Source organism: Pinus tabuliformis, chromosome 9 (genome assembly GCF_031772625.1).
Source record: "Pinus tabuliformis cultivar Carrire ecotype Pingquan chromosome 9, CPIR1, whole genome shotgun sequence".
NCBI classification, from domain to species: Eukaryota; Viridiplantae; Streptophyta; class Pinopsida; order Pinales; family Pinaceae; genus Pinus; species Pinus tabuliformis.
Window position 1 is genome coordinate 655,696,316 of NC_142307.1, and position 144,179 is coordinate 655,840,494.

General features: G+C 37.6%; 1 protein-coding gene across 1 annotated transcript; it reads right to left on the reverse strand.

The window, feature by feature from the left end:
* Nucleotides 1-41,074: 41,074 nt before the first annotated feature.
* On the reverse strand, nucleotides 41,075-103,777 carry LOC149150360 (large ribosomal subunit protein mL101 (rPPR4)-like). The gene is made up of 2 exons (XM_089439671.1): nucleotides 103,259-103,777; nucleotides 41,075-42,655 (listed from the first exon to the last, which is right to left on the reverse strand). Exons 1-2 carry the CDS (start codon nucleotides 103,439-103,441, stop codon nucleotides 41,552-41,554), a joined length of 1,287 nt encoding a protein of 428 aa, XP_089295797.1. The 5' UTR covers nucleotides 103,442-103,777; the 3' UTR covers nucleotides 41,075-41,551.
* Nucleotides 103,778-144,179: the final 40,402 nt, after the last annotated feature.

Consider the following 144,179-nt stretch of genomic DNA (forward strand, 5'->3'; position numbering starts at 1 on the left):
TTACCACCGTGAGTCCAAACCACTTGGTCCAGCTCTGGCAGACTCTTAGAATTTTATACTTGGTATAATATTTGAATCCTTAAAAAATGTGTTAGAACCAAGTATAGGCTCTACCTTAAATATTGAATGGGAAAAACCTATAAACTACATCTTCATGTCACACATTGAGAAGGTGAATGGATTGCATAAAATCCCTTCCATGATCTTCAACCAATATTTTTTCATCAAAATTATACTCAAATATGTATTTCTTAATTTTTTGGAAGATCATGCAAGTGTTGGGTATCTATAATGCATCATCTGGCAATCAAGTGGATATATTTCCTCCCATGTTTGGTGCATGGTGGATTTTGGAGAGTATAAATGAGAGTTTTGATAGGGGGAGTCTCAAAGATGTCAACAAGCTAGGTCTCTAAATTTTTTTGCACATGGGTATGCATTTTGATTGTCCATGTTCTTGTAATCCCTCATTATTAGGTAAGGCACCAAGTAATCTAGTGTAATTCATTGTAAGTCTCCACAAAGAGTTCTTACCTCTTAGTATTTGTGAGGTAAATTTGATAGGTTTAAATGTTTGTTGTTGTTTATTTTGTTTTTAGCCTTAAAATCCCCCCCTTGTACCAATATATTGACAAGAGTAAATGGTCCCCATCGATATAAAGGGATCTCACCATGTTGGAATTCCCAAAACATAGTTCAATCTCTTTTATGGCATATACTCCAACTTACAATGTTGACTACCCTGATCATTTTTGGAGCTTCTAATTTTATATGTTTTTAAATTAATTTAAGTGGGACATGCAAATGCATAAATGAGAGTTAAAGAGAATATATAAAATAATGTTAAGCATAGATCAATGAAATGTTGTCAAGCTGGAGAAAGACAAAATTCCTTCTAGACCTTTCATATATTTAAGATAAATGCATATATCCAAACACAATATAATTTGAATTAACCATTCACAAATTTGATTACTAAAAAAGGCAGAGACTATAAAACTATGAAATCCTTCATAATTCTATAAGCCAATAAATCAGCCATAATAGAAAAGGAATGAATACATCTTTCACAATAGTTTATTAGGCTTGGATTATTCTCCCCAAAATGGGAACTTGGAATTTAGTCCCATCCCACTTCCAAGTTCCTTCCTTGTGAAAAGGAACCTTCACATAATGTCTTTATATGTATTTATATGAAAGCAAACAAAGGAATTACAAACAATCTCTCTTTAGCATCCCTTGGCTCTCCACATACGCTTGAATTCTTGTATAATTTGATTGCAAATAGAGGCTTTATGCAAGTAGGAAGAAAGAACAAAAAAAATCATTGATTGATTTTACCATATCAATGTTATACCTAATATTACTATATATGCCACTCATCCTTGTATCATAATGGACTTAAAGTACTTTTGTGGTCATGAGGGCTTCTATTTACTCCTTAATAAATTTCTTAGTGGTGTTCACTACCACTTACAGTGTATGTTTATCTCTCTCTAACTCACTACCATCCAAAGAAAGGCAATCTTCTATCACTCATACAAAATTGACATTTGCATCTTTTTAGCTCCTTTTTTGTTTCCATTTATCTTTAGTAATATTTTCGTAATCTTTTATAAAAAGTTGGCACTATTCCACAAAACCATGTTAAAGTCAGTGTTATCTCATGAATTGAAACTAATAGCACTAAGTTAAGGTTTTCCTACATAACTAAATAAAAGCAAGGGAAACTTGTCAAAAAAATATTTAAGAAATATCAAAATTTTAAAATAAACCACCTGTCACAATCCTTATGAGTGTGAGAATATTTCTATTAGTTGAATTAAAATATTTTTTCCATCATAAAAACCCCTTAAAACTTACTCTTTCATTCTTGCCTAATTTCCTCTCTATATCTCTCTTCCCTTCTCCTCCCTTTTCCATTCTCCTGTATGGTCTCATCCTCATGGACATAATGGTTTTAGTTTCATGGAGGAACCTCGATAAGAAAGATAATTGACTCTTCGCTCGCTTCTCCTCCTTTATTCCTCTTTTAGTTTTATTTTCCTTATTGATTTCTTAATTTTATTGTTGTTAGGTTGTTGCAAGTTATTAAGTTATGGTATGTTCTATTCTTAAAGCAATTTACTTTTCTTCTTTATTATTATTCATAGATTAGCAATCACATGTGCATAAGTAAAGTGCAGATAGAACATTAAACGATCAATAGAACACAAACCAAGACAAGAGACACAAAGCTAGGGACAAACCCCATAATGTGTGGGGAAACCGTTTGATCAAATCTTCTTTTATCTTCAATAATTTAGCAGAGAGAAATAATACAATAAATCTGATTTATATCAGCAGTAGCAAACCCTAGATCAGCAGCATCAGCATTAGCGACTTCATCATCAAAATTAGGGCAATCGATATCTCGCAAACCAACCGTAGGATCAGCTTGATTCCACCACCAAAAAGTGTGGCCTTCAGAGGAGGTCCAGATGGACATACAGCGCAGTTCAGAAGAGGAGGTTTGATGGTCAATGCTAGTCAAAGTTTGGATCTGCAGTTGCAGCTTCAGGTTTAGCAGCTTCCTTCCACATGTGTGAGAGAGTCTCTTTTCTGCACAGTAGAGAAGAGCCTCTTTTCTGCACAGGAGAGAGAGAGAGAGATGTGATGAGGTGAGTGAGTGCAAATAAGGAAAATTCCTCCTGTATTTATACACAATTTTTGATGTTTGAATAGATGCGACTGTTGGGCTTTTGAACCTACATGAGTTGTAGGTTGGCTTGATAATAATTCCATAATCAAAATAAATTCATATCTCCATAAATACTTATCAGAATCAGATGATATTTAGATCAATCCTACACCTCTCGATGAGAGGAATCTAATAAAAATATTAGCAGCCATGGATAATATGACCCACATGAATTTTTCCCTAGTTTCCAATTTTAACACTCCCTCTCAACTAGGGAGAACTTCATCTGCAATCTGTCTGTCAGTCACTGCTATTCATCCATCAAATGCATTTCTCTGTACAACCTAACCCTTGCCTTGGTCTGCTCTATTATGCCTGTTCTGCTTTGTCTTGTTCTGCCTTGTACTGATTTGTACTGCTCTGCTTTGCCCTGCTCTGCTCTGCTTTGTTCTGTTCTGCTCTGATTTTGTCTGAATTATGAAGAAGAAGAAATGATCGAGGATGTATCATACTGACTCAAAGTCAGTCTCAGAGTATGTACCACTAGTCCCAGACCAGTCTCAACCAACCCAAAGTCAGTGTCATAGTGAGTACAACTCCTACCACTGGTCCCAGACTAGTATCATCCTCCACTGACTCAAAGTCAGTCTCAGAGTGCTTACCACTAGTTCCAGACCAGTCTCAACCAACCCGAAATCAACATCATAGTAGGTACCACTCCTACCACTGGTCCCAGACTAGTGTCGCAGTCTCAGAGAGTATACCACTAGTCCCAGACCATTCTCAACTGACCCAAAGTCAGTGTCATAGTATGTACCACTCTCACTGGTCCCAGACAAGTACTACACTAACCCGAGGTCAGTCTCAGAGTATGTACCACTGGTCCCAGACCAGTCTCAACCGACCTGAAGTCAGCGTCATAGTGGGTACAACTCCTACCACTGGTTCCAGACCAGTATCATTGATCCCAAATCAATGAAGGTCATCCTAGCATAGGGAGTACGGTAGATACAGCGATGCATCCAACGGTACTACTATGGTCCCTAACTTCATTTCCCTACTCATTGATCAGATGAGAGGTACTTCCCATGAGTCCCTGACTGCATGGGTAGGATGCCTTGATAGGAGAACTTAATCAATCCCATCCTCACAGGAGAACTAATTATCATCTTGCTACACAATTGCCATGGAGAACACATCATCCATGCCTCACAAGAGAACTAATCATCCTGCTACATAATCATCATGGAGAACACATCATCCAGACCTCACAGGAGAACCAATCATCCTGCTACATAGTTTTCATGGAGAACACGTCATCCAGACCTCACAGGAGAACCAATCATCCTGCTACATAGTCGCCACGGGGTGTACATGTATACCACAAGGGGATGGTGAATCACCCTGTGGTCATAGGTCGCTCCAAGAAGTACCTCGCACCCCCTCCGGAGCTCCCAGAGCTCAATGCATCATACAAGACCCTCATCGGAGGGTCTTTGAACAACACCAAGTTGTTCTCGGAAAGTCGGGAATTTTACTTTCCCTAGGGGCTTTGTCAGAATGTCGGCGACCTGTTCATCTGTACTGATACGTTGGAGCCTGATAGCTCCTCGCTGCACCATATCTCGAATATAGTGGTACCTGATATTGATATTCTTGGAGCGATCATGAAATACGGGATTCTTTGATAGACGAATCCCACTCTGGTTGTCACATAGGATCACGGTGGTATCCAATGTAAATCCAAACATCTCACTGAAGAGCTTCCACAACCAGACTGCCTCACAGGAGGCCATGCTAGGAGCAATATCCTCTACTTCGGCGGTGCTCAAAGCCACCGACTTCTACTTCCTGCTCATCCAAGATATCGAAGCAGATCCCAAGGAGAAGCAGCACTTGGAAGTGCTCGTACGGTCCTCCACATTGCCTGCCCAATCAGCATCAGTGTATCCAAGTAGTCTCACATCTATGACAATGTATCTTAACCCATAAGTGATTGTGCCACGAAGATATCTCAACAGATTCTTGGCACCAATCCAATGTATGTGGTGAGGTTCAACCATATGTTGACTCAACGTGTTGACTACGAAGCATATATCTAGATGAGAGTTCACTAAGAACATGAATGCTCTGACTGGCATTTCGTAAAACAGATCCAGTAGCACTACCACTTAACTTCTTAAAGTCAAGCTCCATCAGGGTAGTTACAGGCTTGCAGTCTACCATACCAAATCTTTCCAATATCATCACCACATATTTTCCTTGAGATAGGAAAATTTCCCTTGGCTTCTGCCACACTTCAAGTCCTAGGCCCTTCATTTCAAATTCAAAAGCCAACTCCCTCTTACATTTGTCAATGATAGGGTCTGCACCTGTTAGAAAGAGGTCATCCACATACAGCACCAGTATGAGAGGCTTGTCAATCCTCTCACACCATGCTCAGGGTGCTTGATTTAGCCCATAGAGAGCCTTCTTCAACCTGCATACATGAGATTTTCGATCATAAATCTCAAATCCTTTGGGTTGCTCCACGTAGACCTCTTCTTTGATCAAACCATGCAAGAACGCGGTGTTGGCATCCATTTGATGTAGGTTCCATCCTTGTGAAGCCGCAAGGGCTATGATCGAGCGGATGATCGTATATCTAGCAACAGGTGAAAATATCTCATCATAGTCTATACCTTCCTTCTGGGAGAAGCCACGAGCAACAAAACGAGCCTTATACTTTTCTGTACTTCCATCTGTTGCGTTCTTTATCTTGTAAAGCCATTTAGAAGTGACAATTTTCTTATCCGGGGGTCTGCGAACTACTTCCTAGACATCATTCTTCATAATAGACTTCGGTCATAGCATACTTGATGCTTGACGGCATCTGAGAATGATGAAGGCTCATTTTGTATGATCATGCTCATGATGATCAGGTATCTGTGATACGTGTTAGGTTTCTTACTTTCACGTAAGGTTCCTCGGGGTGCAGCATGTCCTTCAGCATCATCAAGTAGACCCCTAAGCCATGTAGGCCTCTTCCTAGAAGAGGAAGGCTCAGGTGTATAAATAGGACCCATAGGTTCCTCCACATCATGCATTGTTACATTATCTACCCATAGAAACTTTGAAAGTCTTTGATCATGGAGCATGGCATGGACAGCTTCCACAATCATACGGTTCTTCCTTTCTGCCACACCATTCTGCTCAGGAGTATGTGTTGTAGTAGTCTCCCTCTTAATTCCAGCCTCAAGTATGCCTGAGTGAACCAACTGTAATATATCGGAGGTCTTGCTTTGGCTTGAGGGGAATGGTCCTCTTTTGAGCTTTCCTTTGGCACATCCTAGACATACACCTTTTTTCTCTACTCGGAATTCGGGCATCCCTATCACCATTTGTCTTACATCAGGTAGAGCTTTATAATGAAGGTGGGCAAACCTCTGATGCCAAAGTTCGGACTTAAGAGATGTGTCATAAGACATGACACCTAGCGGACTTCCACCGACCTGATATAATGAATCAACATGAAACCCAAGAGTAAAGGCATATTTAACATTAATTTTCCATACACATACCTTGCCATTGTTGAAGGTCACCTTGTAGCCTTTGTCTTCCATTGCCGAGATGGACACTAGGTTCTTTTTTAGGTCAGGTACATATAATACATCCTGGAATTTCTAGCCTTCTTGAATGGTTGTCCTCTTCCTTGATTTCCAACACTCCTTTTACCTTTGCTACTGAATTTTCCATTCCTTTGATTGCCATGAGAGGGATTTTTATCATCATCCCGGTGTGAGTCCTTTCTATCATGGCACTCCCTTGCATAGTGACCTGATTTATCGCAAATGTAACATCGTCCTTTTCTTCCACCCTTAGGTCTAGCCTTTCCTTTTGATTTAGTCCCGGAATTATTTCTTTTCTTAGCATGAGAAGAAAAGGCAGCAGGAGGACCTTTAGGCATGGGAATTTCTTGCTCTTCTACCCTTGTTTCTTCTTGAATGCATCTAGCCATTAATTCCTTGAAACCAAGAATTACATTATTGTTCAGAAGAGTAGTCCTGAACACATACCATTCGGATGGTAATCCTCCAAGAGTCGTGAGTGCCATTTCCCTATCAGTAATAGTCTCCCCAATAGATAGGAGATCGTTCCTGATTTCGATGATCCTTAAGAAGTATGCTTGCATACTCTCATCTTTACCCTTCTTAATTTCCTTCAACTTATTTCTAAGAAACAAAACTTGATTTGCATCATTAACTTTAAATAAACTCACCAGTCTATCATAGATTTCCTTGGAGGTGTTCAAGTCGGAAATGTAGGTCACCAAGTGCTTGTCAATAGAGTTCCGGATGATCTTCTTTTATTTGACTTCTCCGGTTTTCCATTTGTTCCTAGCAGCAGCAGATGCATTTGATGGAGGCTCAATAATATTGCCTCTCACATGGTCCAACACTCCTTGATCTTCTAGGGTCAGATCGATAGACATCTTCCATCCGTGATAGTCAGCTTTCTCACGGAGCTTGTCCTCGGCAAGAAAGAGTGATGAGGACACCATAGTTCTTTTAGGATAGCCTTACCAATCTTCTCTTCGGTGATTGCTCTTGCTCTTGCTTGGGCTTTGTCTTCACCTCAGCTCCGATACCATGTTAAGTTATGGTATGTTCTATGCTTAAAGAAATTTACTTTTCTTTCTTATTATTATTCATAGATTAGCAATCACATGTGCATAAGTAAAGTGCAGACAGAACATTATACGATCAACAGAAAACAAGCCAAGACAAGAGACACAAGATGTGGCGGCTAACCAGGGACAAACCCCACAATGTGTGGGGAAACCCTTTGATCAAATATTCTTTTATCTTCAATAATTTAGCAGAGATAAATAGTACAATAAATCTGATTTATATCAGCAGTAGCAAACCCTAGATCAGCAGCATCATCATTAGCGGCTTCATCATCAAAACTAGGGCAGTCGATATCTCGCAAACCGACCGTCGGATCGACTTGATTCCACCACAAAAAAGTGCGGCCTTCAGAGGAGGTCCAGATGGACCTACAGCACAGTTCAAAAGAGGAGGTTTGATGGTCAACGCTGGTCAAATTTTGGATCTGCAATTGCAGCTTCAGGTTCAGCAGCTTCCTTCCACATGTGTGAGAGAGAGTCTCTTTTTTGCGCAGTAGAGAAGAGCCTCTTTTCTGCGCAGGAGAGAGAGAGAGATGTGATGAGATGAGTGAGTGCAAACGAGGAAAATTACTCCTGTATTTATACACAACTATTGATGTTTGAATAGATGCGATTGTTGGGCTTCTGAGCCTACATGAGTTGTAGGTCGGCTTGATAATAATTCTATAATCAAAATAAATTCATATCTCCATAAATACTTATCAGAATCGGATGATCTTTAGATCAATCCTACACCTCTCGATAAGAGGAATCTAATTAAAATATTATCATCCATGAATAAGATGACCCACATGAAGTTTGGCCCTAGTTGCCAATTTTAACACAAGTTTAGGGATTCATGCATGGAGGCTAATATTTCATGGAAGAACCTCCATGATGGAGTTAATGAATTTCCCCTTCCCTTCTCCTCCTTCCTTCCTCTTTTGATCCATTTTACTTTATTGATTTGCTAATGTTTATTATTATTTTGTTATTGTAAGTTTAGAGATCATGTATAAAGGATAAGGTTTTATGGAATAACTTCCATGAAGAAGGTAATGGGTTCTTTCCCTCTCCTCTTTCCTTCATCTTTTACTTTGTTTTTCCTCAATTGATTTGCTAATCTTTATTGTTGTTTTCTTGTTGTAAGTTTTGGAAAATTTTAAAAATGACATTTTCACGGGCTTATTTTTAATGCATAGAACTAATCCATGGGTGTGGCCTAAGGCCCTTGCACTCCTATAAAGAGATCCAACTTCAAATCCTAGCACCCATATATATCATATTACTTATTCTTCCCTTTGAAGTAAATGTTGATATTTATCTAAGAAATGTGTTATTCAATTGTTTGAATGCACAGGTTAGGCTCATGTCAATTCATATTTGTACTTATAATAGTAGATATATATGGGAATGTAGCAAATATATATTTGTACCTTTTTTTTTACAAGTGAGTTGGGTTTAAATCCCGACATTCTCTTACCATTTCCCATTTTTGCTTTCATTTTTACCATTTTCAATTTGTGTTCCTTAAATTCTAATTTGCACTACTTTAGCCTCGTTTTAGTTCATATCTGCACTTTTATTCACGTTTTTTTGGGGAATGCAAATCAAGTAGAGTTTCTAACTTTTGACAAGTGATCTAGATTCAAATCTCAACATTCCCTTACGATTTTTTCATTTCCTTTTTCCATATTTTTACTATTCTCCATTTATATTTTTGTAGATTTTAATTTACAAATAGGCAACATTAAACTAGATGCTAAATACAAAAAGGCATTTAACATTGACTTTATCACTAGCAAAATTCTCCAACTTGAAAATAAAAATGCACTATAATTTGACTCTAAACTCACTACTAATAACCCTTTTTGTTGTAGCATATGCAGGTTTGTGAACTCATTGGTATCTATGAAATTATTTGCATTTTCTCATTGTATGGTTTTAGTATCCTCCTTTGCATCCTTGAGGCTACCCTAAACATTATGTATGTTGACAACAAGTTTGTTAACTTCACTAAGTTGCAAATGGCATAAGTTTGCAAGGATATGCTTGAACTTACCCTTTCACTTAACTAGGTTTTGTGACTTCTGTTGAAAATGTAACTAGGTTCGGTCTTCATAATTATCATTGTACTTGTATCAAAATGTATTTCATGTAAAAGATAAAATAAGAAAAAGAAATTTTTATTATTATCATTATTTTTTTAGTCAAAGCATTTTCTTCATGCTTATGGGGTTTATTGAGTCAAAAGAAAATTTATTATGAGTCATTGAGTCAAAGTCCCATTTGGACTTTTTGAAAGAAAAAGAAAAGAAAATTTTATTTCAGTCAAAGAGTCAATTTTGTCACCATGAGACCAAGTCAGCCCTCTAGATGGACAAGTCAGCCAGCCCATAAGATGTTTCTCTTCATATGGTCGAACAACTATATATTGGCATTTGTGCTCCACATTTTGGCAACCAGATCGATTTATGTGCAAGCAAGAAGAAGAAAATCAACGAATTCAAAGGAGGAAGAGAGCGAAGTAAAAGGAGAAAGAAAGTTATGTTTATGCCCTAGTTAATGTTCACACGTGTGAGTTTTCTAAGGCAACTTTTGTTGGATTGCAGACCCAAAATTACAAGGCCAAAATTTCAAGGCCCTAGATTTCAAGGACGCTGAAATTTCAAGGATTTGACCAACATTGACTTTGATGACTTTGATTTGATGGAAGAGACTTGGAGGAAGCTTGACTTGGGTTCTTTGTGGCATTCTTGGTCTTGGTTTTGGGTCTTGGATATCTCACTTTGATCTTATTCTATAAGAAGAGGATTTTTTGGGTTTTCCCCCTTCTGGGGTTTTAGCCCTAGCTTGAAGCCTATCTCTTTGTGTTCTTGTCTCTTGTGATCTTGATGTTTTTGTATTTTTGGTAATTTCTTAATGAAATCAGAGAACATAAAAATTTAATAAAGAATCAAACAAATTCACAAGTAATTACCAAGTAAGAGAAATCAGCCCTGATATATAAGATTATTGATTTCTCAACAACTTCATCACCATGTCATTTGATCCACCATTCTAGTTACTCAAAGGAATAACAATAATTAGAAACAAATGCTTTTGAGGCATGCTTACATTGGTATATCTTAATAATCAATGGGATTTTTTCCTATCCAAGCTCACAAGAATAAGCAGTAAATTCATTGAATGATGCTTGGGTACGTTATAATATGTCACTTCACTTTAAGATTTGCAATCATTTCAACCTTCTTGATTATGTAATTTTCCATTTTTATAATCTTGCATACAGTGGCATGTGTTTGATCCCATTGATGGCCATAGTTGTTGAGCACATATTTTGCACATCTATCATTGATTTGGTGGTACCGATAACAACTCAATCAAATTCCACCTTTCTATACTCATGAGTTAGTTTCTTAAACACTATTTTTCTTGTTCAAAGCAATTGTCTCAATATACAAAAGGGCCTTCATTAGTAGCAAGAGGTAACTCAAACAATTGCTTGAATCATGCAATAATTATGAAATTTCTTAGTCCACTAGTAAATAGTCTCATGCCTACACAGATGCTCTCACTTGGTTTTTTTCCATGCTAGAGCTAGTGGTTGTCTATAACTACTCATACGTTCTTGTTAAGACCACCTCAATAGAAATATCATTACATTGAGGTGCCTCCCTCTATTGTAGTGGTGTCTCATTATTTTTTTCACAATGTGCATGATATCTAATATTACTTTGATCAATTGTATCAGTTAAGCATGTAAATTTATGTTTGAGAGGTGATTTTCCATTATCTTTGACTTGTCTATGTATTGCTTTGTTTCTTCAATGGGACTCCTATATTTGTACATGTACCTAGATTAACTTTGGTGATATATTTTGGATGGGCAATGGAAGACTTCCCTTTGTCCTACTAGCTTAAATCATTTAAAATTCAATGAAGCAAGGTCTTGAGGGAAAACTATTTTCTTTGTAGTTTCTTCCCTTATTTTCAAACATTTATCAAAAGTCTGAGGCTCTTTGATACACTTCTTCTTCTAGGCAATCTACATGGAAGTAAAGGAAAAGTAAGGCATTACAACTAATACACTTCTTCTTCTAGGCAATCTACATGGAAGTAAAGGAAAAGTAAGGCATTGCAACTAGAGATGGTAAGCTACATTCTTCAAAGGATCATTAACCTTGAAGGAGCCATTGTATAGCTTATAGAATTTCGTCCCTCTTCTTTCTTGTTGAGCATGTTGATTTGTTTCCACAATGCTTCAACTACAATTCTATGTCTAAGAACATGATCACAAACACACTGAAATACCACAACACTAGCACTTTGCACAGGGAAAACATATAGCAGTGAATCAGCTCAGTGCATAAGACAATTTTTAACCCAAAATTTGTTATATTACAAACTTGATACAACAAACATAGGGCTCTCGTACCAGGGATCATGGCCCTTACAATCAACCCTTATACAAGAAAAACTAGGGCTTGCAGTCAACAACTTAAGACTACCAATATTTCCCTTAACAAAGTACACTTGACCTACTTGTTGAAGGAACGTTCACACCAGCCCTTTCAATCCATGTACCTTGAACACATCTAGCAAGTCCTTTGCCACCTCTTCTAATGCTCACAAGTAGTTTTGTTGCTCCACAATTGCTTGTATCTTCAGTTGTTAAAATTTCCTCTATTAATCACTCATGTTGATCCAAGGATGATCGATTATAGGCTCATTGATCTTTCCTCTAGCAGCTCTCCTACTCCTCCAATATTTCCAACTCATAGGGTCTTCAAATCTGCCCACTAATTGTCTTTTGCAGCTCCAAAAGATTAGTTCTTAGGGACTTCAATGCACATCCCACTTAACAAGGAATATCCACTACTTCATTATTCTTAGGGAATCTACCAATCTGCCCACACAACAATGAACAGCCTCTAATATTCAATGTACTTAGGGCATCCAAAAACCAATGCTCACTCAGTCCCTAAATGTACCTTTGGAGAATTGATCTAGGGATTCACTATACAGCCTACACATCTGCAAATTCCACAAAACTTAGGGCTTACTAGGCAACCCACACACAACCCCTTCACTTATAAGATGACATAACAAGGGCTTCATCAAATTTGCCAACACAAAGTCCCTTTCTTCACCAAAGAGGCTGATCATAGGCATCAACACACAACCCACTAACCATTTATTGCCTGCTACAAGAAATCAGCTCGTAGGGCACACATGGCAGCCCACTCAGAAGTGATTTGATGCCTCAAATCACAATCACTAGGGTTTCTTTTAACACGTTGTTTAAAATCCTATTGGATAGACCTCACACGGTTCCACTTTAGCACATTTTCTTCCACGAATTTGCCCACGCTCCTTCACGCCATGATATCCCTAACACCTATCCCTTCATGCGCACCTATGTTCTCACTTCTAAACTTTTTTGGCCCAATTTTGAGGATGATACAATTCACAAGAACCATGTGCAAGAGTGCTCAAGAATGTGGCCCCTTATCACACAACTAGCCCAACCATTTTCACTTCTCCTTAGGGTCTTGACCCTCTCAACAAGCACAGAAAACAGAGCGAGTTCCAGAAGTATCTAGGACAGACTTCGATTGATTCTTCATGCACATAAGTAGCCCTTATCTAGAGCATAAATCACATAGAATATGAACTCCCAACAAACTTACACAAGGGCATAATATTAATTGAGAAAGGTGTCATCCTTCTAGTTTAACTTGGCCATCCACAAACATAAGATAAACCATCACAAGCTCATATTTCGACTCTCCTTCAAGTTTGATGCCTCCTAAGATACTCACACTTCTCTTTAAGGCAGATCTCACATGAGGATGTGCTTCTTAGGATGGATCTCAAATAAACTTATCTGACCTCTTCTTATAGCGTTCTATGAGGGTAACGATTAGGCCTCAAAGGGCATCACTTAAGCCCAAGTCGACTTGAACTTTTTAGAAAAGACCCCAACTATCATAAGAAATGAGATTCCTTCCATTTGATTTAGTCACATCATGATGCCCTAGGTGCCCCTTAGCCCAACAAGGGTGCCCCTCATGCATTCATGAATAAAAAATCGATTTCTCCACTTGGTTTCACGCCCATGACTTTGGGTACAAAACCATTGGTTGGGTACACAACGCACAAACCACTTTTGTGACTCAACTCCTCCCAAACCCAATACCCCAAGGGTTGTGGGAGTACCTCCCAAGATACACAAATCAACAAAGCAAATACAAAATTCGAAATTCCATGAGCTCTAATGGTTATGAGGTATGTCTAGAGGAGTCATTTTTTTGTTTCTTCAACTTTATATTCGCCCAATAGTTGCATTTCCATAGGTCTTGATAATACATTTGAATTGATTCTAAAGATGATTTGCATGTGAATCTAATCCTTGGGAAGATATTTGGAGAGCACCTTATATCCATGAGGTAAGATGTCATCAGAAATTCAAGCCACATGACCATCTAGAGTGTTCTAGACCTTTCTAATCGAGTGTATCTAGATTAGCCAAAATCTTATCAATCAAAAGGAAAAGATGTCACTAAGTTTGGGCTAATCATCCATCAAAATGCCAAAGGCTAAACCATTGGTTCCCATGACTCTTCAACAAGCAAGAAGTGAGTCAAGGTCTCCACTTGTAACCCTTTTGAATGATTCACTTCTCAAAAAAGTACAGATCAAAGCATTAGCTTCACTAGTCCCTATGGAAAGCAAGAGATTAATGACTAAGTACATATCAAAGCATTAGCGTCACTAGTGCCTCTGGAAAGGAAGAGATTAATGACTGAGTGGGTAAGGGTTATTGCCAATGAGCTTACCTTAAGTAAAGACATTCAAACAAATGCAATAAATAAATTCACTTTTGTTCACATCTCCGAAGGATGAATTAGTACAAACTAACTCAAATTGAAAAGGAGTGATTGGTGAGTGTACCTCTTATATAGTCAAACTAATGTGTTACTCACTTCTCACTTCTCACCTCCATTATGATTGAAATATGTTCATCCGCACCCTTGAAATATGATACGCAAGAGATTAATGAATAAGTGACAAAAGAGCATTATTACCTCAAAACCTAAGTTTACTCACACCTTATATGACGTAGGATATCATTAAGCGAATAAAAAGATTGTCAAGGCCTCAATTGTTGCAAGGATTATCATTTAAGGCCCCATTATCCATAGAGCTTGAGATGTACAATAAAGGTTTGGTTAAATAAGTTAGATTAATTGTGAACAAAAAAGGAAAGGTAGTGAAAGGAAGACCCTAGCCCACATGTTGAATTCACTACATAGTAATCACTTGGTAATGAGTTGAATTTGAATAATTCACATATGAATGAGACAATTAGATCCTTAGACATGCAACTTGCTTCAACAACGGGTAATCGAGTGAATGAGTTTAGATTTGACCCTTTGCGAGGACGAGGCTCCTCCTCTCACACATAAAATTACACTCACGAAATCTAAATCATGAATCTTCTAATGGTTCTACAATCCAAAGATGTGAGGGAGTTAGCTTTGCTATAACTATTGTGGATGTGAGTCTTAGATTGCAAAAGAAATTCTTGAAAGGATTTACAGAAGGAGAACAATGAAAGAAGTAACACAAAGTGCATTCACACTTTCTATTACACTTGAAGGCAAGTTGTGAGAATTCCTTAACATTTTAAGCCTTCCTTATCAACATTGGGCTAGAGCCAAATGAAAATTTCAAATGGAACCTGTATGCACATATGGGAATTTTGACAAGTCAACACAACCCTTAACACTTTATGACCCTCACCACACTAGCTCACTTGATACATATGACCTCTAACCCTGTTGACCCTTCACACACTTAACCCTTAGCACATCATGCTCAAGAATACATTAACTGTCTAAATATGCTATAACTATTAACCTTTACAACTCTATTGAGACAAAGAAATGTCCTTTGTTAATTTCACATATTCACCCAATGAAAGGGTCCAATTAGGCATTCCTTTGTTGAAATTTATAACGCTCGATCTATGGCCCAACTGCCTTAACCTAGGGTATGAAAAATGAAATACAACTACCAAGCAATGCAAATTGAGGTATGAAAGCCATCTATCTAACTAATATTGGCAAGAATGGTAACTAAGGTAAGTTGTATCACTGATATCAAGGTGAAAATTCCATGGATGGCATAAAAAATGAAACTACATCAAACCCTCTCATCTTCCTAGGGATGTTGGAAAAAACCTAATTGTTGGGAGAACCTTTTTGTCATAAAATCAATGATCTAAAATGAAACAAGTTAGTCACATAGCATAATCAAGAATAATCTAGTACTAAATGCAAGTGAATATCAAAGACCTTAAGCACCCAATAATAGTTTCCAAAATACTGAAAGGCCAAATTTTAAGAAAATATGATCTTTGGGATTAGCAATCGTAGCTCCATTTCAACACCCACCTTTCCCTAGTCTATCACTAAAGTTGTGTCTAGCTTCAAGACCATTCCAAAATAGAACTTATTTTGTTTAGTGTTTCCTAAACCCTATATTCATTAGAAGATAGGAAATTTCAATCCATACTTTAATCTTTAATAACCTTAGGGAGTCCATGGAGCACATTGTCATCCTAAACAACCATTGTCCATTATTCCTAAACAACCATGGTCCTTTTCTAAGCATTATTTAGATCATCTTTGTCTTCGAAATGTATATTGAATAATTCCTTCCCTTCTCACTGGATTTTATCTCCCTAATAAACAAAATATTTCTCAATTATTAACCATTAATTTTTCCTTTCTAAGTTCTTGCTTGGAAAATGACATATATATCCCACATTTATTTTAGAGAAAATGTTAAGTATGATTAAATCTCCATTGCACAAGATATTGACCTAGAATTATGCCTACTATCAATTGTGAGGTTGGCACACCCATACTGTAACCTACCACAATTCTCACTCTTCGTGTGTTTCTAAGGTGAAAAAACAAATTTGACTAAGTAATGCACATTCCTTTGTTTTTCCTCTCACAACACAAGATCCTATTCTATTTTAGGGATTTAGTCTCAAAGATTTCGTTGTTCCCATGCATATGGTGAGCCCATTACCCTTCTTTACTCAACCCCTTGTAAGGGGGCAAGCCATATTGTTTTATCAATGCTTATGTCATTCACAACAATCAATCATGCAACCGCGATTAGGTTTCACTATAACATATCGTACACCAAAATTTATGTCAAGGTTCATATTTCAATTATTACTTTAATACTATACACAATTATTAAATTGCTTGTTAGTTATAAAGTGATGCAGGTCAAATAACATCTAACCACAGGGTCTTCCCAAAAACACATAACTGAATTGAAACTCACACCAAGCATATGCACATAAAAATACTCAACAAATGATTAATGTAATGCCCTACTTAATATTGTCATGCAAATTTTACTAGTGTTTTAATTACCTGAAAATATTGACTTATAATTATCAAGAAATATTGGTACATACCTGCATTGGTGAAACTGTAAATTTATTACTGATATAAATTTTATTATTATTCAATTCCCAACTTAACTCCTCAAATTATATTTTGATAGGATATGGTCTCCTTCCTTTTATTACCAAATTATATATTCATATCTCATCCCCAAAATGTCCTCTCAAATTTACTTGGGAGAAAATATGGTCCTCTCCAATTAATTACCAGATTATATATTCATATCTCATCCCCAAATGTCCTCTCAAATTTAATTAGGAGAAGATATGGTCATCTCCAATTAATTAACAAATTATATATTTATATCTCATCCCCAAAATGTCCTCTCAAATTTACTTGGGAGAAGATATGGCCCTATCCAATTAATTACTAAATTATATATTCATATCTCATCTCCAAAATGTCCTCTCAAATTTACTTGGGAGAAGATATGGTAAGAAAAGTCAAATGTAAGGATGAGGGGGTAGTTATGACATTAATGACAGGTGGTTGAGGTGGAGAAGAGAAGAGGCATAAAAGGGGAAGGATGATGAGAAGAGGGGGGGGATCCTTGGTCTTGGTTTTGGTTTTGGTTTGGTTGTGGTTTGGAGGATTTTGTTTTGAGAGGAAGGTGGAGAAAAGAGAAAGGAAAAAATGAGAGTATTTGTTTAACTTGGACACACTATATCTAGTTGGACTTGGGCTCAGAGGGCTAGGGAACCTGTGGAGGTTTCCTGGGCTAGGAAATACTTCCTAGTTGGCTGGAAGGTAAATATAGTCGGTAGTCAAGAGGAGCATCCCAGCAGGGTCACGAGCTCAGGGGCATCTCAACTAAGCTATTGGAATAGGTATTCCTCTGTTTATAAATTACTCATGTAAGTGATTGCAATGAAATGCTTACTTATATAACATTGTGGAAAATAAATTTTAAATGCTAAATTATCATCAATTAAATGTTTAGTTAGAAATAAGTTATTTCTCGTTTCATTGTATTTAAAATTAGAGAAATTTAGTTATGTTAGAGGACCCTAGGATGGAACCTCACACGTGGTATCAGAGCCCAAATTCAGAATCTAGACCCAAAACCCACTAAACCCAAATTTCCGCTATAAGAGCTTGTAACCCTTATAATTACTTGTATTCCTAATATATATATATATATATATATATATATATATATATACAATTTGTTTTTAGATTGAAAATGATATGTCTCTTTATTGCCTTGGAAAGCAATAAAACTTGAATCAAGACATGTTAAAGCTGGTCCATCCTTGAGATGATTCTCTGCGAATGTACATGTAGTGAAACAATTGTATGTTCGGTTAGGTGATCATAATATAAATGAACAAACACATAAAACTTTTCCCCTTTTCTTATACGAATCACCAGTTATCAAGGTTTTAATATTAGGTTTTTAGTCTGGGATTGTATATAACAGGAGTCATACTAGTGATTTTTGAAGGAAATCTGGTGGAACTTGACTTTGTTTGATGAAAATGGATATATCATATCCATAAATTGCATAATATGGGTGTAGTGGGGGTTCGTGAAACTGCTTAATCCATATGTGAATGATCAGAATCTGTAATTATAGGCAATTAGATGGTGAATTTCAGCAAAGATTGGATTGTTGGATTCCAGTGAGAAAATTAGAAGAGGAGTGAATCGTTGGCCTCTTATCGTAATCTGTATTTTGTTGGCTGAAGTTGATTGTTTAACTAGGTGTAGTGAGGGAAGTGGTAGTATTAGATATAAAAGTGGAATATACAGGGAAATCCTTCACCCACTCAAAAAAGAGTGACCTATTTAGTTTCTACGAGTCCAACATGTCTCCTAGAAGATGAATTTGTGTCTTGGGATTAAAGATAGGGCTTAATTGAATGACTTCCAGTAGCAATTGTTAAAATTTTAACCATACTTGATCATTGATGAATGCAAGTCCTAGATGACTAAGGAGCTTGAATTGTGTCCTTAAATTCAGTTTAGCCCTTAATTTAAAAATTAGGGAAAAGAACTTCTAGCAGAGATGAATGTTGTAAGCATTCTGCAGATGTCATTTCAGTTGAAAAGTCTAATGTTACACTATTGCACCCATACAAACCCAAATTTCAAAAATGCCATCCCTGAACCTTGCAGGCTTGCACTCAAACTCAGCCCTTCACTAGAGCCCCTGCTTCTCTCATGTCCCTAAAGAGTGCAAAGGCTGCTTTAAAATCTTGTATCGTCATGTAAACATCTACCACTACATCATCACTACTCACATCAAGTTCTAGCCCAGCCATATTGAGATCGGAGACTAGTTGAGTAGCTTCTGTTGTTCGTTGTTCTTTGCAATAGGCTTTGAGAAGTGAAAAATAAACCCCAAGTCCGAATTTGGCTCCTTGAGTATTCATTTCATCTAGTATGATATGTTCCTTATCTAGATAGCCAAGGCTTACACATGCATTAATTATATATGCACCAGTAGTTTGATCTGTAGCCACCAATTGTTGTTCAATTTTTTGTGCCCTGAAGATGAATCTTGCAAGATATTTAGTAGTTCTTACATCCATGAGACCCTTTACAAGCATATGTTAGGATATTCCGACACATAGGAAATAGTTAAGTATAACTTGGTCTAGTGTAGAGTTAGGTAAAGTGTGTTTCTTTACTATGTACTTTTGTAACTTACAATCCGGTGATCACGATATGTTCTAGACATGAAGTTATCTGACAGTTCATTCTCTCCTCAGTATTACCGACACTTGATCTGTGGCTTAACACCTGATTGGTCCATGATCTCTATTTAAAGATCATGGAGGGTCATTTGTAGGGTAACCGTTCATAAGAGAAGCTTATGTAATTTTTCATTCTTTTATTAATAAATTGCCTGAAGTGGCCGCGTTGGCTCAGGTCATGGATTGTTTCCCTCTTTGAGGGTTTTAACCATGTCAAGAATACTAGTGTATTGATATGTGATATGTTTGTGAGCAGTGTCCTTTGGAGTTCTATCTGAGGAACTTACCCTATAAATTCCTACATGATATCAGAACTATTTGAGGGTCGCATCCGTTGGTGATCTAAATCTGAAGCCGGTACAACTACATCCGACTGTTGTTTCCTAGATCTACTATTTCTGACTGCTTTCGGGCCAAGAGGACTACCCTATTGTGTTAAGAGCATCTGTTCCAGTGAGGAACCCCTTTCGTTTCACGCGAAAAGGTTTCTAGTGGCCCTAGCTACGTCATTTTTTAGATCTGGAGGTATACAATCTTTTTTTGTAGTTCTAGCTATTCATCTCTCTGTTTATTTCGGTTTATTTAGCTCACTATTTTTTATTATAGGATCTATACCTTTCATTTCTGTGTATGATCTTCGCCCTGCGACTCTGTGCGATCTGGGAAAATCAGAAACAGAAAAGAAGGATTTTTCTCATGTGTATGCTCTTTTCTGCCGCGCTTTAGTGTAATCTCGGAAAATCAGAAACATTGAGGAAAATATTTAGTTTCCGGCTAAAGTTAACTTCAAGCCGTAAGGTTTGTTTTTATTTTTATGTTTGTGTTGGGTTTTGTGGTTTTTGTTTTATAGGCAAAGAAAAAAAAAATCAAGTAAGCATGCACCCCAAAGCTTCAGTGACTAAAAAAAAAAACCCCTTCTTCTTTTCCAAAAATTATTAACCTTTTAAACTAGCTCATTTGGTCCAAAGTTACTTTATGAGAATAAAGGTCTTGAGTTCAAGTCTTTCTTTTTGTTGAGTTACTTTTTCAAAAAGCACATGTAACTTATGTTTTAAAGTTACTTTATGTAAAAGCGTTCTCACCCATTATAAAAAGTGAGTCACTTATAATTCTAAAGTCTCTTTATCTTTTATTTAAGTTACAATGGGTACCTCATAAAGTACCATTGTAAAAGTGATTTTCACTTATTTATAAAAATGAGTCACATAAAATCTTTTTTTTTTAGGTGAGCTAATTAGATTAAATTTGGAAGGGAGGGGTCGAGGAGGGGATTTTTTTTAAATATAACATTATCATTCATTTCCGCACATTCACACACTTCATCGGCATCTTCAACAACGTTTCTTTAAAAAGTCATAACTTCTTCATCCGGAAGCCGTTTTTTTTTTAATCAACCTAATTTTTCGAGATCTTTCCATTGGAATACTTAGTTTCAGCATCTACAGCGTTAGTTTCTGTTAAAATGGAAAGTCCATGCCAAGTTATTCTTGACAGCACCAACTACTTCCAATGGTGGTCCTACATTGTGGATTTACTTAGAAGTAAAGGTCTTTACAGAATAGCCTCGGACCAAGAAACCAAACCTCAAGATGAAGATAAGGCAGCCAAATGGGAAAATAAACAAGATCAAGCACGTGGGTTGATAGGGATGTCTATTTCTCCAGACCTTAGATTCCATATCGTATAACTTGATACTCCTAATAAGCAATGAAACAGCCCACTAAAGTTTTTGGAATTAAAAATGAAATTAGAGCCCGTCAACTCGAAAATGAGTTGCATACATTGGACCCCAATAATTTTTCTTCCATTGAATATTTTTTGTCCAAGTTGAAGACCCTTAGACTTATCTTGGAAGGTTTAAGATTAAGAAAGAAGATGGTAACCTTATCTATTCCATTCTTACTAAGTTGGGACCAACCTACTCTATGTTTGTTTCCACCTTCCACTCTACTAGAGAAGCCTTTATTTCTCAAGGACAAGACTACAAGTCCCCTTCTTTTGATGCCTTTTGTGATTCTTTAATAAGAGAACAAGAAATACTCTTATATCTTGGTTTTCTTAATCTTGGAAACTCTTCTAAGAAAGTCTTAGCCGCCCAGCAACAACCAAATTCAAAGAATCCTAAGACGCAGTATCCTAAAAAGAATGGTCATAAACCAAACAAGGGCCCTAATCAATTTTAGTCTCAAAATGAAAAACCATTTCAACAAAATGATAAGGCAAATAAAAACAAAAGGAAGAAGACGGATAGACATTGCCACTTTTGTAATCAAGATGACCACTTAGAATCCAAATGATTTAAGAAGATGGAATCCTTGGGAGCGGCAATGAAGAAGCATAACATCCATTTGGAGCACTCTTCAACTTCAACTTCATCTTCAGGAATAGCACTTTCTGCATGTGGTTGTCAAGCATCTCGGTCTGGTTATGCACTAAATGTATCTTCTTCTTCTCATTCTCATTAGTGGCTCATTGATTCTGGAGCTTCTTATCACATGGCCAAAAACAAAGCCATGTTTTCTTCTTTAAATGATTGTAACACCAAAAATATATATGTTGGCGATGATAGATCTCTTAGTGTTGTAGGGACTAGAACTGTTGATCTAGACAATGGTCAATTTAATGATGTATTGTGTGTTCCAACCTTATCCTGCAACCTTCTATCTGTATATTAGAGAACTCATTTAGGTGGACGTAAAATCGTTGAATTTTCACCTCACGATGTTGTAATTAAGGACCTAAGAGATCCTAGACAGATTTTAACTATTGGCATTGTTGATGATTCTACAAGGTTGTATAAGTTTAACAACCTTGGGTCATCAAATCTCCCCTCGGTATTTGTTGCTCATAATGATGACGTGAGCAAACTTTAGAATGAGCGATTTGGTCACTTAAACTATCGCTCCCTTCAGAATTTATGTAAAGAAAATATGGTGATAGGTCTTCCAATGGTATCTTGCAGAGATAGTGTTTGTTCCGGATGTGTACTCGGAAACATCATCAGGATAGTTTTGAAAAAAGTGCCTCTTGGCACGCCTCAGCCCCTTTACAGCTTGTGCATAGTGATTTATGTGGTCCACTTCCAATTGTTTCATTTTCTGGCTACAAGTATTTCTTAACTTTCATTGATGATTTCTCCAGACACACTTGGGTATACTTCTTAAAACTCAAGAGTGAAGTATTTAACATGTTCTTGGCCTTTAAGGCCTTTGTTGAAAAACAATCTGGACATCAAATTCTTAAGCTAAGATCTAATAATGGCGGAGAATATGTTAACAACAAATTCATCAACTTTTTCACTGAGAATGGAATTCAAATGCAACATATTGTTCCATATACTCCACAACAAAATGGTGTAGCTGAAGGGAAGAATTGCACCTTAAAGGAAATGGCTAAATGTATGCTTCAATCTAAAGGACTTAGTCTTAATTTTTGGGCAGAAGCAATTCACTGTGCAAATTACATAGTAAATCGCACTCCTACTAAGGTTTTAAAGAATATCACTCCAGAAGAAGCATGGAGCTCAATTAAACCAGATGTAAGTCACTTTCATGTTTTGGAAGTGAAGCATGGGCCTATATTCCAAATGAGAAACATAAAGCTTTAGAACCTAAGAATGAAAAATGTATTTTTGTTGGATATTTTGAAGATGTCAAAGGATATATACTTATTCCACTTAAGTCCAAAAATGTTATCATTAGAAGAGATGTAAAGTTTGCTGAAAATATATCGACCTACGAGCCTAGTTCGGCGGATGTGCCACCTCTCTCTATCCCTTCTACTTTTGAAAATATTTCTTCTTCAGATGATGACATTGAGGATGACAATCCTCCCTCACCTTCTATGGATCCTCCTTCATCTCCTCAGCTTCCAAAATGGGTTTGCGCTACTCGGGATGCAGCAGGTGCTCTTGTTGGTGATCCTATAGATCAGCGACGTACACATTCTCAATTCGATAGAGCCTCTTCTTTACTGGCTCAAGCTTCAGCAAATTATGATCCTGACACCTTTACATAAGCTTCAGGCATCCAGATTGGGACATAGCTATGAATTAAAAATATCGTTCATTATTGGCAAATGATACATGGGATCTTGTTCCTCTTCCAAAGGGACGAAAACTTGTTAGATGCAAATGGGTTTACAAAACCAAGTATGGACCAGATGGAAAAGTTGATAAACATAAAGCTCGTCTTGTTGCTAAGGGTTTTTCACAAGTTGAAGGCATTGACTATACTGAAACCTTCTCCCCTGTTGCCAAAATGAACTCTATCTACCTTGTTCTTTCCCTTGCTACCTCTTTCAAATGGGAAGTCCATCAGATGGATGTTAAATCTGCCTTCTTGCATGGGGACTTACATGAAGAAATCTATATGGAACAACCTACTCGCTTTATACAAACAGACTCTAGCCTTGTATGTCGGCTTAAGAAATCCCTTTATGGTCTCAAGCAAGCTCCTCAGGCTTGGTATGCCAAAATGGATAGCTTTCTTTTAGAAACTGGTTTTTCTAGGTGTCATTCTGACAATATTGTCTACACCAAGAAAGTGGGCAAGTCTCTTATCATTCTTGTTCTTTATGTTGATGATCTTATCCTTACTGGTAGTGATCCCAACCTTATAAACCATGTGAAGTCCAACTTTAAAAAGAAGTTTGAAATGACAGACTTAGGACACTTGCATTATTTTCCTGGTCTTCAAGTCTTGCAATCCAAGGAAGGTATTTCCCTTTCCCAATCCAAGTATGCATGTGATCTTCTACGCCATTTTCACATGGAAGACTGTAAGCCAGCCCCTTCTCCCTTTCAGTCTGGAGCCAAACTTTGAGTCACGTGTACTTCCCCTGAAGTTGATGCTACCTTATATTGTCAACTTGTAGGAAAACTTTTATATCTAACCCATACTCGTCCTGACCTTTCCTTTGTTGTTGGCCTTATTGCTCAGTTTCTGCAAAACCCACATGAAAGTCATTGGAAAGCAGCTAAAAGAATATTTCGTTATGTTCGAGGTACAGTTCAGTTTGGGATTCATTGCAGTGCAGAAGCATCTCCTCTATTGATTGGTTTCACTGATTTTGATTGGGCTGGTGACCCTCATGATCAGAAGTCTACTGCAGGTTATGTGTTCACTCTTGGTTCAGGACCTATTACATGGGCTTGCAAGAAATAAAGTGCCATTTCTCTTTCTTCGGTAGAAGCAGAGTATCGTGGTGCCGTAGAAGCTAGTAACGAATCCCTATGGCTTCGTCAAATCCTGTCAGAGTTTGGCTTTCAGCAGCATCATCCGACTACACTTTGGTGTGATAATCAAAGTGCCATTCAACTATGCAAAGATCCAGTCCAACATCAGCGCAGCAAACACAATGAACTAGACATGCACTTCATCAGAAAGGTCATTCATGACCATGTTCTTGAAGTGCAATATTGTTCAACAGATGATCAAGTTGCAGACATCTTTACAAAGGCTCTCACAAAGGCGAATTTTACTAAACTTCGATTTATGGTTGGACTTCAAGAAGTTGTCACTAAGGGGTGATAGGCTCTAATGCCTCCTTCCTTCTCCTATTGTGTCATATTTGTACATCCTTCAATCCTATCCCAAGTTGTTCTTAAGGGGGGACGTTAGGATATTCCGACACATAGGAAATAATTAAGTATAATTTGGTCTAGTGTAGAGTTAGGCAAAGTGTGTTTCTTTACTATGTACTTTTGTAACTTACAATCCGACGGTCACAATATGTTCTAGACATGGAGTGATCTGACGGTTCATTCTCTCCTCGGTATTACCGACACTTGATCTATGGCTTAACACCCGATTGGTCCATGATCTCTATTTAAAGAGCATGGAGGGTCATTTGTAGGGTAACAGTTCATGAGAGAAGCTTATGTAAATTTTCATTCTTTTATTAATAAATTGCCTGAAGTGATCGCGTTGGCCCAGGTCGTGGATTGTTTCCCTCTTTGAGAGTTTTAACCACGTCAAGAATACTAGTGCATTGATCTGTGATCTGTTTGTGAGCGATGTCCTTTGGTGTTCTGTCTGAGGAACTTACCTTGTAAATTCCTACATCACATTATAAATTTGTTCATTAGGGAACACTACGGCCTCTGGACCACAGCATTCATCGACTGTCTCCACCAGATTATCACATTTTTGGCATGCCTTTTTCAACATAAGCAGCACAACTTCCGAAGCAGACTCCAAATCACCTAAACTCAGATAGCCACTAACCAAACTGCCATAGAACTCCCCATCAGGAAAAACCTTGTAAAGATTCATGACCTCATCCCACTTTAGAATCTTATCTTTAAGACCACTCTTTGCATAGACCTGAGAAAGTAGACCAAAGCTCCTACCATTTGCTCTCAAACCCGCTCCATGCAGCATTTTAAGGAGTCCTTCAGCTTGTTCTACTGACCACAGACTTAAGCAAGCATTGAGAGTTGCATTGAAGGCTCTCGTATCAGGCTTCATATTAGCAATCAGTGCACCGTCTTTCACTTCACTCCCAACATTGCAAATTTCAACGAAAATTTCCAAAGCCCGAAGGGCAGTACCCTCTACCCTAGACATGTGCTCGACAACAGGGCTCCATAGGCCGAGATGAGGATAACAATGGTTTTTTCAGCATGGCTTTTATAAGGGTAGAAGCAGGTATTGTCATATTGACCCTCTCATGTGTGGAGACCAAATTGGCTATTGAGCCCATATCAAGTAAGTGATGTTGTTGTTTTTCCAATAGAAGAAAGACAGTGGCAAAAGCTCTTTGGAGGCTATGTAAGTCCTTTGTAGATGTGAGCTCATTCGCTAATTTATTCAATAATTCCTTATTGGGGAATGCTCTATTGGTCCTCAAAAATTTGAAGGCTTTCCAGGCATCATTGACTTTGTTGTGAGCAAGCGTTGTTTCAAGTTCTCTTTCAAGCTCGGAATTATCAAGCCGCTCATTTTATTGGTAGATGGTCCTCTGAAGCCGAAGGTGGAGGTGGAGGTGGAGGTGAAGGATTAATAGCAGCAAAGAATCTAGGTTGAAGGAAGGAATGGATAATGGGTATTTTGGCATTTGACTCAGAAGACGAGTATGTTTTGTTACCCAATGCCAAAACATTTGGCAAGCTACATGGTGATGATGACCATGATGATAGAAGAAAGGAACACCTACTGCAATTTGAAAGAAGGAAAAAGTAGTAAAATCTTCCAACCCTTCTCATCTCAGCTCATGCTTATTTATCATAATGTTAAAAATAAATGTTACATGTAATGCCATTCAGCGGAAGGGCATCTTGTTTGTTGATTGTTTCATTATCCTGTATGAGAAAGCAATACCATGCGATCAGAATCAACACTTCCGTGATCTGCCCGAATTCTCGTCCATATGGGGTTCTAAAGACCATGTCGCTATATGGGTGAAGTTTGGAAGGTTATCAGCGTAAAATTCTTAATTCCATCGACTCCCTGTGTTTTCCACCCTTGAAATTAACTGTGTCAAAACCTTTCACAAAATTTAAGCATAAAAACATTATGGCACAGCTCTTATGGCATAGATCCGTTTGTCAGGGGTTATTTAAATTTTATGAGAGGAGTGGAGTGTAGAATTCAAAAATGGTTTTACAGAATATTCATATTCAAAACCAACTTAGCCTATCTTTGCATAACATCTGAAGAAATCATTTCTCCATCCAACATTGTGCCAGGCCTCCACAGATACCTTTGTACCTCAAAGGATAAATCTCAGAGTTGATGACCCAAGGAAGTGTTCCCATTCCAGGAGCAAAGAAAATAATGTACAGTGCCAATCCAAGAACAGCCAACCAACCATACTGGCTTGGGCATCCTCGGGTAAACCATGGTCGAGAATCACCTTCACAGACATGCTTCACTGTTGAATTTGACAGTAAACAGGCTCCTGGCAACAACTGATAAAAAGTAAAAATAAAAATGTTGAAATAACACAATCCTCTGTACTCTTTCATTGTCAATTCTCAGTACCTGGTTACCTCCATGATACACAAATCCCACATTCAGTACTGGCCTTTAGGCATTGCATATAGTGCCATGTTCCAAGTGAGAGAGACTGTCATGATAACAAACTTCCTTGTCATCTGTATTTTCTCTTGTAATGAAACTGGAGGTGCTTCGGCGAAGGCGTCCATTGTTTCTACTTGAATTGGAGCTACAGAAGCTGAAAATGCAGAAAATGTTGATGCTAAAGCTTCCTCTAAAGATAGTCCTAGATTTTGGGGAGTTGAACCTCTGAACCATAAAGTACCCATTCTATTAAACATTGTACACTCTGGGAATCCTTATCTATGAAATGTTCTTCCTTTGGATAGCCATGCTGGTCCAAACTACTAGATACTGACTTATTGAGGACAATGTCTGGAGATATGTGAAAGCCAGCTTTTGATGGCTCCTCATGACAAGGTAATGAATGCATATTCTCTGACTCCAAATTTACAGAAGTACCCAGACAGGAGGCATCTGATGGCAAGATCACAGAAGAGCTTGAAGCATCACATACAAGAGAAGGCTCAGTGAATGACATTGGAGATGCCCTTGGCATAGAAATTGAAGACAGAACCTCAGCACACGATGGACTTGGTGTATTTACAGAAACTGTGTGCTTCAAATCATTGTCACTTAACGTTTCTGGGCAAGAAACTGAAGAATTCAAAAATGAGTTTGATGACAAACATGAGCCAGAATGAACAGTCGCACCCTCCATTTTGTCATCAGAGATTGGTTCGGCAGCATTTGATATGACTCAACAAGTTTAATCCTCCTTTCCATGTTACTCATGGATCTGTGCATATATTCCTCAATCCGCATACACAAAGCTTCTAATCTATCCATACGTTTGCAGACATATTCAAACATCTTTTCTTCCCTGGGTTTCTCCCTCATGCCCTCATCTACCTGATTATTTTGCAATTCTTCAGGTCTGCATTGCTCATCAGATTCTTCCATGTATAGCCCACCCATTCTGTCTGGCAACTGTTCCGCAATCTCAGTATATGAAGTTTCACGTCCTGATTCATTCTTCCTGTTCTTTCTACCAAATATATTGTTTGTAGTTTCTCTAGAAGGTGGTGTACTTTGCATGGTAGTCTTGAAATTATTCTTTTTTGTTTCAATATTTTGTTTTCCAACTTCATCCAGATGAGGATGTGGGCTGGACCCAGAATGTGGAAGTCTCTCTTGATGCATTAATGGCTCAGGTGAAACATTTTGTCCTGGCACCATGCTAGCAGATAAATTCTCTCCCATGGAAGTTGCCATATCTGCCATTGATGGTGGATAACTGGATACAGAAGATGCTGGGTTGGAAGACTCCAGTTTGGGCCTGCTCATATCTCTCTCAAAATTGTGGGAATTAAAAGATAAGCCATGTTGTCTTTGACTCAATCCACCCCTTGACATCTGGATCATACCTGGAATAAGCATTGCCAGTAAAGAACCCCCAAATGGACTACCCTGAAGATTAGAGCTGCTAAGATTAATAGATTCAGTACCAACTGTAATAGCTGAAGCTAGTAAGCCATAAACACAAATTTGATCAATCTCAACAGAAGACTTATCTTGCAGTGATAGCAGTCGAATAGTTAGGGACACACAAGGCTTGGCATCTACTAACTTAACAGTTGCCTCATAAAATTTCTTCTGTACAAAATTGCTTCTGGACAATGTTACTGAACTCTTATCTGTTCTAACTTTTGTGTCCACATTTGTTTCTACTAAATGTTTATTAGATACCCCTAAAGTTGCCAATTTCTCTTTTGTAACATTCTGATCAAAAGGTGCATCCTCAGTAGTTAAGGGTTTATGTTTTTCTGGGTCTAGAGAATCCTGGTTTGAAATTTTCGTAGCTTCATTTTTTATTGACTCTTCTAATTCCTGGATCATTTTATTGCAAAAGGATTGAAGCTGAGCTATTCCTCAGGTTCACCCAGAGAATTCATTTCAAACGAGCCTAAAAGTTTAACTTCAATCTAGCTATCTTCATCACTATAATGAGACTCAACTTTTGTGTTTTCCTCTGAAGCCTTAATGCTATCCTCCTGGAGCAAGCTTTGGAGTGTTTGGCCCTTACCTCCATCAAGAATATCTGATGAATTCAGATCATTAGTCGACTCTATATCATATTTCTCCACCTTCAAAAATTGTTGGGTTGCATTTTCAATTGGTAAACTCATCTCACTCTCAAGAGACTTATGAATGGAATCATCCCCACTGAATGAAGAACTATCATCCTTACTAATGCTTCCTCTGACAGAGTCCGCATCATTTTGCATGGTAAGCTCACCACGGGTTGTGGAGAGATATTCATTGTCAACAGAAAGCTCTGGCTTATTGTAAAATTCAAACACTCGGGAAGTACTCCGGATGTACACACTGTGAACATCACATAGTTTCCCTTCAAACTTGAGGGTGATTTCCCTTCAAAACTCCCTAACCCTAGAATCATGAGAGGGAATTGTTTAATGTTTTACATGAAAATATCCGTAACCAACCTTCTCTCCATTATACATGTCCCTTACATGGCATTTCCCTTGTAAATCCATAGGTGTAAATTAGTGTGCCTCACCCAAGGGAAGTCAAACTAATCATTTGTTGGCAAACAGATTAGTTGTTGACTTAAATATCAAGTTTTTCTCTTTGGCCTAAGAACTCACATGATATCCATGACATTTTAAATAAGGTGGTACTATGGGGTTGTATTGAAAAAAAAAATTATGAAGAGCCAATAATTAGATATGAGAATGTACTGTAACTTATTCTAGAGACACAGCTCGTAGACTTTTGTTTTGTTTTTTATTTTTATTTTATTTTTTTAACTATTATGAGATTGCTTTCTTTGTGATATGAGTGTTCATGCTACTTGTCACCCCTCACGATACTATCTACATACAAGTATGGGGAAATCAGATCTTCGAAGGCACAATTCAAATAGGAAACCAAACTCTACAGACTCCAATATAGACATGGGTTCATTTCTCCATGATAGTTTGAATTGAGAGTCGAGACACATCCCAAATGGAGACTCAGAAACTGAAATAGATGAGGCAGGAGTTACATTACAAAGATGGATGACTTCATCTGAGTAATGCATTTAGTTTATAAGAACTTGTTAATTTAAAAAAAAAAAAAATCAGTATAGAAAAACATACATTAATAGAGCTTATATTGTCATGCGTAAAGTCAATTTTGATTCAATCTCTAGGCTTGGATGTTAAGCTTGAACTCATTAGGTAATACATTGCATATTTGTGTCAGTTTTCCAAAGTAAACTTGCTAGTTTTCTTCACAATTGTATTGGTTCTAAAAACGTAATAGGAGAAATGTTTTGTACTGGAATGTTTAGATCATAAATTTTGGTCCCTATATTTATAGCTCATTATTATGTTTACTAATTATTTTTCTGCACAGTCAATTCTGTCAGACATTTTCTTGTTTTGTTGGTTCATATTCAGGCTTAGTGTTTTTTTTGGTATCTTTCATAGTAGCTATTGTAGAGATTTCATGCCTATCTTGTCTTTCTCTGCATCTTCTGCAGCTTGTGTAGTGTAACAAATACTCAACCTGGAGATTCACCATGCTTTAACAAAAAACTAAAATATGTTGACAAGCAAACAGAAATAAGAACTTTTATCTGTTTATTAATGACCAAAGATTGTCAAACTATCAAAGTAACCAAACAACTAACAACATTGGCAACTATCAATTTAGCTAGCCCTTTCAATGTTTAAAAAAAAAACACATTTAAGTAAATAAAATAAATATTACTTTCACTTAAAAAAAAAAAATTGGTTATTAAAGATGGATCAAATAAGAAGTTATGACAATCCATCCAAAGTGTTGGTATTTATTATTGTGACAAGATCCAAGGGATGCCAATTATTGTAACCATCAATGTAATTTATTATTGTGACAAGATCCAAAGGATGCCAATTATTGTAACCATCAATGCAAATGACTGATTATGGATGAAATAATTTATGAAATGTAAATGACAATGAAAACCATGTAAAACCCAAAAAAAAATATCAAGAAAGAGAATTCACTAACTCTTACAATCATGTAAATTCATGAATATTATTTCATAATTGTTCACATCTTAGTCTCTAATTATTTTCCACTTCACAATCATTACAAAGGGTATGTTTTAACAATATTAAAATTTCTTTACTTAGTTTTTAATTGTGATTCATTGAGTCTCCAAATATGTTTTGCATAATATTACAAGTCCATGGATAGGATTTCCCTTTTTCAGTGTTCAATGCGCTTCACACCTTAATATCTAGTTGTGTTTTGCATATAGTGTTTACTGATTAAAACTTAAGAAAACACTCAAGCCCTTAAACTAGCAATAATTTAGAAAGTGTTAATCTAATATGCATGCAAATGTGTAAATAGATACAATTATGATACTCTCATTCAAACTAGCTCTACTTTTAAGATTTATATATCTAGGAGTTAGCATAATCTTTTACATATATAATAATTCTCAAACAACCATTGTTTCATTTGGTATATGGAGGTTGCAAGAAGAAAACATTTAGGTCCAAAATACAAGAGGTCTCGAATATAAGAACTGAATGACCTAGCAAAAAAAAAAAATCCATCACATAAATTCTCTACAATACCATACAACTTACTAATAAGGATCCAGTGGGACAAGTACATCCCAGGATTTGCTACCGAGGAGGATGTAAAGACTATACATTGCAACTACCCCTCACTTTTGAGCATCTATGATGCCCATTCTGACTTAGATAGCTACCTATGCTAAGGCTCTATTTTGTAGTTCCATGTTATTTATTTATGAACGCTATGTAATATTGATGCATTTAGTTGGACAGGTGAAACTACTTATATAAATCATTAGATGGATTAGGTATTGATGATGGAAATGTTTGATGTATGACCTAATGTATGACTTACTTGGTTACGATTTATCTAGTGCATGACTTATCAGAGTTATGGCTTAAGTGGATATGATTTATCTAATGAATGACTTGGTGAAATTATGATTCATCTAATGTGAGATTTATTTCCAGTATGAACTACAAAATTGACACGTGGATACTAGACTTAATAACATGATGTTTAAGATCACTTATCTATATATATTTTGTTGTTATATATATGCATGAATGAGATCTAACTCGCAGATTGGAAAGAACTATATGATAACCAAGATCTACTCTTCCATTAGGGAAGGTCGAAACATCTATTGAGGAAAGGTATGATGTACATTGTTCCATTACATTTTGTATTTACTAGATATGCACTCTTATGACATGGGTAAAATGTAAATCGCAGGTGACAAGACTACCTGACTAGATTATTCGACGACAAGTATCCAACCAGCGCTGTAGTGTGGTCCATATTAGGGTGTTGACCCTAGTTGTAAGAAGGAGTGGAGGTATTTCCCACCAGGTAACCTCCAACGTTGGAATCATGGGAGGACAATGATGGACACACTCCCCTAGACGTGTAATGACGATTGTCAGTTGGTGTTGACCCTAGTTGTAAGGAGGGGTGGAGGTATTTCCCACCGTGTAACATCCAAACCTAGAATCGTGGGAGGGCAGTGATGGACACACTCCCCTAGACGTGTGATGACGATTGCCAATTGGTGTTGACCCTAGTTGTAAGGAAAGGTGGAGGTATTTCCCACCGTGTAACCTCAAAACCTAGAATCATGGGAGGGCAGTAATGGACATGCTCCTCTAGACGTGTGATGAAGATTGCCAATTGCCTGTTGGGGAAGTTAGGTCGATATATTTGACGCTTCGGCCATATTGGTCTTATCAGTGGTTAGATTGGTATAGCCGATGCTACAGTATATAATAGCAGAGGATGGATAGGGTGGGAATGGAAGTAGGTTAGGAAGGATAGGAGGATATAGATTAGTTGGAGACTCTTGATGGGACGTGATGTCATTGTCTAACCTATCAAATTTTACCACTATAACTCTCTCTCTATTTTGTTATGCCTTATTATCAAACTGCTTCGAACTCCTTGTATCATATTCACTCTAACTACGGGACGAAGTTTTCTGAAGGAGGGGTGTATGTAATGCCCTACTTAATCTTACCATGCAAATTTTACTAGTGTTTAAATTACGTGAAAATATTGACTTATAATTATTAAAAAATATTAGTACATACCTACATTGGTGAAACTCTAAATTTATTACTGATATAATTTTTATTATTATTCAATTCCCAACTTACCTCCTCAAATTTAAATTTTGATAGCATATAGTCTCATTCCATTTATTACCAAATTATATATTCATATCTCATCCCCAAAATGTCCTCTCAAATTTACTTGGGAGAAAATATGGTCCTCTCCAATTAATTACCAAATTATATATTCATATCTCATCCCCAAATGTCCTCTCAAATTCACTTGGGAGAAGATATGGTCCTCTCCAATTAATTACCAAATTATATATTCATATCTCATCCCCAAAATGTCCTCTCAAATTTACTTGGAAGAAGATATGGTCCTCTCCAATTAATTACCAAATTATATATTCATATCTCATCTCCAAAATGTCTCTCAAATTTACTTGGGGAAGATATGGTAAGAAAAATCAAATGTAAGGATGAAGAGGTAGTTATGAAATTATGATAGGTGGTTGAGGTGGAGAAGAGAGGAGGCATAAAAGGGGAAGGATGATGAAAGGAATGGGGGATCCTTGGTCTTGGTTTTGGTTTGGTTGTGGTTTGGAGGATTTTGTTTTGAAAGGAAGATGGAGAAAAGAGAAGGGAGAAAAAGAGAGTATTTGTTTAACTTAGACACACTACATCTGGTTGGACTTGGGCCCGGAGGGCTAGGGAACCTGTAGAAGTTTCCTGCTCTATGAAATACTTCCTAGTTGACTGGGAAGTAAATCCAGTTGGTAGTCAAGAGGAGCATCCCATCAGGGTCAGGAGCTCAGAGGCATCTCAACTAAGCTATTGGAATAGGTATTCCTCTGTTTATAGATTACTCATATAAGTGATTGCAATGAAATTCTTACTTATATAAAATTGTGGGAAATAAATTTTAAATGGTAAATTATCATCAATTAAATGTTTAGTTAGAAATAAGTTATTTCCCGTTTTATTGTATTTAAAATTAGAAAAATTTAGTTCTGTTAGAGGACCCTACGATGGAGCCTCACAGTTAATTATTTCCCGTTTTATTGTATTTAAAATTAGAAAAATTTAGTTCTGTTAGAGGACCCTACGATGGAGCCTCACAATTAATTAATCAAGAAAATATTTACAGTTAAAATCATGGCCCAATGATTGACCTCTCATTTCTCACACTCACTCACACACTTCTACTTCTTACATGCCTCATGGCTCACCTCAATTTATACAATTTGATTAGAACCTAAGGTAGGTTCTAGATCCCTAAACTAACTCCCAAAATATCTCTTTTGATCTCTAAAAGCTCTCATCCAATCCCTTATCCCCAGATAAAAGCTAACTAATCCATAATCTTCTCAAACTTTCCACAACACTCATCTTCTCATGTTTACAATAATTGTCGTTCTCTTAAAAACTATATAAAAATATAATAATTAATTAAATCCTCACTTTGTAAACTAAGTCCTCTAGTAAACAATTGACCTAGGTTAGATGCACCTGCATCGGACTCCCTAGGTAAAAGAAAATCATTGTCTCACGACCATTAATCTTCATAGGATGAATAAACTCCTCCTAGATCCCAAACTTTTACTTGCAATAAATTAGTTGTTTTCTGATGTTGTCAATACTCTATGGTTGTCCTTTTCTGGTTTCGAGGCTTCCAAACTTTAGGTTGTAGTTGTCCTCCCTCCTTGTTGATGTACACTTGTGCAGTGATATGTAACTTGTTGTTATCCTTGCTTTTTCTTCGTTCAATAGACATCTTTTGAGATTCTTTCAACATCAGCTTTTTCATCTCTTCAATTTTGATATCTAACTTGTCTTTTCGCTGCACATTATCGTTTGTTTGTTGAACTTTGTTGTCGATCTCTACGCTTTCGTTGCACCAGATTTGTCGATTTGAAGGCATGTTGTATTCCATCATAATTTCCTTTGTGTCACACTCTAGCTTTGGATTGTCCAACCATTCTTCTAAGAACTTTAGTTCTGCTGCAATATCTCTCATGTTGACATTTGTCCCATCATTTTCCAATTCATCAATAACTTGTGTTTGTGTCAATTTGTTGTTCAGCAACATATCCTGCATCCACACACCAATGGTTAGATTTAAAAACATGAGGTTTGACAGATGAATATGTCTTCAGGTCTTCATGCTGGTCTTCTGAACAATCTGTAGTGTCATCTGTGGGAATCGAACCCACGCTCATTTCATCATCGTTGTCACCAAGCAATGATCCTTGCTGTAGTTCGCAAATGTGTATATTTGTTTGGAGATTCTTTACTTCTAAAAATTTCAGTTTATGATTAGGCCTTCTTTCCATCAATTGTTGGATTGGCCATTTAACTGTTTGCTTTATTACCCCTCTGTGCCTCTGTCTTTGTAATAGCTCTAGCAATACGTCAAGCCGTACTTTAAATTCAATAATCTCTTTCTCGTCATCACCAATGCCAATTGCTATGGCATCATCATGGCCTTTCTCTGGAATTTGCTTCCTCATTTTCTTCTCCTTTCGTGAACTTCACCTTGTAACCGCAACTGAATCACTTTACCAAGTTAACTCCTCTAAACTTGGTCAATTGTTCATTTCACTTCAACCTTCTTTCTGAGCACTCCTTTGAGTTTTGCTTCCTTTTGTTGTAACAACAACTACAATAACTCTTCAAATTGTCTTTACAACACTTTGACCAGACTTTGGGTGTCACCGTCGATCATGCACCCATTACATTCAAAGACTCAAACTTTTTGACTTGACTTGACTTTATGACTCTTAATTTCCTTTTGCCCCAAACTTTTATATCAATAAATCTGTGTACTTGACTCTTGACTCAAGCTCTACAACCTTTACAATTTTCTTTAGTAACCTCACTTCAAATTTGTCTCTCAACTCGATTAATTACATGGCTCTTGACTTAATTTTTTTTTACATTGAGAGACTTTCTAAATTATTATAATTCAACTTCCAAACTCATGACTTTACCCATTTTAAGATTTTCATGACTTTCTTTTATTCTATTTTTCTTTCCAGTAACTAAAACTTTAACAAATCTCTATTATTTTTTACATTGAGAGACTTTCTAAATTATTATAATTCAACTTCAAAACTCATGACTTTAACCATTTTAAGATTTTCATGACTTTCTTTTATTCTATTTTTCTTTCCAGTAACTAAAACTTTAACAAATCTCTATTACATACTAACCTTCTTCAAACTCAATTATAACCCTCAAACTAATGCACATGATTCGACTATTTGAAAGAATAGTGTTTGATAGGGTGCTTGTATGAGAATATAATGATACGCTTCAGATTCCTATAGTCGTAAACCAAATTAGCTGTGTTCATGTGACTCGTTGTCTTCAGCCATAACTAAGAAAATTTGGCCAACACAATTACACGTGTTGAATCAGCGCCACGACAGAAAACTCTCCTACAGCGCCACGACAGATGGACTTTCACACATCCTTTCAGGGATTTTCAATTATTCTATTTGCTTTAATGGCTCAATATTCTTTTGCATTTGACCAGCTCCTTAATAATAAAAAAAGATAGGCAAACTAAGGAGAAATCCTCTGGGACGTGTGGGGAAGTAGTGGAGCAAATCACTGAAACAAGTAACCGAGTAAATTCCAGTTTCTATAGACCTTGTACCAATTGATGAAATGCAGTGGAATGATGGAATGATTCTGCAACTCGTTCACCTAGACTCCACATGGAAAAAAAATTGTTTTTAAACATTTCGCAGTTTTTCACACAAACCTCTACACGCAGGTCTTCTACGATATTTAATTCACAACCTGGACATTCTTCAATGATTACTACAGTCTCGGTCTTACAGAACAAGAAACGCTCCTCTTGCAACGACTTCTGCTTCAATATCAGGTTAGATCCAGTAATAAATCTGGCATTCGACCCGGTAATTTCACAAATTAAAATGGAAATGAAACCGAAGCAGCATCACAGAGAAATAAATACATCCACACTGGATATGATTTCAACGCAAACTAATTTTGACAGAGAAGAAAGAAGCAATAATTTGCTAAACGTTACACCACAACATACTTCACAGTGCAACACTTCACATGTTGGAATGAATGGGAATACCACGATAACGAGAATTGGAACGATATTCGCCTTCATTACTGGACATGGTGCAGTCTTCAATGGCGGTTTCCATTATCAACACATCAAATCGATCTCAAAAATGCAATTACGGCCTCTGCAATACACCCAACAAACTGAATCTCTCATTCCATTAGGTGAAATCGCTCAGTCGCTTTTCAGCGCGTAAGCCCGCATTGCCCAGGTTGTTCTCCTTAACGGCTCCGCCCTTTGACTGATTATGATTGTGGATCTACATACGCCTTCCTGGGCAGTAACCAAAATTATGTGTTGCACTATGGAAGCCGAAATTCCAAGGTACATCGAGATTGGGCTAAGTTATTGACACATTCCTCCGCAACCCATATGCATCAGCATCACAACTCACACAATAATGCATACAAACATAATTCACACTAATCTATCATCCAACAAATAACTTACATTTTCCTATTCCTCCAATGTTGCTTCCAGCTGCACGCAAAGTTCCCAGTCATAGTCATTTATCGAAACCAACATTCCAGGTCTCACAGAATTTCCTTTCATAGACATTTCGACCTCTCCTTCACGTATCCAGAACAGCAGTGCTCCAATAGTCAACTGACAACGCTTTAGTCAGCCACACGTAGTCACTTCTCCACAAGAAGACGCACAATTACAACTGCCAGTAGCAACACAAAATTCTAATGCTCCAATTACACCTTGCCAAGCTCAGATCTAACCTCGTACTGCGGCCTCCTCCAAGCCCACGACGGACAATTCTTTCTCCATGTTGCTTTTGTGGTAGCGCAATTGCTTTGGATACTTGGTGATCGTAAAATGGACAACCTGCTAAAGCAGAACAACATCCTCGCTCCACGCTGCAAATACAGTCAATACCCAATAATAAAGTGCTCAACACATAGCGGCACAACAACACGTACTTACCACTTCGTCCCACCTCTTTGACAAACCCAACCTTGTGCTCTAATACCAAAATTTTGACGCAGGTCAAACCATAGGGTCTTCCAAAAACAAATAAAATTGAATTGAAACTCACACCAAGTATATGCATATAAAAACACTCAACAAATGATAATTAATCAATAAAATATTTACAAGAGAATTCATAGCCCAATGATTGGTCTCTCATTCCTCATACTCACTCACACACTTCTTCTTACATGCTTCATGGCTCACCTCAATTTATCCAAATTGATTAGAACCTAAGGTAGGTTCTAGATCCCTAAACTAACTCCCAAAATCTCTTTTGATCTCTAAAATCTCTCATCCAATCCCTTCCTTAGATAAAAGCTAATTAATCCATAATCTTCTCAAACATTCCACAATACTCTTGAATCTTCTCCTATCTACAAGAATTATTATTCTCTTAAAAACAATATAAAAATACAATAATTAATTAAATCCCCACTTTGTAAACTAACTCCTCTAGTAAACAATTGACCTAGGTTAGATGCAACTACATCATAAAGCAATGTTACATTTATCATTATAGACAATTTATTGCCAGGGGTCAGTGATTTCTCGCCAAGGGTCCAAAATATAAATTATCAGCAATATTAGGGAAAATGTCATAAATTATTGGAAACTCAACAATACACAAAAAAAAATCATTTTTTCCAATTTTTTAACTTCTAAAACAACATTAACAATGAGAAAACATATTGCTAAGTAAATACAAAAATAAAATCAATATATAAGATATCAGGTGGTACATCAAACATCAAAACTGAAATATGATATTTGTCTAAAGTCATAAGATACAACAGAACAATACAAAATCATACCAAAACAAAAAACAATGTATCTCATGAGATGAATCATAGCAATGAAAACAATAGATTTATTTGTATTTGCTTGATGGGAAATGGTCACAACATCCTCAACAATGTTAGCAGAACCAAACCAAAAGATTGGTCGACCAAAAAATAAATAAAATATTCAAATTTTGAAAAAAACAAATAACTCATGTGCATCCATATGAATCCAAATTATTATACACAAATATGTAATGTTTATCACGTATATAGCAAGGGTGCATATAACCAAAATAGAATAAAGCGCAATCAATCTTTGAATCAAATAGATCAATAGAGAGGTTCTAAATGGCCTCCCAATCCAAAGAAAAACATGCTACCACAAATAGCTACATAACATCAAAGCCATCGTCTATATTAGGATCTTCCTCATCAAGATCAACCTTTAAGCATTAAAATAAGATAGAAAAAACTTAACATGCCTAATCAATGATTTTGCTTGAGTAAAGTGTACATTTTTACTAGGATCGTGAAGGAGTTTAGCAGTCAATGCCACCACCATCGAGCTACATAGAGAGCTTGGTGTTCTTGATTAAATGTCAATTCCATACCCTCATACATCAAAGAATCCAATAGAAACATTGCAATCATTCCAATCTTGAAATCCTGAAAACTGTTACGATTGTTTAATATTGAATGGGATCTAAAATGTACTTTCTCCAGATGAAATCCAATGAGGTTGGAACAACTCTCAAACATCTTGAAACAATTAATAGTAATGTTAAAAATTTATGTAAAAGAATATTCCTTTTAATTTAAGACTTTCGTATTACCATTAACTACTAGAGTATGTACCTCATGAGATTAATAATGGAAAATGAAAAAATAATAAATTTCCCCTTGTATACTCGATGGAAAATAGTCATAATATCCTCGGCTCAATCCTCTAACTCACTTTTATAAAATGAGAGTTAAAGGAGCCAAAATTTGGTTATAAGATGAAACTGCCAAAGATATCGCAATAACTTCCAAATTATTGCGATAATTACCTAGATTATCGTGATAATTTCAAAAGGGAAAATTAGCACGATATTACTGGCGATATTATTGTCAAGGTTGATAAGTCCGACATTGCTATGAAGATAACTGCAGTTTAAAGCATCCACAAATACCATAGAGATAATGTGGACTTCAATAGACATTCAAGTTATATGAATTCTCAGTGTATAAACAAAGAATTGTCTGGATAGTTTCATATATTCTAGAGGATGTTTTTATTCTAAAATTGAAACGCTACGCTATTTACACATAATTGGATCAATATGGAATATGATATTGACTCATTTTGAAAACTTAGCTTCTATGCCTCAAAGACTAGAGCAAGTGATAATGTGCAATCATTTGCAATTGCTTAGGGCTCACAGGCCAGAAATAAGTTAACAAGATGATCAACAAAAAGAATTGGCTTGTAAATAGCTCGTTATATTGACAATGTGAGTTTAACAAAGCCCATCCCCATCATGCGGAATAAACAAAATCCTAAACTGATACAACAATGAGATTTCAATAATCAGAAATAGGACATGTACTCTCAACAGGGAATCTTGCACTGTATGGAGCACAAGTAGAAATATGGAAACCAAGATTTCAGCACAAATGACAATCCGTGAAACATATAGAAATGAAAGGCAAAAATATTTTTTAAACATGCGCCTTCCCAAAATGTTACATGGCGAAGGGAAGATAGCAACTTTTCTGGATATATTTTCCATTAAAATTTAATAGCTTAAGTGGGTGCCTCGGCACACATATCCCAATTCGTCAATAATCAACTTATTTCCAGCAAAAGGACTGCTAAAGACCCAAAAATAATTCTGCATAACCTCCAATTCTTCAACTTCTTAATGTTCACTGACTTGTTTAAGCAGCATACTTGATCGTTTGAAAAGGCTGAAATCAACATTCTCATGTCACAAGTAGTCATATAGGAGTAGCTTCAGTAGCTTTAAAAGCATTCTGAATAATCTATTTGCTTTCAATATTCATATCTCTTAGGATTTTGAGATATTGCTCTGCACATACAACATCACCATGCTCTTGCAAGTGCCTTAGAATGGATAGCAAATTTGTAGGTTTTGGTTGCCATCCACCTCGTTTCATACTCAAAAGAGCTTTGTTCATGGCATGTACAGCTTTATCAATTTGTGAGTTTTTTAAATATCCCTCTGCAATTATTTCCCATGTTTTGCTAATGGGTTTTTCTGTCCCCTCTAAAACATGCTCAAGAACCAACTCAGCCTTCTCCATCAATCCCTTCTTGACATAAGCATCGAGAAGTATATTGGGCACTCTGAAATCATAATTTAAGCCAGCATGTTCCCATTCTTTAAAGATGTTTTCGGCTCCCTCAAGATCTCCAAGCTTCAGCAATGAAACAAGCATGCATATAAAGCTCATATTAGTTAATTTGGGAAAGGACAATTTTAATAATTGCCACATATTAGTTACCCCATCTTTATTACCAGCGCTTGCATATAGAGTGATAAGAGAGTCAAATGCCTCTCGTTCCTTTCTATTCATTTTCTTTTCCATCTCCTTCAACGTCAGCTCTGCCTTATCAAGAAGTCCAGCCTTGATATAAATGTTTGCCAGATTTCCACATGTGCTCCAATCTATATCAACCATGGGATTACACTGCATTTCTTCTAATATCTTCTCCACTCCATCAATATCTGACATAGCAGCACAAATGCTCATCCTAATGTTATAGGTGAATTTGTCTTGTGGGATATTGTTTTTCTCCATTTTTTGGATCACTAAGGGTACCTTCTCAAACTTGCCTGTGTTTTTATAGAGGGTCAATAACTCATTATAGGGAAGTGCTGTTGTAGCGTAACCCAACTCCTCCATCTTTTTCATGTGCACCTCTGCCTTTTCCATTAAATTTTCTCTCACATAAGAATTCAAAAGGGCACCATAAGTAGGTTGAATCTTAGAAACCTTTGGAAGATTATCAAAATAATTTTCAGCACAAGCTATGCCACGAACTTTAGCTATCAAGTCAAGGCGGATAGCACAGTCAGCCAAAGATGACCCATAGCTTCCACAGCTGTCCATCCACTCAGAAATCTACAAGTCCAAAGACATTCTTAGAGAGGTGATGGAAATAAACTTGTAAAAAGCAAAAAAGTACCTCAGTTACAAGAAGCCTAGAATTATCAAAGAGTCTTACAAATTGTATACATTTGAACAAAGAGGGAGAGAAAAGAAAAAAGCAGGCATAGCATGTCATATATCTATTGCACATTTGCAAGTCGAAACCTACGACCTTTATATTCACCGACATGAATGATGCCAACTTAAAGGGATGCATTCTTCAAAAACTACATTTAATGTGAAGATAAAGAGTCTTACAAATTGTATACATTTGAACAAAGAGGAAGAGAAAAGAAAAAAGCAGGCATAGCATGTCATATATCTATTGCACATTTGCAAGTCGAAACCTACGACCTTTATGTTCACCGACATAAATGATGCCAACTTAAAGGGATGCATTCTTCAAAAACTACATTTAATGTGAAGATATAAAGCGTGTCCATCATGTGCTTCCTCAATTATCTCAAGTGGTAAAGCAAAAACACATGATGCCTCGGGTAGGGAATCAACAATCATATAAGCAAATCTGGCATTTGCCAAATTGTTTAGTTTGCCTCACTTCTGGTCAAAATATAAGTGAAAAGAAAAGCACATAGCTATCAGCCACAAATGTGGGATAAAATAATCAATTGTACAATACAAGCACATGGCTGCTTATGGAGCAAATTACTAAAACAATCTTACACTAAGCATGAGAAGAATGCATTACGAACAACATGACTGGAATTGTAAGCTTAAAACTAAACCAAAAAAGACAGATGAAACTATCAACCTAAGATAGCAACTAACAAGTGATTCGACAGGATAATGTAATAGTTAAAAATTAAAACACGTGATCTTTGCAATAGACAACCTGCAAATTCAGATTTTCCACTAATAAAATGGACGGAACTTCAAGTTTCGGAAAGTAACATTGCATTTTCTAGAAAGAAAAATAAACTTGAGTTATAATGAATACTCAGTAACTATAAATTTTTGTTGTGAGAACCAAAAAGGTGAAGTCTTTTAAAACAACTGCATAATTGCTACTAAACTCAAAAAACTCGAAATTGCTAGCTACTAACAAGAAGTTCAGTAAAGAAAACAAGAAAGTGGAATACAAGGAAAATGTATACCATGCTCCAGATTCTGCTAGCCCCGAGGGTTAGCTCAAGCGGTCATGAGCCAAATGTGAGACCTCTTATCTCTGCCCCAAAGTTGGAGACATAATGGATTCAACTCTCTTGATCCCCTCAAGGTTAGGCGCAATAATCAGGGCCGATGGTTTACTCTGTTTATCATCCATGGATCGTGTGGAAGTACTAGGAGGGTTTTCCGCAAGGATTTCCTTGCAAAAAAAATGCTTCAGATTCTGCTATAATCATTGTAAATATTTATGCTATCTGTAAAGAATCCCGGGAAAACTCCAAGATGCTGGAGAAGTTATTCAAAGGTTCTCACTGAACTTTAAAATCTTTTCATAAAAGTACAGTCCGCAGTCCTTTCTATAATGCTTTCTATCAAGTCAAGACACATTTCAGTCAGTTTGAGGTACCTTCATTCCATGTTTCAGGTTAGTTTAGAGATGAAGGAAAGTTTTACCTATGACCGAATTACAAGGAGAGATCAGTAAAGGATGCTCCTCTATTAGTTTATACCTGAAAGTCTTCCATCTTCACTCCCTATCAATAAATTTCCAGAGCTTCTCCACAAAAATTTGCGGAGTGCATGTTTTTGAATGAATCTTCAATTTGATTAACCATATCTTCACCTTCTAGGATACTCCTCCAGTAAATATAATGATGGAGAGAGTTGATTAATAACTTTCCTTTGTTGCTCCATTGGCAGTAGCACAATTCTATCGACTTTTATAGAATACAGACATATGTGCACCAAAAGTTCCAATGGAATCTATACACCCTAAATTGTAAAGCTTAGGTTCAGCTGTTATAGATTAGACATATGACCTTGGAGACCTGCTAGGTCTCTGCTAAGGTCTTGGACTCTGTTCCTGCTCTCATTGCATGTCTGCTGACAGGAGGGCTCTGTATCCCCTCTCCAGGACAGCCCTATTGGCTAGCCGTCCCAGCCCTATTGAGTATGGGAGACTTGAAATAACAAGGACCTCAGTCAACTCTCTTTGGATCCTGGGACAAATAACTAGAATGAAGCAAAAAGCATACAGGTGTTTTGCGCATGAAAGAATTGAAATCCCAATGAACATGACCGTCTCTCCAATAAAAAGTACAGCAGGTTCTCCATCAAAATCTCCGGACAAATGAAAGAGAAATCACAATTATATCATGGTTAATCAAACAGAAGCATTCAACTGAACAAGACATACTGTGAAAAACAGTAATAACCATGTTTGAGATGCTTACTACCTGCATCAACTGATAATTGTTTCAAGGGCAAAGCATTTAAGGAATGTCAACCTTTTAGGATTATTTCAGATACTGTTGTTACTGAAGTAAAGGAAAAGTGTAGAGTTGTTTGTTTACCAAGGACAACCTCCTAAAACATGGAAAAATCCTGAGTTTGGAAAGGCAATTGCAGACTGCAATTTCAACAATGAGTACCGACTCACATCCTAATATATTTTCTCATGTCTAAGTATTCTCCAATCCATACCCATTTGCACAACTAGCTAAATATATGCATAAGCTAGTATTTATGGGAACCAAGAAATTTTGGAGGATTACCACATGTGGATGTCACTGAAAGGAAGGGAAGTATATTGGTTTTATTTGAGGGAGTTAGCTTGAGAACTACTTTTCTCGGCATTAAAATTCTATGGTTGGAAGGTACAAGAGATCTAGAATCAACTGCAGCCAAAAGAAGGTGTGCACTTTTGTAGTATGAATAACATTCTTAAACTTAAAAGATAGCTTAGGCTTAAAAAGGTGCTCATGGCCCAAAACACAAGCAAAGATTAGAAACACTCTAGTGATGATTTTCCTTTCTGAGTTGCTTAGTTGAAGTAATTTTAGTAGAGACCTGCTTGTACAACTCTAGAAGTGTGTGTGCAAGGCCCAGGGTAATAGGGTTCCTTGATTTTCGGCCTTGAAATTTGAAATTCAGTGATTTTCAAGATCCCCCTAAACTTTGTTTCAAATTTCAATTCACCAGATTTGATGAGACCAAATCAAATTGGATGCCAAATTTAATCATAAAAATCTCCAAACCTGATCATTAAAATCACCTCCAAGTCGGATTAAACTCGTTTTCATATATTTAAAGAAAAAATTAAAATGCAAAAGCAAAACATTAACTCGCTATCATTTCATTATTCACCATACTCCAACAAGCTACACTTCTCACATGACTTGCACTATTTTCAACCAACGGCCACCCCCAATTTGCATACTCTCATTTCCTCAACCTGCACATTCAAACTGTCAACCTGCACATTCAGGCTGCCACTAGACAGTGGGTATTGTTGAGAATCGAGATAGCATCTAACCACAAGTGCCACAACCAAACTGTAATCTGTCAGGAATCAAGACTGCAGTCTGCCAGAAGTCAGGACTTGCCAATGTTGACATTTGAAGGGTCAGCAGCCAGAAAGTGAATTGTTGAATTTCGGAGGGCCGATGACCATTGCAGACATTAGCTTCAGACTGGTTAGAGATCATCGTTAAGGATTTGAAATTCGAAGGATCTGTCACTTCAGACTGAAAACACCTGGAGGAGCCACTTCCGGCTACAGTCTGAAACTCGAGTGCCATCATCACAATTTCAAATACTGGGTGTTCATAAACTCAGGGATTCAGAGTCTTTATAAATTATAACTCAAATTATTCTTCTTTTAGATGCAGCGCCTACTGGTAGGGGCAAACTGTAAGAGCTTAGAGAAGACTATATCTCTTAATTTTCACTGACAATGATTCTGTTGACACCTAATCCGAAACGGATGGGTGAACTGGACAGTCATCTAGAAGATGAACTGATCCGTTGTATTTATGTATATAAATATGAGTTAGCTAATGAATAATATCATCAGTTTTTTCTCCCGCTCATCCTGGAGTTACCCTGGCCTGACATGGTATCAGAGCACAGGTCCCAGTCCCTGAAATAGTTGTAACTCCTGCTGTTCTGAGAGCTGCTCATACCTGAGCGCTGCTCTCTCCTGAGCGCTGCTCTGCTCTGACATCCTGAACGCTACTGCACTATAAGCGTTGATGCGTTTCTGATTTTTGAATTGATATTGAATGCCTCTGACTGCCAGAGACTGCGCCCTCTCAGATCATGAGTAATTGATACTGAATGTGCGGTTTTTGTTATTGAATGCATAGAAGCGTTTTTTTTTAGGGCATACCAGAATCATTCGTTCAAGCGTCGGCTTTTCTGCAACGGTATCCATTCTCAAATTGCAATTGCTGTGTAGTGTTGTATACTCTTCTCATAAGTTTAGCCTATGTACTAATTTACATGCATACCCAGCCCGGAAAAGTTTGATGGCCCTTGCGCTACCTTGTTTATGGCTCTGAAGTTCATTATGCCAATCCTCCACAAAATCAACCCGTTCCACCGTTCTGGTCCTCTCATTGTAGAAATCTAGCTTTCTTAGGTCTTGAATGGCGGCCTTGATTTTGCTTCCACCGCTTCGATCTCCACTTGGAATCAATAAAATACGTGAAACAGATGCTGACATCCCTAGAAATGTATAGACCCAATGTAGATAGCGAATGGACAGTCTTGCGTATAGACTTCTCATAGAAACATTAACCAGAGGGAGGCTATCCGAGGTATCGAAATTCAAGATTTTGGGAGGCAGCGTATTAGCGGTTATATATTGCCAATACCATTCGTATTAGCGTATTAGCGGAGATATGTCGTTGCTGTATGTAAAGCTTTGTTTTATTATGAGTTGTTGATTTGGCAGCACGGGCCTTTAAATTTTCCACAGCCTCGTTATGGTATTACGCAGTTTTATGTGATGGTAATATTGAATCACCAGGCGCAGGATCTTGGCAGAGATTGTAGGCAAATGAAGGATATTTTTGGGACCGAAGTCCTCCATCTCCATCTTTATGAAGCCTGAAGCCGATGCCACCTCTGTCTCCACCTCAAATGACTTGCGCAGTTTGATTATGGTAGCTGGTTTGTGCAGTTTGATTATGCAGTGTAATTGCGCAGTTTATTTATGCATATAACCATATGACTTAAAACCTGATTCATCTCAAAAAGTTTGAGAATGACAAGAAAGATGAGTTTAATGGCGATATAATGTTGTGCTGTTGATATGTATTTATGATGGCAGTTTTAAGTATTGTGTTGTAAGCAGTTTTCAAAAGGGTTATATAAGCAGTTTTCAAAAGCATTCAAAGTCATATCAGTCAGAACATTTTGTATATCAAAGCATTTGTGGAGGTGATATAGTGATATTGCACAGTTTTTTTATTGTTGGTAATGCTGTATTGAAGCATAAAGTGATGAAATTCTGATGCCTTCTGTCACACATTAGAGGGATTTGTAGAATTTTTTTTATCAAGCAGAAGTATTTTTTTTACAGAATGCATTCAATCATCTCTATGGTCGGAATAGTTCTCACTGGCAAGGAGAACTATTCTGAATGGTCTCGGATGGTAAAACACACCCTCATCTACAATGAGCTGTGGAAAGGAGTGTGTGTCGGAGAAGAAGACAAAGACCCTGTGCAGCCTACATCAGATAAAGAACTTGTCATTTGGGAAAACAAGAACAGCAAAGCCTATGCATTGATCGCAGCATCTGTAAATGAAGAAGTAAGTCGTCATATTTCATCCTATTCCACTGCCTTTGAAGCTTTACAAAAGCTGAAAGAACTCTATGATTCACATTCTGCACTTGAAGTTGTTCAGCTCATGATTAAACTCTTCACTCTTGAACTGAAAAATAATGATCCCCTTGCTCTTGCATCTGAAATAAAGTCTATAATGCATGATATTAAATCCACTAAGGTTGAGCTGGATATCTCTCTTATTGCCTTTCTCAAAGCACTCTATCCTACCTACTCTAATTATCTTGAGTCTTTACAAGCAAATGGAAATCTTAAAGACATAACCTTTGAGTCTCTTGTGAAAAATTTTGCTGAAAGAGAGAAAGCCTTTGGAAAAAAAACAGTCCCTGAATCTTTTGAAGAGACTGTTTGCATTGCTCATAAAGAAAAGCATCCTGCTCAAGATTCTACAAGAGGAAGAGGTGGACGAAGAGGAAGAGGAAGATACTTCAGAGGCAGGGGGGGCAGACATTCTCAAGCAGAAAAGGCAGATCTGCATTGCATTCGCTGCAAACGAAATGGATCACATGATGCTTCTACATGCAAGCTACCATGGGACAAAATTGAGCAGAGAAGAAATCAGCAGAAAGGTAAAACTGATGACACATACAAAGGTAAAGCACCTGAATCCGCTCACTATATTGAGGCACAATGTAACATTGGAGTAAATGAAGATTTGTTTAATGCTTCACTTGCTTCTTCGAAAAATGACTGGTTGCTTGATTCAGGAGCAACCTGTCATATGACTCATAGGAAAGATTTTTTGAAGAGTTCACTGACAATGTTGATGGAGCAGTATACTTTGCAGATCAGTCAAAAATCAAGCCATCAGGGCTTGGCACAATCAGGCTTAAACTGCCTGGTCTTCCAGACTTTCTTCTGGATCATGTTCTATATCTCCCACAGCTCAAGAGAAACTTGCTGTCCCTGGTCCACATCCGCCAGCAAGGTCACTCCATTCATATGTTTGATGGAAAGCTTGAGGTAAGAAAGGCATCTGACCATTCACTTGTCATGAGGGGTATAGAAGAAGAAAGACTTCTTAAACTGCAAGGAACCTCTGCTCATGCACAACATTTTTCATATATTTCTCATCATGAAGAAGGTACACTTCCATCAAGTTTATTATGGCATGCTAGATTTGGACATTTAAACTATGATAGTCTCCGCTTGTTGAAGAAAAATGGTGTTGTTGGTTTGCCTACAATTCCTAGAAAACATAAACAATGTGATGCTTGCATTCTAGGAAAGCATAGCAAACAGCCTTTTCATGATTCACATTCAAGAGCACATAGGAAGCTTGAACTTATTCATTCAGATTTATGTGGTCCAATGCCTGTTCCTTCTGCAAATGGAAATAAATATATCATGACATTTATTGATGATTACACCAGAATGTGTTGGGTTTACTTATTGAAGAACAAATCTGATGCTTTTCAAACATTCAAGAATTTTCATAAGTGGATTGAAAATGATGCACAATCTCATATTGGGTCTATTCGCACTGATAATGGAAAAGAATATACATCAAATGAATTTGAACAATATCTTCGCCAACATGGGATTAAACATCAAACAACTGTGCCTTATAATCCTCAACAGAATGGTGTAGCTGAAAGAATGAACAGAACAATTTTGAATATGGTACGATCCATGCTTTTCTTCAAAAATGTAAAGACAATGTTTTGGGCTGATGCTGTTCTATGTGCTGCATATATAAAGAATAGATGTCCATCTAGTGCTATAAGAAACAAGACTCCTTATGAATTGTGGTATGGACATGTTCCTTCGGTAAAACATCTCAGGATTTTTGGTTCCACCTGTTATGCTTTAATACCAAAGGTACATAGAAACAAACTTGGTGCTAGAAGTCGTAAGTGTATCTTCCTGGGGTATTCAAACACATCTAAAGCATACCGCCTCCATGATGAAGTAAATAAAAAGTTTGTTTTATCTAGAGATGTCATTTTTCTTGAATCATCCAAATCTGACAGTGTTGTTGAGCGGCAACTTGATCGCTTGGATAAATTCACAAAACCGAAATCATTTCAAGAGTTTGATAATCAGATTCCACATCTTGAAGGGGGGATTCCTATACTAGATCAACATGTGGAATCTTCTTCTGAAGAACAATCTCCCCTGCATGACACTCCAACAACGGATGATGCTTTAAGTGATGTAATTGATAGAATTGGGAGACTTAATCTTGATTCAGTCCCAACTCAATCAACAGAACAGCCTGGACCATCTCAGAAAGGTCCCCCAAAGTGGCTGACAAAGACACTTGAAAGTGTTCATCCTAATGAAATTGGAAAAACAGGAACCAGAAATACAAACCGACAAGATGGAGGTGATGTAGATAACTCTAATTCACCTGTTGATATGGATGTTACTTATGATTGTGAATTGAACTTGTCTACAGATTTTGAACCAACTTCCTTCAAAGAAGCTGCTTCTCATGATGAATGGAAAGAAGCGATGCAGGAGTATGATGCCCTCATAAAGAATGGCACTTGGAAGCTGGTTGATCCTCCATTTGGAACCAAACCAATTGGCTGCAAGTGGGTCTACAAGAACAAGTACAAAGCTGATGGCTCACTTGACAAGCACAAAGCTAGGCTTGTGGCAAAAGGTTTTGCACAGAAGGAAGGGGTCGATTATGAGGAAACTTTTGCTCCCACAGCGAAATGGGCCACCATCCGGACACTCTTTGCACTAGCTGCTCAGAACGGTTGGAAAGTCCATCAAATGGATGTAAAAACTGCATTCTTGAATGGAGATCTAAAAGAGAATGTTTTTATGTCCCAGCCTGAAGGATTTGTTGTGAAAGGACATGAACACAAAGTATGCAAACTTGTGAAGTCCTTGTATGGCCTCAAACAAGCACCACGAGCCTGGTATGAAAAACTAACTGAGCATCTTCTGAAACTCAACTTCAAACATTTTGATCTTGATGATGCAACTTTATTTGTCAAGAAAGTTGGCAAAACAGTTGTGTATCTTGTGGTATATGTAGATGATCTTTTAATGACAGGGAACAATGAAAGCTATATTGCATCCATAAAGAAAGAATTAGGAAAAATTTTTGAAATGACTGATTTGGGCTATGTTCATTACTATCTTGGCATTGAAGTAACCCAACATCCAAAGTCCATATTTCTTTCTCAAAAGAAATACATTGGAGATTTGTTAAACAGATTTGGCATGACAGAGTGCAATCCCCTTTGTACTCCAATGGAACAAAACTTGAAGCTCACATCTATTGAAGGGAAGGAATTTGAGGATGCAACGAAGTATAAACAGCTTGTAGGAAGTCTCATCTACCTCACTACTACCAGACCAGACATTTCATTTGCTGTTGGAATCCTCTCCAGGTTTATGCAAAAGCCTTGTGAGGGACATTGGTCTGCTGCAAAAAGAGTTCTAAGGTACTTGAAGGGAACTCAAGACCTTGGAATCAAGTATACACAGGTGGACGACTTCAACTTGATTGGATACTTTGATTCAGACTTCGATGGAGACAAAGAAACTGGGGTATCTACTTCAGGATATACTATGAGTCTTGGATCAGGAGCTGTCTCCTGGAGATCACGCAAACAATCAGTACCAGCAGATTCCACAACAGAAGCAGAATATGTGGCAGCAGCTGAAGCAACGAAAGAAATTGTGTGGCTCAGGAAAATTCTTGAAGATTTGCAGGTAAAACAAATACAATCAACTCCACTCATGATTGATAACACATCTGCAATAAAGTTGGCCAAGAACCCAAAGTTCCATGATCGTACTAAGCACATCAATACTAAATATCATCTGATCCGACATCATGTTGAGGCCAAAACAATCCATCTCCGTCATTGTTCCACAAACGAGCAAATTGCAGACATCTTCACCAAAGCGCTTGGAAGAGAAAAGCTTGAAAGATTCAGAACGATGCTTGGACTCACCAACATCCCTTCAGATTAAGGGGGGGAATGTTGACACCTAATCCGAAACGGATGGGTGAACTGGACAGTCATCTAGAAGATGAACTGATCCGTTGTATTTATGTATATAAATATGAGTTAGCTAATGAATAATATCATCAGTTTTTTCTCCCGCTCATCCTGGAGTTACCCTGGCCTGACAGATTCAGTTGTCTAAACTCTTCAAACTCACTTTCTCTCTCTGCAGCAGCATCATGCTATCACAGACTCACAGGGGACTCATTCTTTCTGTTTCCCATGTAACTCCCTATCCATCTGGACTCTGAAGTCTCATAATTCAGGGCTCCCAGCTGTCTATTGAAACTTCCAAATAGGTCTGTTATTTTTTTTCCAATTTTTAGTAATATAATATATTGATATATTTGATAAATGTTGTTCAAACTTTCAAATAGGATATGAATCATGAAAACATACCATGCAGAAACAAACTGAAATTTAATCCTTGAAAATAAACCATGCAGAACCTTGACTATGGCACCTCCAAAAACAACCACTTAAAGATGGAAACATGTGAAGAAACTACCAATCATCCAGAAAGCAAATTATGTGCCCATCTTTCTGGGTCTTTAACAAGAGTGATTGACAACCTACTATCTATTGTTATTGGTAGAGGAGGTGATGTTGAATGTTGCAAAGAGGTGTCTAGAGCACTCAAAGAGATACTTGAATACAGTGTTGATAATATTGGTATCGGCAAAATATCAGAGAGGGTCCAGAACTAAGTAACCTGACACAGGGATTCGTAGGATACGGGATTCGAGTGTCGGATTCTGACACGTTGACCCCCCGGAACAGGACACGTGTTATATATTATTTTATTAAATATATCTATATATATATATATTAAAAATTAGATATTTCTTACACAAATTCTCATTAATCATACAAATTCATTGATTTCAAACATAGATCTTCATCTAGAAGTAAGTTTTACTGTTTACAAAGTAAGTTAGCAACATTATAGCATGCAAAGTACATACAAAATTCAAATACATGTCACATAAATCGTAAATGATAAATCAATGAATCATAAATTCTAAATTCATAAATGATCAATCATAACACATATTCGATTCATCAATGATCCAATAGGAGAAAGACAAGATAGTAAGATAAAGACACTGACAGCTGTAGTTTTCTCATTAAGTCATCAAATCAAAATGTGTTACATAAGTAGTGAAATGCCAATGGCAAATAGAAATAGAAAATACAAAACAACTACAGGTATACATCCCTCAAGGCAATAGGTAGCCCATGACTCATGAGTCATCAATCCTCATAGTCATCATCAGAATCAGCATCATGGTCACCATTGCTCTTCGCTGCATCCTCCTCCTCCCCTATATCCATAGTCGCCTCTACATCTCCTGGTGTGGAGGATGACCTCTCTACAATATCACCGTCATCAAATATAACAGGTTCTAGCACTAGATCATTGAGATCCATGTTGGCCAATGCCAACTCAACACTGTTGTCCAGACCCATATCATCAAGAAAGACATCCCACATCTTTGTCTTTCCCTTCAACCATTCTTCCCTATGTCTGTAAATAAGACTAAGGTTGGTGTGCACATACACCATTGTCTCTGTGCTGGACTGCTCAAGCCTGCTCTTCTTCACACTATACAAATTCCCATATGTGCTCCAATTTCTCTCGCAACAAGAGGATGAAGTCACCTGAGAGAGGAGCCTCATGGCTAACTGCTGAAGAGGAGGGGCTTGTTGCCCCATGATTTTCCCACCAAGAATAGGGCTTCTTAGCCCCCCTGTCTCTAATCACATCATATCCTGCAAATCGACCACTGCCAGTGGAAAACTCTGCAAAGGCATCCTCCACCTCATCAAGCAATGCTCTATCCTAAAAAACCCACCTAAATGCATCTTTCCTCCCCTGTGAGATTTCAACATCCATGTGAGGATGGAATCTTCGGGAAGGTCCACCATTCAGCCACTCATGGTTGTAGTATTTTGGGTTCAATGAGTGAGCCAAACAATGTAAAGGTGTGCAATTCTTGTCCCATCTGCTGACAAGAATATCCTATATAGTACCACAGAAGGCCTCTGGTGACGTCTCATACTCAAGGGACTCACTCTGTAGAATAATGCTCCTCACAGACTCAATCTTGGAATCCCATCCCTCATAAACCTCTCCTAGGATGGGTTTGTCTATATCTGCAAATCGAAGCAAAGAAATGATAGGGTCCATGATCTGAATAATTAGATCTACCCCCTCCCACCAAGCATCATCTAGCACTGTGTCCTTCACTCTTTTAGAGGCTAGTTGATCTGTCTTTCTCCAAAAAGACCAAAACTCAGAAATAACCATGGCCCCAAGAGTGGTCTTGACCTCCCTCATCCTCTTCAACATGATGAATGAAGAGGCAAACCGTGTATCAATCTTCAACAATGATAGATTGTTGTACTCCTTGTAGATAGTGAGGGCATTTATGTGATTTTGCACAATATTATGGATATGTCGTGCATCCTCAATAATGTTACCAATCCAAAGCACATCAGAAGCAATGGATTTCAATGCTAAGTTCAATGAATGGACAATGCAAGGTGTCCAAAACACTTGTGGATATTTAGCTTCCACAATCATGCCCGTAGCCTTGCAAACAGGTGCATTATATGTAATGATTTGCATACATGAATCAACACCTACATCTTCAATAACTTTAATAAACAACTCACCCATAAATTGTGCACCCTTGTATTATCCAAGTGTATCCACTGCTTTCAAGAAAACTGGACCATTCAAGGAAGACACCATGAAGTTGATGAGTGGGTGTCATGCTGGATCTTTCCATCCATCAGAAACAATGCTAACCCCAGATGTTGGCCATGATGCTTTAATAGGCTCATGCATTTTTTGCACCTCTTTTTTGCCTTCATCAACAATGTGGCTCTAAGCTTCTCTGAACCAGGAGACACATACCATGATGGAGACCCGTGAGTTAGAGCTCGGCACATCTCAATAAATAGAGGTGAGTGTGCAACATAAAAGGATATAAAGTTTTGATAGAAAAAGAACGCAATGGTGAGATCAAGCTCTTCCCATTTCTCTTTTTGAAAAATCTTGTCCATTGGACCAAGTGAAATTGCCTTTTTTTTTGTTGCTTGCCCCCCAATAGAACCCTCAAATGGAAATTTGGTTGTGCCTTTCCTCAAAAATGGAAGGGGGTCATCATTCTTGGTTTTTCTTGATTTTGCAACCACATTTGCCATACCAGCAGTGAACTCTTTTTCCATTTCTTTCCTCTTTTCTAAAGGAACTTGTGCACAAGCTCCAACTCCACAACCTGGTAAAGCCAACAAATGACCTTTCACACCAAAATATGTGCTTGTAAAAGTACTGCGGCAAAAGTTGCATCTCCAATGCACATTGCCTCCTCCCTTCCCCTTGCTGCTTGGCCCATCCTCTCTTGTGACATATTTCCACAAGGATATTTGTCAATGTTACCTCTAGGAGGAAGTCTTCCCTCAACATTACTTGCAACAAACTTTGATGATATTGGGGGAGGAGGGGCATCTCCAATAGGGACATTCTTCCCCTTCCTTTGCCCGCTACCTACTGCCCTTGATTGAGCCATGAATACTGTAAAAAAAAATAAACAAAACATGCACAAATTTGTAAAATAAATGCCTCTACAAACAGTTGTAATACAAATGCAAAAAAATAGAGATGAAATGCACTTACCTGGTGCTTGAATCTCCTTGAAAGCCCTCCAAACCCTTGGCTCCTTGTTCCAAACTTCTAACAGCAAACCCACAGCTCACTATTTGCAAAAGGATTGCAAAAGGAATGAGAGAAAATGGAAAAGAAAAATAGGAATGTGCCCGTTTTAATGGCCTGCGGGTTCCTTTTCGCCGAATTCGAATCCAATTTTTGGGACACAATGTGTCCTAATGGGACAAGACCCGGATTCGAGCGTGTCCCGTTAGGATACATCGTGTCCCGAAAATAGGATTCAAATTAGGTCGAATCGTGTCTAATTCATAGAATTCGAACACTTGAGGAAAAAACAATGAATCTGGTTTCATAGGTCCGAAAAACATCTTACTGGCAATATCAGCGAAAATATCGGTAAGCATAAAAAATCAATTTTTTTCAGATTTTAAACATAGCCGATATTTTCAAAATATTGCGATATTTTGTCGATATTCTGAAAATATCGAGATATTTTGCTGATATTTTCAAAACACAAAATATCGCTATATTTTCTTGGCGATATATCGTTTTGCCAATAATATCGCAATATTTTCAAATATCGCCGATATTATCAACACTGCTTGAATAAGATTATGGAGAATAGAAAAAGAAGAGGGAAGATCTAAGGGCCAGGGAAAGAAATGGGAGGGACCCTGGGGGTACAGATGGCATTGGAAGAAATCAGGCTGTTGTACAGCAGTGCAAGAAGTACAGCTGTCCATCATAATAGTACAAATGCAGCAGGATTTGTTGGAGCAGGATCAAATGGTTTGGATGCCTTGTTTGTTGGTTCCAATGTTGGGAATGACAACTAAGGCTGTAGGAGACAAGGGTTCAACTATTATTGCAGGTGCTAGAGGCCGTACAGATGATGGGTTTAGAATATAGTGAGTTCTCAAGGATTGGAAGATCTAAATGGGCATGTAGGAAAGGACAATGTTTATCGCCAACAAACTCAGCCATGTCAGGAGATTCCTCCTGACTATATCACCCTTGACAATTCTAAGAGTGATGGGAATGTCAAAGCTACTGTCCATTCTTCTTTGAATGCCAAATTTACAATAGCCGGGGTTTCTAGTATCAGCAAGAGCAAGCATTAGTTCATAGGGAACTATTTTTGCCACAACTGAGGACTCAGGAGATAGTGGTGGGTCTAAACCCTAACACAGATAAAAACGATGTTATTATGGAGAAAATGTAGGTAGCTGCCAAGACCCCTCTTACCATTATGTCTTTTGATGAGGTGTTGGGTGTGGAGAAATGCCCTATATCTTCACTAACTATTCAGCCTAGCTAGATGCTGTCAAGAAAGCATTATATTCAACCTTCAGTTAATGTTGGCCCTTCTCCGAGTTCAAACCCAAAAGATTTTAACTTCTTCCTTGTTCATAAGAAGATACATTTAGAGGGTTTGATACACCTAGAGACAAGAGGGGTGATTCTAGTTTTTTCATCAAATCCCGGATGAAGATGCTTTTAGTCGAGGGTGCTTGTTGCATGAAGGCTAAGGGGGATCCAACACAGCTGAATTTGTACCATAGTTTTAGCAGTGTTCCATGGGGACTCGTCCCCCAAGGTCGGGTGCACGCAACCCTCGCACCCGAGACAGGGAGTTTCTTGGGGGTGTGTTTCCCCATGCACCCTTTTTGGGAGTCTCGGGGAGACACAAGGGGGTGCGTTCCCCCAGAGTGGGAGTCAAGACTCCCCAAAAAGGGTGCGTCTGGGCATCCCCCTTCAATGAGGGAGTCTAGACTCCCCAAAAAGCGTGTGTCTGGGCGTCCCCCTTCAAAAAGGGTGCTTCTTGGCATCCCCCTTTAAATTTGTCTAATAAGACCCAAATTAAAAATTAAAAAATCAAAAATCAAAACAATTAAAAAAATTTAAAATTAAAACTAAATAGAACAAAAAAATATTAAATAACTAAAAGTCTAAAACCTACGTTGAATAAAACGAAATTTAAAACTTAAATGGAACACTTATTGTCTCAGATTACTAGTTCCTCTGCAGCAAAGAGGAATTGGTCCACATATAGCTTCATCCACTCTATCAAGAGGAATAGACTTTCCTCTAGGAGAGCAGAGAAGCTAGTTGCAGTGCACAGTTCTCTACATCTTGCACATAGGAAAACACCATAGTATCGGAAAGGACCGACAACACGATGGGATGTGGATCCAGAGGATAGTGCACAAATAGATGAGGAGGATGGACCAGAAGAGCTGCGACATGGTTTGGTTGGAGTTATGTTGGTTACTCAAGAGAGTGACTCTAACTCAGATACTGACATTCCATTGATGGTCCTGATGACTTCATGCAGCAGATGGATGTAGGGGACCAATCATTGAGATTGAGTCCTTGATGCTGATTTATCATTTTATTTTCAGTGCTCATTATCCATTTACTTTTCAGTTTTAACTTTTGAGTTGTGACACTAGATATTGATGACTTGACTCTTCACTCTTAACTATTTTTGAGTTTGAAACTTTGAGTTATATAAATTTAGTGTTCAAAACTTTGAAAATATACTAGTATGTTTTGCTTTCAATTTAGATTCTAAAATGATGAATGATGAATTTAATTTTTAAATCAATGTAAATTGTAGAATGATGAATCATTGAATGATGAATGATATGGATCAATGTATTTGAATATTTCATTATTGATTTTTATTTTTTTTATCTAATCTCATGGTATGTATGAATAATTCAATAATGAGACTTGCGTATGTCATATGAATAATGTATGTATCAAAATGAATGATGAGGATGGATCAATGATTCAATTGTCTATTTCATATTTTTATGCTTTCATTATTGAACAGTGAACAATGAATATGAACTTGAATTTTATATATATATATATATATATATACCTCGACGTCTCCCTGCACCCCCGAAATTTCCCTAAAATTTGAGTGTACTCCCACACGTCCCCCTTGTGCGTCTCCACGCACCGGAGTCTCAGTGGAACATTGAATTTTAGAGTTAATCAACTCAATCAACTCGGACTTAGACCCAATCGAGTTGACCATGTTAACCATGTTAACCATAAACTATCTTGACTCAGACCTCTACCCAGCTTGGGGACCGGTTTGGTTCTGAATCGACCAGTCAATGTGTGACTCAATCAGTTGGGTAATTGTTACTGCAAAACCTACCACCTTAGTGCAAAGCCTCACTAAGCAACCTAGATTGAGTGCAACAATGGGAGTGCTACAACTATCACCTGAGCAACGACTCCCCTCGTTTTAGTGATGGACACAACCCAACACAAGGAAGGCCTCCCTATTAGATCTTAGGGATCAAGTAACCCAATTTAACTTAAGCTAAATGTCCCCTAAGGCTTCTACAACAAGACTTCATTCAAGAATAATGAATAACAAATAGGATTTCAAATGGATTAAGGTATAATTCCATGTGAGTTCAAAGGTTCCTATGGCTCAATCTAGAGGCTTAGGTCAACCAAAGTTCCCAAACACAGATAATCAGGAAATTATGCTTGGATGTCATAAACTAGGGTTTTAAACCAGAAATTGTAACAAGCAAATAGTTTATAACAGCAACAAGAAAAAGGCCGAAAATCTTTGATAAATAAGTGTAAAATTAGGGCTAAATAAAGAGTAAACAAGAGAATATATTACAGCAAATTTTGTTTCGTACAAATATGTATAACATCAAAATAAATCCCAAACATCAGCCCTAAATTATGGCTGAGAATGCATGTAAATTGTTATTTTTGCTTTTCCAATCAATTGCAAAGAACCCCAACACCATGACAATGACATCCAAGACAAATATTGTTGAAAATTTGTAATTTTTCTGTAGATAAACCCTAATTTACCCTAAAACAAATTATATATATATATATATAGAGAGAGAGAGAGAGAGAGATGTTTGGCATCAGAGATAAGACTAGTGCCTTTCTCAAACTAGGACTGATGGGATCTGAGAGTAAAAATTCTTGGAAGAAAAGAGATGGATGTGGATTCAAAGAAATCAAGGGAGACAAACTAGTGTCCCTCAATCCTTTAACCCTAGCGTCCTTCTATCTTCTTGGAAAATTCAAAGGAAGGGAGCCAAACCTAGGTCACCTCAAGAGAACTTGATGAAAAATCTTGTGCAAGGAGATTTTAGAGCCATAAAACATCAACAAAACCTTGCTGGAAATTTTAATAAAGCCTAATTCATCAACAAAAGCAAGATTGGAAGAAGATAACTCACATTTCCATAGAACATATCATCAATGATCACCAACAATCATCCAAGCAAGAGAACCATACACCAAAAATCATCCAATAGAAGTTTGCTTAACTAGTGCTCCATATGCACAAGAGAGAGGAGACAAGTAGCTATTACAAATGTCTCCAATTGTGAAAATGAATCCAAGGGTAAATCAACCTCTATTTATATGGAAGCTACTAGGTCAATTTCCCTAAATTTAGTCTAAAAGTCCCTAAAATAATAATAATCCATGATATAAGTTGGATGGGTCACAAGCTGACCCCCAAAGATAGATAAATCAATGAAATAACATGAAATTATGCCTCAATTAACCCACACGTGTAAGTTAGGTGTCCTCCAAGGGCGATGTCATCCTCTCAAAGGTGTTTCTCTCCATGAAATGTGCAACGAATAGCTCCAAGGGGTGCATCTCATCCCAAAAGTCATGCATCCTCATCAAAAGGATGCCCAATCATCATGCAAAACACACTCAAGCTCAACATCATCAACAAGGGCACCCACAACATCATCTAGAGCATCAAATAGAAGACATCATCATGGTAAACAATGTACATTCCCCGCCAAAGGGATCCCATATCATCATCACTGATCATCCTCAAGAGCAAGGAAATGTCCATCAAGTAGATGCAATGCCAACCTGGGGGAGTCCTACCATCTCAAGGGTACATCTTCTCTCAAGGCAATGTCTTAGCTCTAATGGACAACATCCAAGGTCCTAGAGGTGGGATAGGATATCATCAATTGTGTCAAGCCATCCCAAGGTTAATGCTCCTCAAGAAGTGTTCAACATCCTCGATCAAAGAGCCCTGTATCATCATCAAAATGGTTGGACGTCCTCTCTACAGGAGAAGCATCATAGAATCCCTCAAGGGATGTTAGTTGTACTTGAGAGAAATATCTAGCACATACTCGAAGAATCAAGTGAGATCAACATCATGGGTGCAAGAACCATAAGAGTATCAAAGTGAGCCATATCCAATGTTCAAGGCATCAAATTACTTAACACAATGTAATGTCCCCAAATTTTGGATTACTAGGCGAGGTGGTTAGGAGGGTTTTCAAGAGCTTGTTGACGCTTGGTCATAGGAGCAGGATTACTCCATTGATGGCCCCAGAGGGTTTTAGAGGAGTTTTATGTGTTCGACTGGAACCGCTTACCATATTTCATCATCGAGATCAATTCCGCACGGTTTGCTCTTGGTTCCATTGTGTTCCGACAATTTCCGTAAAATAGAGTTAATAACAGGGATATTTTAATTATTTATGCTTAAGGTGTTGTTTTAGGCTAGTTACTTGGAGAAACACCTTAGTGTAATAGCTCGTTGGAATTGGGGTGAAAAGATCTACAAGGCAGAATGATAAAAAAAAGGCTTTGGGTGGCCAGTGTGACCACAAAGGTGAATTAGGCATTTTCCGGCATTGAAAATGACTTTAATTAGTTTATAAAAGTCACTTTATTAAATAAAGAAAGGAAAAGTGCTTTTAAATATTTAATTGGATGGAAAAAACGAATAATAAAAAAACAAAAAGGAAAGGAAAAAGGGGAAGGTGAAGGTGAAAAGACAACCCTAAACTCATTAAATAAGGAAAATGAGGAGACTCTCCTCATTCGTGCATTGTGTGTGAGTTTGGAGAAAGAGCTCTTAGATAGAGTTTAAAGGAGAAGCTGAGGGTTTGGAACCCTAGCTACCATAGCAGACTTCGGTGTTGCAATGAAACATCATAGTTTGGGATTTGTGAGTGAAATCACTTAGATTTCACCACTGAGCTTCAATGGAGAACAAGATTTTCAAGGGATATTGAGGTATCTTTGTGTTATCAGTTGATTTTATGATCTTATTTGGTATTCTCTATCTTATTCTTTCAGGTTGAAGAAGGCTCACTAGAGCAACGATTTCCCTAGTCATTGAGGAATTGATTTGCTGGAGGAAAGGGTGCAAAAAGGGACTGAGCTACACTCCATACTGTTACTGGTTCCATGGGTTGAATTTCTGAAGAATGGTGGACAAGATTTGAAGGGTGAGCTGAGCTGTGTTTCCCTTTACAATTGCTGGACATTTCCACACTGCTAACATGAGTTTCCCTGAAGGCAAAGGAGACGAATCTGGTTGCTGGTCAAGTTATCATCATTCTGGGTCGAGTTTCCTTGTTGAAAGAAGGTCGTGCCATCACTCATTCACCTTGGGCAAGTTCTGTGGCAGTGGAGTTTGAGTGTTGACTGAGAGGACGAGATTCTGGTTACACTTGCTGTGTGGGCATGTATATAAATCAAAGGCTGAGTTATGAGTTGAATGTGACCAGATCTGCTCCCAAAGAGACTGATTCCTCATCCCTGTGTTAATTACGAGTATTGGAAGAGACATAAAGGAAGCAGATTCCTCCCTGGGCATATTCAAGCTGCTGTAAACTTGCTCTAGACAGCGTGCCATTTCAAGACCAAGTCTGGGTGATATTGCTGGTGTATAAAGGCTGCATTTATAAAAGGAAGCATTGAAGAACTGAGCTAATAGACCAGGTTCCAATTTTCTATTTTCCTTGTATCTTTGTCTGCTATTAAATAATAAGGGACTCTGTATTTCTCAGAACTTGTTTTCTGTAGTGTTGTGTGGTCATTGTGGCAAAAATTATATGTATATCAGCTGTATGCAAATTTCTGGGTATTAAAATATCATATTGAATTCCTTGGAGGCTTCACTTGGGTGCATTTTATTCACTGTGTGTATTTATTGAGGTGGCAATTGTGAGAAATCATCAACAACAGTGTGTAGTTTAACTGTTCGACAAAAGACACCGCTGAAAACTCTAGTACAAACTCAGAAATTTATTAAACTTTTTGAATATTTTCCGAAAAAGAATCTTACACACAAGCATCATCTTCAAATGTATTACTAGCTTAGGATTGTACACAAGTTACCATGCTTAAGTATGGGAGGGTTATCAGATGGCCCTATTAGGTGCTTCCAACCTTAAGGGAAGGAACAATTCCTCAACCGACCCTTTCAGAAGATAGGTGTAGGTGTTATGGATTGGGGTTTACTTCATAAATGATGCCATAGTCTTATGCTAGGTAAACCGATGTTGCGAACATCACGATCAGGATCAAATTGGCAAGGGGAAAAAATCGGTAAAAATAGGGAAAAACCGGCAAATACAAAAATATTCATTTTTTTCAATTTTTTTAATATCTAAAGCATCTACAACATAAAATAAATACATTGAAGCGAACAAAGTTCCTTCCACAGATTAATTACTCCAAAACACTTGGAATATAAAGACATCCATGAGGATACAAATATTATATATTAAAAGTTTGAATAAGAATGATGATACAATGAGAATGAGAGACTTGCTTCTATACCAAGCAGGTGTCTCTTCATGGAAAATCATGTCTCATTTAGACATGACTCTTCAACCTAATTACTAATTAACTAATCATTATTAATTATTATTATTTATGTTATTTCCTATATATTTGTTCATAACATTGTCTTCCTCCTCAAAAAACTTTGTCCTCAAAGCTTGTTGATGAAAAAGGCTTGATCTCTTTTTTGGTTTCGAATGTCTTTTCGTTTCAAAACAGTCATCTTCGTTGATACAAGTTGATATGATCTTCTAAGTGACAAACAAAACTGTCACACTTAGAAGGGATCAAACCATCCTAAATTAATCTTCTATGTAATATTTTGATCACTGGAATTTTGTAACGACTTGTCATCATAGGACTGGATTGAAGTTACATCACTCTTCTCTGGAACATCAGTTTGTTGTTTCTGTTCTGAATGGTCCCGATATGTACCATGGTTGAGTTGTCTACTCTCATGATTCAGATGCCGATAGGGAACTTTTTTGGTTTGACATTCCCTTATTAAGCGTGTGAATTTATTTTTTATTTACTCTAGGTGACAATATTGTTGAGTTGGTTACTGAACATTCACTTGGGATGTTCATTGTCTGAACTGCAACATCTAAGTTTGTATTTTCTTCAACTTGCTTGCCTTCTTCCTGAGTTGTGACATTCACTGGACCGGTATTTGTTGTTTTTTCGTCAACTTGAATTCCTACATTTGATGCTTCTTTCTCGATAAGTTGCTATACCTTGTTTTGTAATGACTTCTTATCCTTCTTAAGTTTCTTAATTTGCGTCAGTAATTTTTCACTATGGTTTCTCAGTTAAGAGACTTCTTCACTTTTGCCAACAGTGATTTTGTCAACTTCCATTTTCATATTTTGTATCGCTTTTTTACTTTATTGAAGAATTACTTTTGAGATTTCTTGTGTGTCTTCTGGCGTCACTGAATTTGGCTTCAAAGTAACATCTTGTAGCGTTATTTTTTTCTTTTTGTGGGAAAAGGTCAAAAACTTCTTTTTCATATTTAGAATAAATGACCCTAGAGTTTCCATCCAAGGTGAGCCCAAAACAATGTCACTATCATCAAAAAATAAGGTTTTCACAGTGAATTGTGAGGTAAAAGTATAATCCCCAATACTTAGTTGTAGATTGTTTATGTCGTATTGTTTGTTACTTGTGCCAACAATTTTTTTTTTCGATTATAGTTGATTCAGGAATTACTAGTTGGTTAGCACATTTAGTACTAACGTAATTACTATCTTCAGTAGGACTGATAGAGATTATAATATCTCTTCCTGCCAGTGATCCTTTGATTTTAAATAGTGTACTAAAACACTATTTAAATATGATAAAAGAACTAATATATAAAATGTGTAATATCATTTCTAGTGCTACATCACACATAACAGTGAATCATATCCTGAATAGTAAGTCCTGACTCTTGAGTCCCAACTCAGCCTCAAAATATCAACAAAAAATATAATATTGTATCTCATATCATGAGTCATAATGTCATATACAATGAAATTAACCAAATAACTAATACTATTGATTTCCTCTGCCCCTATTGCGAGAAAATGCAATAGCTTTCCCTCTAGATGTAGATGTCAGTGGAGTTGGTAATGGACTTTACTATGCTCTAGAAGCTAAAGAACTAAGAGCTATAGGAGGTAGACCAGGTCCTCTACTGGTGACAGGGGTAGCCTAGGTAGGTGGTGTCACCTCCTCCTCCTCGTGCTCCTCCTCCTCCTCTACCCGCTCCACTACCTCCTACTCTAACCAATCATCGACAGACTCCATGAGAGGCCTCTCAGCCTCAACCCTCCATGCAGCAGTGGTGTCAATCTCATCCAATGAGATGGCCTCCATATCAGGTGTCCTCTCAAGTTGCCTCACCCAAAATCGAAGATTGTAGTAGACGTAAACCATGTCATTAAATCGTTGGGAATCCAACCTGTACAAAGGTCATAAAATAATAATTAAAAAAATATATATACATATATATATATATATATATATATTATTTAATGAATTCAAAAAATTAATTGGAAATTTAGAATATTTTAAGTTTTAAGTTTAACCTGTTGCGCTTCTTGGTGTGTATTTTTTCAAATACACTCCAGTTGCGCTCGCATCCTTAGGAGCTACATGTTTCGCTGAGGATTCGAATGGCAAGCTTTCGCAGATGGGGTACTCTGGCACCATAGCTTCTCCACCATGCATCTACAACAAAATTACAAATAAGATAAACATAAGAAAAAAATGAAATTTGAAAGTTGAAGCAAATTATGAAGTTATGAACTTGAAGAGACAATGAAATTTGAAACAAATTAAAAAATACTTGGCATTTTAGTCTTCTTATCAACCACAGCCATTTCAAAGCTAAATGTGCCACCTGTCATCCTGTATATCTCCATTTCTTTGGAGATTTTTGCACGTTCTGCTGGAGATGGCACCATCCTCTGAACACAGGTGAAGAATCCATCCATGACCTCAGCATCAAATAAGAACCCACAGGGGTAAGCAAATGCGGAGTTCAAGTAGATCCCTACAACATGAATGGGACAATGGAGTGTGTTGTTCCATCGTTCATCAATCACTGCCCATAGAAGGAGTTGTTTCTAAAACCCCTCATCTCCCTTATCATCATAGTAGGTTTGAATGGATTCTTTGGCCCTGTCCATGGCCTCATACAAGTATCCCATTGCGGGCTTGTCACCATCAACTAATCAAAGAACCTTTACCAAAGGTTCAATAATGCTTCACATCTCCTGCACTCCTGCCCAGAAGCTTTCCTGGTATGAAACTAAACTGCATATGGCCTCTCCCTCTAGTTTGCAGCTAAATGCCAAAGCACGCCACTGATCTGAAAGAAACATTCTCTTCACATCCCACATAGAATTCAAGAGGGATTGAAAAGATATGAAACTGGTGGCAAACCGTGTTATGGCGGGGCGCACCAACTCCTTGTTGTTGGTGAATGTTCTCATCAAATGAAGCACATATGCATGATTATATATAAATTTTGTAATGTTTTTTAATGGGTCAACAATATCTTTGACAAAAGGAATTTTTCCTATGTCCTCCAACATCAAATCAATGCAATGTGCAGCACAAGGTGTCCAAAATAAAGTAGGATGCCTCTCCACAAACATCTTGCCAACAGCAACATAATTTGCAGCATTATCCGTTATGACTTGGACAACATGTTTTGGACCCACCTCAAAAATAAACACATTCACATAATAATTTTGCATCTTTGATATATGCAAATGCATCAATAGATTTCATAAACATTGTCCCCTTGGGACAATTAACCAAGAAGTTTATAAGGCTTCTCCTCTTTTGATCGGTCCAACCATCTAACATCACAGTGCATCCTGTGTGTGCCCATGATGCCCTCAACTCCTCCAATCTTTTGGTGCAGTCAACCTTTTCATCTTGAAGAATACGACTTGTAAAGTCATCATAAGAAGGAACTTTGTACCCTAGGCTAACAATTGAAATAACATCAACAGCGGGCTATAAAAATGGATTATTCCTTGCAACGCTGAAAGGAATATCACTCCAAAGAAAAAACTTGCCAATAACTTGTCAACTTCTTCTTTCTCCTTTTTTTTAAGTATTGAAGAGATTGATGGTTGTGAATCAACCGTGGTTCTAGGAACAAAATATGATGAGGTAGCTACAGGGTTGGTTGTAGATATTGATATTGAAGTAGAACCAGTGCCACTCTCATATTCACCTCCTAACACTCGATTCCCTTCTAATTGACTCCTCAGTGCTAACTTAGATTGTTTGGTTTGCTCTATTTCTTCCAATGATCTGAGGGCTCTTCGGATGATTTCCGGATTTGCATTGGTGCAAGGCCCTACCTCATGTCCAAGGATTTGTGCAAGGTGATGCTTCAATCTATACACCCCCCTTGTCATATGATACCCACACAACTTGCAAGACATGTTTGATCTGTCAAACCCTCCATCAGGTTCACCAAATTCTCACACGGGGTCCAATTTCCTTGGCATGTTTCTAACTTGGTTGAACTCTTGAGTTTTAATGTAAGATGAAGTTTGAAGTTGAACCTAGGGCACAAGAAGAATTGCAAGTTAAAAAAATAAAAATAAAAAAATTTACATACAAAACATTGAATTTTTGACAACAACAAAAAAAAACTCAACTCAATGCAACAATAATAGAAAAAATGCACATTCAAACCCAAACAAAAATGATGCAAAAAAATAGAGCACAAGAAGAAATTAAACTAATAAATCTAACAATCAAGTTTTTGCATTTTTTACCAAAATGAACCCTCTCCACTCTATGCAACAAAAATGACAAAAAAAACACACAATCAAATCCACTCAAAAATCATTGATAATCAATGGATTATAGAAACCCAAGCAAAAAAAAAGAAAAAACAAATGGCCAAATTTGGTTCCCATACCTTGAAACCACGTTTTGCCGAAAAAATTTGGTCCAAACTCGAATTTCTCTTGCTTGGGATGCTAAAATCTTTCGTTTTTCTCCTCCTCTACCCTTGTAGTCGACTTCCTCTCCTCCTCAACTCTCAAACAAGTCCACTCTCTGCAAAAAATGACAAACAAAAACCCAAAAAATTGCTTTAAAAACGCATTGTTCCAAGCACCCACGATTTTTTCGCATCGAATCACGATTTTTTCGCGATTTTTTGAAAATTAAAAAAAAAAAAAAAAAAAACGCAAAAACATCGGCGATTAAATCGTTCAAGCGAAAAAATCGTGATGTTTGCAACACTGCTCACAGCTCCCTCTTTCCATCATGCTCAACATCATCATCAAATTATCATCAAATATGAGGTAAGCATTTTCATCATCTTGAAGACTATGTACCTGTAAACTTTCAACAAGTACAACCAAACACAAATATATATGTACAAGAGCATGAAGTCAACTTTATCAATATATGTCATTATAATAGGAGCATAATAAATCAGATTTTAGACATTCAAGACCTAAACCTAGTTAGGTTTTATAATCAATCAAGAGTTACATCCATTAGACTTCTTGCAACAACATTTACTAGGGTTTTGTCACAAACCCTAGATTTCATCATCAAAACTAAATCATATCAATAATCGAAAACATTATACTTCTAGGGTTTCATTAATATTTTTCTTATATCAATCTCTTACTTAGATTTTAACGTAAACCCTAGATGCAAATATCAAACTCCAAAATTAGATATACAACAAATTTTTGACTGGGCTAGGGTTTCAATTATACGAAAGCACATACGCCCAAGTTTTCATTCCTAGGATTGACTATCACAAGGGTTTTTGTCGTAAACCCTAATTCACCAAACCCTAAAAGGTTTAGGGTTTTACCATAACATGACCAAAATCCTAAACAGCAAGAGTAGAATTTTATTATGAGATCTAAACTTTATCAACAAACCCTAAGAAGACTTAGGGTTTCATTATTAGCATACCCTAAGCATCAAAAGGCTAGGGTTTTACAGTGAACCCTAAAGGTTAGGGTTTCACCAAATGATCAAATAAGAGATAGTATGATAAGGGTAGATTCAATCTAAAGGTTAATCACCCTAACAAGAATCTTTAAGATTCAAAACCCTAGACATAAAGATGTCAGTAATATAAAGCAAATTTCAAGTGAGAATGATCATACCTTTTACAAAAACACTTATAGTCTAAGACATACCTTGAGTTGTTCTTTAACAAACCTTCTAAAGTATCATTCTGAAGGGCTTCCTTTCAATAGAGCTTTTTTCATGACTCAAGTCTATCCATTAAAGTTTCCTCCATAACCTTTGTGTATTATGCTGTTGATTTTGGGTAGCATCGGATGTGCTCTAGCTTCGAAATTTTGTGGAGGGGCTAGAATGCATAAGATCTCCAAGACCCAAAAATCGTTTGGAGAAATTTCGCCTGGATTGTGAATTATTAAAATAATTAATATTTTTAATGGGTTACTAAGTCTAAACTTGGGAAAATAAAAATATTAATGGGTATTAATAAAAATATGGGTGAGAAGCTTCTAAGAGGCAAGGATCAAGTCTGTTTTAATCTTAGCCATTGATTAAGGACTTAATCTCGGTCGTTGATTCATCAACAGGAAAAATATAAGAGGAGGCTTGAGGATCAGTTGGAGATACACCATATTGATCAGTCAGTTCGATTGTTTTGGGACGAGGTTTGCTGAGAAAGTCGAACAGGTGATCTGAGTTGCAACAGAGGGGCAGGGATAGTTGGGGTTGGAGGATCTTCTCCGAGACCCCGAATGCTCAACAGAGAGAGTGGTATAGATACACCAGAGGAGGCAACGCAGACCAAGGGAGTTGACAATGGGCCAAGGGGGGCCACGCATTGCTTGATGCAGTGCTAGCCCTCCTGCAGAAGTCTGAATTTAGCTGGGGAGCACCACGATCAACTGAGAAGGCTAATGTCAGAGCTCCAGGAGGCAGAGGAGGCAACGCAGAGCTAACGCAAAGTCTCAGAGTACTCCACGCAGGCCCACGCAGCTACTTCGAAGAGGTAGCGCAGTTGTAGCCTAGGATAGTCAATCCAGTTGTCGGATCGAAGGGATTTTGCCGAGTGAAGTTAAGTAATTTCACTTAGGTTTTTGTCAATATATTTTCTCTGTAATTGGATAGCCAAGAGGGCATCTAGAGTTGTATTCAAAACTACTGCTTAATAATAGAAAACCCTCAGAGTTGTTGCACCAGTTTTCTCGCATTAGGTTTTTTCGAGGACGTTTGTCCAAAAATAATGGTGTCCCTTGTGTGTTTGTCTAATATCTATTTCAGTTTATGATCTGTATGTCAATGTAGTCTGCAGTAGTGTTTTTCATCGTTGTTTATAAATTAAATAACTTGTTGAATGTAATAACAAGTAGGAGATGATAAACTAGTGATTGCAGTAGGATTTCTGATCTGTAGATTAAGAAATTTTCACATGGTATCAGAGCATTGTAGATCATAAGGCGCTGAAGCCACCAACCAGAAGATCCAGCGAATTTGCTACAGAGAAGCAGCTGTCCCAAGTGATAGTGTTGTTTTAGAGGCAGAGAAGCAGCTGAAAGAGTGACACAGAGCCAGACGAGTGACAAAGAGGCTCACGCAGTGCCTGCGTCAGCATTCTGACCCTGTAGAGGGTGACGCAGTACCCGAGAGGAGCTCACGTAGTGACTGCGTCAGCCCTCTAGGCCAACATAGAGCTTGAGAGGCTCAATTCAATCAGTTGTCGGGGTTGGAGGAGTAGCACAGATTCGATCAGTGGAGTTGGTGGGACGTTGTTGTTGTTGGTGCAGAACAGTGTCTGTGGAGACAAAGCAGAGGTAGAGGGAGTCACTGCCTTGATAGATTTCTAGCCAAAGAAATCTAGATCCGGATTGTAGCAGCAAAGGAGGATTGGAGAAGAGTGATTCGACATTTGGCGGGAGGATTTCCATGAAGGAAATCAGGACCCAGAGGGAGTCTAGAGGAGCTTGTTCCTTAGAGGATTTCTAGCACCAAAGAAATCCATATGTGAGTCTCGTTGGATTAGTATCAGGAGAGGGAGAAGAGAACCAGTCCTATTTTTTTTTAGCAGAGATGGCAGTCAATGGATTGAGGGATCAGGACAGATTGGATGGAGCATCCAATTTTGTCATCTGGAAGGCCAAGATCTTGGCAGTCATAGACAAACATCGCATCAAGGACTATGCCTTGAAGGTAGTTGTTGTTCCGGTCAACGTTGATCTGCTAAAGAAGTACGAGGAGGCCCAGGCGAAGGCCAAGTGCATGATTCTAGATGGGGTCAAAGATCATGTGGTCCCACACATTGCTGAGAAGGAAACAACAAGGGAGATGTGGGAGGCGTTAACCACCTTGTACCAGGGGACTTCCGTTCAACGGAAGATGCTATTAGAGAATCAGTTGAGACAGTACCAGATGCAGAAGGGAGAAGAGATTGATCCCTTCCTCCTCAGGTTGCAAGGGATTCGAGACCAGCTGACTTCCGTGGGGTCTACACCAGATCCTGAGTTCATGGTCAGGACTGCCCTGAATGCAGTCATCGAAGACTCGGAGACATTTGTCCAGAGTATTAGCAGAGCTTCTCTCCCCAGTTGGGAGGAGATGTGGGCATCTCTTCGGCAAGAAGAGATCAGGAGGCTGACCAAGGCAAGGAGTAGCAGCAGAGGAACCCGGGTCAAGGAGGAGGAGGAGGAGGAGGATGCAACTCTTGCACCATCGGGATAGCAAGGGCAGCAGAAAAGAAAGAAAAAGGATCTATCCAAGGTCAGATGCTTCAAGTGTTGGGAACTTAAACATTTCGCCACTCAGTGCCCCCAGAAGAAGGGCAAGGAGGAGGCTTCTGACTCGAAGGCTGCTCCAGTGAAAGCTGACAAGGAAGGTGAGGACGATGATTGCGCCATGAGGGCCCATGCACCTCTGGAGAAGAGGTGGGGCGATATCGAGTTATAGTCAGGAGGACTACACAAGGGCATGATCCTTGAGGTGCCCAAACTTTGGATCACATATGGCTACGAGTGCCCTTAACAACAGTAGCAGAATGAAGGGAGTCAGTTGATGTGAGGGATAATGGAGCAATAGTGGCAGAGCTAGAGTGCCAGAGTCTGAAGCAGCGCAGTGGAGGTTGTAGCAGTGCGGGAGGCACAGAGCAAATTGTAGCAGCGCAATAGCAGCAGAGGGTCAGCACAGATTAGTAGCAAAGGTAGCTTCAGCATCACGAGATATCCAGACTGACCAGTATGTCAGCTTTTGGGTGGCTCTTCAGTTGCTTACTACTCCAAAATTGAGTTGCAGTGCAGCAATTAGCAATGGTAGTGCTATGGGTAGCATGATGCAACATATTGAGAGGGAGTTGAAGGATAGATGTAGCACTGACAGTGGCAGTGTCATGGGTAGCAGTACAGGATGCAGTAGTGCAGTGGATGAAGGGCAGCAGGCCAAGCATCAACAGCATAGAGGACCGATGTCGTGGATCAGTGTGATGCTTCTATTGGGGAGTATTGCTAGAGCACATTCCTCGCTAAGAGGGAGTGTTGATTTTGGGTAGCATCGGATGTGCTCTAGCTCCGAAATTTTGTGGAGGGGCTAGAATACATAAGATCTCAAAGACCCCAAAATCGTTTGAAGAAATTCTACACAGATTGTGAGTTATTAAAATCATTAATATTTTTAATGGGTTCCTAAGTCTAAACTTAGGAAAATAAAAATATTAATGGGTATTAATAAAAATATGGGTGAGAAGCTTCTAAGAGGCGAGGATCAAGTCTGTTTTAATCTTAGCCGTTGATTAGGGACTTAATCTCGGTCGTTGATTCATCAACAGGAAAAGTATAAGAGGAGGCTTGAGGGTCAGTTGGAGATACACCATATTGATCAGTCAGTTCAATTTTTCTGGGGCGAGGTTTGCTGAGAAAGTCGAACAGGTGATCTGAGTTGCAGCAAAGGGGCAGGGATAGTTGGGGTTCGAGGATCTTCTCCGGGACCCCGAATACTCAGCAAAGAGAGGCAGAGATACACCAGAGGAGGCAGCACAGACCAAGGGAGGCTAATGCTGGGCCAGGAGGGCCCACGCATTGCTTGACGCAATGTCAGCGCAGGGGAAGAGTTGCCCTCTTGCAGAAGTCTGAATTTAGTCGAGGAGCAACGGGATCAGCCGAGAAGGCTAATGTCAGAGCTCCAGCAGGCAAAGAAGGCAACGCAGAGCTAACACAGAGTCTCAAAGTGCTCCACACAGGCCCACACAACTACTGCGAAGGGGCGGCGCAGTTGTAGCCAGGGATAGTCAATCTAGTTGCCCGATAGGAGGGATTTTGCTGAGTGAAGTGAAGTAATCTCGCTTAGGTTTCTGCCAGTATATTTTATCTCTGTAACTGGAAAGCTAAGAGGGCATCCAGAGTTGTATTCAGAACTACTGCTTAATAATAGAAAACCCTAAAGCTGTTGCACCGATTTTCCCGCATTAGGTTTTTTCGGCGACGTTTGTCCAAAAATAACGGTGTCCCTTATGTGTTTGTCTCATATCTATTTCAGTTTACGATCTGTATGTCAGTGTAGTCTGTAGTAGTGTTTTTCATCATTGTTTATAAATTAAATAACTTGTTGAATGTAATAACAAGTAGGAGATGGTAAACTAGTAATTGCAGTAGGATTGATGTGTAGATTCTGAAATTTTCACATTTGCAAGCTTTCCAACCGAGGAAAATATGAAGAAAAAGATTATGAGTAAACAATACGAACAAATCTTGATGTGAAGAGGAAACCAAACATGAAAAATTAAACAAAGAACAATATACTTATCTTTTGGTAAAAGGGTGAAGGCTCCCTCTTAATCTAGCCTTTCTGAGGGATAGTTACAACTTAAACAATCAAAAAGTTCTAACAAGATATATTAGATCTATGAACTTTAGAAATCAGAACATAAAAGAAAACATTGCAAAACTTAAAATAAAAGGATATGCAAGGGATAGTATCCCTAAGAGACTTTAGCAAACAAGTCTTTGACTTTGGATTCTTCAGTCTTTTTTTTTTGGGTGGAGCTTCATCGGTAATATTTGCAAGTTCTCTTTCTCTCTTCTTATTTCTTGGATTTTCGGGACATTGACTTTTGTAGTGTCCTACCTTATGACAATTGTAGCTTTCAATCTTTGATAGATCAACCTTCTTCTTTGGTCCTTTGAACTTCTTGTATACTCCCATCTTCTTGTGATGAGCAGCATAGGCATTTGAAGTGTTATTTTCTTCATCCTCCTTTTTGTCACTTACTGTTAAAATTGGCAACCAGGGCCAAAGTCCATGTGGGTCTTCTTATTCATGGCAGCTGATATTTTTCTTGGATTCCTTTAGGATTGATCTAAAGATCATCCGATTCTGACATGTATTCATGGAGATATGAATTTATTTGTGTTATGGGACAATTCGTCAAGGTCGGCCAGCAACCAAATTGCCCCCACTTATCCTCCATGTTTTAGTATAAATAGAAGAGGACTTTAAGTCATTTTCCACACACACTCTTGTGATCTCTCTTCATTCTGTTTCGGGTTTGATGAAGAAGAGATCTAGAGGGAGTGCTCTAGGATATACTCTGCCATGAAGTGCCCTAGTCATGGAAGAAAAAGGGTCTTCTTGTAGATCCTACACTGCCCTACTTTTTAGTTAATGAAGCAAGTCCTTAACGCAGTCAAAGGAGGAGTCTTGCAAGCAGTCATGAAAGAATTTGGGTATCTTGTAAGTCTGAGGTCTCATATATCTTCGCATGGCAGACAGGTTTTCGGTTCTTATCCATATTTCCGTGGTCTCTATTCTCGCAAGGCAAACCGTCTCAGCATGATCCTTATACTAGACTTGGATGGATTCATATGTAAAATTATGTGGCTTGATACAGTCGCATGGCAAACCAGATTTGGATGTATTTCCTACTCATGACAGATCAGATTTGGTATAATCCCTATGTATGTTTTCATGGCTCCATAGCCTCGCATGGCAGACCAAGATTTGGGATGGATCTTATGCATGTTTGTGGAGGGTTACATATTCACATGGCAAACCAGTTTTACCTTGGCTCACATAAATGATTTTATGGCCCTACATATTCACATGGCAGACCAGATTTACCTTGGCACACATACATGATTTTATGGCCATACATATTCGCATGGCAGACCAGATTTATCTTGGCTCACATACATGATTTTATGGGCATACATATTTGCATGGAAGACCAGATTTAGCTTGTCTCACATCCATGATTTTATGGCCATACATATTCACATGGCAGACCAGATTTATTGGATGACCTTTTGATGATCTTAGTATGAAAGACATGCCCTTGAATGGTTTGTATGATGATGAAAAACCTTTATATGATGGCATTCGGATGGCAGGCCTATGATAGCAGACCTTATATGACGATGATGTAATTCGGATGTGCAGACCCTTTGTTGATGGCAAACATTTGTATGGCAAACATACATATGACATTATTCTTATGAAGGAATAAATAATTTGAATTGTATTAGATATCATTTTGGGATTCAACTGCGTTAAGTAAGTCATTCACGTATACTTAAATTTGAATTGTAATCAAATGGTCTGAAGATAGACTAAGTGATGGGTATGACAGTGGTGCAGCATGATGAAAGGTGCAGCATAGTGAACAGTGACAGTGGTGCAGCATGATGAATGGTGCAGCATAGTGAACAGTGACAGTGGTGCAGCATAGTGCAGCATGATGAATGGTGCAGTATAGTGCAACATGATGAATGGTGCAGCATAGTGCACAGTGACAATGGTGCAACATAGTGCAGCATGATGAATGATGCAGCATATGACAGTGGTGCAGCATAGTGCAGCATGATGAATGATGCAGCATAGTGCAGCATGATGAATGATGCAGCATATGACAGTGGTGCAGCATAGTGCAGCATGATGAATGGTGAAGCATAGTGCAGCATGATGAATGGTGCAGCATAAAGGATGCAACATAGTGATTGGGTGCAGCACATGGAAGGATGCAGCGTGATGATGAGGTGAAGCACAGTGAAAGGTGCAGGTGGAGTCACGGATCAGTTAAAGCAGTGTGCCTTCACCCGAGTTCAGATCAGCTACCTCATGTGCTATCTTCATAGTGAAGATCTCTACTCTTATTTTATCAAGTCAAAATATTGACCTCTGACGTATATGTACTATCTCTCTCTCTCTCTGTTGAACTATTGAAAAACATAAGAAGAATTGATCAAGGGTTTCCCCACATTGGGGTTTGTCCCTAGCTGGCGCCACATCTTGTTTCCTCTTGTCTTGGCTTGTCTTTTGCGATTTATGTTTATGTTCTATTTGCATTTTACTATCATGCTAAATGTGATTGCTAATCTGGAATTGATATTTGAGCTAATATGGAAAATTGAAGTAAATTTGCTCTCAGCATAGAACATACCTAAAATTAACATGGACTCAAAGCTGAGGTGAAGACAAAGCCCAAGCAAGAGTGAAAGAACAATCACCAAAGACAGTTGGAAAGGACAAAAGGCTCAATGGGTTCCTCATCCCTCTTCAAATTCACCAAGGGTGAAGTCAAATCAAAGAAGATTATCAGAGTGGCGCAGCGGAAGCATCTGATGGCCTACCTAAAGATCACTTCAATGGGAAGTCCGGATCTAAGGGTGGAAGGAAAGGCAAATGCCTTTCTTGTAATAAGTTTGACCATTATGCGAAGGAGTATCCGAATAGAAGGGACACATCACTTGATGATGATAACAATCATTCCAAGGGCATCTTCAATGATTGAAGGAATGACAGGTACAATGGCAAAGGAAAAGGAAATGCAGGTCATCAAGGAAATGGTCGACTCTTCAAAGAAAGCAAGGAACTCCGGGTATGAAGAATCAAATGTTGTTTTTGATAAGCTAAAGGAGTATTATCTTATATTGGCCCTCTCCACTACTTCTCCTCCAAACTCTTTGGGAATATGGCTTATTGATAGTAGTGCTTCAAGGCACTTCATCTAATTTGATAGAGAAGGAAACAATCGTGGAGATTATACTTGGAGTCATTGCCACCTACCCCGAAAAGGGTGTAGGGAATGTTACCCCTCAATTGAATGAGGGTAACACAATTCATTTTAAAAGAAGTTATTTATGTACATGATCTCAAGAAGAACCTGGTGTCCATTTCGGCAATGGAAGTCAAAGGTTTCAAGGTGGCATTCATCGATGGAAAGGTACGTATTTGAAAAAGGAATTTTCAAGATGCTTTTACTCTTGGGCTTGCAATTTGTATCAAGTTGCAGGAAGTCCATTGGGGACCATGTCGTGTGACACATCTCTTCAATGGCACCGAGGTTTGCCCATCTTCACTGTAAGACCCTACCTGGTGTGAGTCGGATGGTGACAGGGATGCCTAAATTCAAGGGAGAGCATGGAGGTACCTGTCTGAGATGTACCGAAGGAAAAATTACAAGGGGACCATTCCCATCATGTAGCAAGTCCACAGATCTGGAACAACCCGAGGGGTTTGAGATTCATGATTAGGAATCTCATGTATGCAGGTGGAAGAAATCCCTCTATGGCTTGAAGCAAGCACCTCGGGCTTGGTATGAAAGGATAAACAGCTATCTGATGAAGTTGAGATTCACTAGGAGCGAAGCTGATACAAACCATTGCTTGAAAGTTGTGGATGATAGACCTCTCATATCAGCACCTTATGAGGACAACCTCTTTCTAACAGGTGCAGACCCTCTCATTTACAAAAGTAAGGAGTTGGATTCCAGATTTGGAATGGCGAACTGCAAGCCCGTGACTACGTCGATGAAGCCTAACTTTAAGAAGTTATGCAGTAGTGATGTCGTACCTGATTTGGGAAATGCCTCTGAGATCCATAAACTCATACTAGCATTGATGTTCTTGGTGAACTCCCGTCCGAATATATGTTTTGCAGTTAGCATGTTGAGCTCATATATGGTTGAGCCTCACTGGATTGGTACCAAGAATCATTTGATATATCTTCAGGGCACAATCTCTCATGGATTGAGATACACTGCCGGAAATGTGAAGCTGCATGATTATTCTAATGCTGATTAGGCAGGCAGTGTGGAGGATCGCAAGAGCACTTCTGGGTGCTAGTTCTCTTTGGATTCTGCTTTGATATCCTGGATGAGCAGGAAACAGAAGTCAATTGCTTTGAGCACCGCTGTGACCGAATACATAGCTACGAGTGACCTCATGTGAAGGTGCCTGGTTGAGGAAGCTCTTCAGTGCGCTGTTTGGACACGTGTTGGATACCACCGTGATCTTCTGTGACAACTAGAGGGGGATTCGATTGTTAAGGAATCTCGTGTTCTATGAATGCTCCAAGCATATAGACATCAGGTACCACTTTATCTGGGATATGGTACATCGAGGAGCAAAAAGGCTCCATCGCATTAGGACTAATGTGAAGGTCGCCAATATTTTGTCGAAGCCCCTTAGAAAGGTCAAATTCTTGACTTTTCGAGAACGACTAGGAGTTGTGGAGAGACTCTCTCCTAAGGTTCCTGTATGTTGTGGAGAGACTCTCTCCTAAGGTTCCTGTATGATATGGAAATTGAGCTCTGGGAGCTCCGGGGGGCTTGGGGGTACATCTTGGAGCGATGAGCAACGATAGGGTGAGTGGTTCAGCCTTCCCTAGTGGTTTGCTATGTAGGCAAGATGAGTGGTTCATCCTTCTCCTGCTGAGACACAATCATAGGGTGAATGGTTCAGCGTTCCCTTAGTGATTTGTTGTGTACAGGGTGAGTGGTTCAGCCTTCCCCTAGGGTACCCCTGGCGACATGTAGGCAAGAAGAGTGGTTCATCCTTCTCCTTCTGAGACATCCTACCCATGCAGTATGGGACTCATGGGAAGTACCTCTCATCTGGCCAATGAGTAGGGAAATGAGGATAGGGACCATAGTAGTATCGATGGATGCATCGTGTTACTACCATACTCCCTATGCTAGGATGATATTGACCTGGGATCAAATGGAACTGACTTTGGGTCAGTAAGAGTGATATAACTCACTCTCTCTTGGAACTGATTTCATATCAGTAAGAGTGGTATAATACACTCTCTTTATTTGGAACTGATTTTGGATCAGTAAGAGTGGTATGAGACACTCTCTTTATATGGGATTGACTTCGGGTCAGTAGAGGATGGTATGATACATTCTCGATCACTTCTTCTTCTTCATAGTTCAGCAGAGCAAGTGCAGGGAACTGATGGCAGAGATAGTACAATTTGGCAAATGGATTAGCAAATGGAGTTCTCCCTAGTTGAGAGCGAGTGTTAAAATTGGCAACTAGGGCCAAACTCCATGTGGGTCTTCTTATTCATGGCAGCTAATATTTTTCTCGGATTCCTCTCATCGAGAGGTGTAGGATTGATCTAAATATCATCTGATTCCGACATGTATTCATGGAGATATGAATTTATTTGTGTTATGGGACAATTCGTCAAGGTCGGCCAACAACCAAATTTCCCCCACTTATCCTCTGTGTTTTAGTATAAATAGAAGAGGACTTTAAGTCATTTTCCACACACACTCTTGTGATCTCTCCTCATTCTGTTTTGGGTTTGATGAAGAAAAGATCTAGAGGGAGTGCTATAGGATATATGCTGCCATGAAATGCCCTAGCTATGGAAGAAAAAGGGTCTTCTTGTAGATCCTACACTGCCCTACTTTTTAGTTAATGAAGCAAGTCCTTAACGCAATCGAAGGAGGAGTCTTGCAAGCAGTCATGAAAGAATTTGGATATCTTGTAAGTCTGAGGTCTCATATACCTTCCCATGGCAGACAGGTTTTCAGTTCTTATCCATATTTCTAAGCTCTCTATTCTCGCAAGGCAGACAGTCTCGGCATGATCCTTATACTAGACTTGGATGGATTCGTATGTAAAATTATGTGGCTTGATACAGCCGCATGGAAAACCAGATTTGGATGTATTTCCTACTCATGACAGATCAGATTTGGTATAATCCTTACGTATGTTTTCATGGCTCCATAGCCTCGCATGGCAGACCAAGATTTGGGATGGATCTTATGCATGTTTGTGTAGGGTTACATATTCACATGGCAAACTAGATTTACCTTGGCACACATACATGATTTTATGGCCATACATATTCGCATGGCAGACCAGATTTACCTTGGCTCACATACATGATTTTATGGGCATACGTATTCGCATGGAAGACCAGATTTAGCTTGTCTCACATCCATGATTTTATGGCCATACATATTCGCATGGCAGACCATATTTATTGGATGATCTTAGTATGAAAGACATGCCCTTGAATGGTTTGTATGATGATGGCAAACTTTTATATGATGGCATTCAGATGGCATGCCTATGATAGCTTATATGACGATGATGTAATTCGGATGTGCAGACCCTTTGTTGATGGCAAACATTTGTCTCGCAAACATACATATGACATGATTCTTATGAAGGCAGAAATAATTTGAATTGTAATCAAATGGTCTGAAGATAGACTAAGTGATGGGTATGACAGTGGTGCAACATAGTGCAGCATGATGAATGGCGCAGCATAGTGCACAGTGACAGTGGTGCAGCATAGTGCAGCATATGACAGTGGTGCAACGTAGTGCAACCAATGTTTTAAAAAACAGCCGGCTCGGAACCGACTTGGCCGAGTTGGTCCGAGCTAGGCCTGAAAATTGCGACTCGGCCAACGAACCAGTTCGGCCGGCCGGGTTAATGCCGAGCCGGCCGAGTTGTCTAACAACTCGGCCGAGTCCGTATCAACCCAGCCGGGTTACGTACAGTGGCACGATGACCCAAAAAAATGCATTTTTTTAATTTTTTTTATTATTTTCTTATTGTGGGGGACTCCAAAGCATTTTATTTTGTGTTTTGTTGGTCTTTGGGGTCCATTCCCCTCTCCCAAACCCTATTTAACCCACTCAACCCCTCTCATTCTCTCACAGCCATCTCATGTGTTTGAGTGAGAATTTCAGTGAGAGTATATGAGGAGTTGTTGAGTTTGTTTTTGGAGCAGCAGTGAGGAGTCTTGGGCAAGCATTGTAGCTGGAGTGAGGAGCTTCTTGGGCAGCCATTTGGAGCAGCATTGAGGAGTTGGTTTCTTGGAGCAAGCTTGAGGAGGCAGTTTGTGTCTGGAGATATTTTTTTTCACTTGTACAAATCTGTTTTTGCTTATTAAATTTTATGTGCAAATCTAGAAATCCTAAAGAGTGTTTTTTTGTGAAAGAAATTAACATTGAATCAATGTTTTTTTTTTTTTCCTTTTCAGATTATTTGCTTTCATTTCCAAGTCAAAAATGGCACCTAGAGTGAAAGATGCTACTTGGGCATATGTTGAAATGGTTGAAAGTCAAATGCATTGCAAATTTTGCCATAGGAAAATTAAGGAAGGTCTTGGGGGCATTAATACACTAAAACAACACTTGGTGGGGATTAGAAGCCAAAGTACTCCATGTACCTCACCAGAAATTGGGGATATTAGGAAGGAATTGTCAGCCAGCTTTGAGAAGTTTAAAGAAAATAGAGCTAGGCAAAAAGAGTTAGAGGCTGAAATTGGAAGGAAGAGGAATATACAAAAAATGATGGCTACCAACCCCCATTTTGATTTCGAGGGTTCTTCCTCTATCCCTTGTACTGATGCATCCAATCCCTTCCGATATGTTCCTCCCTCTTTTGAGTCTATTCAAGAAAAGGGAAAGGATAGAATGAAAAAAGGTGATATGAATATCAAAAGTTATTTCACCCTCTCCTCTCCATCAAATGCACATGGTCCTCAAGCTAGTAGAAGACAAATGCAACCCACTTTAGATGACCACTGGAAGAAAGAATTGAGGGCGACTACTTGTGATTACATAGCTAGATGGCGGTACGATGTTGATATCCTCTTCAATGCTTCCCGTTCACCATATTATGAGCCTATGTTTGATGCCATACATGCTGCTGGAAAAGGCTTCAAAGGCCCTACTATGCATGAGCTAAGGGGGTATCGTTTGCAGAAAGAAATTTCATCCATTAATGACTATTTGAAAGATTTCAAGGACTCATGGGCAAGAACAGGATGTACCATCATGTCAAATGGATGAACTGATCAAAGAAATCGTACCATCATAAACTTTCTTATCTTCTGCCCACGGGGAACCATGTTTTTAAAATCAGTTGATGCATCTGATAAGGTAAAAGATGGGCAATTGTTGTTTCAGCTATTGGATGAGGTTGTTGAGGAGGTGGGGGTGGCTAATGTTGTTCAAGTCATCACAAATAATGCCTCTAACTATGTTCTTGCTGGTAAACTGTTAGAGGAAAAACACAAGACCATCTTTTGGACCCCATGTGCTACACATTGCATAGACCTCATGCTTGAGGATATTGGAAAATTAGATTGGGTCAAAAACATTGTAGATCATGCCAAAAGCATAACAAAATTTATCTACAACCATTCATGGATTTTGATCCTCATGAGGAAACACACTGGGGGCGAGGATATTATTTGGCCTGCCATCACTAGATTTGCTACTCATTTTTTGACATTGCAATCTATGCTTTCCCAACATAGAAACTTGCAAAATTTGTTTTCCAGTGATGAATGGAATCAAAGCCAGTGGTCTCACAAACTGGAAGGCAAAGAATTGAAAAAGAAAGTTAATGAAGAAATATTTTGGAGAAAGGCAACAGAGATTGTGAAGCTTGCTGAGCCACTGGTTAAGGTATTGCCGTTGGTGGATGGGGAAAGATTGGCTATGGGCTTCATTTATGAGGCTATGGATCAAGCAAATGAGCAATTAAAGAGGGCATTCAAGGATAAAGTGGCTAAGTATGGGCCCACTTGGGCAATCATTGGTGAAAGATGGAACAATCAACTCCATCGCCCTATACATGCAGCTGGGTATTTTTTGAACCCATGGTATCATTATAAAGCTAAGGAGACAGGAGCTTTGAGGGGGGAGGTTAGAGATGGACTGATTGACTGCATTGATCGCATGATCCCATTGGAGTTTGATCAGCTGGAGATACACCGACAAGTCACGACCTTCACCAATGCCTCGGGTACCTTTGGGAAGAACCTAGCAAAGATTGCAAGAGAAGCAGATGAGCCAGGTAAACAAAAATTTCAATTTTCAAATTCTTAATAGTTTTTTTAAATTTTGTTAAATCGTTTATAATTTGAAAGTTGGATATAATTTGTAATTTTGTTGAGCTAACTCATTACACTCCTATGTTTTTTGCAGCACAATGGTGGGAGGCTTTTGGTAGCCATTGTCCTGAATTGCAGAAGTTTGCAATTCGTATTTTGAGTCAAACTTGCAGTGCTACTGGGTGTGAGCGCAATTGGTCTGTCTTTGAGAGGATTCACACAAAGAAGAGAAACCGTTTGGATCAAAACGGTTAAATGATCTAGTCTATGTCCAATACAACCTCCGGCTCAGACGCAACCAATTGTTGAACAAAAGACCTGATCAAATCCCACTGTGTTGGAAGACATTGATCCAACATCAAATTGGGTAGTGGAGAGTCATCTAGCAGAGTTTGATTCTGATGAGGATCTTGATTTGGATTTACATGGGGAGGCATCACTCGAACATGATGTTCAGTTGAATGCAGATCCTGATCCACTTGTACCAGCCTCAGCCTCACAACCAGCAAGTCCTCCAATTGCAGGGGCTTTGCTCAACCACGACAGAAGCGCAGCCGCATATCTCGTCTATCTCAGCTTGCATCTACTGCACAGCCTGCTAGTGCTACCACTTCTACAGTTGTAGTTGGAGATGATGAGGAGGAGGAGCCATGGGGCCCCCTGTCTAACTCTGATGATGATCCAGAAATTGATCCACATGATCTTGGCTCCTCTGGCAGTAGCTACTAGCCAGTAGTACTAGTCACAGTTTACTTTTGTTGTAGAGGCCATTTCTAGCCTCCTTGGTTATGTCTTTTTGTTTTGAATCTTTGATCATGTATGTATTGGACAGTGCACTAGGTGCCATTTTGATATAATGGATATATTCATGAGCCTACTTTGATCATTTGTTGTCTTCCATCTATATTCTAATGTTGTGTGTTTGGAAACATGAATGAAAATCTTTAAAATTATGTTTTTTTATTAAAAAAAAAGTATTTAATGTATTTTTTACAACGACCAAGTCATTTAAATTGAGCCGGTCGAGTCGATACCGAGTCGGTGTCGGAGTCAGAGTTTTAAAACATTGAGTGCAACATGATGAATGGTGCAGCATAATGCACAGTGACAGTGGTGCAACATAGTGCAACATGATGAATGATTCAGCATATGACAATGGTGCAACATGATGAATGGTGCAACATAGTGCAGTATATGACAGTGGTGTAGCATAGTGAAGCACAGTGAAAGGTGCAGCATGGTGATGGAGTCACTTTGAAGGATCAGTTGAAGCAGTACACCTTCACCTGAGTTCAGATCAGCTACCTCATGTGCTATCTTCATAGTGAAGATCTCTGCTCTTATTTTGTCAAGTCAAAATGTTGACTTCTGATGTATATGTACTATCTATCTCTCTCTGCTGAACTATTGAAGAACATAAGAAGAATTGATCAAGGGTTCCCCACATTGGGGTTTGTCCCTAGCCGGCGCCATATCTTGTGTCCTCTTGTCTTGGCTTGTCTTCTGCGATTTATGTTTATGTTCTATCTGCATTTTACTATCATGCTAAATATGATTGCTAATCTAGAATTGATATTTGAGCTAATATGGAAATTGAAGTAAATTTGCTCTTAGCATAGAACATACCTAAAATTAACACTTACTAATGAGATGTGGGCTTCTTCTTGACTGCATGCATTCCACATTTGTTCAAATGTTGGTGTGCCTTTCCAACTACTAATTCCTGAATCAAAAGAGCTCCAAGATTTTGGTAGACCTAGTCATGCAACAATCACGAGTTCTTTCTCTGGTACAACTTCATCAATAGCTTGGAGTTCATCTCTTATTCTAAAGATCCTTACAAAATATGATGGTACAATATCATCTTTTGCCATCTTTATTGTTCATAGTGCATTTTTTAGACTAGCTATCTAACCTACGTTCTTGATGGCAAACAACATGGAGAGAGCTTCATACATTTCTCGTGTAGATTCTATATTGGAGATGTATGGGATTAGATTGTCCTTCACTCCATCTACTATTATATTCATGGCCAAGATGTCAGCTTCTGTTGGGTCCCTATAATACTAGTGATTACCCCATTACTATTGTAGTTATACCCCTTATTTATATTGATGTACCCATGTAGTGCCCATATTGTTACTATTGTGCCACATAGAAGCCCACTATTGTTATTGTTGTGCCCTACAATATTATTGTTATGTAGGCTTTGATTGTATTGGGACCACTTAGACTCCTATATATAGAAAGGAGGTATTTTCATTTGTATCATCCAAGAATTGTTCATTTATGTAATGTAAAGGAGGTTGCCCCCTCGAAGAGGCTGAATTCTAAGGAGTGGATCTCTCTTTTCTATCTTTTTGTGAGCTGGTTTCATAACATTTGGTATCAGAGCTTTGGATTCTAGGGTTTCGCTGCTCCAAACAGGTCATCGTGGAATTTTCGTTATAACTTTTTTCTGTGACGTTTCAGAAGTCGCAAAAAAAAACCCATTTGAGAAGAATTGGCGTTGAACCTTGCGTCCGAATTTCAGAGCGTTTCGCGCGATATTTTCGGAGATATGATCTGAGGAAGTTGGCCTTTTTGCAGACTCCTGAATTACATTCAAACCAGGTGACCTGGGGAAAATCGTCATAACTCTCTCTCTGAGGATCGGATTGAAATTTCGTAAAAAGGTACAGAAAGAGGACGGACTGTATTTTCTTGTATGTGTGTTTCAGATTCAAAAGTTGAAACAGTGACTCGTGGCACGTCGTACAAGTTCTCTCTACTGAACCAGTCTAAAAGCAAGTCACTGTGGGAAATTTCACATAACTCTTCCTTAGAGAATCCAATTTGGCTCAGACTTGTGTCATTGGAAAGAGGACGCAGAAGGCTACTGCAGGTAGCAATTTCAGAATTGGATGATCCGAAATTACAGAGATACATCAGATTCAATATCAGGCTTCTATAAAGTGAAAAAAGGTGTGTAGTTTTTTTTTTTAATTTTTGTGTAAGCTTGGTTTAACGGAATTCAAAGGGCATAGTAAAACCTTATTATCGGTAACTGATGCCCCGAGGAAAGAAAATGCAAACACCTAGTAAAGAACCTGAAAGCTCTAGCATGACTCATGAAGAAGAGGAAGAAATGCTACATGATATATCAAAATTACAAGAACAAGTGCAACAAATGTCACGCTCACAAAAGCTAACAGAAGCTAAGATAAGTGGCATGGAATCTAAGGTAAATGGCGTGGAATCTAAGATAAAGGGAATGGAAGCTAAGATGGATGGCATGGAAGCTAAGATTGACGCTAAAATTGATGGCATGGACGCTAAAATTGATGGCATGGATGATAAGATGGATGAATTGAAGAAGTTGCTACAAGAAAGGGTCACTAATGGTGAAAAGGTAGTAAAGGAAACTCATGATAAGAATAAAAGAAATGTTAATCATGATTCCATAGACTCTAATGTTGGATCGAAGACTCACCATGTTCCAAAAATCGATGTGAGGAAGTTTGATGGCAAGGATCCCGCCACATGGATATTACAGATGGAGCAATTCTTCGATCTCAATAATGTGCAAAACACACAAAAGGTACGTATGGCAACTTTATATTTGGAACCAAATCAGTTTGTATGGTATCAATGGCTTTGTTCTCGTAAACAATTTATCACTTGGGCAATTTTTACGGAAGAATTGATAGCACATTATGAGGATACAAAAAGCAACACTTTTTTTAGCCAATTGATAAGTCTCAAACAAAAAGGTTCAATAATGGAGCACATTGATGAGTTCCAAAAATTGAACATAAGGGTAAAAGATATTCCAGAGGAGCATAGGATTGATGTGTTCATAGGGTCTTTAAAGGATAATATCCAACATGATGTGCGCCTTTGGGAACCTGATTCATTAGAGAAGGCATTCAGGTTAGCAAGAAAAATGGAAAGCAAAATTATGGCAACTAGGAAGCATACCGTTCACAACTATAAAGACGGAAGTGTTGTTGCCCATAGTCTTCCACAACCTACAAGGTTGACACCACAACAATTGGAAGAAAAAAGAGCAAAAGGGCTTTGTTACAATTGTGATAGCAAATACACAAAAGGTCATAAGTGTGCTGAGAAGAAATTATTCTACATAGATTGTGAAGAGGAAGAAGAAAAGGAGCAAGAAAGGTCAAAAGAAGAGGATATATTCCAGGAACAAAACCTAGATGAAGAACAAATAAATCCGACCATATCTTGTAATGCATTGGCAGGAATTACCACTCCTCAAACCATCAAGATAGAAGGACAAATCAAGAAGAAAAAGGTAATAGTGTTGATTGATTCAGGAAGCACCCACAATTTTATTCATTGTAGGGTAGCAAAAGAATTGAATTGCTTCCTATATCCAGCACCAGAGTGTCAAGTGATGATTGCAAATGGAGGAACAATAAATTGTTCTGGAAAGTGCCATAATATCAAGCTATCCATGGGAGAATATGTATTGACTAGCCCAATGCTTTCCATTCCAATGGGAGGTGCTGATGTTGTACTAGGAGTCCAATGGCTACAATCCTTGGGTACAATAGCTTTTAATTTTCAAGAACTTTTCATGAAATTTTCTGTGGAAGGAAAGGAAGTTGAATTAAGGGGTATTGCAGGGAAACCAGGAAAGATAATCAGCTCTAATGGTATGACAAAGCTTCTAAAAAAGGAGCAAAGGGGTGTAATTGCACAATTATGTTCGCTAGATGTTTCCACATTAGAATCATCTATTTCTCCAGATCTCCAAAAAGTCCTGGACAATCATTCCAAGGTATTTGAGACTCCCAAAGGTCTCCCACCTATGCGTGATCATGATCATGCTATTCATCTGATTCCAGGAAGTGTTCCTCCAAACATCAGGCCGTACAGATATCCCTATGTCCAAAAAAGTGAAATTGAACGTATGGTTGCAGAAATGCTAGAGGCTGGTATAATTCAACCGAGTCAAAGTTCTTTCTCTGCTCCAGTAGTATTGGTGCACAAGAAGGATGGATCATGGCGCATGTGTCCGGATTATAGGGAGCTCAACAAGCTCACTATTAAAGATAAGTTCCCCATTCCTGTCATTGATGAATTACTGGATGAATTGCATGGATCAATTTACTTCACCAAGTTGGATCTTCGTTCAGGATATCATCAAATCAGAATGAAGATTGAAGACATTCCGAAAACGGCATTTAGAACTCATGAGGGTCATTATGAATTTTTGGTCATGCCTTTTGGCCTTACCAATGCACCTTCAACATTTCAAGGTTTGATGAATTCAATTTTCAAACCATTCCTTAGAAAATTTGTGTTAGTATTTTTTGATGATATACTTATCTACAGCAAGTCTTGGAAGGATCATGTTGAACATGTCGACAGGGTGCTACAACTATTGGAAGAGAAACAATTATATGCCAAAAGATCCAAATGTTTCTTTGGAGTCCAGGAGGTGGAATATTTGGGTCATATTGTATCTCATGAAGGAGTTAAGGTAGACCCTACCAAGATTAAAGCCATTAAGGAATGGAAAATCCCCACATCCATAAAGCATTTGCGCGGATTTCTTGGGTTGACAGGGTATTATCGCAAGTTTGTTAAGAATTATGGGAGAATAGCAGCACCTCTAACGACATTATTGAAGAAAGATGCATTTTCATGGACTCCGGAAGCAACAAAGGCCTTTGAACATCTTAAAGAGGCAATGTGCCAAGCACCGGTCTTAGCTACACCGGACTTCACAAAAACCTTTACTGTGGAATGTGATGCTTCAGGAAATGGAATTGGTGCTGTTCTAATGCAAGATGAAAGACCCATTGCCTTTGAAAGTCGTCCAATCAAGGGAAAGTTTCTAAGAAAAGCTATTTATGAGAAGGAAATGTTGGCAATACTCCATGCACTTAAGAAATGGCGACCCTACCTAATGGGAAGACACTTCAAGGTAAAAACAGATCATGATAGCCTTAAATACTTTTTAGAACAAAGATTATCCTCTGAAGAGCAACAAAAGTGGGTCACAAAGATGTTGGGTTATGACTTTGAAATCATCTACAAAAAGGGGAAGCAAAATGTGGTGGCAGATGCACTCTCAAGGAAGGATGAGGATGTGGAAGCATTGTTGTGCGCTATTTCTATCATCCAACCAGATTGGATAAATGAAGCAAGGGAGGAATGGAAGAATGATGAAGAAGTGTGGGCACTTATTCGAAAGCTACAACAAGATTCCAGTACGTCTGATACATTTAGCTGGAAAAATGATTCGTTATGGTACAAGGATCGCTTATACCTCTGTAAGAATTCCCAGCTAAAACAAAAGATTCTTATGGAATTGCACACTTCTCCCTTAGGAGGGCACTCAGGATTTTTAAAAACTTACCACAGGGTTAAGAAGGAATTTTTTTGGGATGGCCTTAAATCAGATATTCATAAGTTTGTGGCAGAATGTTTGGTTTGCCAACAAAATAAAGTTGAAACAATTAAGACACCGGGTCTATTACAACCTTTACCCATTCCAAGCCAACGTTGGGAGGAGGTATCAATGGATTTTATCACAGGTTTACCCAAGTCTGAGGGAAAGAGTGTCATCATGGTGGTAGTTGACAGACTTACCAAGTATGCACACTTTTGTGCATTATCACATCCATTTAAAGCCAGTACAGTTTCTACTGCATTTATGGAAACAATTCAAAAGCTACATGGAAACCCAAAGATTATTGTAAGTGACAGAGATCCCATTTTCACTGGAAATTTTTGGACAGAATTATTTTCTTGTCTTGGTACTCAGTTAGCTCATAGCTCATCTTATCATCCTCAATCTGATGGGCAAACTGAGATAGTAAACAAATGTTTGGAAGGATATCTTCGTTGCTTTGTATCTGATAAACAGACACAATGGGTCAAATGGTTGCCTCTGGCTGAATGGTGGTATAACACTTCCTTTCATACAGCAACAAAAATGACCCCATTTATGGCACTTTATGGGTATCAACCACCATCCATCACATCATATTTAAGAGAAAATTCTAAGGTTCAGGCAGTGGAACATCACATCGAACATCAACAACAAGTCCTCCAACTCTTAAAGGATAACCTTGTGTTGGCACAGAATAGAATGAAACAACAGGCAGATCAGCATCGCAGTGAAAGAAGTTTTGATGTAGGTGATTGGGTATTCCTACGGCTACAACCATATAAGCAAATGTCCCTCAAGCAAGCTAAGAAGGATAATAAATTATCACCAAAGTATTATGGTCCGTACAAGGTATTGCAAAAGATTGGTACTATGGCATACAAATTGGAGCTTCCTGCAGCTTCTCGATTGCACCCAGTTTTCCATGTTTCATGCTTAAAGAAGGTTATAGGCGACAAGCTCCCAATTCAAACAATATTGCCAGAACTTGACGAAGAAGGAAAAATTATATTGGAACCGGAAGCAGTTATAGAAACAAGAACTCGACAGCTACGAAATCGATCAATTTCAGAGTACCTTATCAAGTGGAAGAACTTATCCGCTGAAGATTCCACATGGGAGGACGAGAATTTTATGCAGAAGTATCCTGAACTACTCAAGCGTTGAGGACAAAACTTTTTTGAAGGAGAGGGGCATGTTGGGTCCCTATAATACTAGTGATTACCCCATTACTATTGTAGTTATACCCCTTATTTATATTGATGTACCCATGTAGTGCCCATATTGTTACTATTGTGCCACATAGAAGCCCACTATTGTTATTGTTGTGCCCTACAATATTATTGTTATGTAGGCTTTGATTGTATTGGGACCACTTAGACTCCTATATATAGAAAGGAGGTATTTTCATTTGTATCATCCAAGAATTGTTCATTTATGTAATGTAAAGGAGGTTGCCCCCTCGAAGAGGCTGAATTCTAAGGCGTGGATCTCTCTTTTCTATCTTTTTGTGAGCTGGTTTCATAACAGCTTCCCTGTACTTTTCCTTTCCTGCATCATTTGTAGGTTTCTTAACTTTTCCTCAAAAAAATCCAAAACTTTATGCTTAGCAAGAATAAGATCTACCCTCTTCTTTCATGCCCTATAGTTGGAGTCTCCTTCTAGCTTATCTTCAGTCTTCAGTGTCATGTCTTCTTTTCTTGATGTATACAGTAGGCTTACTTCTTCTTATATGATCCCTTTTCTTTGATCCTTTCAATAGATCTTCAAGCTGCCTTTTTCTTATCCTTCTTCACCTTAGCTCTAAAACCATGTTAGATAATCAGAAAGACAGAAAGTTTATCTTATATTGATAATTACTTGTGATATTCTTCTAGTATTATTAACTTCTCTTTATGTTCTTCTTCTATCTTCTTTTCATCAAGCAATCATCAAATCAAAACATGAAGATCAGCAACACCAAATACAGGCACTCAGCGAGGGCTAAAACGCCTCTATAGGGGTAAAACCCAGTCAAACTCTTCCACTAGCAGATTCAAATCAAACTTGAGACAATCCAAGACCTTAGACCAAACTAAAAGACCTTCCTCACTCCACTAAGTCAGCCCTTAAATTGTCCTTCTAAGATTCAAAGATCAACTGCAACAATACTGCATCAAAGACAGAATTTCGGCCCTACTGCTTCACAATTTCGGTCTAGCTTCACGTTTGCAACTTCAACCCTCCTGCATTTCTAAAATTTCGCACGTGTGAATCACAAGAGAGAGAAAATGGTCTCCAAACTTCTTTGCTAGGGTTTCCTCTTCTTCGTTGGGGTTTTTCTCCTTCTTCCTTGAATTTCGCACCCTCTTTCCTTCTCCAACAACTGCAAATCGAACTTCTTGGTTGGTGCTTCAAATGAGGTTGAATTCCCTTAATTCGATCGATTTGTCCTTCTTTGAGGCCAACTTTGTTGAGGAGGCCTAAATGACCTAATTTATATCAAAATAAATTTATTTTCTGATTGAAAAAGCCCAAGAAGGGTCTTTAACATGATGACAAGGACAAGGACTCTTGACACAAACCCTAGAAGCCTACAATGGAGGCTTTGACCTATTAATCATTGACCCATACATGAAACCCATGCTTTAATAAGTCAATTTCTTTTAATAATAAAAATTTATTTTTCTTTCTTTTGACCAATACAATTATGAAGACCGACACTAGTTACATTCTTCAACACACTTGCTCATAAATATTTACACTTGCTCTAATTAATCAAGTTACATTAATAATAATTGCCTTGCCCTTAGTCTCCTAGAGATTGTTATTTCAATAAGTTTTCCTTCCATCATCACCTTTAGGGACTACCCCCCTCAGCTTGTCTAGGAGGGAGCTTAAACGAAGTGAGTAGGGAATAGGTGACAACCCCTGCTCTGAGGGTCGTGTCATAAAGATTATACCTTGTGGGGTTGGAAACGTTTCCCACATTTAGGTGTACATCTTAAGCAACAACAAAGCTAAGGAACATGAGATCTCCAAAACCCATAAAAGGTTTCGCGAAATAAGCTAGTGAAATGCCTTAATTAAATTAATTGATCAATAACTAAAAATGCCTAAGTCTAACTTAGGAAAATTGAATAATTAATGGAAATTTATTAAGGATGATCGAGACTGCTCTAGAGACTCACATGGATACAGTCTAAGATGATCTTAGTCGTTGATGAGGATCTAATCATGGTCGTTGAAGCTCCAGCGAGAGATTATAAGAGCAAGTTGATGGGATGGAGATAGATATAGTTACAAGAGGGGAGTGAGTTACCTTGGCAGATCGGGCTATCCAACTGGCGTGATTCAGCAAGGAAATGAGTTCAAGCCAGAAGGAGAGCATCAGTGATTAAGGAGCACCATATGAGATTTCCGGAGAATTTTCCGGTGCTGGAGAGGTAGGTAAAGGGAGGTCAAAATCTTCTGCAGAGAAAGTCGTCCAAGCAATGCAAGTTAGCCAATCCAACAGTGCGAGTACCAAAAAGAGGGTCGTTTTAGTGGTTCAAGGTCGAGAGATCACCCGGAATGCAGAACGAATTTTTCCAGAGGTAGGAGGAGGCTAGACGGCCTAGTTTGAGGTTGATTCAAGGGCAGTATGAATTGCGCAAGCCAACAGTGCAAGAAGCCAAAGAGGTTGTGTGAGCAGGCCAGAGGGAGGCTGAGTTATTTTGCAAAGGGAGAATTTTTCTCCTAATTCTTTTGGCCATATTATTTGTCGGAGGATTGCCAATTGGGCATCCAGATATTGTACTCTCCATTTTTGTTACATAATAAAATAAACCCTCATTTGTTGCACTAGTTTTCCCTTCAGGGTTTATCCAGGCGCGTTACTCCAAAAATATTTGTGTCGATTTTTGTGTGTGTGCATCTATTTCTCAGTTCTTGATTTTATTTTCCACGGCCTATTTTTATGGTGAAGATTGCAATTGTGAATTATTCGTTAATTGTCGTAAACAATTAAATTGCTAACAATGAGGAGAATAATATCCAGTAACTGCAATCAAAGAATCTTCACAGTAGATGCAACATTACCCCTCCATAGCAGAGCATTGTGCACTTTGATGATTCCAGCAGTTGATTAACACCTCAGAGCACCCCCAGATGCTGAAAAGTTGACCTCACTTTGCTTAGTGTTGGATATTCTTGATGATGTACCCAACAGACCCAACATGCGCCAAGGCTAGCCTTGACACTATTTGATGGGCATAGCTTGATTAGGAGTCTAGATGATTATGGTCACCCCCAAGATGACAAGGAAGGGCTTGTACAACCACTTGGAGCCCCAACGCTTGAGAGATTTTGTGCCACATTGTCCTTCTAGCCCCCTTGGAGATGACGCAAGGCACCTAGAGCAAGCATTTGACACATGGAGACATTTTGAGGCATGACTTGAGGGTTTCCCCTTAATCATTGAGTTGATTATGCCATATGGTGATTGGAGATGCATCTTGTTCATTCCATGCGTTTTTGGAGGTTTATTTTCCCTAAAAGTGCATAACTTCATGCTAGAGAGGAGTTTTGACTTAGAGGCTTATTTTATTGTGTTGAGCTATTAAGTTGGCTTGTAACCTATTTTCTTCATGTACACTCAAAATTAAACTTGTCATAGGGCTTTTAGGAAAATTATTGAGAGTGATTGACCTCATATAAATAGAGGATCACTCCTTTGTTATTTTTCATCATCACTCATGGATTTTGGCCTCCTTTAGAGAGCTCGACTTAGCTTTGTGTAAACTTGCTACTTGTGGAGATGTGATCTTTTTGGAGCTATTGCTATTAGAGATTCAATTTTGTCTTGGAGATGTCTTTTTGGGATTGAAAGAAGGCTATTTCATGGAAGAATTGTAAGATTAGTTGCATATGTTTATTGTTTTTCATGTAATTAATTATTGCTAGGGTTTTTCTTGTGCCATGTCTAAATGCATATTATATATGGAAAATCTCGATTGATCGTTGCATATTAAATTTATCTTTCTTGAAATCCATAGGGGACCTCTGACAGAACTTCCCTATCCAATTTCTCTCCTCACAAAGAAAATAACTAGGGTTTCTACAAGTGAAAACAAGGTTTTCCCCTTTACTCCAAGCATTAATGCATTTATTTTTAAATTTAGCCCTAAAGACTCTAGCACCCAAGTAGGGCTAAGCACTGACATCCTTGGTGTTGGTCAAAAACTGCAATATTTTCCTTTCATTTTATTTTCTAATTCCTCCAAGGCAAGCCACTAGGGTTATTTTGTAGGGCCAAATTCAATTAGGGCACCTCTAGGTAAGTGTTGGGGTTAATTGACCTTGATTTCATCCATGTTGAGCCATTAAACCCAAAATCTAACATTTTACATAGTTGAAATTACCCTAGAAGGGTTGACGTCATCCTTTCCAAGCAATTGGTGCCCTACTAATGTTGATTTTTGGGTAGTTGCGGGAAGTGTTCCTCAGCTACTCAAGTCTACTAAGTATTATGAAGGCAAATTATTTTTAAAGTGACCTAAGCCTTTGTGTTAAGGTTGGCCCATAAAATTGAATTTATGAATTCATTTGATGCCCTACTAATGTTGATTTTTGGGTAGTTGCGGGAAGTATTCCTCAGCTACTCAAGTCTGCTAAGTATTATGAAGGCAAACTATTTTTAAAGTGACCTAAGCCTTTGTGTTAAGGTTGGCCCATAAAATTGAATTTATGAATTCATTTGATTGCACAGAAGTTCAAGTCAACTCCAGTGAAAGTCGGGTCTATTAAAGGATCAAGTCAACCTCATAATAGGCCTCTTCAATCAATATAAACATGCCCTAACCATGGGCATTTTGAGCATCAATTCGGTGCATTTCTGGATATCTGAGAAGCAATCCGAGATTTCAAAGGAAAGATCTGAAGTAGACCGAGATTCAAAAGAGGAGTAAAAGTGTTGAGAAATCTAGGGGCAGCGGCATTAGGTGATTTCTCTTATTTTGATAACTGCTTGTGATATATTTTTACTTTTCTTGATTAACTTCTTCTTTTCACTTGATTATTATTAGTGTTTTCTTCATCAAACATCTACCAAACCATAAAGAACAATAAGACAACAGACACAAGATATAGGTCATTAGCCCAAGCCAAAACGTCTCCAACTAAGAGGAAAACCCACAAGAATTATTCTCTTGTTATAGAACTTCAATTTACTAGTTTTTAGAATGATCTTTATTATTTTCGATCTGGAAGTCACTAATATGATAAAAATGGACTGCAATTGAATAATTTCAAAATGATCTAATCTATGTAGATCATATATCACAAAATCAATTGATCATATGATCAGCTTACCGTAATTAGCTATGAACCCGTAATTGAATAGTAAGCCACAATATTGACTAGCTCCGCAGGAACAATATAATTCAGAGTAATATGTAAGGGACTGATATACAGCATCTCTCTCTTTGATGAAAGGTTCTTCGCATTGCGATGCCTATTGTATCGGCTCGACCTTTACAGAGCGGGGATAGAGCAAAACGGCCATAATGAAGATGCTCACTGTATGCTCTGGATTAGAGGGCTTTATAGCTTTTCTGAAGGGCCTTTTACTTCAGGCCCAAGGAGGAGGGGTTTTCCATATCCGTTATTGAATTAATAATTGGACCATTCAAAAATGGTATCTACTTACGAATTCCAGGACCTGTGACCCTCCAACACAAAGTCAAACTTTTCTTGCTTTCCACCAATTTCTGCAATTTCAACTTCCAGCAAATTCTTTTGCCCAACAATTCTTCCACAACTTCGACCAACAAATTCTACTGCAACTTTGACCTCTCCAGCAGATTCAGAGCTTCAACCTTTCACAACTTCGACCTAGTTGCAAGCTTGCAGCTTCACAACTTCAATGCAACTTCATAGCTTCGGTGCAGCTTCATAATTTCGTCTTGCCTAGTAACTATAGAAACCTAACACAAGAGAGAGAAAGAGAGGCCCAAAACTTCGATCTTGTTCTTCTTCCTCTTTTTCGTCCTTTTCTAGCTACTTTATTGAGGAGATCGAACTTGCTTGAGAATGTGTCCAATGAGGTCGAATTCCTTCTTATTTACAGGCTTTTGAGGGGTACGAATTATTGTCATTAGGTCGACTTGTCCCTTCATGTAGGCCAACTTGATTTTTGCACCATGACGAGGTCTTGGAGGGTTTTTTAACTTTCCTTTGATTCAAATAAATTTTCTTTACAATATGTAACATGCCCAAAAGGGTATTTCACACATGACAATGACTCAATTGACTTGTATACTCAATTACAAGCCCTAGAAGCACTCAATGGGTGCTTGACCTAAAAATAAATTTCCCTTAAGCATGAAACCCATGCCTCAAGAATAACAAAAATAAACTTATTTTTCTATATTCCTTAAATACATAAAATCATGATTACATGTCATTATGAAGACTGAACCTAGTTACATATTTCAACACTCCCTCTTAACTAGGGAGGTATTCATAATCCATACAAGGTACTTGCACATTCTCAATTTGAAGAATTCTCATAAGAAGAGTCGGATTGGTAACCCATTTGTTTAGCATCATATCGTCCAGCATTATTACATAGCAAGGCCTTGACTAACAGCTCTATCTCTCGACAAGATCAGAGCAAAATGTTGGCGAGACCAATGACTTAGACACCATCATCATTGTCTCTCAAGGTACATACCCCACCCAAGTGTTCATAGAGTATGTCCTTTCACGACTATTCTTATCTTGGATTCCCAATCCTCAAAGAAGATCGATCCTCTTCGACTACTGTTATCTTGGTTGCCCTACCTCATCCTTAAAGAGTATAAGATGCCAAATGCTTACCTAATTCTCCATTCTTTCTTCCCAAAGTGAAGACAAGAATAATGTGACTATCTCTCCCTCTCAACTAGGGAGGATATACCCATTCCAATAAAAAGAATGTACCCAAGCTCCCTCTTATTCAGGGACTTGTCTAAGCTACCTCTTAACTAGGGACTTGCTTCCAGCAACTTTCTACGCTAGGTGGAGATCATGGGACTATCAATTGCTTATGGGACTCCTCCTTTTGATGTCATCAAGTTCATCCTCAACATTATGGAGCCTTCATATTTTCGTAGGGCATCGGCCATCCATCACTTTCCTTCACGAGCCACATCGGTCATGTCATCCTTCTCTTTGTCAGAAAGTGATCCTCTAGTCCACATCTGGCTTTTCCTCATACAACTACCTCTTTCAAGTCATGTTTCTTCTTGGACCTTTCATCCAACCACATGAGAGCTAGTTGTAGATGAGATCTACAACTCTCATTTCAGTAGCCCTGTATCAACCCATCCAAATGTTGTTCAAAAATAAAAATAAAAATGAACATCAAATCACAGTTACCTTTTTGTGATGGCCTTTCATCATGACATCTTGCTTGCCTACAACATCAACATCCTGCACATTCATAAACACATCTCCAAGACTTCATATGTCAAGGATCTCCTTTCTTTGCAGACCTCATCATGGTCTTTCCTTTCTATGGAGATGCCATGATCAATTCTTCTAGTCCTCGAATGTTGATTGCCTTTTCTTTTGTGGCCATAGTTGCATCTTTCATGATCTCTTCTTTCTCCCTTCACATATTGCTAATTTGCTTCCCATGAACTTTCATCCATAGTTCCTTCATCTTTATTGTTAACCTCATATTCCATATGAGGACATATTATGTTGATTTCATCTTGTCAATATGTGAACCAGACCTTCATGCATCTTTTCAAAGGAAGAGATCCTTGATCATGCTCACGAGGTAGAGCATTTACCCATGTTGTCTACAACTATATGATGACATGACTTAATCTATCAAATATATACATACCTCTTTCCTCCTTTTGGTCATCTAGACTTCCTTCGACAACTTCCTTTCCTAGATTGAGAGTACTTCAATCAACTTGTCTTGTTGCACTCCTTTGTTAGCATACCATCATCCTTCTAAACAATGTATCCCACACAAGGTGGAATGATCAACGAGACGCTTCTTCTGAGTAGAGATGAACCTTCTAATGAAGATTCCAATAGAGGATCTAGACTATCCTCATCCGATAGAAGCTCCTTTCTCATCATGATGATGTATGATGAATTCCTTCTATCATGCTAGATGACTTTCTTCCAACCATATGCACTACATATTCTTTTAATGAGGTTACCAAGAGTTATCCCTTTATATGATGACTGCTACAACCATGTAGACTTCTACTTCAGCTATTCTTTCAAGCTTCTCTAATGATGTCATGAGCTCTTGCTTTAATGGTATGCTTCTAGTATAACACCATCTTCTACTAAGATGCATCTTGTCATAGTGCATTTCCCCTTCACTGCCATGGTGGAGGTCTTTTCACCTCCTACTTCTCTTTGATATTCATTGGAGAAACCTTAATAGTGAAGATCTATCCCTTTGGATTTCTTCTCATCAAGTTCTTGCACTTCTTTGGTGATATGAGCTTCATTTCTTTCTTTCCTCTTGATGTGATTCTTGAATTTTGGACAATCTTTCTTGTAATGCCCATACTCCTGGCAACCATAGCATTGGATCTTCAACATATCCTTCTTCTTGTTCTTTTTTTGAGGACTAAACTTTCCAAACTTTCCTTTCTTCCTAGCCATGGCAGAAAATGCTTGGACTTTCTCGTTTGATCCTACATCACTTTTTTCCTTCAACTTGGTTTCTTCAATTTTACACAATGACCAAAGTTCATTGAATGGGGTGGCTTCCTTCTTTCCAAAGATGCTAGATGTGAAGTTGCCCCATTCCTCTGGAAGTGCATTGAGCACTATGGTGGTCATTTCTTTGTCGGACATTATTTCTCCCAACTCTTGTAGTTGGTCTCTTATTTCTAATACCTTCATAAAGTATGAGGTTATTCCATCTTCCTTTGAGATCTTCGATTTATACAATTCGTTTCTCAAAGATATCACTTCTCTAGCAATACTTACAAAGAACAATTCTACTAATTTGTCATATATTTCTTTTGATGTCTCCAACGTTGATACATAAGGTATGAGGGGATCCTTGATGGATTCTATGAGAATCCTTTAAGCCCTTACTTCCCCTTTCATATATTTTGATAGAGGTTGAGCTTCTTCCTTTGGAGGTTTAGTAATCGTGCCCTTAACATGTTCAACAACTTCATTCTCTATGAGGATAAAATATGTCCTCTTCTTCCATGCAAGAAAGTTTGATGACCCAACCAATTTGTTGTTTTCCTTGCAAAATGAAGTCATTTTGATAGCAAATTCAATCATAAATATAAAGGTAGTTACTTGTCAAGTGAAGATGCTTCTTGATGACAATATCTTCAACTTGATGCCTTCTTGATGATGATGTTGATAATAGAAGATGTCTTTTTGATGAAGATGTCTTCCTTCAAAATGATCCTTGTTTCAACGACAGGAAGATCACCTTAATTGCTTGATGGTGATGGCAACACTTCTTCCTGCTTCCCTTGGATGTAGAGACTTCAAGATGCTTCAATGTGTAGTCCTTCTAGGTATGGTCCTTGAGATCTTCCTTGATGATGATGAGCGAGCTTCCCGATAATGCTTCAAGTGTGAAACCCTTCTTTTGATAAGTTAGGGTTTTGAGGTCTTCTTTAATATTGCTTGAACTCAGCCCTTGTGAATCTCTTCTTGATGGTATGATGTCAATGTCTTGATCTTTCTTGATACTCCTTCTAGTGCTTCGGCCCTTGAGTGTCCTTCTTTTAGCTGCCTTTCCTTATCTTATCAGCTTAGCTCTGATACCATGTTGAGAATCTAAGGGCAACATGATTAGGTGATTTCTCTTGTTTTGATAACTGCTTGTGATATATTTTTACTTTTCTTGGTTAGCTTCTTCTTGTCACTCGATTATTATTAGTGTTTTCTTCATCAAACAGCTACCAAACCATAAAGAACAATAAGACAACAGACACAAGATATAGGCGATCAACCAGGGCCAAAACCTCTCCAATTGAGAGGAAAACCTACAAGAATTCTTCTCTTCTTATAGAACTTCAATTGACGAATTCCAAGACCTGTGACCCTTGACCAAGACCCTCCAAGATCAAGTCAAACTTTTCTTGCTTTACAGCAAGTTCTGCAATTTCAACTTCCAGCGAATTCTTCTGCCCAACAATTCTTCCACAACTTCGACCAGCAGATTATACTACAACTTTGACCTCTCCAGCAGATTCACAGCTTTGACCTAGCTACAGCTTCAATGTAGCTTCACAACTTCGATGCAGCTTCACAGTTTCAATGCAGCTTCACAAATTTGATGCAACTTCATAATTTCGTCTTGCCAAATAACTGTAGAAACCCTAACACAAGAGAGAGAGAGAGGCCCAAAACTTCAATCTTGTTCTTCTTCCTCTTCTTCATCCTTCTCCCAACTACTTTCTTGAGGAGATTGAACTTGCTTGAGAATGTGTTCAAATGAGGTTGAGTTCCTTCTTATTTATAGGCTTTTGAGGAATACAAATTGTTGTCTTACGCCGACTTCTCCCTTCATGTAGGCCAACTTGATTTTGCACCATGATGAGGCCTTGGAGGGTCTTTTGATTTTCCTTTGACTCAAATAAATTTTCTTTACAATATATAACATGCCCAAAAGGGTCTTTCATACATGACAATGACTCAATTAACTTGTATACTCAATGACAAGCCCTAGAAGCGTTCAATGGGTGCTTGACCTAAAAAAAAAATTCCCTTGAGCATGAAACCCATGCCTCAAGGATAACAATAATAAATTTATTTTTCTCTTTTCATTAAATACACAAAATCATGATTACATATGTCATTATGAAGACCGAACCTAGTTACATATTTCAACAAAAAGGTGATATGAAAAGCAACAATGAATGTTAAAGGAACAAGTGCTATCTAATCTGAAGTAGAAGATTTGTTTCTATGGAACAATTAGCCTCTTCCTAAAGCTAATTCAGACTGTCTAAGGTAACCAAAATTCAAGTCTGTAACAAGAGCTTCTGCAACACCATTCAACCTTTCTGAGGCCTCTATTTGCACTCTGTCTGCAGGCTATTTCAACCCACCTAAGGCCTAATTCGGCCCGGCCCTGAGGTCTATTTTGGCCATGTCTTAGGGCAAGTTTGAAGGTATTTCAGCCTTGATTCTGAGGTGTAAATTCAACCTTGTTTTAAAGCAGACCTGAAGCCAGTTTTGGAGGTTATCTTAAGGTTGATCTTAAGATCATTCTCTGTGTTATTTCAAGCTTACCTGAGGCAGATTGCAAGTTTTTCTCCAAAACATTTTGTAGCATATCAAATCATCGCTTAGGGCAAATCTAAGGCATCATTTTGTAGATTGGTCGAAGTCTAGCAGTGGTTGGTCTAGCCCTAGGAGCTCCAAGGTTGACTTGTAAAACTCAAATTGTACTTATGTTGAACTGAACATATTCTCCTACAAAAGATTGTTGGATTTTCTCCCAAGTTTGGGTTTCCCATAGCAAAATTTTGGTGTCTACTATCCATGGCTACTCTACTGTGATCTTACTATTTCTATTGCATTTACTGTTGAATTTTTTGAGTGTAATTGCTTAATGATATTATGGGATGTGCTGAAGTAATATTATATATCATTGGATGTAATTATCAGTTGTAAGAAAATTGTGCTTGTCTAATTAGCACTAGAAAATCAACGACTAAAAGCCTAACTCTAGCTAGAGCTTCAACTTAGGGCTTAATTTGAGGGTTTGCTTTCTCCTTCATTGATCGTATCATTTGCAAACTATTTCTTTGGTGCATGTACACCTAGTAATTCCTTTGTTGATATATATCTTGAAACCCTAGGTCATACATACCTCTTTTAGGGCATATGTATGATATGTTGTTCCAATGCAAAAATAATTGTGTCATTGTCTATTAAAGAGTGTCTTCGCCTAGCCCATATTTACAACACCTTGAACCATATAACCTAGAATAACTTTTAGGTGATCACTAGGAAGCTTCCTTTGTGGTGCAATTCCACTAAAGCGCAGCAAGAAGATTAACCTATAATAATACCCTTTACGTGATCAATGGGAAGCCTCCCTTGTGGTGCAATTCCAATAAATTCAACCTATAATAATACCCTTTACGTGATCAATGGAAAGCCTCCCTTGTGGTGCAACTCCAATAAATTCCACTAAAGAGCAGGTGGAAGATTGCTGAGGTGACCGTGGCAATCTCCCTCATTGTTGCAACAAAGTCTGGTTTTTTCCTAGTGCCTGCTAGATTTTGAGGCAACAAGGATCACCGAACTCAAGCTGGGAATATGGGTCAGCCCTGAACACTGCTCATTCAAAACCAAAATCTTTATTGAGATTTTCCACATAATTGACCTACATATTGGGCCAAGATACTCTCTCCGTTTAATACATTTTATCCTGGACATCTCTTATACTTGGATAACATGTAGAACGCGATCCTATTAAAGACCACGTTAAGTGAGATAAGTTTAACAGATATCATTTTTTCGTATTACTGACCTGCAGAGCATGTTGATACCTGCGATGCTTCCGGAGCTGCTTAATTATAATCTGCAGCTCCCATTTCCCGAGACTTTTGCCTTCATTAACCCATTTCTGCAGCTCTGGAATCACACTGCAATTGGGATTACCCAGCGGAGAAATCCGTCTGAACACATTTTCTCCACCTGCTCTTGCCCCCATCCTTGCAAAGCCCTATGATGGCATGCGAGCGGTTTTTCGACTTAAAGCGATTCACGGACTTGTGGCAGCTTCATGTCACCTGAAGCTAAATCACCGTAGGAGTTAAGCAATGCTGATACTGCATCTGCGCTCACGCACTGCATGGCACGACCAAAACAGACACGATAGTTATCTATGGTTGACCCAGAAGACAGTCCCTTCCAAATCTATAACTCCTCTCTGAATGTTTTTGTGAATAGATACAAGTTTGCAAGTTTGTTAACGGATGGGAGGGAATGTACTCTGAGATTTTTTAACGGAGTCGTCTAACGAGGCAGAGGAATGGCCCGGATCGGAATTTGGGCAAAAATTAAAAAATTTGGTAGAAGTAGTGTTTCAATCGTGGTTTTATAGTGGAAATGGATTCAGCACCATCAAAAACGTCTAATACATCTAAAATTTTGAAGTTTAACAACTATAACTTGGATTTATGACGGGAATTTCATAACTTTCTAGGCAACTCCTCAGCCTCATTAGACTACGCATTTTTTAACGTGATTCATCATGGCATTGGCCTCGTGATGTGTTGAAATGGAGTAATGATGAGGTTTCTTAGTTGAGGTTTGGGTTTAAATTTGATAGGTTGTAATCATAAATGTTAAATTATTTTTATTTATTTGTAAATTAATATTTAATAAATAATTTAAAATTTATTTTAATTTTTTGTTGACCAAAAATTTATAAAGAATATGTAAAGTGGACATTAGAACTTACAAATAATTTATTTTTTCTATTTTTTAAATTTAATTTATTTAATTTTTTATTGGTGCAGAGGAGAGGGACACTTATTTGGTACTCATTACTTGGGATTTGTCATTAAATAATGACAAGTTATTAGGTACTCTCTCACACGGTGTTGAGGATTCCAAAGTGGGGTCCCTATTCCACAAACGTATTTGGGAGAAGGAGCTAGGAAGAAAGAAAAATTACTATATTGAAGTGTTTAATCCCATCCATAATCATCAACCAAAAGCATACATAGAGGTCAATATTTCTTGGAGAGCCAAAATTCTTATTGCTTAGTTAAGAATTAATTCTCATCAACTCCGTTGTGAAACAGGGCGCTGGAAAAGGCCAAAGGAAGTGTGGGAGGAAAGAGTATGCATTTTTTGTTCTTCCGGAAAAGTGGAAACAGAAAAACATTTCATTTTAGAATGTGAGGCCTTCAAAGACAACAGGGAAAGTTATGTAGATACGCTGGCAGCTACCTCTTGGGATAATCTATTTAACGAGGGGTTTGTCGAGAAGATGGAAGCATTTATTGTGAAGCTTCACAAAAAAAGGGCCGAATACATCAAGCAAATGAAGAAGCAATCTGTCCCATAGGCTATCTTTAGCCTCGTGGACGTTAAAATAATTTCTTTCTTTCTTTCATTGTATGTTCGTCTTATTTTCATCCAAGTTTTTTTTTTCAATGAATTCCAAGGTTGGACCTTATTCATTCATTGCATGTTTTCACCCACTTTCCCAACTACGGGCCTCTAGCTGACACGTTGATAACTACGCCTTTTACTCATTCAAAACGCTGCCCAACTAACCATTACAAGCACGCCCATTGAATATGCTCTTTTGTCTCTTGTAAATCTTCCTGGGTTACTCGATATTTTTATTATTGTTATAAATTCTAGCCCAGCTCACGATTTGAAAGTTGTTATAAATAGGTCTGGTCCTGAAATATACTTTGTATTTGTTAACAAAGTGGGCCTACCTTTGGCTAAAATGGCATGACAAAGGTGTATCTATTTGATCAAAATTATGCAGGAAATTGCCTAGGACCAACCGCCTAGGCGTAGTTATCCATGAGATATCAGAAAATAACATAGATTGACAACATTAATTCACGACATCATGTTCTTTCGAGGAGATTTCACTCGAGTCTCTGTAATGATAACACATCTCATTTACCACTTGACCACAATCCGCTTGACAAACAAATTTTGGCAGGCCTTAAGGAGAACCCAAGGTGGCCCCGGGTCCATAACATGTACACAAGTGTAATCACTTCCTGTTGTCGTAAGTTCAATGACTAAGAACACACATTTGCATCGAACACTTGCATGAATGTTAGCGCCACGTTACCACCCCAAAGATCTGATGACCGAGATCGTGTCAATCCGACAATTGATCTCACCTTCAGGTGACAACTTGCAGGCCTAAAAATGGCCCTGCTCTGACCTGATCTTGGTTACACTACCTTGATAGGGTTCCACTCCGGAGTCAGCAATAGATCCTCGTGGCCTTTCTCCCATGCCCGTGGCTCATAGTCTGTGTTTTAATTTGGGATTTGGCATTAAATAATCACAATCCATTCTGTACTAATTGCATTATATGTTTCAATTGCAAACGTAAATTCCTAGCCCACCCTTCCTTCCTTTCTTATCTCGGCTTTAACGCCCTAAAGCAATTGAAATTATGAGGAGATCTATCGAGATCTCTTTTTTTGTGACAATACACATGTAAATATCTATCAATTCGGTAATTAAATGCATGATCATTGACTTTGTACTCTTTGACCTTTTGTTTATGGAAATAACCAAAAAAACAGAGGTAGCAAGAACTAGTTGGTAAAGAACTCCTGTAGCAGATAGCAAAACTGGTATTAAGCGAAATCACCGGAAAAACAAAGGTAGCAAGAACTGGTTGCGAAGAACAATTGTAGCACTTGTGCAATTGATTCAAGGTATGGCTTGTCGCAGTATTGATTTGAATTATCGATGTTTTCTGTTTTGTCGAATTTCATGCTCTGTTTCCTATCCCTGCAATGTCTTGTTTGCTCATATCGATACATGTTTATGAGAATGTCGTTTAAACTGTGACAATTAACCATTGTATAAGCATCAGAGAGTATTTACCTCCCCTAATTCAAGGAATTATGTTGGTTTTTTTTTTCAATATGGCCCAAATGTTCTCAATCTCTAAGAAATTGTCATATTTGTCATGGCCCTAACCTTCCTCGAAAGTCTTATTGTGTCTTCCTTTCTTTGTGGTTTGGTTTATGGATAATCTTATTTTCTGGACTACGCAGTTAGGAAATTTTGTTATCCTTTCTCTGTGGTTGGGTGTCTTGAGAATCTTATTTTCTGGATTGGGCAGTTAGGAAATTTCTTTTCCTTTCTCTGTGGTTGGGCTTTTGGATGATCTATTTTTTATGTGAATGTCGTTTAAATTGTGACAATCAAGCTTTGTATAAGCATCAAAGGGTATTTACCTCCCCTAATTCAAGGAATTATGTTGGTTTTTTTTTTTTTTTTTTTTTTTTTTTTTTTTTTTAATGGCCCAAATGTGCTCAATCTCTAACAAATTGTCATATTTGTCGTTGTCGTAACCTTCCTCAAAAGTCTTATCGTGTCTTCTTTTCTCTATGGTTGGGTTTCGGGATAATCTTATTTTTTGGATTGCGCAGTTAGGAAATTTTGTTTTCCTTTCTCTGTGGTTGGGTGTCTTGAGAATCTTATTTTATGGATTAGGAAGTTAGGAAATTTATTTTCCTTTCTCTCTGGTTGGGTTTCTGGATGATCTATTTTTTATGTGAATGTCGTTTAAATTGTGAGGGTATTTACCTCCCCTAATTCAAGGAATTATGTTGGTTTTTTCCGATGTGGCCCAAACATGCTCAATCTCTAAGATATTGTCATATTTTTCATGGCCTTAACCTTCCTCAAAAGTCTTATCGTGTCTTCCTTTCTCTGTGGTTGGGTTTCTGGATAATCTTATTTTCTGGATTGGGTAGTTAGGAAATTTTGTTTTCCTTTCTCTATGGTTGGGTGTCTTGAGAATATTATTTTCTGGATTGGGCAATTAGGAAATATCTTTTCCTTTCTCTGTGGTTGGGTTTCTGGAATTGTTTTTTACATTTGAATAAGGGAGATGTCTCCATCTCTTGATTTCGCCCTCTGAAAACTCTAGTTTTCTATTCAAATCACTGTGAACCTCAACGTATTTTCCCATTTGTTGGGAAATGCCTTTTGCCCCAATTAGGCTACTGAGAACTATTTCCCAATTGGATTGTTGAGTAAAAGAATACTCTATTAGGATTTGCTTTGCTTCTGAGTTTCGTTTCTCTTTTCTTTTCTGGTTTATTGTTAAATTTTTTCTCTTAATTCATTAGCTCATTAGATTGGTTTGTGGAAAACCCCTGTTTCTTGGACTGGAGTCTAGACCATTGTGCAATTAATTTGTTTCAGATGTTTTGCTTCTTTTTAGGATTTGATCTAGTCCTATGGTTGGTTCAGTTATAATTATTTCTATTTTTTTGGCTTGAAAATCATACAATGTATATATCACTTTTTTGCAAATCAACTTTGCAGTATATTGCTTGTGTCCCTCCTTATGTGCTACCTTTAACCACGTGCACTCCTCTTATTTATTAGTTTAATTTCATCAAAGAGTAATTGCTTGGTTTAAGATTTCATTTAGTCAACCCACTTTTAATCTGATATAATCATTGAGAAATTATTTTGATTTTGATCCTTTGCTTTACCATGGTCCTTTTGTCCAACTGAGTTATTCAGAGATTTATTTTATTTCCTCTAAACTTCCTCATTTTGGTCTCGTTGCTGGAAAGTTGTGATTGGAAATGAAAACTTCTAACAAGTGTTGCTCGTAGGTCCTCTATGCTCCCAAAAAATATATGCTAATCCTCTTATCTAAACAAGAGGTCGTCTTATATCAAAATTCTTCATTTTATATGCTTGATGGAAATATTTTTGCAGAATAAAATGGGGTTCAATCTATATGCTGAAGAGGTAGACTTGAATATGTTTGCAATGTGTGGAAAGTCTATTTGTTTGGGATCCTTTTCAATTATGTTTTCAGCATTGTATGTCACTCCTTTCTACATGCCCCCACCCAAAAATAAAATTAATAGTAATACTATCTGATATTTGAAAATTAAAAATTCACCAGGACAATAAAGAATTAAAATTCGTTGTTTCTATAATTTCCAGAAAAATCATGGTTAAAAGGTTAGATTTTGTCAGGAACATATAGATATTCATAAGTTCTCATGGCTGACAATGCCAAGTCTTTTCCTTTGTTGTTGTTGTTTTCTTTTTTGCTCTCGATTTTAATGGATGGTCAAGATTGCTTCGAAATTGAACGAAAGGAAAAGGAGACAGGTACTAGAATTTGGTATTGTGCTACTTAGGAAACCCATTCTATTTGAAAGAAATCTCTCTTGACAAAGCGGTAGTCATATTTATCTTATAGCAATTCCTTTTTGTGGCCACACCTTATCACTTGTTCTCTGCAAAATTTTCGAGTCAATTAATTTTCTCAGCAAAAAGAACCATGAAATTCATGTTCATGATATCCATCTTCTGTGCATTTAATTATCCGCACAACCTTCTACGCATTTAATTATCCATCTAAGAGCAGAAACTTGAGCAGAGATTGGTTCAACTCAGTGCAGGGTTCCTCCAACTAAGGAACATGCCCGCACTCTTTTATCACCACCATCTTACCCTTCTCTCCAATATGTCTGCAAACATGAAACTAAAAATTGAACTTACGCTTGAAGAGACTAACAAATTATAAAAATATCTAAAACTCCATTTGCATTAAAAAAATCAAAATTTTGCAGCTGGTTACCTCTGCAGAAGAAAGGCCTGGTCTAGCTTGAAGGTTTGATCCTTCTCTCCCCAAACTATTAGAACATCTTGTTTGATTTCATCCAAATACAAGAATCTTAATTTTCCATCAATAATTTCAAACAAATAGATACATTAATGTATCCTTATTTAATATTGAAGAATGAAGAATTTATTTGATGGCATATTTTTAAAATAATTACAATGCAATGAGTGTCGAGCGATAAAAAGGGTCTTTTTCACCTCTAATTATCTTCACATTAATTGTCAACTCAAGGACGACTTTTTATTTCAAAAGTGTACTCAGTCTGAGGCGGCTATTTATTCAAGAGTAATGTTTTGCAGTATAGTGCTTAAAATCCAAAAGTAAATGAATGCTTGAAACAAAATCTACTTACAATTAAAAGAAACTTAACACTCTGAAACTTAAATCATCACTCAGAAAACTACAACAATTTATCAGTTGAGAGTACAATAACAATAACTCTTCCCTCTGTAAACTGATGCAATTAAAAAGGCACTCAAAAGAAGGATCATCAAAATGGGAAGTAGACAACATATGTCAATGTTCACTACAGTCTCAGACCTTCTGCACACCAAAGCAATGATGATTTTCGAATGACAAGAAATGGAACATCATCTACTTCTATAAACACAATTAAACAACAAAACTCTATCCTACGTAAATGAATGTAGCAATAATTATAATCTTCAAGAATTAAGTAACATCCTTTGAATTGAATAGGGAACAGAAATGGAACGACAGATTATCAAAGATAAAGTATAGAACAACGGATTAAATCTGAATGTACAACAACCCAAGTTAAGTACGCAACACACTTATCATTAAAAGGGATAGTAATCTGAGCTTCGATACAATATGCATGAATCACGGCCATGAAATAACAGCAATTGTAACAGAACAACAATTGTTTCAGAACAGCAATGATATCAGAACAACACTTTCGAATAAACAGCAGTCACGATTTAAGAATAAATCATACGGTAGTACCAATTCAAGAATATACAGCGCGGTTAACTTGTAATCTGTAAGGAACAATGATGCTATATGATTTGCCAAAATAAACAATAATGTGATGCAGGGTTAGAATGGTAACATAGCATTCCTGTTGTAAGTTACAATAATATTCAATTAAGTATAATAGAGCCGATATGTGAAACAGTAAAGCGCTTCAAATTACTGATAAGAGTAAAAGAAAGAAATCAAACCACACATGAATCATGAAGATATAATACAGCAGCAGCTTAATCCACTAGAGGTTGGGCCCTTAGCCACGAGTGGATGCTGCTGGGCTACTTTAGACGAGAAGAATGAATAGCAACTTCCAAATCATATATTAATCATCAAACTGTGAAATCATTACAACCGCTAAAGCTTTGAGAGTTACAACATGCAACAATCTAATTTTCCTCCTATTCTATCTTATCCCATCATCATTTTTGAATTTCCAATTCTAAATCCTCAATTCTCCCTCATTTTTCCATCCCCATCTCTGATCTCTGTTTTCATTTAAATAGAGAGAGATCAGAGAGAAGTTACAACAAAGATAATTACAACATGATTTCTATTACAAAATTGGATTGTTTCCAACCAATTGATCAACAAGAAAATATATTTCCATTCATCTTTCAACAAGAGCAAGGCGAATTTGACTTTGTAGTTGAGATTTGGAAAACGGCCACATAGTAAATATGAGAAAATCATGCTCAAAGAACCCTGTGTTTCTCTCAATACAAGCCAAATTTTGGCAAACCATTTTTAAAAAAAGTTAATTTGGTCCGTTCTGGACAAAACCCATGTTCCGGATTTTCCATATTCTTTTTCATTTGCCCAGGATCTCAACCGCAAAACTGTCACTTCTTATTCCAGCGAATTTCTGAGTTGGAATATTTAATGATCAAATCTTCAATCTGGAAATTGTATTGGAGGCTAAAAATGGTGAATAATGTTATAACCAATTTATTAAAACTATCATTGATAAAAGCATGTATAATCATCAATTGAGTAGAAATAAAGGAGAATAAATAATATTCATTCATAAGAGCATAAATCATTATAAATTGGATTTATATAATAAATTATAATAAATGACATGATAAAGAAGAGTAAAAATGGATAAAATAAGTGTTTAAAAAGTGGTGGTATTCACGGCCCAACATACCCCCACACCGAATATATTGCATGTCCTCATGCAACAAAAAATTGAATATATTGCATGTCCTCAAGCAACCCAAAGACAAAACCCACGTGTTAATCAAGCAATAAAAAATTTCTTCTTCTCAGCTCATGAAATGGATAGAACAAATGAATTCTTCCTTAATTAATGAATATTCAAACTTAGCGATTTTGATGAAGGCATAACAATGAAGTTGCAGCAAAATATGATATAAGTGACAGCAACCTTCATTAACCATTTTCCAAAAAATTACAAACCAGCTTTTGTTGAAACGTTGCAAATAAATTTGTAATATATGAATGCCTCTATGATCCAAAAATTAGATCGTTTTGATGCACGGATCATGAGATATAAACAAAAGAGTTGTAGGTGAGAGTGCATGATTTCCGAAATTTTATGAACCAATATAACTTGAAATTGTCTGGGTTTGTATATTTTAATGATACGTCTGTGTTTTCCAGAAATCACAAGAATTGAGTTCATAGTTTTAAAAGTATTATGGAAATCAATTTCTGCACTGAAATTGTATGCCTTAAATGAGAAAGAAAATAGAAAACATCCATCATGCGTAGCAATTCCTCCCCCTCTCTGAAAAATTAGCATGCCCTCATGCAATGCTAGAAAACAAATAGAGGTAGTTGCTACCATCTGTTGAATGCTATGCTTGGTATAAAACAACATGGAATAAGGGAGGTGTTGAAAATGAATAAGAATAGCAATGGATGATAAAGAATATGAATGACATGGTCATAAGAAAGAAATGAATGAAAGCAACACTCCCCCAAACTGAAAGATGATATGCTGTTGAAAAATGCGAAGTGGTATAGATGTGGACTGAAGAATGATAAATAATGCTCAAAATGGATTTTTATGAAGTTCTCCTAAATTTGTAATAAATCAGAAAATTATGCTATGTTACCTCAAGTTTTACCTCCAAAAAGGAAAATGTGGAATGACATATATGTACTGGAAGTTGTTGAAATTGATGTAGGCAGAGTTGGCACTGAAAGTGATGCAAAAGGTAGAATCCAGGCAAGCACATCATGTCTGAACAATTGTTCATGTTCGCGAGCCTCTTCGGTTAGTTGAAATAGTGTGGTCATGCTGCGAATAGAGTTCTGCCCATACTTTTTGTTTCCCTGTAAACAAATCACTATTTTGCATACAATGTTCTTGAATCCATAGTGTTAATTTTGAATAGTAACAGATTAAGATGCATGCAAAAATTTCAATCAGGTATTTTATCAAATCAACAAGTTATGGCAGAGTGCAGTAATCATATCGCATGCAATCCCATAATGCATACATTCCTCCCTCCAATTGGAAAAGGAATTCCATGGCCATAAAGCGTATGAGAGGGGTTATGCTGACGGCAAGGCAAGGGAATGAAAAATATAGCAGTAAATGAAGCAGAGTACACATATCAATGATAGGAAGACGAGAGTTATGGTTATAATTAAGAGCAGAGTGTGTAAAGATAGTTCTGAATAAGAGATAGGACGCTTTGGGTTGATGATAAGTTATGAAAAAAGAGAAAAATGACAACAATATGCCAAAAAGATGCTTTGCTGATGGTATTCTAGCTGAAAAATGATGTGATTGATCAGACAATAATTTCTCATGCGTAAAGGTTCAAAATAGGGAAAATTAAGGAAATAACTTCTCTGATAAAAAGAAAAAATAAGAAAAGGGTATTATAGTAAAAATTGACGATAAGATATAATTTCAATACCATAAGCAGAGCCTCTGCTGCCAACAGGCATCTATAGCCTTGGCAGGGTTGCTTTTTAACCCATATGAACCAGGATTCTCAATTTATAAATGGAGAGTTCCAATGTTGTTTTACAGAAGAGATCAGTGTGTTGGCATGGTAACCAGATAACCACACTGCCATTCACTAGAATGTAGCAAAAGTGATCAGGACGGCTCGTGATGAGACCTCCTGTTCCAAGGATAATTTGGCTATCCAATGGATCATAACCCTGGTGTGGCGGCCATAATGGGAATGTCACTTTGTTACAGCCTTATGAACATGGTAGGCTGGCTTGTAATGAGACCCCCTATCCTCCATCTGCGAACAAAATTTTGTTGTTATTACACATTTTTATGATAAAAAGAGGGAGGTTCAGTACTCCTTAAGAGCAGGGATGGTGGAAGAAGTTGAACATGTCAATAGAAAAAATATACCCATAATCTCATTTATTACAGACAGAGAAGATTATAACCAGAAAGGGTGGAACCAGCATGGTATTAAGATGATCAATCAGTATCATATACAACAGAAAACAATACAGTGAAGTGGTATATAAATAATTGTGTCCATTTTGAAAATAATCTATCATCAAGGAGTTGTCCTGTTAAAGTTCATAATGTGAATGATATTAACTCGCTTCAAAAGAATCCATAATTCTTGTCCTCATAAAAGTAGTGTACTTCATGCCATGAAAGGGAATCAGTAAAATGTGGTTGAGACGAATTAGGAATAATCCCACAAGAGGAAGAAATGGTTGCTCTTGAAAATATTCCCAAAGTGTTGCTTTTTTTTGAAGGAATAGCAAAAACACTCGAAAAGTGTTGTTGTTCCTTATAGGGAACAACAAAAGAAAGTCACACCAAAAAGCAAAAATACAGACGAAAAAGTGTTGTTCTCTATAGGGAACAACAAAAAAATGCATGTGAAAAAGTGTTGTTCCTTAGGAGGAACAAAAAAATGGGAAAATGTTGTGTTGTTCCTTTGAAAAAGAACAGCAAAAATGTAAAAGTGTTGTTCCTTTGGAAAGGAACAACAAAAATGTGAAAGTGCAGAAGTGTTGTTCCATTTCGAAAAGGAACAGCAAAACGTGAAAGTGCAGAAGTGTTGTTTCATTCGAAAATGAACAACAAAACGTGAAAGTGCAGAAGTGATGTTCCATTTCGAAAAGGAACATCAAAACGTGAAAGTGCAAAAGTGTTGTTCCATTCGAAAAGGAACAGAAAAACGTGAAAGTGTAGAAGTGTTGTTCCATTTCGAAAAGGAACAGCAAAACATGAAAGTGCAGAAGTGTTGTTCCATTTGAAAATAAACAGCAAAACGTGAAAGTGCAGAAGTGTTGTTCCATTTCGAAAAGGAACAGCAAAACGTGAAAAATGAACAACAAAATGGACAATCATAAAATGAAAGCATGCAAAAAACAAATTAGCTGTTCACCACATTGATGCTAAGGATGAGTTACACTTTGAACAAAGCAACACCTAAAACACAAAATATAAGAAAAATTAGAAAAGAAACAACAAAAAACAGTATGTAAATAAATAAATTAAGTTACAACAGCTATGATATTATGTAAAAAAATGATCTCTTTGGAAAATGTTTTGGCAGCAGTGATAAGACATGAATCTCCAAATTGAAATCAATTCTTGATTTGTTCTATTATGAATCCGTTGGGTAATTAGTTGGATGAAATTCCTTTTGTTTCATAAAATTTCTTTCAAAAATCACTCGTCCATAAATTGACCTTTTTTATTTTCCCAAGACCTGCAAAAAACGAGTGTCTACCTGCATTAAAACATTAAATCATGGAGAAAGAGAGATTATCAGGCTTTCATAATCCAAGAATTATGCAAAAAACAACAAGTAGTTACTATGTATAACAAATCCACTGAAAAAATAACAAAGTAAAAGTTATTTGTCATCTGTGGGAGAGCAGTGGTTGACCATACTAACCAACAATGTTTTAATCACAACTTCTTTGTTTTTCGTCGAAATTGAGTGATTCCAAAGCCAAATGAGAGCTAATTCAAAGGTTTATCTCCAGTAGAAACAGGTTTTAAAGATTCAATGATATGATATGTCAATTTTAGTTAGAACAACCTGCATAACAAAGTCATTTTCGATTACCCAGCTTAGACCAACAGTTGATATTTCAAGCATAAATTTTTCGTTTGATGTCGGATTCGAATGATTCAAATTGGAAATGAAAGTAGATTCATTTATTTATCTCCAATAGAAATAGGTTTTGAACACAAGAAGGATTGATAGGTCAAACACTGTAAGGAACAGCCAGAAAGACATAGTTTTAGGAGCGCTGATTTACGATAGACAGTCAGTATTTTGATCATAACTTCCCCATACGATATCGAAAATGAGTGATTCCAATTGCCTTGTAAACTAGATTCATAGGGGAATCTACCATAAAAACATGTTTTCAAAATATTGTCATTTAGGCCTCCAAAAACCGATTGTCCCAACTCTGTTCTTGAGCTGCCCGCTAGACACTGTTTCAATTCTAACTTTTTCATTCAAATCCAAATTGAGTGATTCAAATTGGGTTGGAAAGTAGACATCAAGGGCTACCTAGGATAGAAACAGGTTTTAAAAATATTGCCATTTGGTCCCTCAAAACGTGACTGTCTCATCTGTGTTTTCAAAAATTTTGTCAAGTCCACAAGCCAAAAAAATGTGATATTCAAGCATTTTTTCAAATTGGTGATAAAAATGAATATGAGTGTTTGTAGAACTATTATTTCCATTGTAATTCATCTACATACACAAATGAAAAAAATTATCACCGATGTTGATTTCCACAGCATGTTGCAACAACAACAAAAAAACAACTAGTTTTACATTAAAACAAAATGTATTTATTTATGTCGTTATTTATTTTATGTTCTACACTAACCTATTTTGATTTGAAAAATGAATATAACTACGTATACGAGTACTTCCAGTGGAGCCATTTTCGAAATAAGACTTCATGTATGCACATACCCAAATTTGAAAAATGCATATTAATGAATATTAGGGTATGAGAAGCCAACTTCCCTTGAAAAGATGATGCCAAAAATTGTTGAAATATGGGGTGATGTTGTAAACAAACGATGGAGTGAAACCAATCTTCAAAATATCCTTTGCTTTCTTGATTTCCGATATCCAACATGTCATGAAGTTCTTGAGCTTTTAAAATGACTTGTTGATGCAAACTAAAAGAAATCTCATTTTTTCCCATAACTTCTACAATTTTTGAATTTAAAACATTTTGAATCTCATTGTAAGTTTTCTCTAATGGTGCATGCGAGATAGAATGGGTGGGAAGGGTGTGTAAATTTTGCAGTTCAACATTGTAAGCATGTTGTACTGGTTTATTATGGTGAGGGTGTGGAATTAGTTGAGCAGGAAAATGTGTAAGGAATGGAGCATTGTGATGATGTGGTTGGTTGGGTTGAGTGGATGAATTTGATATGCAAGCAGGATGTTGTGGAAGAGCTAGTGAAAAATATGGAGAATATGTTTGTGCTACAAGATGAGAGAGAGTATTCATGCAATCATACGGCGAACCATGCCCAACTTGTAGACAAGATTGGTGGTTATATTGAAATTGACATGGCTGCCCTAACACATTAGTATTCCATAATGGATTATGCAAGTAAGAGAATGAAGAGGAAGTGTTTTGAACCATACCTATGTTGAGATTTTTTGTTTCATAAATTAGGCAAAAATCTCTAATGTGTGACAACAATAGGAATTGGTTGCTAGATTAGCTCCAGGTTGTTGGGAGGGAGTTAATGCATCCTAAATTTGATGTGAGAGGATTTATGAGGCAGTTAGATTCTCCTTGCTATAAAACAGGTATCCATATGGATTGTTTTAGTAGTGTGAGAGTGAGAGTTTGTGAAGATTTAATTATGTAATCTCCTGTTTGATTAATAAAGAATTGCCGATGCCTATGTTGTGTGGACGTAGCCCAGATTGGTTGGGTGAACCACGTTAAATTCTTGTGTCTTATGTGCTTGATTTATTTGCTAAGTCTTTTTTGTTTAATCTGTTGTGCATCTGATCTCTAACAAGTGGTATCAGAGCAGTTGGAGGTGGAACGCTGGCTGTGTTGAAATCCTATCCGCCTGCGTTGATTGAATGCTGGAGCACAGTTGATGAGAGAGCTGATTACAGAATGCAGAGTGCTGCGTTGATGGCATATGACAATTGGCGCTGCGTGAAGGTGCGTTGAACGGCAGTCTGGAGTGTTGAAAAGCAGATTCTTGTATCTTGAGTTAGTTTAAGACAGTCGCAAGGCGAAAAACGGTTGGAGCGGGCTGCGCCTAAGCTCAATGGAATAGACTTGGCTGTGTATATGTTTTATTACTGCCATATCCCCGCAGGTCCGCATTCTAAACCTGTTTCGTTGACGCTGGAGGTGGTATGACAGCGCTGGTGTAGTAGAGGTATTTTTATTTAAACCTGCGTATGTGATTGCTGGTATTTAATTCACTGCTAGCGTGGTTGTCCTGCGTGTTAATGCCTTAAAGAAATTAGTCAAATGCAAAACGAGTTCGCTTTGTGATTTCGGTATTATAAGCATTGATGTTTTTTAAGGTGAAATTACGATGCCATAAGAGATGTTCTTAAGGTGAAATTACGATGCCATAAGAGATGTTCATAAGTGATGTTCTTAAGGATGCCATCACATTTTCTTAGGATGACAACATCTTGCCTAATTATGGATGCTTAAACATGCATGGTGTGAACTCAAGATTGTATTGAATTATCTCCAGTGTATTGGAAATCTTTATGCTGAAGTATTGGTGATTCATACTTTGCCCGAAAGTTAAAAGGATACTGATTTCTCTCTTTTACTGAACATGCATACGGGATTTTTTCAGGGCTGCAAAACAATTTTTTTTTGTTGTTTTTAAATGGTAATAAGCCATGATATTTGAAAGCAACAACTATAAGGCATAGGCAGTTTTTTTTTATTGCTGGTATTTAAAGTTGGTTTTTTGGAGATTATTGTGCTTTTTTGTTGATACAAGATGGCGAAAACTCAAAGTGCCCGGTTTGAAATTGAGAAGTTTAATGGCAAAAATAATTTCGAGATCTGGAAGGTGAAGATGTATGATTTTCTTGTCCAACATGGTGTGGCAAAGGCGTTGTTGGGCAAATCCAAACAGCCTTACAACATCACAGATAATGAGTGGGCCGAGATGGATGAAAGAGCGATAAGTGCTATTCGACTGTGTCTAGCTGATGATGTCCTGTTTAATATCGTGTCGGAGACAACAACTGCTGGTTTGTGGACGAAACTGGAGAAATTGTACATGACCAAATCCTCAACCAATAGGATTCTCCTGAAGCGACAGTTGTACAGTTTGCGAATGAAGGAAGGTACATCGATTGCTGATCATTTAAATGCTTTTAATACTCTTCTTGTGCAATTACAAAGTATAGAGGTAAATATTTAATCCGAGGATAAAGCTATTACTTTATTGTGCTCGTTGCCCGAATCATGGGATCATTTTGTTACTTCTATAAGTCTTAGTTCATCAAAAACTATTGAGTTTGATGATGTAGTTGCATCCTTATTATCAGAAGAAACAAGGAGAAGGTCGCATTCCAAAACCTCTACATCAGAAGCTATGATGGTTAGAGGTCGTTCGAAAGAAAGACACTCCAGGAGGCCAAGCGACTCACGTTCAAAGTCGAAAGGGAAGAAGAGTAAGCTAAAGTGTTGGTTTTGTGGCAAATCGGGGCATTTAAAGAAGGACTGCTGGAAGCGACAGCAGCAAACTTCTAAAGCAGATTCTTCGACAGAGAAGAAGGAGGCGAATACGACAGATACAGGTTCGACATCTGGTTTAGGTATGAGTGATGAAGTATTATCAGTTAATGTGTCAAATCATGGTCAACATTGGTTGTTAGATTCCGGTGCATCAAACCACATGTGTATCCATAAAGAATGGTTTAAGGAATATAAATCAATTAATGATGGAGTGGTGTACATGGGTAATGATGTAACATGTAATATTGTTGGGATTGGGAGCATACAACTACAAATGTTTGATGGGACAACTAGAATATTAACTGATGTGAGGCATGTACCAGATTTAAGGAAAAATTTGATTTCATTAGGAGCACTTGATTCAAATGGATATAAAACTGTAATTCAAGGTGGAGTAATGAAAATTTACAAAGGTATTTTACTAGTTATGAAAGCTAAGAAGGTACGAAATCTATTTCAGTTAGAAGGAAGTACAGGGTCAGATTATGTGTCTACGGTGTCTGAACATGACAGTAGTTCCATTCACTTATGTCATCAAAGATTGGGGCATATGAGTGAAAGAGGGTTAAAATTTTTGGCTGATCGCAAGTTACTTCCAAATCTAAAATATGGAAAGTTAGATTTCTGTAAGCATTGTCTGTTTGGAAAACAAAGTAAACAAAAGTTTAAAACAAGCAAACATACTAGTAAAGGCATACTTGATTATATCCATTCCGATGTTTGGGGACCAGCCCCTACAACTTCATATGGTGGTTCGTCTTATTTTGTATCATTCATTGATGACTTTTCTAGGAAAGTGTGGGTCTACATGTTGAAAAGGAAGTCTGATGTTTTTTCAGTTTTCAAGCAGTTTAGAGCATTGGTAGAAAACAGCACTGGTAGAAAAATAAAATGTTTAAGAACTGACAATGGTGGTGAGTTTACTTCCAAGGAGTTTGACAGTTATTGCAAGGATGCAGGGATCGAGAGACATAAGACCACGGTTTATACTCCTCAGCAGAATGGAGTTGCTGAACGCATGAACATGACTCTTCTAGAGAGAGCAAGGAGTATGCTGAGTAACGGCAGGTTGCAAAAGGAGTTGTGGACGGAAGCAGTGGCAACAACTTGTTATGTGATAAATCGATCTCCATCAACGACGATAGGCTGCAAGATTCCGCAAGAGGTATGGAAAGGACACCCTTGTGACTATTCTAAACTCAGAGTGTTTGGTTGTGATGCATATGCTCTAGTGCCTAAACATCAGCGAACTAAATTAGATCCAAAGTCTAAAAGGTATATCTTTGTTGGGTATGGTGTTGGAACAAAGGGATATAGATTGTGGGATCCTACTACCCGCAAAATCATCATCAACAGAGATGTAAAGTTTAATGAATCCTCTCTTGTACAGTTAGATGTAGATAGTAGATTGAAACAGGATGATGTATCTGATTTTCAGCACATTCAGTTTGATAGCATTTCTAATGATAGTCATGATGACCATAGTTCAGATACTAGTCATGAACAGGTTTCAGAATCAGAACATGAACAGGGTTCAGGTTTAGATCATGAACAGGTCTTAGATACTGATCGGCAAGAAGTTCCTACAGATGGTAGTCAGCCAATCGAGGAAGCGCCAGAAACATCCTTAAGGAGGTCGACAAGAATCAAACGGCCACCGAGAAGGTATGATGATTATGTTACTTCAGTTGCATTTACTGCTAATGACAATGAACCTCTGTGCTATCAGGAAGCAATAGAAGGTTCGAATAGTGACAAGTGGAAAGCAGCCATGAAGGACGAAACGATGGCCTTGAGTAAGAACGGCACATGGGATCTGGTTGAGCTTCTGAAAGACAGGAAAATTGTGGGGTGTAAATGGGTTTTCAAGCTGAAACGGTGTGTGAATGATACGGAAGACAGGTACAAAGCGCGGCTGGTTGCAAAAGGGTTTTCTCAGAAAGCCGGTATTGACTTTCATGAGATTTTTTCACCAGTGGTTAAAATTGTTTCAATTAGAATTGTGTTAGCATTAGTGGCTTTGCTTGATTTAGAGTTGTAGCAATTAGATGTTAAGACTGCATTTCTACATGGAGACTTAGATGAGGAAATATATATGGAACAACCGGAAGGGTTTGTTCAGCATCGCAATGAGAAATTTGTCTGCAGGCTCAAGAAGTCATTATATGGCCTGAAGCAGTCGCCTCGGCAGTGGTATAAGAAGTTTGATTCTTTCATGTTGAGTCAGAAATATGTTAGAAGTGAATATGATCATTGTGTTTATTTTAAACAGTTAAATAATGGCATATTCATTATCTTGGTATTGTATGTTGACGATATGCTTTTAGCAAGCAAAAGCATAGAAGAAATCAACAAGTTGAAGGCTCAGATGGCAAGGACGTTTGATATGAAAGATCTAGGAGCAGCAAGACAGATTTTGGGCATGGAGATTTTCAGAGACAGAAGCAATGGTAAGTTATGGCTATCACAACAAAAGTATATTGAGAAAATACTTTTGAGGTTTGGTATGAATAACGTGAAGCCCGTGTCAGTCCCTCTCGCTTCCCATTTCAAGCTTTCTTCGAGTTTATGTCCTAATTCAGATGAAGAAAAGGAATTTATGTCTCGAATTCCATATGCTAATGTAGTAGGGTGTTTAATGTATGCGATGGTGTGTACGCGACCAGATATTTCACATGCAGTTGGGGTTGTCAGCAGGTATATGGCGAATCCGGGTAAAGAGCACTGGTCAGCAGTGAAATGGGTGCTTCGGTATCTGAGAGGCACAAGTAGTTATTGTATCACTTACAATAAGAGTAGTCAATTTGTTTGCGGATATGTTGATTTCGATTTTGCAGGTGATTTGGATAAGAGAAGGTCAACTTCAGGGTATGTCTTTACTCTTGCAGGTGGAGCTATAAGCTGGATGTCAAAGCTACAGAGCATTGTCACTTTATCCACTACTGAAGCAGAATACATTGTTGCTTCGCATACTTGCAAAGAGGCGGTTTGGTTGAAAGGTTTTCTTGGTGAGTTTGGTAGGTTACAGGACAACATCAGGTTACTTTGTGATAGTCAAAGTGCAATACATTTGGCTAAGAATCCGGCCTATCATAGTAAATCAAAGCATATTCCAATTAAGTACCATTTTGTAAGACAGGTTATCACTGAAAGGGCAGTCTCTCTTGAAAAGGTGCATACAAAGGAGAATTGTGCGGACATGTTCACGAAACCAGTTTTGTTAGAGAAGCTACGTTGGTGTTTGGCTTCTCTTGGCTTGCAGAAAAGATAAAATAATAAACAAACAAGGCATCAGGATAATTGTTGTCAAGGTGGAGATTGTTGAGATTTTCTGTTTCATAAATTACGCAAAAATCTCTAATGTGTGACAGCAATAGGAATTGGTTGCTAGATTAGCTCCAGGTTGTTGGGAGGGAGTTAATGCATCCTAAATTTGATGTGAGATGATTTATGAGGCAGTTAGATTCTCCTTGCTATAAAACAGGTATCCATACGGATTGTTTTAGTAGTGTGAGAGTGAGAGTTTGTGAAGATTTAATTATGTAATCTTCTGTTTGATTAATAAAGAATTGTCGATGCCTATGTTGTGTGGACGTAGCCCAGATTGGTTGGGTGAACCACGTTAAATTCCTGTGTCTTATGTGCTTGATTTATTTGCTGAGTCTTTTTTGTTTAATCTGCTGTGCATCTGATCTCCAACAACCTATTGACCTTGTTGCAACTTCCCCATCTCTTTGATATGCCACTTCCAAATTAGATAAGGAAGAACAACCATCTATGGTATGCTCCTTTCGATCATGATTGAAAAACACTTCATCAAATTATTGGTTTTTATGAACCTGAAAAACATCCAATTTTGCATTTAGAGAGCTAATAAAATCAAATTTAAAATTTTCAAATAAAGCATTGATTTCAGCTCTTATGTCTCTTGTTCTTATAGCAGATTTGGAAAAGAAAAAAGAAACATCTCTAGAATTCTTACCAGCCTTGGAGATTCCTCTTGAATACCTTATGCACAATTCACAAACATTATTATATGACAACTGAAAAACATCACCTTTTCCTATCAGATTTAAGAGTTCTAAAAATTCATCTTTGATTCCTTTAAGAAGAAGTGTTTTTAAGATCTCTTTTTCCAAATGCTTATGTTTTGATTTTTGAAGGTTGTATTGAAATCGATCCACATAGTCCTCCAAGCTTTCATCTTCCCCTTGTATCATATTGAAAATATCTTCATTGGCCTTGCAATAGTCTTGGTACTTCTTCAAGAATATGTTCTTCATGTCCTCCCATGTTTGGATGCAATTCCCACCTAGGCTCATGAACCATCGGAGAGATGCTCCTTTTAGAGTAAGAGGAAACACTTTCAACCTTTGATCGTCAGTACAATAATCATATCCTCTACAAAGTATTTCGAACTCAAATAAGAATGTATCTAGATCTTCATTTGTCAAGCCATGAAAATTTGGTAGGGAAGATGGGGGAATTATGCGCATTTGTGTCACTCCTCCTAGATCTTTGATATGAAATTCAAAAATAGAAATGTGAGTCATTTCTTACCATAATAAAATCTGTTCTTCATGTGTTTATTTGAGGCCCTTCTTCAAATGTTCCTGTCAATCAGTTAGTGAAATGGGTGGTGCTTACATCACCACTTGAGTGAAATCATGAGATTTGTTTTTTTTTAATTTTTTTTTAATCATTCACACAAAAATTCAAACATTTATTTCTACTTGAAGAAAAAAAAATTAACAATTCTGCTGGAAAGTGGGTGGGGGAGCAGGACTTCTACATGCTCCGTACATAGGTTCTTACCTTCCATTTTTAATACCCAATTCTCTCCTAGCAGGCACTCATCAGATGCACACTACTCTTTAAAAATGGCTACACTCTCCCCGGCAACGGTGCCAAAATGTCGAGCGATAAAAAGGGTCTTTTTCACCTCTAATTATCTTCACATTAATTGTCAACCCAGGGACGACTTTTTATTTCAAGAGTGTACTCAGTCTGAGGCGGCTATTTATTCAAGAGTAATGTTTTGCAGTATAGTGCTTAAAATCCAAAAATAAATGAATGCTTGAAAGAAAATCTACTTACAATTAAAAGAAACTTAACACTCTGAAACTTAAATCATTCACTCGGAAAGCTACAACAATTTATCAGTCGAGGGTACAGTAACAGTAACTCTTCCCTCTGTAAATTTTTGCAATTAAAAAGGCACTCAAAAGAAGGATCATCAAACTGGGAACTACATAGCATATGTCAATGTTCACTATAGTCTCAGACCTTCTGCACACCAAAGCAATGATGATTTTCGAATGACAAGAAATGGAACATCATCTACTTCTATAAATATGATTAAACAACAAAACTCTATCCTACGTAAATGAATGCAGCAAGAATTATAATCTTCAAGAATTAAGTAACAACCTTTGAATTGAATAGCAAATAGAAATGGAACAGCAGATTATCAAAGATAAAGTATAGAACAGTGGATTAAATCTGAATGTACAGCAACCCAAGTTAAGCATGCAACACACTTATCATTAAAAGGGACAGTAATCTGAGCTTCGATACAATATGCATGAATCATGGCCATGAAATAACAACAATTGTAATGGAACAACAATTGTTTCAGAACAACAATGATAACAGAACAACACTTCCGAATAAACAGCAGTCACGATTTAAGAATAAATCATACGGTAGTACCAATTCAAGAATATACAGCGCGGTTAACTTGTAATCTGTAAGGAACAACGATGCTATATGATTTTCCAAAATAAACAATAATGTGATGCAGGGTTAGAATGGTAACATAGCATTCCCGTTGTAAGTTACAATAATATTCAATCAAGTATAACAGAGCCGATATGTGAAACAGTAAAGCACTTCAGATTACTGATCAGAGTAAAAGAAAGAAATCAAACCACACATGAATCGTGAAGATATAATACAGCAGCAGCTTAATCCACCAGAGGTTGGGCCCTTAGCCGCCAGCGGATGCTGCTGGGCTACTTCAAACGAGAAGAATGAACAACAACTTCCAAATCATATATTAATCATCAAACTGTGAAATCATTACAACAGTTGAAGCTTTGAGAGTTACAACATGCAACAATCTCCTTTTCCTCCTATTCTATCCTATCCCATCATCATTCTTGAATTTCCAATTCTGAATCCTCAATTCTCCCTCATTTTTCCATCCCCGTCTCTGATCTCTGTTTTCATTTAAATAGAGAGAGATCGGAGAGAAGTTACAACAAATATAATTACAACATGATTTCTATTACAAAATTGGATTGTTTCCAACCAATTGATCAACAAGAAAATATATTTCCATTCATCTTTCAACAAGAGCAAGGCGAATTTGGCTTTGCAGTTGAGATTTGGAAAACGGTCACATAGTAAATCTGAGAAAATCATGCTCAAAGAACCCTGTGTTTCTTTCAATACAAGCCGAATTTGGGCAAACCGTTCTTTAGTAAAAGTTAATTTGGTTCGTTTTGGACAAAACCCATGTTCCAGATTTTCCATATTCTTTTTCATTTGCCTAGGATCTCAACCGCAAAACTGTCACTTCTTATTCCAAGGAATTTCTGAGTTGGAATATTTAATAATCAAATCTTCAATATGGAAATTGTATTGGAGGCTAAAAATGGTGAATAATGTTACAACCAATTTATTAAAACTATCATTGATAAAAGCATGCATAATCATCAATTTAGTAGAAACAAAGGAGAATAAACAATATTTGTTCATAACATCACAAATCATTATAAATTGGATTTATATAATAAATTATAATAAATGACATGATAAAGAAGAGTAAAAATGGATAAAATAAGTGTTTAAAAAGTGGTCGTATTCACGGCCCAACAGTGAGCTCAATTGTTTGACCTCACTATTGTCTATTGGGATAGTCCCAACATTACAATCTAGATAAGGATAGCAATTTTGGAATTCCACATACTACACGTAGGTCAAACAATTGATTTAGTTCAAACAACACACAGATCAATTGTTTGACCTCACTGGTATCTATTGGGATATTCCATCATTTACAATCCAAAAAGGATAGCCATTTTGCAATTCCAGGTACAACAATTAGTTCAAACAATTAACTTCGCTTCTGGTCCTGTCCCTAAAAAAAATTCCATCGGATTTCATAACATTTCAGAAATCTAAAATCAAATTGTGTCATTACAGGGTGCTGGGAAACCTTCATTTACCACTTTAGGAGGCAAGGAAGAATGTATTCTAGTCAAGCTGCTGGGATTTAGGCCTTCATGTTTTGAAGAATCCCATCCCCAAACTGCTTCCTCTCTATGTAAAATTGTTTGGGTTATATTGTGATTCTATGGGATTGGTGCAGACCTCACAGACAATGCCCATCCCTAGTGAGTATAGAGGTATTTTTGAACCCTTTTATTCACCATCCCATAATAGAAGAGTATTGCTGCCAATGACTAGGTCATAGGAAAAGTCCTAATCCTCTGATTTCTCATAATAACATTTCAACCTGGATGTTACTCCCTTGACACCTATATTAATTAGTCAAGATCTTTTCAATGCATCAGAGGACCTGGAGTTAAAATATTCATACGCCAGAAAATTGTACATCGTAATGTGTTAACAGTCAATGTAAAATGTCTGCATATTCTTTTTGTAACTAAGCTTACATCCCCATACGAGAAGCCAACATGTGGCCAAGGCTTCTGTCACACTGCCCATGCCCATAAAAATACATATCATTACTCAGGAAAAAAATCATTAAAGCTCCGTACCAGAGAGGCCTTGAAGCTCGAACCTCCAATGACCAATTCCTTGAAACTATAAAATAAGATTAAAAACATTAAAATCCATAATGATAATTGATGTGATTATACATTATTATCCAATCTAAAAAGCTTAGGTGTTTGATAATAACAGACAAGAATGGTTTTTTCCCCTATCATGGCCTACCCTTTGAAAAGTATGCGAGAAGGAACATATGTTATACTCAAAATCCATCGTATTCTCTTTACTTATGTGTATATTTATTGTTTGTTTTGCTACTACGATTAATCTCATTCATTATTGACTTTCACTTAATAATATTAACCGATTTTGTTTAGGATTTTAGTTTAGGGATTGGTTATGCCTTTGGCTCACAAATTACCTTGTGTTATGTGCCCACGTGTTGCTGGCACGAGTATAAAAATTATGGTGAGAGGATCCCCTCGTACCTTGTGAAGAATTTAACTATTTGCAATCATTGGTTTAGACGCAGTTTGTTGAATTTTTATTTTTTTTTACAATCTTTAAGTTTACAGGCTTCTGTTGGAAAGGATTCAAGATAAGACTAATTGACAACTAATTCAATCTAAACATTGTAGGTTATGCATTTTAGGTCGCAGGCCAAATTACCCAGTTTTAAGGGTATATCCAAGGATAAATAGTATATCGTCTGGGAATATTTAAGCATGTATGTTACAACTGGAGTTTTTTAAAAGTACTACTTCAATTGAAACTTCAACCCAATTATTGCATTGTAAGCAGTTTAGCAAGCTGACACAATAACAACTTTTTTATGTTCAACAAAGTTGAAGTGTTCTATGAAGCATACATGGTTTGACATGCCTTATTAGTGTCTCGTTTTTCTCGGATTCCTTCCATTTTTTCTTGAATGGTCAATTATCTGGTGCCACTTTTATATGCAGTAGTCTAACCAAACTGCTTTTTCGCCCTGAAAATCATGGAAATTCCGGTAATATTTTGATAAAATTCAACAGGAAATTTTGTAAATCCAAGTTACAACTGTCAAACTTCAAGATTTTGGGTGTCGCGGAGCTTTTCAACCTCACTGGAAAATAGAGTTTTTTAGCCTCGAAGAAGTGTGTGCACCATTTGCATGCACTTTAGCCGATGCAACAATGAGACTTTCTTTCATTTAATGGTTAAAAGAATTTAAAAAATTTATTTGTGAATAACTAATAAACAGTTTTATAATTCCATATAAATAATAACTAATTAGTTTCATGTAGCATGAACGACATTATTAAACAACATTTATGGTGTGCACATTGTGTTTAATTATTTTAATAAGGATTATTTCAATTTATACATATGATGTCACATGTTCACTATCAAACTAATAACTTAATTGTTGACCTGCAGATAGAAAACTACATTGCATTTGTTGAGTTTGGGGGTCAATCTTGGCTTCATAGGAACTTCAGAGTTGTGGATTGGACTTGGCCATGGGTCGACTACTTCCGTTTAGATTCAATAGCTTTTCTTTAGCATATACAAGAACAAGTATGCAAATTTCTCTCAATTTTCTTGGAATGGTGATCATATTCTTTTTTATAATTTTTCAAATCTAGTTATGCATTGTTTGCATTCAAATTCTTGAATAGAAACATTCTCCATATTTGTTTTTCTTTGAATTTTGCACTTGCACTAAAAAACATTCTAAATGTTAACTAATATCAATACTTAAACTAAATTCCTTTTAAAAAAACTTTAACATTACTTTCATATAGCATAGACAACACTTGAAAACTATATTCATGGCCTACACATTATGTGTAATTACGTTGTTATGAAGTCTTGTTATAGGCGAATTAGAACCATGTCACTTAACTTGTAGTTCTTGTCAACAATGTTGTTTCTCTTCTCAATAGTTTGCTAAAGTACATGGATTTTTTTGTGATTTCCTACGGCTCCACTTTATTGTGGATATATATCAATAGCAATACAAGCAACAAGAAAATACAACCAACAATGATCAAGAGAACAAGAAATAATTATTCCACAGAAAAACTTGAATTTCCTTACAATCTTGTAATGTATGAAAATGATTTGCATAGCATTTGGAATCTATGCTTCATCCTTTATTGACTTTCACCATTCGTTGCCATCGCAATGATGGCAAAAGAAACAATTCAAGATCCTTTGCTACCCAATAATGTATTTATTTTAAGATGCAATAAGAGATTGCAAATGAGAATGAGAAACCATGTCAGGGTTAGTGCATTCATTCGTCATCATTTTCCTTTCTTGAGGTTCCCTCATGGTTTCATTGTATGCCATAAGATATTGGTTCCACATATAGACACTTATATGGCAAGTTTCCTTGCAAATACGTGGGAGTAAGAATGTCAAGTTAGTTGCACGTTGTATTGCACTTTGCTCCTGGTTCTGTTTCATTGCAAATACAACTTCCCTATCCTGTTCCAAATTTCCCAATCTTGCAACAACAAGACAATTGCATTTAGCTAGCCAATTTCAACAAAAACCTTCACCAAATAACTATATAAACATGTCTGAAATAATTGATGTTGATAGTTACAAACCAAAAAAACAATGTGACAATGATGCCACTATTGATGATGTCTTGAACACCAACAATCTTTTTAGACTTCAAGCATTTTCATACACTCCAAGCGATTGTCTTTTCAATGCAATTGAATTCCTTTTGCATTTTTGATATACGTCCACTAAATTGCGAAATGGCACAATAGACCACTTCTTGATGTGCCTCGAACAAGGTCACATAGAAGCACTAGAATCATTCAATTACGAGCTAGCACCTGATTTCCTGTATCAGCTTCATGGAATTTGTGACATCAAAACATATTTGCGAAGAATGCATCTTCTCGCTTCAAATGGTCCTATTGAGAATGAACGAGGACTATGGGGAGACAAATTTTGCATATGATCGCTAGCCAAATGGTTGAATTTATCAATAGGAATTTGGTCATTAACAAAAAAAAAGGTATTTTCTATTAAATTCAAACAAAACAATAAATCCATTGCATAGATTGTTCCATGATCAGAACCCCCTTATGGGCACTATGAACCATTGTTGTACAAAAAAATAGCTCGATCAATTGTAATATGAAATGACCTTTCTCCTCCCTGCAAAGATATACAAATCTTTTGGGAAATAATGAATGATAAAATGCAAGGCCATACATTACATAAAGGAACAAATACTATATCCATTTGTGGAGATAGCATGTTATTTGCACCTTGTCATTTGATAACCCATGAATTTGATGTAGAATCCTTGAGACTTTACACTGTGCAGTCATTCAGTAATTCGATCATGTGCAATGCAAACAATGGTCTACAAAAATATCTATCAAATGATGTCATAAAAACTATAAAAAAAGTCGCAAATTGGGAGACATACCTTATCATATGGCAATGCCATATGAAAAAGGTGGAGTAGAAGGCATGCCTTTTTGTTTGCAATGGGCAACGATATTATTCGAAGTAAACATACAGGAATGGTCCTCTGTAACTAGGAGCGTCGTCAATTACTACCAATGCAACAACTTTTCGAGTCAAACATACAATATAGTGTCATTTGAAATAGATGCATTTCACACCCATTATGTGCCTTGTGCATTGTCAAATTCTTCCAATAGAAACAACGTCATTGCACACGCAACATGGACCTATGTCAAAAAATGCACCTACGCATCAGGACAGATTGCAATATGGTATTACGCCAATGACAAAAGATAGAAATAATAGGGTCACTGTACATAGATTAAAACAACTACTACGATTACAAACAAAGAACTATAAAAATTTATGCAAACAAAAATCACAGAATAAACATAATTGCTTATCCAAGAAAAACCCTATAACAATTTACCTAGCCAAGATAGAGGGCACACCTAAGAAAAAATGTCTAATATGTAAACAATTGCAGTTTCACAAGAATATGGAGAGTATTGGACAAGACTTGGAAAAAATATATGTAAATTTATCTAAAAGCCATAGAAATATGCCTAGGAAAGTAATATGCAAGGTTTGTAAAAGAGCACATCGAAATGGAAAATTGCCACAATTTGTTGTACCTTAGAACATTAGGCGAGACAAACCATGTCTAATATGTAAACAATTGCAGTTTCACAAGAATATGGAGAGGATTGGACAAGACTTGGAACAAATATATGTAAATTTATCTAAAAGCCATAGAAATATGCCTAGGAAAGTAATATGCAAGGTTTGCAAAAGAGCACATCAAAATGGAAAATTGCCACAATTTGTTGTACCTTAGAACATTAGGTGAAACAAACCATTGCTAGTTGTACCCACACTCTCAAAACTTGAAGAACATCTTGTAGCGTTAAGAATTGCATTTGCACAAATAAGATAATGGGGCCACAAATGATCACAAATGGGATCGATCATCAATGTTCCTTTCCAAGCAGACATTGTTCAAACTGCACTGCCATAATCTATGGAAAACACAACAATAGTTGTTGTTGCATTGAAAAGACGATTGGAATATAAAAATGCATTTCAAACAAGAAAAGTCTGTGTGCATAATGTCATGAAAGCATTGAAGGAACTATGTTCTCGACACCTTTATAGAATTGAAAACATAGACATAAATAGAAATTGGGATAGCATCCTACAATCAACTACTTCAAATACTCCAATTGAAAATAGTGACATTGAAGACAAAAATTAAACAAGTAGCATTCAAAAAATGAAATGCCAACTGAAACATTGGTGCATGATACATAGGATCCCAATGCATCCATGATTTACAAGACAAGCTGATTGAACTTGCTCCAGTTGAAGGGCAACGTCCCCTTGGAATTTTTAGAGACAAATATGCAGAAGAAATGAACTTTCTAACCCTCTTTTTTGGAGACCCACATGATGGTGACATTGTAGAAAGATTTTGCTACCAAAAAATTGCATAATGGGAGTTAATGCACCATAGTGGTGACTTCTCTTACCACACAGCAAATTTGTTTTTCAAAACGTTCTGAATAATAATTGAAAAGTTCCTTGCATGCATTTCAATAAGAATCAGAAAAGGGAAATTAAAAGGAATAAAGTTACTAGCAAAAGACGTTAAATAAAAACCAAATTTGGACAATATTCTTAAAAGTGACATTGGTTACATTGATTTCAAGCACATAAGAATTTCTCATGATTTCCTACAAATGAAGAAAAATATATTTTCCATGATACATCGACAAGGCCCACCAAAGTTCTTCATCACATTTACAAGCGCTAAACATCGATGGACTCCATTAGTTAATACATTGACCAAATTACATAGCAAGAGGAAAAAAAGAAAACATATTGAAACAATAGAAGACTATAACATTGACTATCTCATAAGAAATAATCCAGTAACTTGTACTCATTATTATAGGCATAAAATTAATGCCTTCAAAAAATGATATCTGAAGAAAAAACATTCTTCAGAGAGATAGTTGATTACTAATTTGTAACTGGATTCCAAAATAGAGGAAGCAAACATGAACATGGATTTTATGGGTAAAAAATGCACCAATATATGGAGTCAATAGTAACTCTGACATTCAAAACTGTGTTGACAATTACTTGACTTGTAGCACAAATCACCTTGATCTAGAGCTTGCAAAAATACATGAACACCACCATACAAAAAGTTGCAAAAAGAGAAAAAACTCACATTGTAGATACAATTTCCCAATGCCACCCATGAGAAGCACAAAAGTTATTGAACCAATCGGATTGGTAGATGACACATTAAACGAAAAAGCAAAATTCATATATAACATCTTGGAAAAGAAACTGTTATGAAACCAGCTCAAGAAAAGATAGAAAAGATAGATCAACGCCTTAGAATTCAGCCTCTTCGAGGGGGCAACCTCCTTTACATTACATAAATGAACAATTCTTGGATGATACAAATGACAAAACCTCCTTTCTATATATAGGAGTCTAAGGAGTCACAATATAATCCAGCCGACCTAACAATAATAATATAAAGCCACAAAAATAACAATAGAGGGATTCTATGGGCACATTAATAACAATATGGGGGCAATGGGGGCACAACAATATAAATAAGGGGTATAACTACAATAGTAATGGGGTAATCACTAGTATTATAGGGACCCAACATGCCCCTCTCCTTCAAAAAAGTGTTGTCCTCAACGCTTGAGTAGTTCTGGATACTTCTGGATAAAATTCTCATCCTCCCATGTGGAATCTTCAGCGGATAAGTTCTTCCACTTGATAAGGTACTCTGAAATTGATCGATTTCGTAGCTGTCGAGTTCTTGTTTCTATAACTGCTTCCGGTTCCAATATAATTTCTCCTTCCTCGTCAAGTTCTGGCAATATTGTTTGAATTGGGAGCTTGTCGCCTATAACCTTCTTTAAGCATGAAACACGGAAAACTGGGTGCAATCGAGAAGCTGCAGGAAGCTCCAATTTGTATGCCATAGTAGCAATCTTTTGCAACACCTTGTACGGACCATAATACTTTGGTGATAATTTATTATCCTTCTTAGCTTGCTTGAGGGACATTTGCTTATATGGTTGTAGCCGTAGGAATACCCAATCACCTACATCAAAACTTCTTTCACTGCGATGTTGATCTGCCTGTTGTTTCATTCTATTATGTGCCAACACGAGGTTATCCTTTAAGAGTTGGAGGACTTGTTGTTGATGTTCGATGTGATGTTCCACTGCCTGAACCTTAGAATTTTCTCTTAAATATGATGTGATGGATGGTGGTTGATACCCATAAAGTGCCATAAATGGGGTCATTTTTGTTGCTGTATGAAAGGAAGTGTTATACCACCATTCAGCCAGAGGCAAGCATTTGACCCATTGTGTCTGTTTATCAGATACAAAGCAACGAAGATATCCTTCCAAACATTTGTTTACTATCTCAGTTTGCCCATCAGATTGAGGATGATAAGATGAGCTATGAGCTAACTGAGTACCAAGACAAGAAAATAATTATGTCCAAAAATTTCCAGTGAAAATGGGATCTTTGTCACTTACAATAATCTTTGGGTTTCCATGTAGCTTTTGAATTGTTTCCATAAATGCAGTAGAAACTGTACTGGCTTTAATTGGATGTGATAATGCACAAAAGTGTGCATACTTGGTAAGTCTGTCAACTACCACCATGATGACACTCTTTCCCTCAGACTTGGGTAAACCTGTGATAAAATCCATTGATACCTCCTCCCAACGTTGGCTTGGAATGGATAAAGGTTGTAATAGACCCGGTGTCTTAATTGTTTCAACTTTATTTTGTTGGCAAACCAAACATTCTGCCACAAACTTTTGAATATCTGATTTAAGGCCATCCCAAAAAAATTCCTTCTTAACCCTGTGGTAAGTTTTTAAAAATCATGAGTGCCCTCCTAAGGGAGAAGTGTGCAATTCCATAAGAATCTTTTGTTTTAGCTGGGAATTCTTACAGAGGTATAAGCGATCTTTGTACCATAACGAATCATTTTTCAAGCTAAATGTATCAGACGTACTGGAATCTTGTTGTAGCTTTCGAATAAGTGCTGACACTTCTTCGTCATTCTTCCATTCCTCCCTTGCTTCATTTATCCAATCTGGTTGGATGATAGAAATAGCGCACAACAATGCTTCCACATCCTCATCCTTCCTTGAGAGTGCATTTGCCACCACTTTTTGCTTCCCTTTTTTGTAGATGATTTCAAAGTCATAACCCAACATCTTTGTGACCCACTTTTGTTGCTCTTCAGAGGATAATCTTTGTTCTAAAAAGTATTTAACGCTATCATGATCCGTTTTTACCTTGAAGTGTCTTCCCATTAGATAGGGTCGCCATTTCTTAAGTGCATGGAGTATTGCCAACATTTCCTTCTCATAAATAGCTTTGCTTAGAAACTTTCCCTTGATTGGATGACTTTCAAAAGCAATGGGTCTTTCATCTTGCATTAGAACAGCACCAATTCCATTTCCTGAAGCATCACATTCCACAATAAAGGTTTTTGTGAAGTCCGGTGTAGCTAAGACCGGTGCTTGGCACATTGCCTCTTTAAGATGTTCAAAGGCCTTTGTTGCTTCCGGAGTCCATGAAAATGCATCTTTCTTCAATAATGTCGTTAGAGGTGCTGCTATTCTCCCATAATTCTTAACAAACTTGCGATAATACCCTGTCAACCCAAGAAATCCGCACAAATGCTTTATGGATGTGGGGATTTTCCATTCCTTAATGGCTTTAATTTTGGTAGGGTCTACCTTAACTCCTTCATGAGATACAATATGACCCAAATATTCCACCTCCTGGACTCCAAAGAAACATTTGGATCTTTTGGCATATAATTGTTTCTCCTCCAATAGTTGTAGCACCTTGTCAACATGTTCAACATGATCCTTCCAAGACTTGCTGTAGATAAGTATATCATCAAAAAATACTAACACAAATTTTCTAAGGAATGGTTTGAAAATTGAATTCATCAAACCTTGAAATGTTGAAGGTGCATTGGTAAGGCCAAAAGGCATGACCAAAAATTCATAATGACCCTCATGAGTTCTAAATGTCGTTTTCGGAATGTCTTCAATCTTCATTCTGATTTGATGATATCCTGAACGAAGATCCAACTTGGTGAAGTAAATTGATCCATGCAATTCATCCAGTAATTCATCAATGACAGGAATGGGGAACTTATCTTTAATAGTGAGCTTGTTGAGCTCCCTATAATCCGGACACATGCGCCATGATCCATCCTTCTTGTGCACCAATACTACTGGAGCAGAGAAAGAACTTTGACTCGGTTGAATTATACCAGCCTCTAGCATTTCTGCAACCATACATTCAATTTCACTTTTTTGGACATAGGGATATCTGTACGGCCTGATGTTTGGAGGAACACTTCCTGGAATCAGATGAATAGCATGATCATGATCACGCATAGGTGGGAGACCTTTGGGAGTCTCAAATACCTTAGAATGATTGTCCAGGACTTTTTGGAGATCTGGAGAAATAGATGATTCCAATGTGGAAACATCTAGCGAACATAATTGTGCAATTACACCCCTTTGCTCCTTTTTTAGAAGCTTTGTCATACCATTAGAGCTGATTATCTTTCCTGGTTTCCCTGCAATACCCCTTAATTCAACTTCCTTTCCTTCCGTAGAAAATTTGATGAAAAGTTCTTGAAAATTAAAAGCTATTGTACCCAAGGATTGTAGCCATTGGACTCCTAGTACAACATCAGCACCTCCCATTGGAATGGAAAGCATTGGGCTAGTCAATACATATTCTCCCATGGATAGCTTGATATTATGGCACTTTCCAGAGCAATTTATTGTTCCTCCATTTGCAATCATCACTTGACACTCTGGTGCTGGATATAGGAAGCAATTCAATTCTTTTGCTACCTTACAATGAATAAAATTGTGGGTGCTTCCTGAATCAATCAACACTATCACCTTTTTCTTCTTGATTTGTCCTTCTATCTTGATGGTTTGAGGAGTGGTAATTCCTTCCAATGCATTACAAGATATGGTCGGATTTATTTGTTCTTCATCTAGGCTTTGTTCCTGGAGCATATCCTGTTCTTTTGACCTTTCTTGCTCCTTTTCTTCTTCCTCTTCACAATCTATGTAGAATAATTTCTTCTCAGCACACTTATGACCTTTAGTGTATTTGCTATCACAACTATAACAAAGCCCTTTTGCTCTTTTTTCTTCCAATTGTTGTGGTGTCAACCTTATAGGTTGTGGAAGACTGGGGGCAACTGCACTTCCATCTTTATAGTTGTGAGTGGTATGCTTCCTAGTTGCCATAATTTTGCTTTCCATTTTTCTTGCTAACCTGAATGCCTTCTCTAATGAATCAGGTTCCCAAAGTCGAACATCATGTTGGATATTATGTTTTAAAGACCCTATGGACACATCAATCCTATGCTGCTCTGGAATATCTTTTACCCTTATGTTCAATTCTTCCGTAAAAATTTCCCAAGTGATAAATTGTTTACGAGAGCAAAGCCATTGATACCATACAAACTAATTTGGTTCCAAATATAAAGCTGCCATACGTACCTTTTGTGTGTTTTGCAAATTATTGAGATCGAAGAACTGCTCCATCTGTAATATCCATGTGGCGGGATCCTTGCCATCAAACTTCCTCATATCGATTTTTGGAATATGGTGGGTCTTCGATCCAACATTAGAGTCTATGGAATCATGATTAACATTTCTTTTGTTCACATCATGAGTTTCCTTTACAACCTTTTCACCATTAGTAAGTATTTCTTGTAGAAAATTTGTCAAATTTGTCTTCAAATCTGCCATGTCTGTCTTCGAATTTGTCCTCAAATCTGTCTTCAGATCATCCATCTTAGCTTCCATGCCCTTTATCTTAGATTCCACGCCATTTATCTTAGCATCTGTTAGCTTTTGTGAGCATGACATTTGTTGCACTTGTTCTTGTAATTTTGATATATCATGTAGCATTTCTTCCTCTTCTTCATGAGTCATGCTAGAGCTTTCAGGTTCCTTACTAGGTGTTTGCATTTTCTTTCATCGGGGCATCAGTTACCGATAATAATGCTTTACTATGCCCTTTGAATTCCTTCAAACCAAGCTTATGCAAAAATTACAAAAAAAAACTACACACCTTTTTTTACTTTGTAGAAGCCTGATATTGAATCTGATGTATCTCTGTAATTTCGAATCATCCAGTTCTGAAATTGTGACCTGTAGTAGCCTTCTATGTCCTCTTTCCAATGCCACTAGTCTGATCCAAATTGGATTCTTCAAGAAAGAGTTATGCACAATCTCCCGCAGTGACCTTCTTACGAAATTTCAATCTGATGCTCAGAAATAAAGTTATGACGATTTTCCCCAGGTCACCTGTTTTGAGTGTAATTCAGGAGTTTGCAAAAAGACCAACTTCCTCAGATCATATCTCCGAAAATATCGCGCGAAAAGCTCTGAAATTCGGACCCAAGGTTCAGCCTGATTTCTTCTCAAATGGGTTTTTTTTGCGACTTCTGAAACGTCACAGAAAAAAAGTTATAGCGAAAATGCCACGATGACCTGTTTGGAGCAGCGAAACCCTAGAATCCAAAGCTCTGATACCAAATGTTATGAAACCAGCTCAATAAAAGATAGAAAAGATAGATCAACGCCTTAGAATTCAGCCTCTTCGAGGGGGAAACCTCCTTTACATTACATAAATGAACAATTCTTGGATGATACAAATGACAAAACCTCCTTTCTATATATAGGAGTCTAAGGAGTCACAATGTAATCCAGCCGACCTAACAATAATAATATAAAGCCACAAAAATAACAATAGAGGGATTCTATGGGCACATTAATAACAATATGGGGGCAATGGGGGCACAACAATATAAATAAGGGGTATAACTACAATAGTAATGGGGTAATCACTAGTATTATAGGGACCCAACAGAAACAATATGATAGCAACAACACATTTGATGAGTTTTTGGATGAATTGAATTTAACTAAAACTGATTACATCTTAGCAATACAAAGTACATTGAAGCAACCAATGATTTTATTGGAACGAAAACCCTCGCACATTTGGAATAATAGCTTAACAAAGAATATGCCAGAGCTATGGAATGTAAATATTGATGCCCAATTTGTCCTTAATGCATATGCAGTTGCATCATATTGCACTTCTTACATGAAAAAAATTGTCAAATCAATGACAAATGCATTTAAAAGGATAAGAAGAGAACATGAAAAGAGCAAGCTAAATGCTATTGAAATGATACACTCATTAGGCAATGCTTTGCTTAATCTCCAACAGATGTCGGCTCAACAAGCAGTCCATATAACACTTTCTCTTCCATTGAATCATAGTTCACAAGAATGCATATTCATAAACACAACACCAATGGATGAACGTACATTTATCCTCAAACCATCGTTCCTGCTAAAACAAGAAGATGATAACTCCGAAAATGTCATGTGTAGTTCCATTATTGATTATTATATCAATCGACCTAATGCTATTAAACATATATGCCTGTTGATGCCCCGAAATTCGTTGCAACAACATCGGGGAAACCACCCGGTCCGGAACTTAGTGCAGCTCCTTTTCCGTTTGGAATAGTGGCTCCGACTGGGGATAATGGGACCAGTTTCCCAAAGATTATAAGTAAACGGGATGAATGAATGATTTATGATGTAAGGTGATAATAAATAAATAACTAAACTACAAAAGAAATATAATAACTATAAGCTAATCCCGGGACTTATTGATTCATTCGAATACAGCGTTTGATAATTTAGGCTTACTGGCAGGCATATAGATGACACTAACAACAAGCATAAATGTTTAAATCATTTAAGATTGCTCTGCATAAGTAGTTATGCAGAGCGATAATAGCGAATTACTGTACTCAGTCATTTATATCATTGTTACACGCATGATTAAAAGAGATAACAAATCACAAAACATTCAATAGTGATATGAAATGCAGACTTGCTGTTATATTGCATACATGTAATCAACAATAGCAAAAGTAATAACACAGCAATTCATATAATAGAAAAGACAACAGATACAGATAATAGTACCATGCAAGCTGTTTGATCAATCCAATATATTAATCGCTATGTCGCGGTTCCTCCTTCAGACCAGAAAGCATTCCAAGCAAACGACAATAGTGCACAATTTACTTAAAACAGCCTTCCAAGTAAAATTAAGAACCAGTGGTCGAGTTTCAAAAAAGAATATAGACTGAAGCACAATAGTGCAAACTTCAGCCTTTAAGTCTTTTACAAAATTTTACGACCCTTTCCAAAACAATGAAAGGGTCTATAAATACTATGCTAATCTAAAATATCTAAATATATAAAACTGAAAAACAACTAAATCAGCATTAACAAATATCATTTTGTATCTTGGTGATTCGGCAGTCGGCGGCGATGTTTCAGTCAGAGGTCTCTTTGCCTTTACTCCTTTGCTGACATATCGCCAGCATTGGCTCTACTTCTGGTGGAGTATTGAGGCGTGAAGTCAGCTGTGCATCATATGTGGCATCTCGAATATCGGCAATCAGGTATCGGAGAGCATCTGTTAGACAATTAAGAGCCGACCTTTGAGAATGTGGTTTAATCAGGAAAAGCCAGTATGAATCGGCGGTCAAGGTATTTACTCCAGTAATTAACTGCCCTTGTTTCTCCAGATCAGGGTAATTCCTGAGCTCCAGCATATTTGCCGTTGTTATGTTTCCAGGTGTGCATTGTGAAATCATGTTGGCCAGATACAATGTATCATTGACTAGATTGATCATGTTACTGGCAATCATTTTGCATCTGGAGGCTGCTCTTTCTGCTTTCATCATCTGTGTGTTCCATTCCATGAAGAGTATGTCCTTGTATGTTACACAGATTCGGGAGAAATTTGCGGCTTGCCCTTCTGGAGAGTCTTGCCATTCAATATATTCTGTTATATCGTCTTCAGCCTGATCCAACTTACTTCTGGCTTTCTCGATTTGTTGACACACTGCTGTAGATGTTTCACACAGTGACTCAGCTTCAACAAGTTGTTGGCATAAGATCCTGATTTGAGATATCAGTGCGCTGTTTATTCGAGTTGCCTCTGCTCTGAAATCATTGATACTCTTGGCGCTCTTAATACCTTCAAGCTGAGCTGATAGCTGAATTATTTGCTCGTCTTTAGCTTGTATCATCAGCTCATTCGATGCCTTCAACTGGGATAATGCCTCTGACAATTCTTTTGCTTTCTGAATGTCACTTTGGTCTATCCTCAGTTGTTCAATTTGCTGGGTTAACAAATGATTCTCTTGTTGTTGGGCCAGCAATTGTTCTTCTGCCTGTGCTGCCTTATTCCTTGTCTCTATCACTTCTGCTTGTAATGCGTATATCTCATGCTCTTTAGTCTTCAAAAGAAGACTTACTTCGGATGCTTTGTCAATAGTAGCTGCTGAATAAGCTCCAGCAAATTGCGATAGCTTTGTCAGATCTTCAGAGGGATCCAATTCTCCCTTCCAAACCACATTGCCCGTGATTGTTTGCTCAGGCAAAATAGAAGGTTGATCAAGCCTTCGCCTTTTCCTTGAGTGCCTTACAACGGCTCTATGCTTTGGGCTGTAGAAAATGTCTAGAGGAGGAATTTCCTCCACCTGAAGATCAATTTGATCGGATGGGTCTTGAGTGATTACCTCTACATTCTGTACCATGGGTGAGCCGCTGGTTCCCTCTAGAACCGGAGAAGAAGTAGTATTGGGAGTCTTAGAGGCGTCTGAGTCTTTGGAGGCTTCCTTACCACTTATGATGGAATCGAATTGGTTCCATTCTTTAATTAATTCAGGATCAGTAGAGACTTGCTCACTTTGTTCTGTCTCCCGTTCAATCCTCTGCTGTTCCTCCAATGCCTTCCGCCGTTGCTCCTCCTGTGCTCTTTGCTGCTGTTCCTCCAATTCCCTTTTCTGCCTATCTTCCAGTTCTTTCTTTGCTTTCTCTTCTTCTTCTCTTTTTCTCTGTTCTTCTAACTCCTTTTGTCTTCTTAGCTCTTGATCCTTTTGTGCCTTTTGCTGCCTTTCTATTTGATCCTTTCTATGCTTCTCTGCTTGCAGCTTGTTTTGCCTTTCCTCCTGTTGTCTATCATATTCTTTAGTTGTAACAGGAGATAGGTGTATTTGCTGCTGACCAGGCTCGCTTGAGGAGGATGTTTGGGCTGTGGATAATAAATCTAGAGGCAAAGTTTGCAACCTTTGCTTTCTAAGTTTATTAAATTCAGTTAACTCCTCATCTTCATAACTCAATTTAGCAAGTTGTCTGACTTGGCTTATTGAATTGGCACTCACGAACAGGTCATCAAACTGGTCTTCTTGATGAACAACCTTTGACAGTTTGGCCTGTTCCAGGGCAATGAAAGCAGTCTTTTTTGGATCATAGAGTCTATTTGGAATAGAAGCCAGGGATATCATTTGGAGTTTGGCTGCTTCCTTCTCTGCATGCTTGTAATTCAGCAGCGTATAAACTCCAATTCTTAAAGGAAAAGAGGGCCATCCTCTCTTTTTCTCCTCTTTGAGAGTTTGTGTGACACCCTCAGACATAATCTGGTAGGAGATTTCCCGGGCTAACAATTTATCTGGGACGTACAGGGGGAGGACATGTGGCTTAGCTTTGCTTCCAAAAACTCTAATATAGGTAAAATGTTCTTCGCCGAACCAATGGGCTACGGCTGGGAGATCAAAAGAAGCTTCATAGGAAATTCTAGGGATAGGTCTGTCAAAAATAGAATAGTGAACGGGAACCATAAAACCATTGCAGATTTGATATAAATGGTCTTTGTGAGAGGGTTTCCACAATTTCCGATGGTACAAGTGAATGGGTGTTGGGTCATGGGTTGTCCATCTCCAACCAAGGACAGGAAACTCAGAATTAAAACAAAGGGTATCCATAATGTAAGCAGAGTAATAGAATGGTGGGATTTTTCTCTCAGTGACTCTGGTTTTGGCCCTAAACTCACGAATAGCCATGACCAATTTATCAGACAAAATAGTGGCCCAATCCATGATTATACTATTGACGGCTGCTTCCATTAAAGGAACCATATCAATATGAATATTTGCAGAGTCATGAAATCCCCACAATCTACACATCATAATTCCGGCGTAGCAATAAGGTGAAGCCAAAGAAGCATTGGAGTACTTACCCGACATATCATGCTTGTGTTTAGTTGGATTCTGCCTCCACTCTCGGAGAGGTTCGGATGGCGATTCATTCTCCTTCGCGAATTTCTCCAAAAAGGCTCTATTATAGACTAGCTCGGGTTGAGGCAAATGATACATCCGTCTCAAGTCATCAGGCTTGAAGGAACCGAAAATCCTTCCATCCTTAGTATGGAAGGTTCTATCAGTGAGAGTAATTTCTTCAATTGCCCAACGTACCACATCAGTATAGGGCAAGACTTGTTCTCTGGCTGTTATTCTGTGCAGAAAGGAGTCAGCCAAATCTTTAAGAGTTGCCTCAGACTTTCTTAGTTCATCCACACTAGCCTCCGTTACTGTCTGTTCTGGTTGTTCTGCTTCTAGCAAATTGTATGTACCTTGCCATGTAGTACCAGGAAGACCAGTGCATGTAGTATCTGAGATTAAGCCTTTCTTTGAAACCATAGCAGCTTGGCCTGAGACAGGTGTTGGAGTAGAACCTGCCACCTTTTTGAACTTCTTTCCCATCATATTCAGACTCCTCTCGGTTGAATTCTACACAAATGCAAGAGAAATCGTAACAAAGAAATAACAATGACGATCCATAACGGGATAGATATATAACTTGAAGCGTGGTGAGATTAATTCTAAAAGTGGCTGCGGATCTAATGATTTGAGAGGGCACCGCAGATGCAATGATGGTGATTTTACGGCCTGCAGCTTCATAAATGACCATAACTTAAGTTATTAAACCGAATGACCCCTTAAAGCGTGCAATAGATTTCTTCAAAGGTCTAATCGTAATTGCTCGTTAATTCGAAGGGGCAAAGCTTTAAATACGCATGCATTACCTTATCCCTTTACTTAACGGCATTTTGAAATTTGTGCTTTTGTCAAATCAGATTTAAATATAACTTTAATGTTTTGAAATAATCATCCTTTTATTAGGAGTTCTGGTCATCATTAAGCGTCATCGCATCGCATCGGGAGTGTGAGTGACATTATCATTTGGGAGAGATCTTGGCGAATGCCGATTGCGACATTGTATCATATTAGCGCGCGAACATAATCCCTAAATGCATATCAATTGATTTACCGACTACCGATAGCGATATCACATCGCATCGGGAAAAAGATCTGAACGTCTTATGAAGATGTATGGGATTCTGCCGACTACCAATAGCGATATCGCATCGGGGAAAAGATGTGTGCTTTTTCTGTGTGTGCATTGGCTATCGCCGATGGCCGATAGCGATATCGCATCGGAAAGAACCAAGGTAGCAAACGGTCTTGCGATTGTCTTTTCGGACTTAACCAAAAATTGCTTATTATTTGTTCAAAAAGGCTTTTGTTAACAAATTCATTTGATTATCATACCTTTTTCGAACAAATTCATTAATGCCAATTAAAATTTTTAAAAGGGACCCATTTCATATGTTAATTGTTTGTGATAAAAATGTTATGAAATGGGGGGTTGTTGTAGGGCACAACAATGCCTTGCTGAATTTACTTCAATGTAAAACAAAAATGGCACACCCATTTCAAAAAGGAAAAAACCAAAGGTCATACAATTCATGAAATACAAAAAACACACTGACTATGAAAACTATTGCAAAGAAAAGATTTTGCTATATGCCCCATTTGAAAAAGTGAAAGTACATTGATACAAAACTTGCTGTCATGGGAAGTTGCTTATATGTTACATGAAAACACAATAAAAACAAATGAGTCCAATTTCACTTATAATATCAACCCACTATGGGGTGATTTAGAAAATGTCATTCAAGACATCCAAAATAGCACCATAGATCCCACTGATACAATGAAGAAGCAAAGAACCACTGAAAAATTAGCGAAAAATATGACTTGGAAATAGATTTACAACATTCCCATCACCATGAAAGAAAGAGACCACTAAATATCGGATTC

Coding starts and splice junctions, on each gene's coding strand:
- LOC149150360 (XM_089439671.1), bottom strand. CDS start 103,441: ATGGGGGCAAGAGCAGGTGGAGAAAATGTGTTCAGACGGATTTCTCCG. Junction 42,656..103,258: donor GGTATCAACATGCTCTGCAG/GTCAGTAATACG, acceptor TTGGACTTGTAG/ATTTCTGAGTGGATGGACAG.